At 38.9% G+C, this 128698-nt stretch overlaps 4 protein-coding genes across 6 annotated transcripts; 3 read left to right on the top strand and 1 right to left on the bottom strand.

The window, feature by feature from the left end:
• Positions 1–11645: 11645 nt before the first annotated feature.
• nck2a (NCK adaptor protein 2a) lies at positions 11646–52262 on the top strand. Its single transcript, XM_065962042.1, has 4 exons — positions 11646–11895; positions 40215–40456; positions 47687–48498; positions 49892–52262. The coding sequence occupies exons 2-4, from the start codon at positions 40231–40233 to the stop codon at positions 50084–50086; spliced, it is 1233 nt and encodes a 410-aa protein (XP_065818114.1). The 5' UTR covers positions 11646–11895; positions 40215–40230; the 3' UTR covers positions 50087–52262.
• Positions 52263–62274: 10012 nt separating this feature from the next.
• LOC110000168 (otospiralin-like) lies at positions 62275–65294 on the top strand. 3 transcript variants are annotated; one of them, XM_065962074.1, is made up of 3 exons: positions 62275–63134; positions 63325–63428; positions 63556–65293. In XM_065962074.1, the coding sequence occupies exons 2-3, from the start codon at positions 63329–63331 to the stop codon at positions 63780–63782; spliced, it is 327 nt and encodes a 108-aa protein (XP_065818146.1). In that variant the 5' UTR covers positions 62275–63134; positions 63325–63328; the 3' UTR covers positions 63783–65293. The 3 variants fall into 3 exon arrangements, with proteins under 3 accessions (XP_065818146.1, XP_065818148.1, XP_065818147.1); XM_065962076.1 differs by having other exon boundaries at positions 62281–63134; positions 63351–63428; positions 63556–65292; XM_065962075.1 differs by having other exon boundaries at positions 63121–63258; positions 63351–63428; positions 63556–65294.
• A 3624-nt stretch (positions 65295–68918) lies between these two features.
• ecrg4a (ECRG4 augurin precursor a) lies at positions 68919–75359 on the top strand. The gene is made up of 4 exons (XM_020655359.3): positions 68919–69076; positions 72601–72648; positions 72767–72936; positions 74948–75359. The coding sequence occupies exons 1-4, from the start codon at positions 69007–69009 to the stop codon at positions 75095–75097; spliced, it is 438 nt and encodes a 145-aa protein (XP_020511015.1). The 5' UTR covers positions 68919–69006; the 3' UTR covers positions 75098–75359.
• Positions 75360–75426: 67 nt separating this feature from the next.
• Positions 75427–117274, bottom strand: uxs1 (UDP-glucuronate decarboxylase 1). The gene is made up of 15 exons (XM_020655358.3): positions 116594–117274; positions 113375–113402; positions 112612–112660; positions 109120–109163; positions 108286–108346; positions 107591–107771; positions 104695–104799; positions 102379–102438; positions 101539–101660; positions 91585–91704; positions 90529–90572; positions 80273–80333; positions 80078–80135; positions 78256–78359; positions 75427–76241 (listed from the first exon to the last, which is right to left on the bottom strand). The coding sequence occupies exons 1-15, from the start codon at positions 116682–116684 to the stop codon at positions 76110–76112; spliced, it is 1260 nt and encodes a 419-aa protein (XP_020511014.1). The 5' UTR covers positions 116685–117274; the 3' UTR covers positions 75427–76109.
• Positions 117275–128698: the final 11424 nt, after the last annotated feature.

Genomic DNA, 128698 nt, shown 5'->3' with positions numbered 1-128698 from the left:
GGGGTCCCTGGACACTCTCCAGAGTGAAAATGCGTCACTACATTCAAGTGCTCTATTTGTAGACCGCCAGAAAGAGATTGTGGCTTCACAAAGTGTCAGTGTGTATATGTGCTGTGTCTATTTGTATGTATATATACAGTATGTGTTTCATTCTGGATAAAACTGATCAGTCTACCACCTAATACTAGATGAAACTTCTCAACATGGTGATGGAAGGATTGCTATAACATTTTGTGCAGGCTCCAGATAATAAGAAGCCTTTTGACCATCCTTATTCTTAAAGTTTGTGGTTTTGGGCAAACTGTCAATTTATTGGATTTTAATGAAAAACACACATTTATGTCCCCCATTCAAGATGAATGAAGTTTTTATCAAACACCATCATACCTCTAGACGTTAAACATGTCTTTTACTCTTTGACTGAATACCTGCAAAGCCTTTCATGTTCCCATGAGCCTCATTTGTTCAGTCTTCTTAATGCTCATATGTTAGCATGCTAACACCTTCGATTAATGTGGTCAACTGGTATTTTACTTAATAAACATTATGTTTAAATTGTCATTGTATGCTAACACACTAAACTAAGGTGGTGAACATGTACAATTAAGATCAGCAAGCAAATGTGTTATAATGCTAACACACTTAAAGGCTTTTTGATCCAGCAGATGTCGCCCTTGAGCACCAGCATGAAACCAAAACAACTTGCGGTGCATTGTTGTGTTAGCATGCTAATGCTAGTGATCTTTATTATGCTGGTATCTTCACACTGCATGTAAATTTACCTGAAATGAGCGTGATCTAGAAACACAGTTAAGCAGTGAGTACAGTATGTTATTCTTCTTTTCTCTAGTCCCTCAATTAAACAACTTTTATACACGAGGGGAGGAGTCAGCCGGCTGTCCCGGCGATGTAAACAAAGTGAAGATAGGACTCTGAAAACATCACAGACAGTGGGACTCGGGTGTTACACTCATTGTAGACAGTCATGACTCACAGAGTTATTTTCAGAGGATATACTTGATTTCTATCATATTTAAGTGTGAAAAATCACATATAAAGACTTTAACTAGCTAATAGAGTATACCTACTTAACATGTGTGTAAACTTTATCATTGTTAGCATGGTAACACATTAAAATAAGATGGTGTCCATGGATATACCTAGTTAACATTAGCATATTAACATTGTCATTGTTTGTATGCTAACAAAATAAACAAAGATTGTTTGTGAGCATATAAAGCCTACACAGCATTTGGATAGTTTTGAGATAGTCAGTATGCCAAAATTAGCCTTCAGGTCACAGCACTTAAGCACTAGTACGACACTATGTTGAAGTACTCAAAGAGCAGCTAGCATATCTGTTAAATCTTAGTGTTGTTAGATTAGCTGGGGACCACCATCTTGAAAAAGGTCTTTCACATCAAACATCTTCTTAACTGCTTTCTGTTAATCCTCACATGTACTGCTATAAGAAAGCTGGTACCATAAAATGACATGTCATCATATCAACTTTTCATTATATCTAAATTATGGCTCATCCATCACTAAGGCCACCCTCAACACGTTTGAAGCATTCAAAACAAAAAAACAGGAAGCTGTGAGTATAGGACAGAATTGAAGTCAGATGATAGTTTGTTAAGACAGAAAACAGAAGACGATGTGTTAGTTCAGAGGACAGGACTGGGAATGGGTAATCATTTGATTACTCTGGCATGGCATGGCATTTTTCATACATGCTTACATTAGGCTTTGGTAAGTTCCTGAGTTCCCCCTGAAAATGTATATCATGTTCTTTTAATTTTTAGATGTGTTGTCCAATAAGTATGTCATGAGGCAAATATGATTTTCATGCCAAACTGAAACATTGCCAGGACTTCCCTTATGTGCCCTCAGTCCTTGCCCCTCCTCAGTGTTTGCGTCTTGCCTGTGTTCAGCTGGCTCAAAGTTATCTCAACTCTTTGCTTTGGTTCGAGGCCTCCGACTCAGCTGCTAAGGCCGGGGGGATAAAGTTGCAGCTGTCTGGGCACTGCAAGGCTAGCGTGATGCTAAAGCCTGGTGCTTACTGCTGCTGCAAATACAGCCATGTGGAAAGGTCAAGCCAGGCAGACCCCATCATCACCATTGGACTGTTAATCATTAATGCAACAGCAAACCAATTGGACTGGAATTTCCCTGGGTCGTCCAAGATCCCCGTACAAGATATGATCCTCTGGAAGAACTTCACTCCACTGCAGACTGTCAAACAGGTTGAAATGGATCACAGAAACTGAGAACGTGCAGCGTCATAATGAGCGTCTCGAATTGGCAATTAGAACTGATGAAGAGGGACAGAATCATTTTGGGCTCCCACTGTGGGGGATAAGGTTTCTTGCAGCTTAGCAAATGTGCAGCAAGAATTCATTAAGGACCACATTAGTCTAGATTTGATGTTGAAACCTTAATGAATAGTTTGACATTTTGGGTTATACTATTATTTTGTTTTTGCTGAGAGTTATATGAGAAGATAGTTAACACCCTTACAGTTTATATTTCAGTTCGATATAAACTACAGCTAGCAACAAGTTAGCTAAACATAGCACAAGGACTGGGGAGCAGGGGTCGGTTACACAGCAAGCCTGGCTCTGTCCAACAAAACAAAATCCAACAACACCTGTGAGACATTGGAAAGTTACTGCTGCTGGCCAAGAAAATAGTCTCACATACAAGACACAACTAACTTGGTGTTTGCCTGCACTTATTTAACAAGCAATATGTTATGCGTTAACTAAAACTTGAGGGATGCTAGTTAGACAATTTTGTTGAACAGAGGCTATTGTCATCGTTTTTTGTTTTGCTAAGTGAAGCTAAGCTAACAAGCTGCTGTTTGTAGCTTTATCTTATCTTTAAAGGCTTTATATGTGATTTTTCACACTTAAATGTAGAAATCAAGTATATCCTCTGAAAATAACTCTGCGAGTCATGACTGTCTACAATGGGTGTAACACCCGAGTCCCACTGTCTGTGATGTTTTCAGAGTTTTCAGAGTCCTATCTTCACTTTGTTTACATCGTCGGGACGGCCGGCTGACTCCTCCCCTCGTGTATAAAAGTTGTTTAATTGAGGGACTAGAGAAAAGAAGAATAACATACTGTACTCACTGCTTAACTGTGTTTCTAGATCACGCTCATTTCAGGTAAATTTACATGCAGTGTGAAGATACCAGCATAATAAAGATGGCTAGCATTAGCATGCTAACACAACAATACAGCGCGAGTTGTTTTGGTTTCAAGCTGGTGCTCAAGGGCGACATCTGCTGGATCTGCTACATCGTTTTACTTTCGGTGCTTGAGCTAGCTTCTCTAAAATTATTTTTTAACACACAGGCATGAGAGTCTTCTCATTTGACTCTCAGTATTAAAGTGAATAAGGCAAGGCAAGTTTATTTCTATAGCACATTTCAACATCAAGGCAATTCAAAGTGCTTCACACAAGACAACAAAAGCATCATGACAGAGGAAAGAAAATAAATGTTAAAATAGAAAATTTAAAAATCACTAAAACAAATAATCACAATCACAGAGAAGTTTAAATCTGAAAATATGTTAAAATGAAATGTATTTAAATGAAGAAAAAAGCAGTGCAAAAAAAGAAGCAAAACATTTATTTTAAATACAGATGAGCATTTTCCCAAGTGTACTCCGTGGTTGATGTCTGTGAAAAGTGCTAGGCCTATATAAATACACTTTACAATGAGTGCTTATACTGCAAACCTAAAAGACTGTTAAAGCCCCCTGTGAAGTCTGTGTTTACGTTATTCATATACTTCCATTACTGCTAAAGTAAAGGACATAATATATGAAGTTATGGTTTGTTTGTATGTTTGTCTTGAAGCAATTCCATTTAAAGAAGATGGTCCTTTCCTTAATGACATATAAGTAAGCCAATTTAAGGTAATACGGGCATATGTTACTTATTAGAATTCAGCCCCAAGCCCAATACAATTTGGCTTCACTAAATTGCTCCTTTTATTTAATTCAAAGGACATACAGTAGGTACTTTTTTCTGAATGGAAATCTAAATCACATTACAAAGATGAATGATTACAGCATGTGACTTTTTGGTGTGTTCCTGAATTAACTGACATATTTTTCTGGATCATTTATTGCATGATCATGGCCTCTGTACGAAAAAAATCTGCAATGTTATTTAATAAAAAGTTCTCACAAAATCAGGACCACTCTGTATTACAAACAAGAAATCATGCTCAAAGTTTTATCTTTGGACTGTCAAAAATAGTGTTTGATTCAGCATATATATTTTTTCCCCTATACTGAAAGTGACGCTTTGATGTTCAATTACTATATATTATTTTAGTCTGTCTCACAACAAGCTTAAAAACTCCTCACAGGAGCTTTTAGGTTCATATTTGGGCAGCTGCACGGTTACCTTTTTCTTCACTATAACACCTGTCTACTCTGCACATATCTAGCCTGTGTGGTTCTTTGTCCCCTGACATTCAGTTAGTTTATGACAGTGATTAAAAGCCTCCTGTACTCATTTTCACTCTAACTTCACTCGGTGCCATAGCAGTGATGCGGTTCTCTATATATGACAGAGCAAATCTTCAGTCATTCAGCCTGGTGTTGTGTTCCCAGACCACTAAATCCCCGCAGGGATTGGTGAGATGTTTTAACCCAGAGCAGTCACAGGACACTTTATTTAGACTCCAAAATGTGTCATTTCTCTTTGTTCTTTTTTGTCTTTCTTATTCACGAGCAGTTGACACCATCACATAGGGAATTACTATAACCTGCATTTTTGCATGAAATGTTATTATGTTTAAATGATTCATTTTGCGAGCCTGAAAAATCAGAATAGAGCTGTAAATTTCCTAATTTGCAAAAAACAAATCCCAATCTGGACATGTAAACAGAGGTGTCATGCCCATTCAAACTGGGATGGTTTGAGACCCCTCAGATTAAAAGAAAATAATCTGACAGGATTTCTCTCATACCTTAGTAATTATATGCAGTCGTGTAGCAGTAATGATAAATTGTATGTCAAGTATGGAAGAGATGTGATACAAAAAAAGTATAAAAAAAAGAAGAGCAATTAGAATGTGGGGAATTTTGCATTATTGAATTGAGTTTTCCTTTCAGACTGATTGAGTAATAATATCTGCCTTTGATGATCAATGTTTCAAAAGGCAGTAAACTGAATCATTCTTTCCTGTTTTTCTGAGAAAGGACACATTGGCCCCACACTAACTAAGCCCCCCCAGAATTTTGGCTTGCATAAGGCCTTTGTACGTAAGTACCAATTACATTAATTTTACATCTCAAGAAAAGATCAATTTTGCACTTACCAACAAAGTACAGTCATTTAGAAATCGAAGTCAAGTCTAGCATCTATTTTATGTGCTAGGTTGCAATATAAGGACATTTTAAAGATTTGTTTCTACTCAAGTTGAAATTCACACAAACTCTCCGGCTGGTGACGTCACAGAATCCATCTCTTCTAAATCACTTTAAAAAGGGAAATTCCAGTCTTAATAACTTAGTTGTTTCACTCACGTCTCTGTTCACTTAGAGGTCAAAAGACTGCTGAGGTCTCATCTGACCTCACTTATCTTTGACAACAACTGGGCCCCTCTGTCTCTGGCTGCGTTTATCTCACTAATTCTGTCTGTATAGCAAAGCATCGACAGCTGCCATGGTGGCACTCTGGCAGCTTCTACCGAGCCCCGTGTCCCAGAATACAGATCCAAAAGATTTAGAGGGGCAAGTGGAGGATCGAGGCTGGTGGTTTGGTGGCAGCTGGGTGCCAACTGGGCCCAGCGGTCGTCACATTGTAATGCTGTTAGGCGTTTAGTTATTTGGCTATTCTGAGGACAAAGGCCTAGGTTTGGTGAAAGAGATGTTGTGTTTTAGCTGTTTACGACGAGGTTTAGTTTCAAAGTTTGTCCCAGAAACAAGCGAAGGTTTTAGAAATTACAAATACGTTTTTCAGATTTTGATCATTTTCTTCAGTTCAGCTCAAGGTTTGTCTGCCACTGCCTATCAGGGCACAAGTATATAGTGTTTATTTCAAATTCTTGTTGCTAAGCTAAGTAGCAACTGCATAAAAATCCCAACACACATTAGTATGTGACTCATTGGGCAGTTGTATCAGCGATTATACTGCACTGATGTGCCCACTTTCACTTAAGACACGCTAATGTGTCACAATGGGAAGAGATGTAAACAATGAAATGAATGATGGTTGAATTCCATTAAACTAGATGTAGACATTTTCACGGCAGACATTTTAAAATGATCTATTTCAGTTGTAAATTATGGCTTAAATCGGCCGTCCATTTAGCTCGACTCATTTCAGGACCCTGCAGGCCAACATTTGAGGACCCATTGTTTGTTAGTAACATCTTTCTTTTTTTCTGTAACAAGCGCAGGAAACCTATTGTTTCAAGCTTTTTAAAATATCAGACATAATAAAAGACTAACACATCCAAAAAGGGCAGACAAGTAAAGCAGACACAAGCTAGCTGTTTCCCCTTCTTCCCGTCTTATGCTAAGCTAAGCTAACGAGATGATGATGATGATGATGATGATGGTTTTGTCTCATAATGATGTTATTTAGGATGGTTTCTATACTGATTAGAGCTCTCAAGAACTGCCCTCAATGTTGTGCTTTGCCTCTGGTCACTTCCTGTCAGCACCTGTGTGTCCAATCAGACTTAAAGCTGATTGTCTCCACTCACTGATGTTGTTTCCTCCTTTATAGCTCCTTGCTTGTGTGTTTCTTACTCTCTGATGTACGTCGCTTTGGTTAAAAGCTTCTACTTAATGAATTGTAGAACTGTGGGCTAAACATAGCTTCATGTTAATCATGATATAAATCTTGTTATCTGACTCTCTGTTGGGAAAAAAATATGCTCGACCAAAAAAATGTCCAACTATTTGACAGGTGTCTCTTAAAAATTACATGTTTATCCAAATGGTGAATGATATTTGACATCTGTATGAGACTGCATGGTTTAGTTTTAACTGGGTGTACTACTTGTTAACTCCTACAAACAAAACATTGCAAGATTTAATCAGGTTTATTGAATCATATCTCTGAGTGCTACTGTACAAAAGTGTTTTTTCATTGCCAAATTGCAATCTTGTGTCCTACTAAATTAAATTTTATACTGTAGCATGACTTAGAGGTCGCATGAGTGGCAGAACAGCCTCTATACACAAACCAACATAAATGTTATCATACACATTTTATACATAATTTATGATTCACATTCCTTGGGGCCAGGAGGTCAGAGAATAGCAAACATAGCAGGGGAGCCGCTGGTTCATTGCATACATCATCACTTCCTATAAAAACAGGAGGCCATTCTGCCAGACTTAAACCTCCAGTTTCATCATCACTGTAACTGTAGCTGTGGTCAGCTGCAGCGCTCTCAGCAGTCACTCAGTGGGATGATTCGGTGTGACGGGTGAGAATACAAGAGGCATGGATCTCAAATGGAAGACATCCTGCTTATAGCAGCCGCAGATAAAGTGTTGACAAGTGTTACTCAGCCTTGATTAATAAGTCAAGCCCCTCCTTGGCCTTCAGAGAGGAGCCGTATGAAAGGCCAACTGTTCCCATCATTTTACACTTTTACAGCAGCTTTGAAAACCTAATAGAGCGGTGAGGTTATCACATGACACCACAGACCAGAGTGTTATTATGTGGATAATTTGAGGCGGGTAAGATTTGACATGAATCTGAAATTGTTTTGATACTTCAAAGCTGGTATCATCAAGTCTTTTATTTTTGTGCGTCAATGCTGACAACAGTTCTTTAAAAAAAAAAAAAAAGAATAACAACAAAATGACGCCAGTAACAAACACACAACTACACAGAAATTAGACCGAAGGTGATGAATCTTTTTCCAAAGTGCATGCTGGGAAGGTTCCTTACTGTACACCTACTACAATCAGCACTTATCAAATCCATTAATTGATTATCATGGTTTTAATTCTTATTCTAAACTTGCCTTAATTTAAAAGAAATAACACTGCATGTAAAGTCTCGGTAACTTCATTTATAAACTAAAAAAATCAATGATTGAAGTTCATGTTAATCGAATTTCAAGCATAAAATCAAATAAAAACCAAGTGCAGGTCTGGTGTTAACAAGCATCCCAGCTCTTTTAAAATATAATTACATAGTCAGCTGTGCTCAAACAAGCTTAACATAAAACAAATAAGCATGTGATTCTTTAATGAAATGAGCTTACGGCCCAAAGTTTTTAACTGTAAAGGATAAGAGTGAGGAGTTGTTATTTTAAAATCCACAACCCTGACAGAACAGTAATGGCCCCAGTAAAGGTCAGAGTGAGTGACAGAGATTTATGTTTTCTGTCAGGGATGTTCTGCCCTCTTGTGAGAGAAAAGTCAAAACTTCAAGCAGCCAAACTTTTGTTTGAATTGAAATGTTCGTGGTCACAGTTCAGAATCAGAAGATAATCTACTGAATTACTCTAATGCTTGAAGGTTTGCATTTTCATGTTAACATCCATAAATCTCAGATGAGTATAGAAAAGCCTTAAATGTAAATACTGTAAAAAAAAAAAAAACAACTAAAAAAACTCTTCCTCATGTAAATTAACCCAGCTGTCACATTACTACATTTCTTTATTACATGTTTACTTCAGCATCTTTTGCACTACTCATCACTGCACTATTATCTGATTCAGTCTTGTGCATATTAATCTTTTTCTTGTGTGTGATTATTTTGATATTTATTGTTGTACTTTGTACATAGAGAGCCCAGTTCACCAAAGTTAAATTCCTTGTGGCATACCTGGCCAATGAAGCTGATTCTGATTCTTAAGTGGGTCTATTTTGTAATGCAGGTGTAAGTATACAGATTAGCCAGGTGGAGGCGCTGTGGAATAAAGAATAAATGAATGAGTTTGCCTCCTTGAGCCTGCTCTAACTCCGCTCCAAAGGGATGATTGATGCAAAAAATGAGAAGTTTTGCCTTACGAGCTGATCTTAATCTTTGTTAAGACTTATTTGTCAGGTGTGAAGACAAGAAGGCTGCCGGATATTATAACTGCAGGTCAGATGTACAATATAGAATGTAACTATCCAACACTTCCTAATATATATAAACTTAAATTCACCCCATGATTGATGACTCAGCTTGTTTCTTTATCTATATGTTGAGAGATAAAAAACCATGAAAATAAATCATCTTAAAACAACAACGAAAAACATGTATTTGCATAATCAAGCAGTCCACGCTGATAAATGCACTTGACTGAAGAAAACAAACTCACATTTACATTCAGTGTTAAAAAGAATACGCTCAGATTCGTAAAATATGTTTGTAGGGACTTCTCTCCTTAACAAACTTTTTGAATCAATGTGTTTTTTGTGTATGACCTCCTGTGATCCTCAGAGATAATGGTAGGCTATTTTCTTTTATTACAAAAATTAAACTGACTCATCATTTTGCAAGGTTGTACTATGTGATATGTATGCATATATTCAGTGACTCATGTGTCTCGGTAAGCCCGAGGTTTACTCATTTACCTGTTTTTATGGCTGACTAATCATATCATTATATATGTGATTTGTTTATACAATACCTGTTTTTATTTGAACATGCCTCCACTGTTCAACCCTTGTATTTAGTAAAGTATCATCTACTGTAACCTAGATACATTTTAAAGATGATGTTTTCTTTTTCATTGTTTTTTTATCTGATATGAAGAAGTATAGTATATCTTTCATACCTCACAGCTCTCTGTGATAAAGTGGAACATTTTCTTATGGTAAGGTGTTCCTTGATATAAGCTACACTTATATGAGCTTCTATGTACGAGATTGTGTACATTTTTTTCATCATCATGTTCCTTGTTCAATTTTCTTGATTATAAAAAAGCTGGTTTCCTGTTCCTGGATATATAGTCTCATCTCATTATGACATCTGAGCTGGAGCATCCAGTCAAAATAAGACAGTAAAATGTATTCCAACTGATACAAAAAACACCATTAATGTCCTTTAAACTCAGTTTACAACAGAATAATTTATCAAAATAATTTGAGTATTATAGCTATAGACAGAAGTTTTGACATGTTGGCCTTTGTGAGTTTGTATACAGCCTGAAACTGAAATCACTGGTAGCCTATTTTAAACGTTTCGAACAAGAATGAATTCTTAGATTGAAATAATATCCTACAAACTTCCTATTTTAATCAGTGAGGGGCGTTATAGTCCCTTTAGACTCGGTCCTTTTCCCTCTGGCGTTGTCCTGTAGGCTACTAGTCCCGCTGTTGGTGACGTCACTAACGGCACCGGCACCTACCCGAAGTTAGTTTCATAACACCGGAAATCAGATGATGCTCCTTCAAAATTAAAGATCTGGCTTTCTTTATTTTTTTCCAATCAAACTAAAAAAATGATTTGAATTTTAAATGAACATCACTTTACTCATTTTATATGATACATTATTGGATTTTGCTTTTACACAGCTTAATTTTGCTTTCATACATATATCACAAACGTGCAATATATTTATTTATCTGTATAGTAATTTTACTCATAGCTTTTGTTTTTATATCTATTTATATCTGCACTTTATTTTTATTTTTCTATGTAAATACTTGCTGCTGTTTTTTATCCTGCACCACAACGAGCCAAATGCAATGAAATTTCGTTCTTATCTGCTCTGTAAAGTACAAGTTTGAATGACAATAAAGAAAGTCTAAGTCTAAGTCATAAACCAGATGATAAAACAAATGATTGAATTATTTTTTATTTACACTTTAATGCATAAACCATTAATAAATCCTTAATAAATAATGTAAAACTTCAAGGGTCTATTCTTACTGAGCTAGCAACTTCCTTTAAATCAATTCTAAAAAAAAAATATCTTTAAGAAACGTTTATTATGTGAGTTGAAATTTTACCTTTCTAATTTCATGAACAAAACTTACTAATGGGCGGCAGAAGCTCAGTCTGGGACTTGGGTTGGGAACCGGAGGGTCGCCGGTTCAAATCCCGGTGCGGACCAAATATGGAAGTTGGTCTGGTAGCTGGAGAGGTGCCAGATCGCTTCCTAAGAACTGCAGAGGTGCCCTTGAGCAAGGCACCAAACCCGCTCCCCACCACCGTCACTCCGTCACTCTGACATGTCTCCATTAGTGCATGTCCATAGGATCCTGTTTGTGCATGTGTGTGTGTATTTCAGCCTGTGTTTGTGTTGCATGACCTACAGAGTGTAAAAACTGAAATTTCCCCTGGCAGGGATCACTTAAAGTAAATCTAAATCTATCTAATCTAACAAGTAAACTACAAGTTGCTAAATTTTCTGTCTGCATATACTTTTTCTTATGATACTGACATTATGTTTCTCTGTTGTTGCTTGTTTAATTGGTACCACACAATAATATAACAGTAATATAGTAATTACTATAAAATTACTAAAAATATATAATATATGTATATATATAAAAAGAATATATACGGTATATATAAAATATAATATAAAATTACTATAAATAAATAGTAATATTTACAGTTAACACAAAGTTTAATCTATCATAGAAAAGGGCGCCGCTTTATTCCAGAATATTTCACCGGAAGTGGCCGTTACATCCGGGCTAGCTTGACAACAGTGATTGATGTGAAGGCAGTCAGCCTGCGACAGAAAAACAAGCGAGGATAGGTCGGAGCACTTCACGCTCAGTCCATGTTTTAAAAATAAAGAAAAAAATCGTGAAACCCCCCAAAAGGATATGTGGATTTAAACGCTATTATTGCCGCTTTCTTCGCGGGTTTTAGTTACTTATTGTTTGGCACCGCGGGCTCTTGGTTTTGGCGTGTTGAGTGGTGTCGCCGTTTCTCGCTGGAGTGAACACTAAGGTAAGACCTGGACCCGCAGACACACTGTGTTAAGTTAGGGGGCAGTTAGACACTCTGCGGTGCCTTGTTTTATCTCTTTAAAAGCCCCTTTAAGTTTTCTTTTTCCATGTTTTCTTTTGCCGCAAACAGTCGTAAAAGTTGAGACAGAAATGGCAGATTTCTTGTCTCACTGTCTACACAGACGCTGGGTCTTTGTCCACTCAGATGTGGCTTTTCTTTTTTTTACCTTTGGATTTCTGCTTGTTTCGACATACACACAGTCTGCAGATGGTTCACTTCTTATTTTTAAGTCGAAACAGGTAGATTAAATGTATTCACTCACCTATTTTGTAACATTTGCACCACTTCTTTAAGGCCTTTTTATAAACGCGTGCTGCTACAGCAATAAAACAGGCAGGCAAGACATCTCTCTTCTCCAAGACATCTGTTTTCTTTCACTTCTTTCTACATGTAACTTACTTTAAAAATGGCATCTAGTCCTTTTTGTTCATTACTGGAGTGCATGATGTATGTCAGAGCTATACTGTTAAAACGCACAAGCTTACACAATGAACCAAATTCACCAGTACACCACAGACAGGAGACTGGTGCCACATGCCCAGCGCGTCGATGTTCCTAGTGGCTGTTCATGGTAACTGCACCACCTACCCATCTTATCGATGGATGATGGGATGCATTGTCTGTATTGTTTGGTGTAGCTGCACATTGATTGATTTAAAAAAAAAAAAAAAATCAATCAGTCAATCTACACTTTCTTGGCACACCTTTTCCTCCTGACACACCCTCTCATGAGGTCACCATGGTAACGCTGTGTCTAGGATAAGGTTCGCTCAGCAATGACAGGTATGTGGAAGGCAAGTGCAATAAAACACTGCCTGGCCTGTGTAACAGAAACTTCCTATATTGCATCATGGCGCAGGCACTCTTACAGTGATTTAAAATGTTTTGCGTGTTTGGCATTTTCTGCATTTTTGATGATTGACTCAAACTCTTAAGGTGGAGGTAAAACATTTCAATTACTGTAGCCTACTAAAATACGTTTAAACGTTTGACCTCGGTTAACTGTTTTTGTTATTTTTAACTTCTAATGATAGGCTAAGTACTTAAATTTCTTCAGGATACAGCCGAATAGAATCGGCCATGAATGACACATTTCTTTTATTTAATTGTTTACATTCTTAATGTGGTCTAAAACTTCTGGCAGCACTCCTGGATAAAGTAGATTCATTGTTTACACTTCTTAGGTTAAACATTGATTCATTTTCTAAAAATGTATCGGCAACAGTTGTGACAGGATTAGGGTGATTTATTTTTTAGGTAATTTTCCTGCCAAAAAAAAACAAAAAACATTTATCTGGTTCTAGCTAACCAAAAAGTGAACATATGCTGATTACAGTACTCATCAATTTCAGTTTGCTGAATTTGGGGTCGTGGTCAAATCCTTAGTGAATCTGTAAACTTGGCCACCGGCTATTTTCAGAGAACTTATTCAATAAACAGTAAACTAAGTCATGGAGGGATTAATCAATGATGAAAATGAGTGTTAGTTATGGCCCTACCCTGTCCTGACTCCTGTCATATATTTGGTTTCACAGCATGAGTCTGTCAAGAGGTCAAGTGTCAGTACATGGCTCCTACAGTTTCATTTCAGTTGATCTGTTAAACATTTACTAGTTACTGCTTGTAAATACAAAAGAATTCTGGACGTCAAATACATGAAACATATGAATCATTTACTAGTTGGACGAGAGAAGATTTGTTTTCAGTAATCCAACAAGCAGCTCAGTGTACTAAGAGTTCAGTTTATTTAAAAATTGGCTAAATTTGACGTTTTAATGTTGAAAAAAACGAGTAGCCTAATCATTGTTTAATATTGCATCTAAAAAGGCAGGCTGTTTGATTGAGCTGAAATTGGTAATCTATCAGCTTTTTGTTTAAAAGGAGGATGATTGTCTGACCACCTGGAATGCATTAGAAAGAAATAATCAATTCGACTTCCTTTCAACAAACAAAGATTTTAAAAGCTTTTTTCTTCTCCTCTTGAGGAAAGTCCGAGGTTGCCTTTGTCAAACTTTAGAAACCCATTCATTGTAAGTAAATCACAAGAAAATCTGTTTTTTTTTTCCGGGCTCATTACGCTGTAGTAGGTAGAGCCAAACCGATTAATCGGCAAGTCGAAAATATCGGCAGGCTGACTAGCAGTGATGATCGGTATCGGCTAATTCTATCGCAGATAAGCCTCTATGAAACTTACTTTTTTCAGTTAAACTGGGACTCACCTGTAACAGATAAACTCCCAAGGATGTAATAAACCCAGAAATTACTGCATTTATTTTGCAGACATATCTGGATGGGGCGAATTAATCTGAAGACATGACTGCTAATTGGACTATGAACAATGCAGAGCCAGAAAGGAAGTCTTGTCTGGAAGCTGTTTAACGCTAACTGCTGGCTACAGTGGAATTACAGAGAAGTTCACTGTCACTCCCAGAGACGATATCTACCAAGCTCAGAGAAAGATCATGACCATAAGGAAACACATTTTATTTTCCAATCCTACATGTCGTCGTGGTTTATCCGACTACACTTTTTTTAAATAGTTGATTTCAAATGATTCTGGAAAATGTCTGTAAAGAACTGGCAGACTGTGTCTTACAAAGATTAACCAAAGGAACCCAGGTTTTTGGTTTTGGTTTTGGTTTGACAAACATCACGTGTATCCCAAACTGGATTTCTTTTCTTTGATTTGCCACCTTCCTAATTCAAACACTGAAGACAAATCTTCCATCTCATCTGAACCTCTACTGATGAGATAATAAGCCCAATCCTCTTTGTATTTTTTTTTCATGTGATTGCACACTTATGAACGGTGACTAATTACTCTGCTAGTTCCTCTCTACAATGATACTTAATGGGCCTACAATGTTTTCATACACTTTGACTGATTAAATATAACACACTATACACCACATTATGTTCATCCATCAACTGGGAATGGGTAGAAAATATGAACAAGAGTGTTTTTAAAACCTTTTTATTTGTACTATTTCGATTAGTGTGACTATAAAAGTGTACTTTGGAAGGTAAAAGTCTGAGATATCTGATCTTATTATAGTGAAATCATTTTAAATGTAATAGTCTAAGATAATGAAACTGAAGAAATGTTTCTTTAATCATGTGGTTGGTTGTGAAATAATTTGAAGATGAGGTGAAAATTCCTCTTTTTTTTCTTGAATATGTCCACTGTGAAAATATAGGAAGTCTATTTTTGTTAGTTACCTCATCTATTCAATCATTTCCAAAACTAAATAACACATTTTTATCCTCTGAAGTTTTGCGGGTGACCGTAGACTTTAGGTGTCTCCATTCAGCTGCAGTGCATCAGGTGAAACCATGTGTGGAGTAGACATCATGATTTTCAGATTTGGTACTTCGTCTTTGTGGAGAGAGCGTCATGTTTGTTGCCTTAACAGGAAATCCTAATCTGTATAGGAGATGAGAAAGAATTAACAAGTGTAGGCACAGATGGGCGGTCAGCAGACATCATGTTGGTGATGAGATAAAGGTCAACCCATTGTCATTGTAATCTGGGAAACGGCTAGCCATTAAACCGACAGTTCATCCAGTTATGACAAAAGACCCCCTGTCTATGACCCCATGATGGAGGAAGAGAAAGGGGATTTGTGGTATAATTAAGCAGAAGGAACGCAGTGACCATTGAACCGTCTGTGTGTCCTCGGAGCTAAACAGGGATTGTTTCTTTATACTTGTTTGTTTTCAGAATTTATACATCATTTAACTAGTTTTGTTGACAATTTATTAAACACCATGGTGATTGGTAGAACCAGTTTGTTTCCTAATAGTTGTGATTTTTATATGATCAAATCAAATCAAACTTTCAGGTCACTTAGAGGCTAAGACTGCCTCTATTTGGTTGAATTCTAATAACTGGTGATTCCCTTTACTTATTTGCTTTTGGTCAAAGTTCTGAACTATTAAGTGAAATATCTCCACAAATCAACAAATGTTGTGTGTTTGCATTACATGTATTAACATTCATGATTCCTATGCAAGGAATTCCACTAACTTATTACAATGTAAATGTGCCAGTTTCTTGACAACACAAACATAACATAGCTGCAGGCATAAAAACAACAATGGCAGACACCATTGCAACTAGGGATGGGTATGAGTACTTGCCGTTGACACCATTAATTGAGTATCGTTTTACTACTCACACACCTGTGCACGTGTTGTTTTAGGCTACAGTAGTTTCCCTACGCCTTAAGTTCAGGATTCCACTAACTTAATAAACTTTGTGAGAATGATCAGTACACAGAGGGATAACTTCTCCAGCGACGGCGGAAGATGACATCAACTTTATTGATCCCCCAGTGGGGGAAATGATGGTGTAACAGCATCTTTCAATAGGGCAGAGCTAGTCAGTAATAGGTAAAACAAAAAACATTTTTACAGTAGTTAATGTGAAGAAAGAGAGTAATTAAGTTTGTATTGTTGTTATAATTAATAATACTAAACAAATAGCAGTCTGTTACATAAGTTCAACACAGTTAGCGTTACATGCACCATCTACTGCAAAGCAAATTTGTATCCATAGTTTAGGAAACCATGCCCACAGATTGTAAATCTGTGCACACAGATTTGTAAACCGTTGGCACTGATTAACAGCTTTTTATTGTTTTACCTGAGCTTTAGAATTAACTGAGATTTGAGTTTTAGGCTTAGCAGAGACAGACAACAGACAGTCTCACATGAAAATGATTTGCTAGCCCTGTAAGTTCACGCCATTGTTATGACACGAGTGGGGAATATTAGCCTGCTAATAATAAAAACAGTGACTGAAGATGTATTCTCCCATTTACGTTTAGTGAAAAGAGAAGGCTTTATGAGCTGCTGATGTTTTGTCAAGCGGGAGTACAACCACCGCCATGGTGAACATCTATGACAATTGAACTGATGTACGAGTAATGGGCTGTTTAAAACATGTGAATGTGTAGGTGTGACCTGCGATGTAAAACCGCTTTGAGTAGTCTGAAGACTAGAAAAGCTCTATGCAAGCTCAAGTCCATTTACCATTTACAGACTTGCAGATACAGTCCCTTGTTTTACATCCCTACCCAATACATTCTTTCATAAAAAATGCTTTTACGCTGTGATTTTTGAAATTGTTCTTATTTTTATTTTATTAGTCTGATTTTGTTTTCTGCTTGTTTACGCTCTGCCTGTTGCTTTAATTGTCTGTTGTAAAGCACTTTGTTACTTGTATAGAAAGTGCTACACAAATAAAGTATTATTATTACCATTACATGCCACATTTTGGGCTGTTTAAATGGCATTTCTGATACTGCTATTGTTCTCTGAGCAGCTCTACAAAGCATGCTATTGTTCTCAGAACAACCCTCCAAACATGCAGATTTGGTGATTTTCAGCCCTGCTTCTGATGGAAAGAAAGTGTCACAGATTTTAACAAGACAAATGGTCTCCCAGGCATGACTGTTTGTCTCCATTCCCTGTGAATAAAACCGTAGTTTTCCTGCCTTTTATGGGTCTCAGTTTTCTTAGCTTCTCTTTGTTCCTGTGAGTTTGTCCGTTCTCTCCTCCTCGTCCTTCATCTCTATCATCACCTCCCTCCTCTGCCACCCGGCTTCACTTCCTAATTCATGTCCAACAACTGAGCTAACTTTCTATTGGCTCCAAATGTCCTTGTGTAATCATCAGGCACCGAGCCTAATCCGTCTCTCTGACACTGAGGGGTAGACCATGGTACAGTATCTCAGCTGAGCACCTACTCTGCACACAAAGACCTAGCCATGGACTTTGTGTGTGGGTGGTGCATGCTGATGTTTGACCTGAGATGGCATTGAAGGTGATGACAGGAAAAGAGTTCAAATTTGAACACATCATGGAGCAAACATGACACTAAAGCAGTGACATATTGTATTGAAAGTATTTTTTGATATGTTAAAAAAAGGCTCAGTACTTGGGGGACAGTAAACCTCCTTTGGTCTTCAGGGAGATTACTTTCAGCAAGATTTTTAAATTCGACTCCTCCTCCCTCAACAGAGAAACATGACCATAAATTCATAAACAGACAGAGAACTGCTCATTAAATAGTAATCATGGACCATCGGCTCCCCCACGCTCTCCTTCAGTGTGTGTGTGTGGGGTTCAGATTACATGGCAGAAAATTGGTACTTAAGGCCATGAAGGGAAACGGAGAGAGCAGTGAAACCCAATACGTCTTAGCAGGAGAGTGTAAACCTTGGACCAAAGTTCAGGAACTCAGGAACATCAACACACCTTAAAACACGCCAAAACAAATCAGTCATTAACTGACTCATTGAAAAAATAGAAATGTGGCCAACAATCTTTCTACATGCAAAAAATAGAACCATTTAAAGCATGTTGGGCACAAAGGTTGAAAACATTTCATGCATTTGTTTTTTTCTGTAATGTCTTTTTCCCCCAGTAATTTAAAGGCTTTATATGTTATTTTTCACACTTAAATATAATATAAATCAAGTATATCCTCTGAAAATAACTCTGTGAGTCATGACTGTCTACAATGAGTGTAACACCCGAGTCCCACTGTCTGTCATGTTTTCAGAGTTTTCAGAGTCCTATCTTCACTTTGTTTACATCGCCCGGACGGCCAGCTGACTCCTCCCCTCGTGTATAAAAGTTGTTTAATTGAGGGACTAGAGAAAAGAAGAATAACATACTGTACTCACTGCTTAACTGTGTTTCTAGATCACGCTCATTTCAGGTAAATTTACATGCAGTGTGAAGATACCAGCATAATAAAGATCGCTAGCATTAGCATGCTAACACAACAATGCAGCGCGAGTTGTTTTGATTTCATGCTGGTGCTCAAGGGCGACATCTGCTGGATCAAAAAAATCACATATAAAGCCTTTAAAAGTTCTCTTACAGTGTATTTTATTCAACAAACCTGAACTTTTTTGTAAGGTAAACACTTGTCTTAAATCAGGTTTATCCAGAAAAAATAACATTTAAAAAAACAGAATTGTGAATTGCACAGATTCCAACATTAGCCCCTCACACAGCTTGTTTAGTATCAGTCTATGGCCAATGAAATGATCTGAGCATGTCCATATTTATGCCATGCATCATCTAATAAAGCACAGAAGTTGTGAAATAAAAGCCTGCAGCTCACACAAGATTAGTTTCTGTGTCTCATGTTAAGTCTTCAGCTGCTGTTTGAGTTTGTTCCATCGTGTTGTTTTCAGCTGAGGCTTCACAAGCCCTTCATGCTCTAATTGATTTAATTAAGTGGACGTTTTCCCCTTTGGCTGTGCAGATGCACAAACCGTCACTGTGTAGACAAACATTGAATGATCTCATCCAGAGCGCAAAGGCTTATCTGCATTTCACAGAGCGATCCATGTTCCATGTGTCGCTTACAGCGTCGCAGCCTACGCTACATGCATCCCTCAGAGGTTCATCCTCATGGACAACCTCTCACTGTAACTGTGGACGCTGTGAAAGGCCCTGACGCTCTGGTAAACATTATGACTCACATTTGCTTAGTGATTTCCCTGATGAGTGATAGTTCTCTTCATTTTTACCACAACCTTTTCACTTTAGTTATTGTCACTTCGATGTTAATTTCAGTTGAAGCAGACCATGCGGCCCTGCAAAGTGAGATAAATAATACTGCTCTCTTTGAGCTGAAAAAGACTTTGATCTTAAAGGGATACTTCACTCATTTGCATTAAGCTTTGTATCTTTAGAAACCTGGTAGTATTTTTGAATAGTCGTGCATCCCGCCCTCATTTTCCCCTGAGATGTGAAGTCTTTGTATTTCTGAGTCTGAAAAGGAGCTTCCAGTGAAGCAAAAGATGATTTTTGCGTCACTGGAAGCTGTTGCAGTTAGCGGGGTGAAACTACAACGCTAGTTCCTCATATTTTCGACCACTGAAGCTACAGACCAATCACAGATCAGTAGGTGGGAACTCACTCCCAGAATCGAAACTTAACGTCCGCCATATTGCTTGGAAGCTATGCTAACAGGCTCTATGGAGAAAGCGCATTTCTACTACATATATGACCCAATATCAAAACAGATTCATGTTTCAACGGGTGAAGTATCCCTTTAGGAAATATTCTTCCCTGACCAATTACCAATGCACTGTTGTGACTCTAATGTTAGCCTGGAGGAGGACCCAACACAGACACGATCATCCTCTGTGATACAATATATATTCAACCTGCCAGCTATGAACTTCACCAAGAAGGAATAGCACGTGAGCACTCCACGCCATCTCCACTTTTTCAGCCCAGTGCACAGACGCTTTAGAGATTCACAAGTGCAGCAGCTGTTTCAGTGTCCCTCGCTTAAACAGGGTGAAATCACAAACATTTCTGGCAGTAAGTAAGATCAGCTGTATCTTATTAAAAACATGTAAAGTAACTCTAATACACGCTAACATCAGAATACTGAGGTCATCTAATGTGCGTTAAGGTGATCCATACCTGAGATGTTCCTAGAGATTCCTAAATTATTTTTCAGTCGTACATCGATATTTTGGGAATGCCAACTTACTATTTCTGAATCACTGTCTCTAGTAAAAGGTGAAGATAGCTGTGAAAAAAAAAAAGAAAAAAAAAAAGGTTTGTAATGTATCACACACATGAATAATTAATCAACATTGCAGATCTCATGCTGCTCTATTTTCTGATTGTAGCCACAGTTAGTGAACATTATAATCATTATTCATGATTGAAAAATACTCTCAAAGAATACTTGATAAGTTAATACTGATGGTCACTTTACATAGCAGCCTCTGCCATCAGTGTGTGAATGAGTGTGTCCTGCGGTGTAAAAGCACTTTGAGTAGTGACTAGAAAAGTGCTATACAAGTTCAAGTCCATTTACCATATGAGCATTGTTTGTTTACATTGTTGTGATTATTTTTGTGATTTTATCTATTTTGATAAATTCAGACTTTTCAGATGTGTTAGATAGAAAGAAGCTTTATTGTCATTGTATAAAAACACAACTTTGTTTGCAGCAATCCTGTACAGCAGCGTTTGCTAAATAGGTTCACATATAAAATATATTTGTAGTTATATGCAAATGCTCATGTTTTGCTAACGCTGACATTGGGATTCATTATGTAGCTCTACAGCAATATATTTGTTCTGATATGTACATTTTTTAGCAGTTTTCTAGCATCTCTGGCTTTGAAAAGTGTAACTTGAGTAAATCATTTAAGAGCACCATTGACTTTGGTTTCTTTGGTGTTGAGAAATCTGCAGATTTTCTGATGAACACACCTTCAACAACACATGGGTCAGTGCAAAAAAGCTTGTTTTTGCAATTTGTTGGATTCAAAATAATTCACACTCAGCTCCATTTGCCGCACCATGTGAAATCCTACGGGGGTTTACACGCTCTTTGAGCATGTACTGGATGTCCAGTTGCTTCTCTTACATTAAAAGCATCTTGTTTTATAATCAGTGTGACACTCCCCTGAGAACAAACACACTGATGACTCATGTGTCTTAAGCCTGCAAAGAGAATCAAGAACGTCTTTCAAGTGGACATAATGGAGAAATCGCTGTGATTTAAAAAGAAGTGCCCACACAAACCACAGACAATAAGAAAGTGAGCGCTTCTTTAGGCGTATCAATAGAGCACGTGTTTGCTGGGACATGCATTAAAGGAGGGATGGAATTCAATTCTCGTGGTTACTTGCCACCAACTCGCACGATGTGTCAGAATTACACAATGAACAAGACAAGACACAACAGAGAACAGGCGAGTTAGAGTGGCCACATATCTGAATCTGAGACCGTTTTAACTTGAACGCCTCTTGTTTCATACCAGTAGGTGTAACTCTTTTGGATTGATTTCTAAAACAATAAGCAAGCCCTTGCTTTTTTTTTTTGTTTTAATATTGTGCTGTTTTTGTTAAAAAAAATAAAAAAAAACACTTAAAGAGGAGTTCCATTGTTGTCTCTGATCCGCAGCTGTGGTGCATTCACAAACAAGTCCCCAGATGAGCTGCTATTAAAACTTTGATGAGTCCCTCGCCTGACATGTCCCACATTCAGGAGTTTTTCCACTTGAATCGTTTTTTTATTTTCTCTTTGAGATTTCCAGCTACATAAAATTCATAATTCTGAGTCAATTTGTAAGAATTCTTTTTATCCTATTAGGTGACTTACAACTGTAGGCCAGTAGCTTTATGTAGACTCTTTGTAAATGTCTTTTGCTCATATCACATCATACTGATTATGATGAAAAGAACAAAGTAATTGTGCATGAAGTGATAGTTTAGTGACAAGAAATTATCATGTTTCAGATATTTTATTATTATTATTTTGTTAGTTCTTTGAAGCTGTTTTTTACATTATGTCTTCATTTATTTGTCCTAAAATGGGATGCTGCTGCGTGACGTGGAGTTGATTCAGTTGTTCAATGAAGCAATATGATAGGCCTCCTCTAATCCATTTGTGCACTTTCTCTCTCTATTATTCACTCTCACACACACACACACACACACACACACACACACACTGAGTCACGACCGCAACTGAAGGAAATCCTGCTTTATTTATGAGATGTATAGCTCAGAGAGCCACGGGGTTCTCCTGAGAGTTTGAGACTGCAAACACACGCACACACACACACACACACACACACTGTTTGGCCTGTGGTGTCTGCTCTATTCACTCACACACACACACACACACACACACACACACACACACACACACACACACACAGGCAGGCACAAGCATATTGCCGCAGGGCATCTATTTACCCTCTCTGCTGTTTTGGCTCGGCAGAAACACAGTTGTTTGAGCGTGACCTTGGTCTTCCCCAGCAGGGTTGGAGAACTGCTGGCAGATTGATGCTGAATGTGTTGCTTTAGTGGGTTTTTTGGGTTGTTTTTTTTTACGTGGCAGCGGTTCATTGAAAGGATGTTATCATCTGCATGTCAGAGAGGAAGAAATACCATCCGGTCACACTCATCACAGTGGTGGCATTTATGTGAATCGTAAAATGTCAAGTTATGAAATCTCACAGAGCTGAACACCGGAGAGCTCAGGAAGTGAAAGGAGGTATTCAAACTGTTTAAATTATCAGGGCAACAAAAAAAAGATCAGTTAACTTGACGGCGTGGTAATAACATTAAGTGTTATCTGTTTTGGCCTTTAGCTAAATGCCAGAAACATTCACGTGCTGGACATACCGTGGGAATTTTGACTTCAAACACTGAAGGCTGGAACAATGTAAAATATTCAGCAACAAGGTTGATTCTATTGGTTACATAGAACATAAAATGTGTTTTAAAAGTATTTTAAGTTGGACAGTAACATAAATTTTTAGCATAACAATGTGACTCCTCGGATATATTGACCTTTGAGTATTTTTGATACAATGCATCTGACGGTGCCTAAAGTGTTGTATCCTCCTGGTATATATTCACTTCAATACACCGTGAGGTACCATAGCCAGTTTGATTTAAAATATCCACTGATTTCAGGTAAATTATAATTTGACATTAACAAACAACAACAGTTTTCTACAGGGTGCTAAATTCATCAAAACTGATTTTTTTTTATCTTAGTGGAAAAACACAGAATTGTGACATGTTTTAACTGCATGAGTTTTGGAGGAGTCAAGTTTGTATTAAAATACCTACTGTCCGTTACTAGCTGAGTATTGGAGCAGCTGACAAATAAAGCAACCTTGTGCTTAACAAAGTGGAGCATTTAGAGGCTAAAGAGCCTGATATGACCCCCAGTAGTGTTAAAGATCAGAAAACAGAGATAAAAGAGAGAGAGAGCAGGAAGGGATTAGATTTTTCCGACACAGTCATAAGAGACCAGCTTGTCTTCCTGTGTGAATCTAACATCCTACTCATGTGCAGCCACGTCAAACAAAATCTAATGGAAGAAAATCAACGCTAAGTGAAGCTCCGCTAAAGCTGCGTTGAGTCAACAGTAAACAAACGTTTGCAGGAGAGAAACAAAACTTCAAACCACACAGACTCAGTTAGAAACTAAATCATTCTGAGAAGTGAACACAAAGTGACTTTTATAAAAACATCTTTCTGAATGAAAATGCCACTTTCTGGCAGAAACCTTCATGATCGCGATAACTCCTTATATAAGCTCATACTCCTTTTAACAATAAAGTGCTTATCTTCCCTCTCAGCTAAATAAGCCTTTGAGAATGTAACATAAATGAGTTAGTAGTAGATTTTTTTAAGCTTCCAGTCACAGTGGAAGGTAGGCAAAAAAATCTACATTCCCTTCTAATCACTCAGCTTGATTTGGTTGGCGGAATCAAAGGTCTGAATTTATGCAAGTCTGCATGCTGAAGCCAAGCCGATCAGCTGCAGGCCATAAGCTTTGTATTTGTATAGTCGAACAAAAGCAAAAAAGAATGCTTACAAAAAATATGTAAAATTCTTCCTGTGTACATTTGCTGTTCATTTTCTTACTGAAGAATGATTAGAAAAGAGACTCAACTCTTAAAGCAGACACTGGCAGCTGAAATGATCAGTTGTTGGGCATCATATTTATTTTTTCATCCTCTTAAAAATCAAACATTAGTTCAAAACATGTTTTTTGTGAAGACATCGACTGAGGGCCGAATAGAAAGTAAAGAATATCAATCTCATAACTTTTTTAAACTGGCAGAATGCCGTTACAAAGGTCAGTGCTTTCTCCAGAGGTTTAGCAAAGCCAATTATAATGTTGTAACAGTTTAGAGCAAACAGCAGTTTTATGCACTTATGTGTATGTGCTGTGGGTATACATGTTGCTTTTGCATGCTATTTCCATTTTAAACATACTTTTCCGGCCCTGAAATCAAGACACTCTTATGTAACATGAACAAACAAACATGCGTAGAAAAGACAGGCAGGATACAAGAAGCGACCGCTCATGCGCCTAAGAAAGAAAGAGTTCCCATGCCTTTTGGAAAACCCAGATAAATTTAGATCATGTTTTCAGTCCGTCATGGAAAATAACAGTCACTCGTGGAAAATAAATAACACGGGAAAAAATTCCCAGAAATGATTCCTGTTCCAAGAAAATATTATTTGACAAACTCTCACCTACTTTGTTTGCTAAAAAACAACACTGGCTTAACCTCTGGCAACAGTTTAGCTCATTGAGTTTAGTTTTTTTGTTTTTGCCTGGATTGGCTCACAGCTTTATGTTTGGAACCCACCAAAAAATGAATAAGAAGATCAAACACCTTTAGCACGTCTTTCAAAACATCCTTTAAAACCAAAACTATTGGATTTTAATTTTCCACATGTTATATGTTGCAGAGCAGCTTTAAACTCAAGCTCGTCAGTGGTATTACAAAGTATGAATTTGCTTCCTTAGAGTTGGAAAAAAAGACATGTGGTTGTGGTGGCACATCTGGATTGTTACCACTTTCAGTAGGAAACGATTTACACAACTTATTTTTCTAATTTTTGCTTCAAACAGATATCATCTCTGACTTTTAACTCTTCACGTGTGCTCTGTGCTCAACTGTTGACTTATGTAAGCAAATTCCCAGATTGAACTATTTTTATCTGTGACTGGGTGATGGCAGTTAAAGGTGCACAACAGGTCTTAATTGCTTTGCACCAGTCTTTCTGCATTGCTCTCTTTACATCGGGCTACTCTCTCGCTCTCTCTCTCTCTCTCTCTCTCTCTTTCTCTCTCTCTCTCTCTGTTTCCTCTTTCCCTCTCTCTGTCTCTTTCTCTCTCTCTCTTTCTCTATCTCTATTTCCTCTCTCTCTTTTTCTCTCTCTCTCTTTCCTCTATCTCTTATATTTCATCTCTCTCTTTCTCTCTGTTTACTCTCTCTCTATTTCCTCTCTCTCTTTCTCTCTCTCTTTCCTTTACCTCTCTATTTCATCTCTCTCTTTCTCTCTCTTTCTCTCTCTCTATTTCCCTCTCTCTATTTCCTCTCTCTCTGTTTCCTCTCTCTTTTCTCTCTCTCTTTCCTTTATCTCTCTATTTCATCTCTCTCTCTTTCTCTCTCTCTCTGTTTCCTCTCTCTCTTTCTCTCTCTCTGTTTCCTCTCTCTCTTTCTCTCTCTCTGTTTCCTCTCTCTCTTTCTCTCTCTCTGTTTCCTCTCTCTTTTTCTCTCTCTCTCTTTCTCTCTCTCTTTTTCTCTCTCTCTCTATTTCCTCTCTCTCTCTTTTTTCTCTCTCTCTCTTTCCTTTATCTCTCTTTCTCTCCCTCTCTCTCTTTTTCTCTCTCTCTCTGTTTCCTCTCTCTCTCTCTCTTTCTCTCTCTCTGTTTCCTCTCTCTTTCTCTCTCTCTCTGTTTCTTCTCTCTCTCTCTCTCTCTCTTTCTCTCTCTCTTCCTCTCCCTTTCTCTCTCTCTTCCTCTCTCTCTCTTGGGAGCCCTGAAGGTAGCGCCTGATCAAAGAGAAATATTCAGAGCCATAGCTGAGGGGAGAAGTGAGAAGACGACTGATAGAGCAGAAGGTACAAAGAGAAGGTGAAGCCCAAGCTGGGATTAAGTCAACAGTGGTTTGTGTTACACAGCGATGAAGAAACGCTGTACAGAACTATTCACTTTACTTTGTTTCCGCACATGCTAACCTCATTACACCACACATACTCTTGTTCAACTTATCCTCAGAGATGCTAGTTTTTAAAGTGAAGATGGCAGCTATGGGTGGTTGCAAGTTTCTAAGGTCGTTTACGGTGGCAGAGCCTGCACACTCATCAAAAGTACATATTGAATCAACTCAAAAAATGCAAAGTGTGCACACAACACAATTGTACACAGTAGACCGGGCTTGTCTACTTTCTCTCCCATGTTGCCTCATTAGGAGAAAAAATATCTTCCTCTGTTATTGCTTGGAGGGGTTCTTTGCAACGGAATGGTAATGTATATGATTAACTGCATTAGAGGGGAGAGTGAGATGTCTGATAGTTAGGCCTCTCTTTCCTCGAGGAAAGATTTTGTTTTCCACACTAATTCTTAGTTTTTTTTGTATATCAGTTCTCCCTCTAAACCATAATTATGATTCTTTTCCCAAAATAGGATCCACGCTGAGGTCGGTTGATTATCTAAAGTAACTGGGGCATCTTTTCTTGAGAGAGATGTTGCTGTTGAGTTTTTCAAAAAAAGAATTCATGCGTGATTAGACACTGCAAAATTAAATCCAGAAATCTGTATATTTACATTCATGAGTAACTTTTTTTTACTAGTTTATTCCCTGTTTTTGTTTTTTTTTTCTTTTCCCTCAAATGCAGCCTCTGTCAGTTTTGAAAATAGCCGTCAGAGCTGTGAGCATGTAGAGAGAGTGTGTAATGTAAGGCTCTTAGGAGTACAACACAGTTTAAAAGTAAATACACTCCCACACCGCTGCCTCCGCATCCCTAGATGGGAGCTGCATGAGCGCAGAATTCGATGATCAGATGTAAAACAGCATTTACAGGCTCACAGATGTACCCTTGTGTTTTCACGGCTAGAACAGTACATGTGTCCTAGATTTTGTTCAATAGAGTCAGATGAAATAAAGGGAGAGTTTCTCTCTTTGTTCTGCATCTTTAGTTCAATCTATAGTGTAAATGGACTTGAGCTTGTGTAGCGCTTTTCTAGTCTTCTGACTACTCAAAGCGCCGTTACACCGCATGTCACACCTTTCCATTCACACACTGATGGCTGCATGAGCTGGGGATCGAACCCCCAACCTTCCCCGACTCTACCAACTGAGCCACAGCCGCCTATAGTGTGATTACTTTGCTTTCTTACAGTGGACTGGAGACACAATGTTTGCTTTGTAATTGTCTTAATAGCTGGCTTTCTTATACTAACATAAAGCCCTTGACACTCTTTAAAGGCTTTATATGTGATTTTTTGATCCAGCAGATGTCGCCCTTGAGCACCAGCATGAAACCAAAACAACTCACGCTGCATTGTTGTGTTAGCATGCTAATGCTAGCGATCTTTATTATGCTGGTATCTTCACACTGCATGTAAATTTACCTGAAATGAGCGTGATCTAGAAACACAGTTAAGCAGTGAGTACAGTATGTTATTCTTCTTTTCTCTAGTCCCTCAATTAAACAACTTTTATACACGAGGGGAGGAGTCAGTCGGCCGTCCTGGCGATGTAAACAAACTGAAGATAGGACTCTGAAAACATCACAGACAGTGGGACTCATTGTGACTCACAGAGTTATTTTCAGAGTACATACTTGATTTCTATTATATTTAAGTGTGAAAAATCACATATAAAGCCTTTAAATGTGCAGTACTGATATCATACAGGTATATATTTTTTAAGTTATTTATTATACTGAACGTCAGCTGATTAAATGGTCATATTTGGATAAGGACCAGCTCAAATGTGGCCCAGCCTACTCAGAGTTTGAGTCAGAGTTTCTTTGATGAGGCTGACTCATGGTGAGGTGAAGGTGAACTCATTTGATATAATGATTTCTCTCCCCTCTGCATAATGTGAGAGTCTGTTGCGTACCTAAATGTATCACTGTTATCAAACGGACATTAATCCAATATTGAAATTGGATATCAGCCTGATGATGCTGACATAAAAAGCTGAGTCGAGTCCACTCAGCAAACTACGGTGTTGAAAAATGAATCCAATGCAGAGGTAGTGGCTCTCTCCTAAAACCAATGGATCTCCATTAAAGCCCATTTTTAAAATGCACATGTTTATAGCAGCTGGATACCAAATTAAGGACTAGGTCTCTATAGCTCATTTCTTCATTTGCAAAAACTGTATTGGGGGTTAATCTTATGTAATTTGTGCATTTTGATTAATATGCATATTAGACATGATTAATGGCTTGGCAGTTTTAACACGTCTTAGCTCTTTGTGCGGAGTTAAGGCTTCACTGTAGTTAATCCTGTTACTGACCTTTGCCAGCTTTGTTTGTGTTGTTTCATAGTTTGGAATACACTGGCTATGATGAGTGAGATGGGTGTGTTTTAGCTAGTTGGTATCACCATGTTCAATATGTTCATAACACTTCTTCAGAAATCACTGGGTGATGTCACTGCATCAGTCTAATGTTGGTCATCAATGACAATGAGGCGAGTCATACACCAACATATTTCATACAACTATGTTTATGGGCTTGTAGTATGTCAAACATCAGCTGCCAAATGGGCCATTTACTAATGTGGCCTAATAAACCAGTCCAGTTCAATACAAATCTATGAATTGGCCTCATTCCAACATCATCTCTGTGCTGTACTGTTAGCGTCATTGCAAAGATGCATCATATGCACATTGTTTATTTACAAGTACAACTGATTAATTTCTCCTAATTGCATGTGGACACTTCATATTACAGTCTCTTTTGAGAAAACAAACAAGCTAAATGAAGAGGAAATCATGTTGACATTCATCCCCATATTTATGAGCATAAACTTCCTAATCACTGCAGCTTGAGTGCGACTCATCAGGAAGCTGATTGGACAGCTGCAGAGGGTCACCTTGTCAATGAATTCGTCTTTTTTTAAAATTCTATCCAATCTTCCGACAAACAACACTTGAAAAGGACACTTGACTAAATAATGAAAGTATTTTCCCTTCCAAGCGCTGCTTGCAGATGTAAAAAAAATCTGGCTGTGTAACTCCTCACCAGAGCCTGGTCATCCATTCATGAAGAGCAAACAGCATCATACGATATCTGATCACTGCTCACATTATATTACAAGGGTGTCTTCTTACAGCTGAGTGCTCCTGATAGATTGTCTCTGTTGCTAATTGACTGAATTGGCTATATGTGGTGTTGGAACAGCTGAACTGCAGCGTGTGTTTTTTGCTGAGGGCATTTGTCCGTTTGATTCCACAAGCTGCTCATTTTCTACAAAGTAAAGTTTGAAATCCAATAAGACATTGCAGCGTGGAAATGTTTTTGCCTCCAGCCTCAAAATGCTCAATATGTCATAGAGCATATCGCTTGTTCTCCGCAGGTCCTGCAGCACTTGTTATTATAATTGTTTGCCTTTTTTTTTTGGGATAGTCCTTTTTTAAATCCAGCACTGCTGCCGCTGGGAGTGTCGATGAAAACTTGTTGTTTTTCTCCCCATATTTTGACAGGACGGAGATTTGCAAAGCTTGTCGAGAGAGAGAAAAACCTGCGGCGGAATGATTTTCAATATGCAGTTTATACATAATTAATTTTGAGGCTGTTTACATGAAATGGGAGTGATGCATCACAGCCCTCGCATTTTAAGGATCGGTCCTGTGAAACATTGGTTCTGTCTAGTCTGCGCCTCAAGGTTGTTAGTATCATTTGAAAAAATAGCATGTATAGTAAAGCTGAGGGGTTCTTGCCTGGGAATTCTGATAGAGAAAAACACAATTTCCTAAATTCTGGTGATGATAGATAGATAGATAGATAGATAGATAGATACTTTATTGATCCCGAGGGAAATTCAAAGCATCCAGTAGCAGGTTACAAAGACGTACATGACATGAAACATTTGTTACAAATGAAACCACAAAACCGACGCCCCCCCTCCCATACATGCATATTAACCTGAAAAAAAGATTTAAAGAATCCCCCTAGATGACTCAAACTTAAACTGTGCAATTAAAAATAGACTTATACAAGAAATGTGAAATTTAAACAAGAAACTATGAACAGTTGAGGAAAAAAATCTGTAATTAGACCTGAATATAAAAAATAAAAATGATATAAAAGGGATTTTTATTACCAAGCTGTGCCTTTTTATCACTTCTTTTTGAGGAAACGCCTCAAACATGAAATCATACTCAGAGGTAGACAATGTCATTTGGACATTTTACTGATGTGCCCAGTATTTCCTGAACTGCTGTGTTAACATGTTGATCAATTCACTTTAGTATTAAACACTCTTCTGACAAAATCAGCAATAAAAACAATCTGAAGAAAAAAAATCTTTACACAACCAAAACCATCTGAATGACTTCATCCACTGAGCAAGACCACAAGATGTGCTTGAAAGTGTGTCGACAACTTCTTCCAAGGTTTCTATCCAAGAATGAACCCGTACCCTCGACATAAATACGGCGTAATGACATCGCCTGAATCGAGAGATTAGCTGTAATGACATTGAAATATAGTCAGGGAGAGTATGATAAGGACAAATTCTTGTCCTTTTCTTTACTTTCTGCTTCCGAGCAAACGTTTTTTTATAATCCTCTTTTCCCTCATGTATGTGTGGATTGCATTTAAAGAGATTTTGTGGCATCACAGTCTGACAATGCTAAGGGAAAGGACCGAGATGACTAGAGAATAATTTCCATTTCTTATTATCAGTAGTGATTTTTTTTTTTTTTTTTATAGATTCCTTCTTTTGACCCTCTAAAAAGAGGGAAAAGAGGTCAAATGTTTGGTTAACACTGATCAATCTTTCACACTTCTGACGCTAGCCAAGGGTGCTATAGCTAGTCAATAAATGGATGGCATAGAACTGATGCATGACCTGGCAGATGGCTATTTACATCCTTGCAGATGTATAGCCTATGTTTGCACTCACAAACAATACTTGTATTTAGGAATACCATAAGATAACTTAAACCTTCAAAATACTGAAGGTGGTGCCAGATTGCTCCAACTTTGCGGTGCAAAATAAGAGTAAGACAAAAGAGCATCAGATAAAAGTGAGGAAAAAACATGAAGTGTGTGATAAAGTATTCAGTGGGTGAAGTTTGACTGTAAAGAAATGGTGCCTTAATGGAAGAATCAAAAGTTAATTCTTGTAAAGAGGTACCCAGTAAACAACATTTTGGATCTGGCATTAATGTGGGAGCATTCTTTGTCCTTATATTGACTTGTTTTACAATGAGGGTTATGGAGATAAATTATAAATGTACAAAGTATAGTATTGTTTATTTTAAAACCATTCTGTAGTAGATCATAGTGATTGACTCATCTTTGTTGTTTGACTTGGAAGTGACCTGCTTCTCACCTTATTATTTACCCCCCCCCCCCACTCCTCTCTCTTAGTCAGACACAAACTCAACACCACCTCTGGTTTCTCTGTCTTCTTCAGTCAAAGAAAAACTAGCAGCGTTGTACATCAAAGCTGTGTTCACTACATTCCCCTTGCTGTGCTTTACAGTGCTCACCTTTACTTGTTGTGCCAGGGGACACGGATACCTGGCTGTCAAATACAGAGTTAAAAATAGAGGCAATCTTTTCCCTTTTTTTACTTAAATCTACAATAAAAGTAGGACTGTGCTTTACAAAGAACCAGCTGCTCACAAAGACGCCTCATCGTGTTTTTGGAAAGCAACGGAGGTGTGCAGAACTTCACTGTTATACAAAGAGCCCAAGATGGCATAAAGGAGTAAACAAGCTGAGTTAGAAGTTGTCTATTTATGGCTGGAAAAAAAGCAATGTAGTGAGAACTGAATGCAGCAGGGAGTCTGTTGTTTATCATCTTTCAGTGAAGTCATTATGATGGAATAATCATATCATAATCAACATGACTTGTGGCCTTAAATTAGCTGATTCTAATTAAAAAACAGATATCTGCATAATGTGAGCTCTCTTTAATCATGGCCTAGATGTTAAAAAATCAGCTTGAATTTAATACCTACCATCTGTCATGACAGGTAATGTGTAATGTAGGGATTAAATAATCGTGTTGATGCACAGTCTCACATAGTGCCATCAATCTGCTGTCACATTGAGATGTTAAAATCATATTCCTTGGTACATTCAACATGCTTGTAACCCCTTTTTAATAATGAAACAACTCCAAGGACTTCTCTAAATGTAGTACTCGCTAATGTAGTTCAACTATTATGTTACGTAACCCTCTCCTTTAGTTTTGGTTGGAAAAAAGAAATCGTCCAGGATCACCCAGTTTTCATCCTTTTGTAACGAAATAATGAAAATCAAAGAGTCAGTGGAGTCTTTGGGGAACACCCCTGTCAGGGAAAATGGGACCACCCAGCGATGGTTGTCATGGAGACTAACTCAACAATGTCGGCTTCACTCCGGAGGAGAGGTGATGCAATGACAGAAAATGAAAGTGACATGTGAAAAAAGATGGATGGGGGGGAAGGAAGATCCACTTAAAGATAAGACGGGAATTCCACATTTCTGTCATCGCCCATTTAGGGAAGTTAAGATTTATTGCAGTTGTTACTACAGGTTTGATTAAGTGCTGCTTCAGTGGGCAATGACTCATCAACTACGCTGCCACATACTGCTGTTTTCTATGAGCTTGGTTAAATGCCCAGTATGCAAAATTAGCATGGAGTGTCCAGACTTTTTTTCAGTTAAGAAAATAGCAATCAAGCAATAAATTAAAAGCCAAAGGTAATTTGTTGCCTGTGATAATTGAGTAATACAAGTTGTAGCTTGAGAAGTCAATAGTTCCATTTGTGATTATTCTTGTTTTTTCAAGGAACACACAACTTTGGTTTGGCTGCAGAGTTAAATATTTTCTATTCTTGTGCCACTAGAAAACCTTAAAGATGTGGCAACAGAACCATTTCTGTTTTCCAACAATTTGCTTTGTCAATTTAAGAAAACTTTATTGTACACTTTTTGGATGCGAAAGGCTGAAATGTGATTTTTTTTTTTTTTTTTTTTTTTTAACTCCAATTTGATACCTTACATCAAATCACATCACAGAATAAGTCAACATGATTTTGCATCAAAGTAGCCATTTAATACAAGCTTCAACTTCTTGCAGTCGATATTGCTGTGTACAATTTCATCCTAAAGGACTTTTAAAGTGTTGTTTGAAATATAGATCAATCAGTTGTGGTGTAATTCCCTGCTTTTTTATAAATGTCCCTCTAAAAGCTGTAAGTCGCTGCTTGTTTTCAGTATTCAGTCAAATCATTAACCAGGGTGAAGTAGTCGATACAAAACCTGATTTCCACTTGAAGAACTTTGAATGAGGAAACATGCCAGATACAATTTGATGCTTTGAAGAAGTTTTGTCCTCTGTGAAGTCAAGGCCATCTGTGTTGTGATTTCACGAGATTCATCCTCCTCAGCCATGTGACTCACATTCGGAGGTTCAGCAGCAAAGTATTGATATAACTGAGGCTGAAATGAAACTTTAAACTGATTTCTCTCTCTCTTTTAAAAAACCTGTTTGTGATTTATAATCCCAAGCAGCATGTTATCTTTAGGTCATTTTTCCCCCCTGGAGTTAGATTTTGTTTCTTCTATAACCACAGTTTGAATATTTGAGAGTGATACGGAACCCTCTTTTCTTGTCAGATGAGCAGTCATATGTTGTGGAGAGAGCATCCCCAGCTCTATTTGTGTGGTCTGAGTGCCTTCTTCTCGGTCCTATTTTGAGCTGAGCAAGAAAACCTCCTGGTGTTGAGATGCCCTTGTGGTTAGAATTTTTGGCTTCTTTTTTTCTATCTTTTTTTTTTTGGATGGATTTTATCCATGTGTATGGCATTGATTTCCCCCTCTAAAACTAAAGAAGTACAACCACTAACATCATCACAAAGAGGCAGACGAGCTTATGTCACAAACCACAGCTTCAGTTAAGTGCCTGTGAGCGTATGACAGATGGAACAAAGTGCTGTTTGTGTTTTTGGGCTGTGCCATGTTGCCTTTTTCACAATACAGCTGTCACCATGTTTTTTTTGGCTTCGTTGGCAACAGCAGTGGTAAATGTGGGAAAAAAAATCATTAGCATTGACTGCATGCTTAAGGCCTCTAATTCCACTCTGTCTGTTTTAGTTGACAAATTATTCCGTGATGAAGAACATAAAACCTCTTGAATTCACAGATCGTTGACCGCTGTCCGTCTATCTTCCTCTTGTTTCAGTCTGTTCTTGACACACTGAAAATGGGTAAAAGAAAAAGTAAAGCAGGCCTCCCTCCTGTTTAAAAAGCAACCACAGCAAATACTAGTGTGGAAGAGAGCGGGGGTGGAGGAGGAAATGCCTCCCATTGGCTGAATTCTGTCTGTCATTGACCTGAATGCCAAACACAGAAAGCTCTGCCAAACATTTTTTTTTTCTTTTAACATCCCCTCTTTTTTATAATCCTCTTTTACTTTCTCTTTCTCTTTATGTGGTGTTGAAAGAGGCGGTGAGTGTCCTCCCCCCTCCCCCCCTCCCCCCCTTCACTGAAGAGGAGTTGTGAAGTGCGGGTGAAGCCCAGCTCAGCAGTCTGTCGCTTTTCCTTTTTTTCCCCCACTCTTACTTTCTCAGCACAGGAATGGAGGGGTCACCGGGAGCGTTGGCTCTCAGGATTTTCTCTTTTTAATCCCAGGCTCTTCCCAAAAAATCTGTTTGTTTTCTAGTGTGCGTGTTTGCCTGCTCTGAAGCAGGTTTTTTTTTCTTCTGTGCAGCCATCTGTGTGCTTGTTAAGAAAATCAAGGAAATCAAGTTAAAGGCTGTGATTAAATAATGATTGTAAAAAACCTGTTAAGTAAAGTTTGCACCCAGCTGACTGGCACACAAAGGCTTTATACTTTTTAAACATTTGCAACATAAGATTCTCTAATGGACTTAATTCACACGACAAGGTTGAAGCCATTTAGCATACATTTGAAGGAGCAATGGTATAGCTGCCACTCTGACACTTATTATTGCTCATAGAAGAGGATGGACTTGATTTGAAGCAGCGTTCCCATCACTCTGCCTAATGAAGAGCAAGGGTGTCAAGGAGACGGAGAAATCGGTATCATGGATGAGAGGAGGCGAAGTACCCGTGCATAGGGAGGAGAGAATATAGCAGGCTTTTCTACATAGTCAGAAGAGGAAAGAATTAATGACACCAAGCTAGAAGGTTAATGGAATTATTGTGTTCTAATCAGGTGGCCTAAATAGGGTGCAGCTTTCACATCCTGCACAGTCTCAGTTCATATAAACTGATGAGTTTGGTTTGTTCCTGAATGACAAGGAGTTCAACCTTTACAGATTACAGGAACTTTTTTCTTTTATTGTGATAAGGTGAACAAGTACAAAACAAAAAATGTGCACATAGACATGACAATTAAAGCAACGGCAAATAAACAAAAAACAGGCAAAACAGAAATAAACAAAACAAAATCAAAATATGCAAAACATTAGCAAAGGCAAATACAATTAAAGCAGATATAATAAAAGTCAAGTAGTAAGTTGAGGTAGTGTATAAGAAAAGTGTGAATGTGTGTGTGTGGCAGTGTAATGCATTAAAGTGAGTGGCTGATAAATAAACAGAAACAAAACTGAAGATAATTGAGAGGAAAACAGGATATATATATATATATACATATATATATATGTCAACACTAATGGAAAGAAGAAAACTGATTACAGAAACAATGTTGAAACAGATTCTTCCAAAACTAAACTTATGTGTGCGTGTGTGTATGACCAAGATACATACTAAATAAGACAGCGTAAAATAAACTAGTAAATGAAACTGGGATTGCAATGGTGTCCAAATATCTGATATATGAGAACCTACTCAAATCTTCAACAGACGAGAATTTTTCTTTTGCTACAACAGTGAATGTGCTTCAGTTTTTGGTTACTTATCAGATAATGTGTCTGTTACTTGGAGACCCTCCCACAGCATCTGTTTGCATTGCGTTATGTCTGTGCCATCATGGTTCTGCTCAAAATGACGATGCACGGCATTCCTTATGGCAAGCGTTTATGAAGCGTACTGCAGCCAAAGATTCAGAAATTCAAAAGATCACACAAGAATAAAGAGAACAACATTCAAAAAGGTTGAAAATTTCCTTTTCACAGCACCGTATCAATCCAAGAGGCGATAGCCGGCTAAATGAGTATTTACAAAAACACACAGTCACACTATTTTCTATCCTGCTTTCTCATTTGTCAAATTAAGTTAAATTACTGTCAGTGCCTTGGAAAATCCGCCGTCCTGGGTCAGGTGGTCTTCAGTTACCTTTTTCTGGGTTCAGGTCTGCATTATGACAAGGCTCTTTTTCATTCTTTGTCAAGGAGAGCAGAGATTCCCAAACACAAACCTTACAAACGCTTTAACACCATCAAACACTTCTGATCTGCTTCATATTTCAATATCTCAAACGTGGTGACAGTAATTCCCTCCCTGCAGATCTTATCACATTTGTTCATCCATCCATCCGCAGCAGGAGGAGGAACAAATGCAATAAAAAAGAAGGTGAAAGAGGATAGCCTGGACTACCGGTAATCCAGCCTGAGGTGGATAAGAAGCCACAGCACGTTCACATACCTCCTGTCTCCTGGCAGAGCTGACATCACTGTCCCTCATCTTGACATAAATCTGTCAATTCCTCTTTTTTTTTTTTTTCCATGGCTAATTGAGGAATAGCAGGTAGTGGTGCTTTTTCATCCTGTCCCGCTTGTCAAACTGACCTTCCAACAACTTGCTTCTGCTGCAGTAAAAGTTGTCACATCCTGGGAAGTTCAGAAACTTAAAGTGAACTTAACATAAACTCTCCCTGTGCATGTTGCACAACCCCCTCCTCCTCCTCCTCCTCCTCCTCCTCCTCACTTCTCTTCTGTTGTCCCTGTCCTGGCCTGTGAAGAAATCCAGTTTGACAGCTTTAGTGACGGCAAGCAGAGGCACATTCACAAAGTGCAGCACCGTACTGTACAAACTGTTGCACTTGGAATTTTTGCAGTAGAAACAAAGCAGCCATCAGACACTTTTATGCAGCGTCACACACACAACTTTAAATTATGACTGTAACTGTAAGAATGTATTCAGAGATGGCTGCGCTGTCTCTCTGCTTGTGGCCTAATTGGAGTGGATTTAAATATCTTTGGTTGAAAAACCAGCCTCCTGTTTTTAGAGTTCTCCCATTTGCATTTCATAAAAATGTAGCCTCCGCAGAAGATATCAATCTCTCCCCCCAGTAATGGAATCTTTTATTTCTGGTCTAATTTGTGCAGCTCAGCTTCTCAGGAGCCATAACTCTCTTTAGTGGCTGAGCTTCATCTACGCTCTGCCCTCTTATTAAAGAATAAAATGATGTAAATGACAATAATGTTACAGGGAAACACAATTGCAAGGCCTCTTTCACTTGTGCATTTACTTCAGTTTTCTGGTGAGAATCTCAGTATTGTTGTTCACATACGCTAAATATGCATGAATCACCCGTATGTATGCTGTAACACACTTCTATCACAACTTATCTATTTAAAAATTATCAAAAAACCTGTCATAAAAAGGATCTGTTGTATCTAACTGAGTTGTAGTCAAAGGTTTTAAACTGTCAGTTTTGTCCCCTTAAGGGCGCCTCTGACATAAATCACAGCGCAAAAGATGAAATGCACAGAGCTACTGATAGCCCTGCATGAGATTAGATATGAAATAGACACTTTGATTTGATTATTCAGGCTGAACAATTGCAGACACAAAAGCTTCACAACAAAAACAATTCATTCTGTTTCTTTGAATTCACCTTTTTCATCACAGAGCCTCCTCTCCTTTTCATCTCAACTTTTTTTTATTTCATTTATTCAAGTCATCTTGTTTCCCCACCGCAGACTCTAAACTCGACGGTGAGCTAAATATAAACAGGATTGCTCGGATGGTTCTCATACCACAAGACGTGTTTGTAGCGGAACAAAAAAAAAGAGGTTTGCTCAAAATAGAGGTAAAGAAAATTGTGTTAAACTTTCATGATTCTTTCATGCATATTTCCAAAATAGACAACCAGCTTCCCCGCTAGGCTCCTGAGCAGATACATGTAGTCCCCTCAGCAGTGAAGGTGGTCCAGTAAACCCCCGGTCCAATCACCTCACCTATGGCCTAAGGAAGTAGAGCATGTAATCGCTCACTGTCTGTCTCAGAAACTAATAGGCAAGGCTTAACTTGTGCGCTTGTGTGTGTATGTATGTATGTGTGTGTCTTAAAGGGAGAGCATGCAGAATAGGAGCACATAAATGTCTTATGTGTTTTGCTGCTTTCTTAAAAAAAAAGGCATTTTACAGAGGTTCTTTCTCTGGGCTGAATGTTGCATTTTAGAACAACTGTTGTTATGAAATGTGTCAAGATGTACTTCTTCTTGATTTTACGCTGACTGTGACATTTTTACTTCTTCAGGGGTGTGATGTAGAGCATCATCTATTGGTTGGTTGATTCATCAGAGGATCAACAGAAAAGGAATCTCCCACTCTTTGATAGTTGATGAACTTTTTTCAGTCAAAATGTGAATGTCTGTAAACGAAGAGTATTTTAAGTGTTGGTTTGTTTGTTGGACAAAGAGGCAGGGGGCGTGTCCAGACTTTTTTGGACTGGGGTGGCCAGACTGAGGCACCAACTTGTACTGGGGTGGCCTGAAGTTTGTAGGCACACACATGAATGAAGAGCATTTATTTACCGCTTCTGTCTGTAGATATCACATCGACTTTGCAAAAAATGCAAAAATCTGCACACTGAAAACTGAGCTGCCTGTCGCAACACAGCCTGTAGGTGGATTTCAGAACAAGTCAGACCTCTGGCAGGGCGATTAGCTGGTCAGATTTTGGGGTGGCCAATAAGATTTCAAGGGGGGGCCCATGCCACCCCTCTGGACACGCCCCTGCAAAGAGACAACTTGAAGACAATTTTATTGGACTGTTGGGGATTTCTAAATGCAATTCATTTTTCCTTTTAAAGACCAACAATTTATCTGTAAAATAAAAAGGACACATTTGTTAGTTGCAGGTTGGATGTGACTGTTCTGTTTCATAATACACATATTTAGTGGATATTTTGTGGTCAGCATTTTGGGGATTTTGCCACTAATCTTAATCCAAGGAATTATGGGTTTTATAGTCAGTTTAGGCATTATATATAACACCACCAGATTTCATGTCATATTCAGCTGGGTTTTTGTAATTAGCCTCGTAGTGGAGGACTAACAACCTGTCTGCGGTGTTTCCTCGCTAAAGCCCAATGTGAGCTGGGATAAGCAGTTTAAAAACGGTGTGCATGGGTGGATATGGATTATTATGAAATTACTTGTCACAGTGAGAATGACACACACACACACACACACACACACACACACGATAAAATGACCCTGTACATTAGAAATAATGATAAATTCACCAACATTTATTATAAATCATGGGAATCAATTTGTATTATTGCTTGTTTTCTCGTCTTTAAAATGTAAATACACCTATATAACTATTATTATTACTTAAAAATGAATTCATGATTAATTATTGTAAGAACCTATAATCAATATATCTGCTGCTGAGGGATTGTTGGAAAGTGACTATGAAACCAGGATCAGGATTTGTCACTTGTTTGGATCTTCTTGTTTCTTTGATAAAGCCGCTGTTTGTTTCTTTGTGAGTGTATAAGGCATGCTAACTCCTTTGCTAACCTTAGTCCTCTTCTTCTCCACAGGAGGACTCCATGAAAGATGACAGAGGAGGTGATTGTTGTAGCCAAGTGGGACTACACGGCCCAGCAGGACCAGGAACTTGACATCCGCAAAAACGAGCGTCTCTACCTCCTGGACGACTCAAAGACGTGGTGGCGGGTCCGCAACACCGCCAACCAGACGGGATACGTGCCGTCCAACTATGTGGAGCGCAAGAACAGCCTGAAGAAAGGCTCGCTGGTGAAGAACATCAAAGACACGCTGGGTAAGACGGATTCTGTTTACAAGTTAAAGGTCACCTCTGTTTACAAGATTACTTTCAGTGAAAGTGGGAAAAAATCCCCCTGCACTTCCTGTTCAACTCTTTGAGCTCTCTGGTAGAGGAGATAAGTTTAGGCCATAAACAGCTGGCAGTGTGTGTGCATGCTGAGTGTGTTGGCCTCAGTTGTCTCAGAAGTGAAATGATTGGCTCACAGTGTCTTTGTCCGGACTGGGAGCTGTCACTGAGCACTCCAGAGATCCTCTCAGCTGTCAGGAGACTGTCTGTTAGTCCCCAGTCATGACTGGAATACATAAGACTGTGTGTAGACATAAACCTAGGAGAAGGACTGTCTGTGCATAGAGAATGAGGGGATAATAACTCAAGAGTTTTTTTATACACATCTCAATATCCAAATAGTAAGATGCTCAAAAAGCAGACTTTTAAGTTCTTTTTTTTTTTTTTTAAAGGCTTTTTTCCAATATTAACAAACATGAAGCACAACAAAACATACACAAACAAACATAAATATAGTGAGGGGCTCCGTCTCAATATCTATATTGTTTTTTATATGAAGTCTTTTCCGCACAGCAGATATCACCATCTGTCTTTTTATTCTGATAATCAGTCCATTTCTTCCAGCGTTGATCATGGGTCCGTGCTTTAGTCCGCAGGTAATGAGTCAGTTTTTCCATAGAATATAATTCTTCCACTATGGCCAATCACTGTGCTGGACTTGGAGGATCGCTTTTCAACCAGTTCATTGTGACGGCCTTTTTACAGGTAAGAATCAGGATTTTAAAAAGGTAGATATCCTCTTTAGGGATCAAGTCATTAGGGATCAAGCCCAGATACACAATCCGGAGGTCTCTGGGGATCTTGTAACAAAGAATATCTTACTTTAAGTTCTTTTTGGTATAATAAACAGGATATATTTTTTAAACATATAAGATCTAGTCGGATGTGCTCAGATGTTATTTATCTAATAAATAGTAATGCACAAAACAATGTAGAGTGATTTAAACGATTGAGCCATTGAGTCTCAACAATTTAATCCAAACACGTTAGATCCAATAACGATGACTCATAACAGCCTATTACAGCCAATGAGAGCCTTTGTAAAGAGGAGTAGCTGCCCCCTTTTCTGACGTACAATTGCCTATAGACGTTAACCATCCCCGTATAGCTGCAATGGAAGAATCCTTGTGCTCCACTATGAGACTGGCAGTCTACTGAGCGTCATCCCCAGATTGCACTCGAATTTGTTGGCAAAGTATAAAAAAGAATGTCATTTGTGTAGGAAGGCAGCCGTCTGAATACCTTTGCATAGTCATATCTGTGAAATATTGTCATCTAAACCTCAAACTTCTATATTCATTCCGGCTCAAAGATTCACTGTATCAGACAGAATATCAGTATTGATGAATTTGGCCCTTTTAAAATGTATCACATTGGTCTCAAAAAACATTTTTTGTAATTCTAGACTTTCAAATACACCTTGTCTGATTTAAATAAAGGTCCCTGCATTACCTGACTTTGAGACAAAGTTTTATCCCTTATTTAAATTGTCTTGAAATTCAACAAAACACAGAACATTAACATTAAAAAAAATATCACATTATTGCACAACTTATTACATAAATAAAAATGCTAAAGCTGCACAAATTGAGCCTTAGGTTCGTCTGTGGAATATATATTAGTTTCAAAGCTCAATCTAATAGTACAATAACTTTTAACAGGGAGAACCGCGCCTCTCCCATGTCCGCAGAACGCCCCGGTCCCCTGTTCACTGCAATATGTAACTTTGGCAGCGGGGAGAAGTCGTCTCCTGAGAAGTGCTTACGGGTTCACACACCAGCCTTCAGTTAAAGAGAAGCCAAATACGGCCCAAAGAAATACCTGAAAGAGAAAGAAAAGGTAACAACGTGTAAAGTGTAGCGCTGAAAGCAGGCGTGTGGATGACACGAAGAGAGTTTCTGGTCTAATGCGCTGATTCCTCTCGGCTCTGTAGGTTCCAGCCCCTGGGGGGAAAGTCTGCGGCTCTATGTGGGCCAGCATGGCACAGCCTGCCACTGTCACCCTCAACACCACTCACTGTGCACAGACAATCCCCCCCCCCCAACTCCCCCTCATCTTCAATATTGTTCCCTTCGGCCCCCTTTTTTTTGTCACTGTTTTTTCTATGATGGGAGGATTGATTAGTGGAGAAATGAGCAGCCTAATGGTTGTGCTGGAATGACGGATTAGCTCTCTGACTGTAACATTACTGCCTCATTCCATTTTAGCCTAAGTAGTTTTCTTCCAGTCGGCAGCTCTGCAGTGTTAAAAGCCCCGAGCAAATCCAATCGGCGAGAACATTTTCAAGATGAGGTGATGAGCAATAGGTGAGGTCAGGGGCTAATGGAAACTTACTCATACACACGAATGGAGGATCTGATTGGCTGAGGGCGTGATTACCTCATCCCGGGTCTGTTGCTCTCTTTTCCGGGGTCTTCAGTGAGTCTACGTCGTGATTATGGAGCTTTCAGATCAGTCTGTGATTACTGTTATCTCCAGCTTTTCCTCCCTCATTTGCGTTGCCTGAATGCAGTTGTGTCATCGACATCCATCCAGGCAGAATTGAATAGAAAATGGCTGCATGCTGCTTTGTGCCCCAGTTTCCTCTCACAGGAAATAAAAACATGGTAATGGATAAAAGACTTCAGAGAAGGTCCTACTCATGGCTGAAACTGGGTCAGTACTTATCGATAACAAACAGGGCAAGTTCATTTTCTGTGCACCTGAGTGTCTACATGAGAGCTCTACAACCATCAATGTGTGCGTAGGTGAATAAGAGGCATGTAGTAAAACCTTTTCCAGTCTTCATGTCTGAAAAATACATCTGCACTCATTTTCACTTAAAGGCTTTATATGTGATTTTTCACACTTAATTATAATATAAATCAAGTATATCCTCTGAAAATAACTCTGTGAGTCATGACTGTCTACAATGGGTGTAACACCCGAGTCCCACTGTCTGTGATGTTTTCAGAGTTTTCAGAGTCCTATCTTCACTTTGTTTACATCGCCCGGACGGCCGGCTGACTCCTCCCCTCGTGTATAAAAGTTGTTTAATTGAGGGACTAGAGAAAAGAAGAATAACATACTGTACTCACTGCTTAACTGTGTTTCTAGATCACGCTCATTTCAGGTAAATTTACATGCAGTGTGAAGATACCAGCATAATAAAGATCGCTAGCATTAGCATGCTAACACAACAATGCAGCGCGAGTTGTTTTGGTTTCATGCTGGTGCTCAAGGGCGACATCTGCTGGATCAAAACATCACATATAAAGCCTTTAATAAGTTATTAAAGCATTATATAAATGAGCTTAGTTTTGTGCTCATACAATGCTACAAATGTGCAGCTTCAGTGAGAAGAATATGTAGCTTATGTAGCCTGGTTCAGCCATAAGAGCTTTATTTTCTGTAAAGCCTCCAAAATCCTGTCTCTTTGGTCTTTACACAGCCTGGCAGGTATCAAGAGGAAATGTTTTCATCGTTTGTCCACATGAAATACGATTAGTATTTTGGGTCAAGCTACGGGGATTTGTTGGGTTTTTCTGGTGCTCTAGTGGTCTAAGACAAATTCAGGATATACTGGAACAAATCCTCAGTTTGACTCCAGCATGTGATCTTCGTCAACAGGATAGAGTTAGATGAAATACAGCTTTAGTCAAAATAATTCAACAACTACTGGAAATTTTGTACACAGAATTAAAACATCTATCTTTACAGATCAAACATAGATCTAATCAAAGATATCTGCAAATACATATATCGGTATCAGATAGGGCTGGGCGATATGGACCAAAACTCATATCTTGATGTTGATTAGCTGAATGGCAATACTCGATATATGTATATATATCGAGATATTGATATGTATTTTATTAATTGTATTTTATCGGTCGGGCCCTAATTTTTACCTTAAAATCTCAATCATTGCACAGATTGTGTGCTCTTCAATGCTGAATCTGTATGCTGTGCATGCTTCACCTTAAAGAACAGACTTCTATTTTCTTTTCTTAATTAATGCATTCCAATTTATTTTTATTTATCTTCTCCATTCTCAATGGTTTTCACATTTTTCACCACGCAGTACTAATCGTGGACCCTGAGTCATGAGAACAGAGCGACCACGCTGCGGTTACTTAAAGGGCCATACAGCTCAACTCTGATTCACTTACAGAACTCTTTGGGATTACAGCAGTCTTTGACACAGAGCTCATGTGTTGTGTAGAGGTCGTGTTGTGCTTTTTCATTAACACACACACACACACACACAAACACTTCAGTGCATTGTGTGAACTCATTTAGTACTGTATCTTTCACTGTAAGCCGCACGTTGAAGCAATATGCTGCAATACGCCGTCATCGAGGCTTTCATCAAACTCACTTCCCTCTCAGTTTGAGTCCTCTGGGCTTGAAAATCGTGTCTCCTTCCTCGTGATGAAGAGGTAGGTGAAGGTTGGTTGATGAATGTGTGGGAGGAGGGAATATAGCCTGCTGCTGCTCCTATCCGGCGGGCCAGTGCCTTGAAGTGGAAATGAGTGAAGAAGAAAGCTGTGTGTATATATGTGTGTGTTTTCTCCTAACTTTAGGGAGTGTGTCTCGCTGCCATCAACAGGTCTACTTCAAGTGATCCCTCAGGAAAGATAAGTCTTTAAGTCAATAAAGCTTCCTGTCACACACACACACACACACACACATACAGAGCCCGCTATCTGATATGTATAATACACAGAGCTATCCATAAACATGATCCGCTTGTTATTCTCGTCTCATCCTTCTTCTTCTTCGTGTTTTTGTCAGCTGTGGCCTGTGATATGTTCGGTCTACTGCGTGTGAGAAACAGCTGCCAAGGGACCCCTCTGTGTTTTTTTCACAGCTTCTCCTCCTCCTCCTCCTCCTCCTCCTCTTCCTCCTCCTCTTCCTCCTCTTCTCTCTGCCAACAAGTTTCATGCTACTCTGTGTGAACCCAACAATTTCCCCAAACAATGTAAATGTTCTATTCAGCGGTGACATTTCTGTGGCATTTCAGCAGGCGCTTGAGGAAGAGCGGGGGGGAGGGGGGGGGGCAGGGTGATTAGCTGTCAAGAAACTCACTTCAGTCATTAGTGGCACACGCGAGATCCCGCTGACACAAGCCGCAACTGTCAAGTAAACGTTTTAAAATGTCTACTGCGCAGTGCATCATCATTATTATTGTAACACAACATCCAAAGTGGAGACCTCCTCTGTTATGTTCAAGCTGAGAGACTCTTGAAAGTTAAAAGTCTGGAGCGTGCAAACATGTGTTTAAAAGATGCCTTTGAAAGTACCAGGATGCAAAAAGTCAGAGACAGGTGAGACGGGAGTCGACTTTGTTCCTGGATGTGCCCGTCATCATCAAGCCCACGGTGCCTGCTCCACTTTTCATTCCCTGTCTGCACCAACTATTTTCAGCCTTTTGATGAGTATAGACGTGTGGATAGTGTCGACAGAATATCAAGTAGAAGATGAGCTTTCTGTTTGAGTAAAAGGACATGTGGTGCTCAGTGCAGGTGGATGTCTGCGCCCCTGTGTTATTTCTATTTCGGGGAGTAATCGATCTGCGCTACACCACAAGAGGTTTCCTCCGAGTAAATCCTCTTTTCCTTTATTGTTCTTAAGTAGTTTTTTGGGCTTCTGAGACCTCAAAAGTGCAATTATTAGTTTCCTGCTGACCTTACTGTCCTGCTCTCCCCCTGTGGAGTTCAGGCCACTTCCTACTTTCTCTAAAACTATCCTCAGTCCTCACAGCCTCTAAACAGAGTTTGGATTAAACAGTTCAGGCTTTTTTTTTTTAACAAGAATGACTTGTAGTGGTAACCCCACAGAGTATTGCAGCTCTCTGTTCATTCTTTCAGCTTGTTGTTTTTACTGTTTGAGCCCGCAGAGTAACTGTCATGTTTCATTTTTGCTTTTAATTGTGTCATTAGTCGACATAACAGGCAGCTGTTTTAAGCATCCTGGTAATTCAACTTAATTCAAAAAACCTTTTCCTGTCCCCCGGGAGGAATTCAATGGCACATAGAGCAGTAGCATGAAGACAAACATTCCCTACTCTCTCTCTCTCTCTCCCTGATTTCTGAGTCTATCCACTGTCCTATCTCTCAATTAAAGGCCCAAAAAAGCCAAAAAATAAATCTTAAAAAAAAAAAAAAGAACAGCAAAGACGGTGCAAGATCGAATGAAAAATCTGACTAAAAATATCAAATATAATAAATAAACACAAAATAGACAAAGTCAAATAAAGATATAAGTGGACAGTGATCGGACTAACGGATGTAAACAGAGCTGTATGCAGTAGATCAGCAGCACACGTCCTGCAAAGTACCAAACGGAGCAAACAAAGTTAGCTTTTTGCTTGTAAACAAAGCTAAACTGAGAGTGTAAGTAATGGATGTTTATATAAGTAACTGTTAGGTGGTGGAATGAACTTCCAAACTTCCAAACTTGGATCTGCAGAGTCCCTCTGCACCTTTAAGAAAAAGCTAAAGACCCAGCTCTTTCATGAATACCTACTAACTTAATGATGATGGTCTCCATATTATTGATGATGATGATGGTAATGACGATGGTTTTTGTTTGATAACCACGACTTATAAGATGGTTTCTATACTGATTAGAGCTCTCAAGAACTGCCCTCAATGTTGCGCTTTGCCTCTGGTCACTTCCTGTCAGCACCTGTGTGTCCAATCAGACTCAAAGCTGATCGTTTGCTCTTACTGACATTGTTCCCTTTTTTCTAGATCCTTGCTTGTGTTGTTCTTACTCTCTGATGTACGTCGCTTTGGAGAAAAGAGTCTTCTAAGAGAGCTGTAGAATCGCACTTTTGTCATTCAACTTTATAAGGATGTAACAATGTCAATCTGAAGCCACACAAAGCAATGATTAACACCTCAAAATTAATTTCTCTATCAAATGTTTGTTGGGTTCATCTAACTGTACCAGAGTACTGTCCACCAATGACTCGTGTCCTGTTCAAGGTTTCTGCCTGTTTTCAAAGTTTTCCTTTCCCTCTGTTGCCAAGAGATTGCTCCTGGTGGATTCGTTTTCGGTTGGTTTATGTTGTATGTAAAGTGTCGAGATCTAACTTTTTGGTGCGGCTAAGTTTTATTGATAAATCACAGGAAAAGTAATCCTTCTCATGTGCTTCTCTGTATTTTTCAGGTTTGGGAAAAACTAAGAGGAAGACGAGCGCCCGTGATGCTTCCCCTACACCAAGCTCGGATACAGAGTACCCCTCCAACGGTAGTGGGGGTGGAGGAGGAGGGGGAGGAGGAGGAGGAGGCGGAGGAGGAGGAGGAGGAGCTGCTGAGAGAATCTATGACCTCAATGTCCCCGCTGTGGTAAAGTTCGCCTACACAGCGGAGAGAGAAGATGAGCTGACCCTGGTCAAGGGCACGAAGGTGGTCGTGATGGAGAAGTGTAGTGACGGATGGTGGCGAGGCTGTCAGGGGGGCCGCGTGGGCTGGTTTCCCTCCAATTACGTCCAGGAGGATGTGGGAGGAGCAGATGAAAGAGGGGAGGGGGATTCCTCTCATGGCTACACGGGAGGCTCCCAAGGGACGTTGTTGGCCAATGGGTGTGCGGGGGGAGGAGGAGGAGTGGTGGTGCTCCACCTGGTTCAAACACTCTACCCCTTCAGCTCTGTGACGGAGGAGGAGCTTAACTTTGAGAAAGGCGAGGTGATGGAGGTGGTGGAGAAGCCAGAGAACGACCCCGAGTGGTGGAGGTGTAAGAACTCGCGCGGCATGCTGGGGCTGGTACCTAAGAACTATGTGATGGTGCTGGATGAGCGGCCTGGCCCCCTCCCTTCAATGCCGCACTCCCCACAGAACCGATTTGTGGCTCCGGCCCGCTCAGGGAAGTTCTCCGACAGGGATTGGTACTACGGCAATGTCACCAGACACCAGGCCGAGTGTATCCTTAACGAGAGAGGAGAGGAAGGAGACTTCCTCATACGAGACAGCGAGTCATCGGTGAGTGTGTACGGTGAAGTCACAGCAGGACTGATTTGGGAAAGGAAAAAAAAGAGCAAAACGGAGGGTAGAGTTTGTGTTTCCCTCAAAAGAGCCACGTCCTCACACTTTGTTTAAACTCCCAAACAATTAATAATGGAAAAAAAACAAGGTACTCATTTGTCAAAAAGGCAAGGCAAGTTAATTTATGTCGCACATTTCAACAACAAGGCAATTCAAAGTGCTTCACACAAACATCAAAAAGCATCATGACAGAGGAAAGAAAAGAAACATTAAAATAGAAAATTATTATTAATTATTACTGAAAATATGTTCAAATAAAAATAATTCAAATGAAATTAATTGAAGTAAAACTATAAAGAGAGTTAAAAGTTACAGTGCAGAGTTAAAGTTTAAAATCTTATTAAAGCTGTTTAATGAAAGGCAGCTGTAAACAGATGAGTCTTCAACCTGGATTTAAAGGAGCTGAGAGTTTCAGCAGACCTGCAGTTTAGGGGAAAAGCCTTTATTCAGTTGGATATTCCGTATAAATGATACTTTGCATCATGGTCAGTTCACAAACAGCCTCCTGCAGGGCATTTCTCTGGGAGAGAGACGAGGTCATTAAATACATTTAGCTAAATATTACATCAAAGTAAGTAAGAGGAGTTGTTACAGGCCCTCATAAGAACCACAGAATGTTGTTTGTTGAAAGTAAAGGATGTGACTCATTAACATGAAGAGCCAAAATTAACTTTCAAGGAAATATAGTTGAACCATTCAGAAGTGTGCACACAATTTATAAGAACACTGAAAATAACCTGATAAACTTATCAGATCTCAGGTTAACATGTTGCTTTAGATCGCAGATATTTTGTCTTTATAATTCTGCCTGCAGCAATTTTCTTTAAAGCAGCAATCTGACTATTTCAATTTAAGAAGGTACCCCAAGTGCGTTCTCAACAAACATGCCTCAGCAGTTTTCTTTTAATCAAAGAAGAGTCAAGTTTTCAGTAAATTACTTTCTAGTCTTTTCAGCCTTTCTTAGTTTATTGTTGCATATTTAAGAACAGTACCTCCACCTATTAATGTTTGGGATATGGTGGCGAGCTATGACAGGAATGTTCCATGTGCGTCTGCATCTTTGTGCATTCAGCCTCACAGCACTATTTCAGGTCTAAACTCCCCAGAGAACATTTAAGAAGACCCTGAAACTCTCTAAATTGAGTATTTTAAACTTTAAAGAATATTTATGTGGCCAGGCTTGCAGCAGTTTGATTAAAGTGGTCACAGATCTTTAAATCTAAGGAAACACTGCCACCTGCTGGACTGAATCAGTCTGTCCTTTATTTTACTTTACTGCATCTTATCATATTAACAACTGTCTCACTTTTTTTTGTTCTATTATTTCCAGCCCAATGACTTCTCCGTGTCGCTGAAGGCGTCCGGTAAGAATAAGCACTTTAAAGTGCAGAATACGGAAGGAGTGTACTGTATTGGCCAGCGCAGATTCCCCTCCATGGACGAACTAGTGGAGCACTACAAGAAAGCCCCCATCTTCACCAGTGAGCATGGAGAGAAGCTGTACCTGGTCAAAGCACTGCTGTGATTCACATGCTCACACCTACACTGGATCACACACACACACAGACACACACACACACACAAACCCTTCAGATTACACACATGAAAACTAAAGTCACTCCCTGACTGTCTTAACTCAAAGCCTTCCGCTCCGGACCGCCGTGGTCACTGTGGCTGCTGTGCTACATCCAGATCCTCAGTCACTCTTAAGTTTTGTCGCCCCACCTGTGGCGATCAGGTGACACTTCTTTTAGCTCCATGAAGTGAGCAGTAAAACCCCAAAACAGGAAATCTGCAGCCACATCCTCAGTGTGCAACAAGCCTCCATCACCTCGGATGTGTTCACATTGGCAGAAGTGACCACGCAGCTGCTAACAGAACACCTGAGGCCTTTTTTTTTTTTGGGGGGGGGGGGGGGGGGTCGAGCTCTACTTCCAATGTCATGCATAACGTCCAATTACTACCACACACATTGTAGGTTACACCATTGCTCTTAATCCACACAGGAGGACAGAGAGGACTCCAGACCTCTGAGGGGACCTTCCTCTTGATTGTTGTCTTCTGTCAGATTGCCCGCCATTGTTTTATTTTGTTTTTGTTTTTTTATTTGAAAAGAATTGCTTGTTCCTAAGTTTTTGCTTATTTCATGTTTTAATGTTTTAAATTCCTCTCCTGAGGTTTTGAATCATTGCTCTCTCATACAATGACTTATTCACAAAGTGACCAGAATCACTCTCTTGCCTTTTTTCGTCTTATTTCTCATCATTCCTCATGATTTCTCGCCCAAGATTGGGTTTTTTGGGGGGTTTTTTTCCACTTCTCTTTTTAGTTTCCGTCTCCACAGACCCGGCCATTAGTAGTGATGATGATGATGATGTTGTTGATAATCTGGATACAATACTTCCTGTACTATTTCTAAATAATGGGAGGAGCATTATTGCAATATAGGGGAGACCTCTGATTTTCCTGTAGAGTTTGAATGTCTTATCAATGTAACCAAATGTGCCACCCTGTTCCTGTACTACTGGCTCCAGGTCTGCACTGCACTCACCGTACTTGGCATTCATTCGTAGCTCTATGCTCATGCTTTATATTGTTGTCACGTTGAACATGTTCCCGTTTCTGTTCTCCAGTATGTGTCTGTAGCTACACGAGGATACTGACTGAAGAATAATAAAAAAAAAACCTGTTTGGTAACAAATTTGGCTTACTACACTTAATCTACTCAATTTACACTAATTGATCAAAAAATAATATTTCTTATGTAGTATTTGTCAAGTCAAAGATGAGTATATCTTTGTGAATCATGTTATTACAGAGAGTTTGGAAGGAAAAATGTCATAATACACACACACAAAACAAAACTCAAACAATGTCAAGATTGTTTTGTTAAATTGACTGAAATCCCCAGATTGTCTCTCATAGGTCAACAGTTGATTTGAAAATACTTGCTGCCCATTCAAGAAAAGAAAACCAACAATAAACGAGCTTGTTATCGTTCGCTAAACCCCTCCCCCCTACTCGGTTATTGTCCAATAAAATCAAAGCAAAAGGTAATAGAAAGAGCAGCAGCCTGAAGGAAGAGTGTTAAATTCCTGGGCAAACTGGTGTACTACAGTAGTTATTAAGAGTGACTTCTAAAACGAGCACTGTGCATTAGCTAACTAGCTAAAAACAAAGACTACTGGTGTGTGATTGTATCTGCCTTTTCTGGATTCTTAATACCTTTTAGTTTTGAGTTGTACGTCTGACGTCGGTATTATTTAAAAGTGTTGCACTACAACCAAACCTAGTAACAAGCACTGACAAGGGGGCGGGGCTTAACGAAGAGTCAACTTGTATCAACGATGCTCTCGTACTGTCAAGAAACCAAATATTCTGTCGTCCGGTTTAGAACATTTAAAAAAAAAAAAAAAAAGGAAAACTCTAGTCCTACCAAACCTTGTTCATTTTCTTCTGCTATGTGCGTTTTGTTTACCAATGGAAGTGTTGTTGATCACGGGGTCCTCAGCTTTTATATAACTGAATGTTATTGAGCATTGTTATTTAATTCTTGTCTCCACTGTATGTATATATTCAAAATAAAATGAGGTGCATATATGAATCGTTAGGATCGAACTATGGTACTGTATCGCCGACAACGTGATGAGAATTGAAATACTTTTGTTCAATAAATTTTTTTGGAAGAATACTAAAAATGATATGTGCTGAATTGTTGTTTTCCATATTGTGCTGTTTTTATGTTTAAATAGATTAACAGGCTTAACTCCTCCATGGGCAGGAAAAGTATGAAGAATCAGACTCGGCTTTATCGGCCAGGTACACACACACACACACACACACACACACACACACACACACACACACACACACACGCTTACCATACTAATAGGGGACTATCGGTTTATACTTGACAAGTGGGGACTTCTTTTTCTGGTCATTTTAAAAATACAAAAAAGTAATACCACATTTACTTGTGATGTCTTTAACCGTAATATTACTTCAAATGTGTGTTTTTTTTTTTTTTTTAAAGAAGTTTCTAACAGTCAACTTGCAGGGTTAAGAGAAGTCTACACACACACACACACACACACACACACACACAAGGAATTTGACCTGGGTGAGCTGTGCTCTGTACAAATCAATAAACACAAAATAACAGGCTCATATGTACAAGACTAAATGAGACAATAGTTCAGTGGTGAGAAGTGCAAAAATGCTGCAAAAACATGTAATGTAATGTAATTATGTATCCCACAGATTAATATAAATGTTGTAGAGAGTTTTTTCTTCAGTTTTCACATTGAGACCCTGCATAGACTGATATCAGATGAGGATAATAATACAGTATTTACATGGTTGTGTTTTTGATCATAAAAGAGTTTAAATAATCATATGTACATTCACAGTGAGTGTTAGATTCAGGGGTAGTAGTATTTCACAGTGACAGTTTTGACACTGACACAAGAAACCGTTCTTATGGCGGGTTGATCTGTAATGTGTGTCCAAGGTGTGAGGAGTCTGCAGTGATGCTACCTGCCTGTTTCCTGACTGGTATAAGTCCTGGATTGTGGGCTGACTGTTTTTCTGCAGTCCTGACTGATTGATTTAAGGGAAATCCTTCCCCCCCCCCTGCCTATCAGGCTATTCCTCCCTCCTGGACTCGCAGTTATTCTACCATAATTGAAATGAAAGCCATAGAGTTTACATTATCAGCATTAATCATTCAATCTCTATTTATATAACAAGTGTTATCTCGAGACACTTTACAAAAAGCAGTGAAAGACCTTACTTATTGTTATATTACAAAGACCCAGCTCAACGATCCAGAGGAACCTGAGAGAGCTCAGGGGCTAAGTAGGATGATTCTACAATTCTACAATTCACTTAGCAGACTCTTTTATCCAAAGCGACGTACATCAGAGAGTAAGAACAACACAAGCAAGGATCTAGAAAAAAAAGGGAACAATGTCAGTAAGAGCAAACGATCAGCTTTGAGTCTGATTGGACACACAGGTGCTGACAGGAAGTGACCAGAGGCAAAGCACAACATTGAGGGCAGTTCTTGAGAGCTCTAATCAGTATAGAAACCATCTTATAAGTCGTCGTTATCAAACAGAAACCATCGTCATTACCATCATCATCATCAATAATATGGAGACCATCATCATTAAGTTAGTAGGTATTCATGAAAGAGCTGGGTCTTTAGCTTTTTCTTAAAGGTGCAGAGGGACTGGAATTTGGAAGTTCATTCCACCACCGGGGATGTTCCTAATTATGTGTTGCATTTCTATCCAGATGTACAAATTCATCAGGAGCTAACAGGAGAGCAGCGTCTTGCTCAAGGACACTTTGACATGTGGAGATGCAGGAGCCGAAGATCGACTGCTCAACACATTCAACCACCTGAGCTCCACAGCTGCTCAATCTGTTCTTGAGGTTTGCATTGGAGTCGATGTAAATGTCTTGTGTTTACATCTTTACTTTAAATCTGTCCTGTAAAGTTGAGACCAAATGAGAGATTTTATATTATCAGTAAGCCATCAGGTTAAATAAATGCACTTAAAAAAAAGTCACCTCTCAAGCAGAATTGGTTATTTCTAAAAGCTAATTCCAGCAGGCTGCTAGATTTTTCCATTTAATGGGTTAGGGTTACCAATGATTAGCTACTTTGCAAAATGAGGTTAGAGTGGAAGAAAAAACACATTTAATGGATTTCGAATATAAAGTCTGCCAACAAATTATAGTCGACTTAATAGGCCGATACGCTTAAATATAGAAATCCTATTACACATTCTGTGTAACACAGTTTAAATGCGGCATTCTCTCGAATGAATTCTTTTGCTTGCCAATTTCTAGAGCTGAGAGTTTGTTGAATTACAGTGCATCGACTCAGTCAGCCTTTAGTGGTGCTCTCAGGCTGTGAGAGCACCTCCCTATGGAGGCGTAGTTTTTTTTTTGCATCTGTCAGCTGGTGTGAGCAGAGTGTGGCTGATGTTTGAGGACACCTGAGAGAGTGTGTTTGCATCTTCATCAGTCACAATTAAGACACCATCTGCCTCTGCTGTGACTGCACAGAGCTGCCAGAGGTTTGGATTTCATAAAGGTGAGTGATGCTGTTTGAAACACCTCAGCAGACCAGTACTGTGATCCACCTGCTCTATTTAAGAATAAGCACACGGTTATTACATTACCTTGCCGTTGATGAGACTTAATTCTGTGGGTTTTGGGCTGAGCGTGTTTGTAGAAGGGGGGTCCACCTGTCACAGGAAGAATAAAACGAGAAAGTTCTGTGTTTTAGTTTTTATATGACTGAAATGTTTAACATAGAGGAAATAATTTGACCTCCCGTTCACTGTAATATGAGCTGAATTACCTTTACTCACCACACGATGGCAGTATCGGGCTTCTACATGGTCACCACACAGCCGTATTTATTTTCAATAATCACAATGCAAGTCTACAAAAGGCATGGGGGGCAGCCTGTGTCAATTCATTTTCTAGAAGTGACATTTGGATTATTTGCTTAAAGTCCATTTTAATGAATATTTCCAGTTCTCCCAATGACCTCTGTGAAGACGACAAAAATAGAATAATGTAGTGAGTGTTTTTTTCTCTAGCTGACTTTTTTTTGGACGTGACTTGAATGTGAAATTAATTTTAAAATTAAACATTTTGATTTAAAGCAGTTGAATTTGACTAAAAGTGTTCAAAATTTATTTTTTATTAAAAAAAATAACAAGGAGAGAAGATCCCATCATGTGTAATGAAATTAAGTTATTTTCTCTATTTTTTAAACATAAATTGAACCAAATAAATTAAACTAAATCAATAAATTCATGTCCCAGTTCTGTGTTTATTACAACCTCAGTTTTGCCATTTCACAGAGAAATAGGAGACACTGCTGCCCCGGACTCCCTCAAATATGTGAATAAAATGGATCCTTACGTTTGATCCTGGTTCAGGTCACAAACCTCTTTCAATTTTTAAAGAAAAACAGAATTTTTTTTTTTTTGGTGGTATGAAAACTTTATAGAGGTTGTTGAGACAGAGACGACGCCATGCAACTGAAAATGCGAGGGGAGCAACACGTCAGGTCATAAAATGTAATTCTTCAAACAGAATGTCCGAGGCATCTCAAATCCAAAAACAAAAGCTGACGAAATGCATTCAACTGAAGTCGAATCTCTCCAGTTATAAGCAAACTAACAAGCCTATCCAATTTACCAAACCTCAGTCCACAGACTTCAGGTGATGTTAATTCACTGGAGAAAAAGAACATTTTGGACCAATACACACACAAAAAACATCAAGTGGAATCACAGAAATGCTTCAGGTTTAAAAAAATAAAAAAATAAAAAAATAAAAAAGAAGAATTTTAAAGCTGTTCCATACCGCCATTTTTAGATCCAAGATTCAACTTACAACCAAACTGTGTCTGTCTCTGATAAGACAGATAATTTAAATTTAGGTGACACCTGGTTCAGGCCCTGCAATCCTATGGACCATATGGCAGCCATGTTTCTCTTTAGAAAGCTCAAATCTTATAATGTTGTACTGCTGTAGGAAACAATCATTTTAAAGCATTCATAATAGTCGACATAGGATAGTTCAAATCTGAAGGGAAGACAAGCCATATTTAAATACAGAAATATTGCCTTGTTATATACTTGATTCTGCTTGGCCAATTATTCATAGCAACAGTCTGCTATCAAGGGATTCACATCGAGGTCTTGCTCTGCCTGTCAGGGTTCCAATTCCCGATTCATTATCCCTTAAATATGGCCTGATCAGAAAAAGGTCAATCTTTTTTTTTTTTTTTTTAAAACCCATTTCTTTTAACAGCTGCAACGTAAAGACAATTCATTTTTCACACGAGGGAGCAACTGCACCAGCGAGACCAGGTCAACCTGACCTCAAACCTGTTGATTCTATAGGACGGTCAGAGATCACAGATTGTTTATCATGCGTGGTCGAGTGAAGTGTGGTGAAGTGCAACGTGACAAAGAAGGTAGTTTGAGGAAGGATGCGGGACTCAAGTGACAGAGACCATCAGAAAAGAGAGACGAGACAGAAACACAAATGGCTGAATGATTTCACTAAGTGGATTTAGCGTTCTTACAGCAAGAATAACGATAAGGCCCTATAATGCATCCACAGCGGCTGCACAGCCTTGTCATTATGGTTGTGATGTATGTTTGTATGTGTGTTTAGTCTCCTCAATGCTCTTTCCACCTTATTCAGGTGTATTTACTGTCATCTTAAAGCCGCCTTAGTAAAGAGTTAGCCGCCTCACACATTCACACTGACAGGCTCTTACCACGTTATACTGATGGAAATGCTTTTATCCTGTCCCATTTCTTTAGATTTATGCCAAATGCATCCTCTCTCCACGACAGGGGATGTTCTCTAACTCTCTTATTGTAAACCTGTCAACCTTGTTTCCTTTCAACAGTTTCTTCATGTGCAGTCAGTGCTTATTCCATGACAGCTTCAACGATGGATCACGTCCGTTAATGTTTTATCTGCAGATAAATTCTAATACTCATCTTCTGGGACAACAAAATACAAATCATTGAAAAATCTGTCATGAAGATTCAAGCTGAATCGTCAAGTCACTTTTATTTATAAAGCACATTTAAAAACAGCAGCAGCTGACCAAAGTGCTGTACAATGCATCAAAGAAACAGTTTACAGGGGATTACAACATATACAAAAAACACAAAATAAAATATGATAGAATAAATAGGAGAGATAATGAAAGCAATAACTGGAATCTGAAAGAAATGTCTATTCAGGACCAGAGGATGAAGTATATAAAGAATTGCAGTAGTCAAGTCGAGAGGAAATTAACACATGGTCACTTACAGAGTCTGTAAGTCACGGAATGAGAGAATGGGTTTTAATTTAGAAATTGTACGGAGTTGAAAGAAGTTGGAATCATGCGAGTGTTTGAATGAACACGCCTGTTTAGCACTTTATAAAGAGAAGACACTCGCTTGTGTCATTGTTCCATAGACTCATACTGAATTTAGGAACTGTTAAAAACACTTAGGCAGACATTACAATGTGTGACACGTTCCCTAGCAAGTTGACCCAGACTATCTTGTCGACAGTAACGTTTTCTATCTCCTCATCGGGTATTCTGTGAGGCCTTCCCAGGCTAAATGGGATATATAATCCCTGTGAGCTCTGGGTATATCCTGTGGTCTCCTCCGGTTTGGACGTGCCTAGAAAACATCCTAAGAGAGGGCGCCCAGGAGGCATCCTAATCTGGTTCTCCAACCACTTTGGTCTCCTTTGAATACAAAGGAGTAGCTACTCCAAGCTCCCTCCAAATGTCCAAGCACCTTACCCTTTCTCTAAGGTTGACCCTTTTGGGGAAACTCTTGAGACCCTTGCATTTGGATCTCATTCTTTTACTTGCTACCAAACCGTCATGACCATAGGTGAGCATTGGAACGTAGATTATTTAGTTAATCGAAAGCTTTGCATTTAGGTTCAGCTCCCGCTTAACCACAACAGTCATGTGTTAAGACAAAATCACACATTAGAGTTTGTTTTGGGCAAAGAAACACTTTCCTGGTGCTTTGAAAAACACACCGGAGCACCAAAATCCAACGAACTCATGCAAATAAGAGATGTTATGCTGATGACACGCTACACTCTTTTATATCTTACAATCGCTTTAGAAGTTGTACAAAAATGTCTGCATGAAACTACATATATGTCGGAAACAAATACTGTTGATCATTTCCCAATTACTGTTCCACAGTGTAACAACTATCAAGTATTCTTCTTTAAAAGCTAATAAATAACTGACTGTCCTGATTACAAACAAAGTTCATTGTGGGGAAATGAAAGTCTGAGGCACCATAACAATCCTTTATAAAACAGGCATGTGCTCACGTCCCTGTTTAATGAAGGATTAAAATAAAATATTCCAACTGTTTTGACAAAATAATCCTTGTTTCATGACAGCCCCATTAAATACCTCTGTATTTATACCTCTGTATAAGCTCTGTCAATAAAAGATTAGAAAATTATTTTTTGTTTGTAGTTGTCTAACTAAAAGTCAGTCTTTAAGGCAGTTTCTGAGTAACACTGTTCTATTTTAGCTGTTTAATAACACCAGAGCACCAAAGCCAACTAACTGATGAAAACATCAGATTGTATGCTGATGACACACTACACTCTTTAACATATCATACTTGCTTTGGACATTGTTTATACTGCATCAGAGTGCCTCAGACTTTCAGTTTGGACTTCCATTTATTCAAATGAACTTTGTTGTAATCAAATGCAGTCATTTACTTTTTTAGCTATTCAACCTGTATCTCCTATCAGAACACCTTATTCCTCTACATTTTTTTTTACCTTATTCTCTTCTTTTTTTTTTTGAGTAAATGGTTGCTCTGACAACATGACATTTGAATTCCTTTTTCAGCAACTTGTTAAAAATCCAAAGGTTGAATTCAGGAGAAATGAAAAGGCGAATCCCAGCTGGATTCAAAGACGTTTCAGCCACATTTTTGTCTTTGCCGGACTCAAAGGAAATACTGTATGTACATTCTTGCATGTGTGCTTACATGCTGAAAATACATGAGCAGAAAGATTAATGACACACAGTGCAGCGTTGACACGTCACTGCTCACTGCTCACAGGGTATAGGACAAGGAAATATTTTCTCTTTTATCCCTTCTCAATAGCTTGTGGGTCCAAAATACCTGATTAGACATACCTGAAAAATTAACATTTAAAAAAATCCAAGCCATCTGATTTTAAGCTCCTGTTTTCTTTCTAAAAACATGATGTCAGTCAGGAATACTCTCAACATAGATTTAACCATTTATTACACTTGTGGTTTGTACAGTTGTATTTGATGGTGCTGGTTCTGCTCTTAGCTCTCAGCAGTATCAGTGCAGCATGCCACAGATTTTGCTGAGAGGGCAAACATTTAATTCCCCCAACGGAGACCTGCAGAACAGAACCTGAATGTGCATGTAATGGTGATACTGACATCTTGCAGACATAACAAACAAACAATTAATCCTAGAATATAAAATGTGCTGACTGCAGCTGGTGGAGGTTGAGGTGGTGGAAGTAGAATTTTACAGCCGGGTCTAGCAGCAGAGTGGATGTGATGCAAGAGGAGTGAGAGGCAGAATGGTTGCATCTTATCCCATCTCTCCCCCTATCCCTTTCCAACCCCGACGCAGTCTAGGCCCTTGAAGGCTGTTTCGTCATGAGCCGGGGATCCGGCCAAAGATTTCTGCAGTTTTTTCTTACCACTGTAACTTTTGCTGCTTTGCTAAAGTGCTCATGATGGATGGCCAGGTCTTTGTAATATAACAATAAGTAAGGTCTTTTACCTGCTTTTTGTAACATAACAATGAGTAAGGTCTTTTTACCTGCTCTTTTGTAATGTTAACAGACAAAGAGTAAGGTATTTTACCTGCTTTTTGTAAAGTGTCTTGAGATAACACTTGTTATGAGTTGACGCTATACAAAATAAATTGAATTGAATTGAAAAATGTTATGGTTTAAATAGACCGCCAATAGACCGCCTTGTTGTCAGAGTGGGATAATGATTGGTTGGCATTGGGGCGGTTCTCAGATCAGCTGATGGACGCTTGCGGGCAGGACTACCGTACTCCGCCTGAACTAATGCAATGCTCCATAAGAGAAAAAGATGTTTGTGAAAGGTAGAGCAAAAGCCTATCAAAGTTTGAATTGCTTCTGATACCAAAACCAAGACCACGTCTTCCTGCATGCACAAAGAAACCATTGCAGATGATCCAAAAATCTGCAGCATGACGGGTCTTCAACCTACCCAAAAATAGCCCATTTCAATCAGCTATTCATCTCCCTTCACTGACTCCCAGTTTAAACTCTGCTCGCCTACAGACAGCGACAAAAACGTCTCCTCCTTACCTAAACTCTCTCATCCAGGTCTACACTGCCTCCCCCTACGCTCTGCCAATGCAAGCTGCCTGATCTAACCTTTACAACAGGGCCCTAAAGCCCAATTCACACATACTCCGTGCGCGCCGCAGTCCGTCAGCGCCGCGCACTACGTTGTACTTAGCTTCCAGTCTAGTCTATCATTGTGTTCACACAGGGCGCGCTGCGGTCCGTCTCCGGAGCGAGCCACCGACGGCACCACGCTCTGCTGTCAAATATGCAGTGAGTCTAATTTCGCCGGAGTACGCTGCAGTCACGCGTCAAGCTGGACAGAATATGACAGCCCAGACAGGAAGTCAGACAAGGAAACGCACAGAGCATCCGGTCAATTTCAAAATAAAACACAATATACGGACGATCGTATTTTTCATCACTTTATCAACATGACGTCAAAACAGGAACCGAATTAACAACAGTGCATCCTCAGAAAGACAAAGCAACATGTTGTTTGCATGTTCTTCTCTTTATTCCCGCGGGATCTTGTAGTTCTCCTGTGATGTGTCATGGATGCGCTGACGTCCCAGAAACGGATCCAGCGTGAATGGGCGCGAGCCGTCCGACGGAGCAAAACCGTGACGCTGACGGACCGCGGTGCACACAGAGTATGTGTGAATTGCGGGTAAGTCTCTAGCTAGAGTCTTCTCCTCTGTCGCCCCCTGGTGGTGGAATGAATTGCAAACCTCCATTCGATCTGAAGAGTCCCTCTGCACCTTTAAGAAAAAGCTAAAGACCCAGCTCTTTTATAAACACCTACGCACATTATTATTAATGCTAGTGGTGGGACTGATATTGATGACGATAAAGATATTTAGGATGTTATCGATGCTTATTACAATTCTCATGAAAAGCTGTCTACGATGTTGATGATGATGACGAGAAATGTAATTAAGTATTATTTATTAAATGCTCAGCCTCTTCGTCCGATCTGACATAAAGCTGTTTGTTTGCACTTACTGCCGTTGTTTCCTCCTTTCTAGATCCTTGCTTGTGTTGCACTTACTCCATGATGTACAACACATTGGACAAAAGTCACTGAACTGTAGAATTGTAGAGTATTGAGTATAAAAAAGTTTGGACTGGATTGGAAAATAGTCTTAATCACAATCATGTCAATTGAGCACACTGAAATGAAGTGAGATTGAAATTGATTTGACCGTCCTGAGATGAAGCACACAGTTCTCTTTGGTCTCTCTTTGGATTTGTGGAAAACTCTCAACGGCAAACATTATTTGCACCTTATTGCTGAATCTAATGTGAAGACAGAGAATTGATTATTTTATAAACCCTCCAAAAATCCTCATCGCAGAAAAATGGAGGGTCAAAGAAGAAAGGGGAAAAAAAAGAAAAATCAAACTGTTGTCTAAGTCCCTGCCCTGTGGCTGACTGTTCGTTCAGTCTGTCTGGATCCCAGGTGTGAAAACTGTCTGCTACATGATTCTTTTCATCTGCGTCCACACACTCTCCCCTCTCCTCTTTTTCACCTTGAAAAACTAAAATAAATCCCTGCAGCTTACGGCCAAAATATGTCACACTGAGACTCCTATCAGTTGTGACACAACAAAGTTAAATATGTACTGCGGCGAGACAATTAGTCTGTATCATTAGGCAGATCCAGATGTGACCCCCTCATGGTACTGTATCTAACCTCGCCTGAAAACTAAACCTTTAATGCAACACATTAGTACGGTGGCCCTGAAGTGCAGAAGCACAACGACAAATCAGAAAACACAACAAATCAGAAAACACAACAAATCAGAAAACACAACAAATCAGAAAACACAACAAATCAGAAAACACAACAAATCAGAAAACACAACGACATTGACTTCTAACGGAAAAGGTAGGTACCTGCGGTCGGCAAGGATCGTCGCTGATTGGACGAACGCACTGTCCGTCTTTTTAACTTGAAGGTAATGCTGCTTTGGCGCAACCGGTGATTCAGACTTTGTCTCAACTATCAAAGAATATTTTGCCACAATTTGGGCAATACATTCTGATATTTTCGATCCTCCTCCTCTTCGTTAACTTTTCTCCGCCTGGCGCCAAAGGGCGTATGAAGCATTTACTTCCTGTTACTGTAACCATTGAGGTGTTTGGCCAGGGGGCTTATATGTATATTGGCCAATTAGCTCATGTAGTGTCATTTTGAATGGCAGTGTTTTGAAATGGCAAACATGTGACTTTATGTCAGATTGTTGTGTCTTACGCAGAGAACCGTGTTCAGTGCATCTAAAAAAGTGCAAAATGTGTTTAGACTTTTGGAGACTTGAGAAGAGGTTTTGCACTCTCTGTGTGTCAGTTTAAATAATTGTGCTATGCATGTCATTTTAGTGTGTTAGCAATTGGAAAAAAAACTGTAAAAAGACAGACATTGTGTCCGTCCAATCAGTGACGATTATAGTCTACCTTTAACACAAACGTGTGAAAGAGTCTCTTTTGGCACACCTTTGAGACAGTCAGGTGTGAAGAGGCAATGTGTGAAACACAAACATGCTGCCTTCCTGTCTTCATCTAATCGAGATGCACGGACTTGTCATCTTGAGATCAGTCTAACCTGAGAGGAAGAAGGATCAAGAACGGGACCACGAGCATTATCTCTTTCTGATCAGGTAAGTCAGGAAGGAAAGAAGACGGCCTTGACACATGGCAGTTTCATTTCCTGTTCTTCAGAGATGTAGATTGAAGCTGGCACACTCTGTTCTCCTGGAAATATTACATTTCATGAGATGTTTGGTATGGACCTGTATTCATTAAGACACACAGGTTACTATGGAGCTGAACAGAATAATCTTCCTGCAGGTCAATGCTTTTGTATTTTCTCTCAGGTGGTGCAGGGATGATGCGTGCTGTGTGTGTGCGCGTGCTGCTCTGTTCCCTCCTGCTCGTCATGCTGCCTCCTACAGGTATGTTAGCCTCTAATGTGGGACAAATTACATACATGGACTTGACATTGTGATCTGCAGCAATTCTGACATGACAAGGCGTGAAACAATCGTTCACACCTCTCTCTCTCTGTGTCTCCTCTGACAGCAGCGGAGGGGAGTGAGGCGGTCGGCAGGGGGGAGGCGAGGGAGAAACGAAGCCTGCCGTACTGGGGGCTCTGGTCGTCGGATTTTTTGGGCTGGTTGGAGGAGCTGCGAGCGCGGGCAGCTGACGCGGGGGTGCAGGACCTGGCTCGCACTTTCTGGGCTCACTTTCCCATCGCCAATGAGCTGGGCTACGATAGTCCAGACCCTGACCCCCAAACGGAGGAGTGAGGAAGAGGAGACCAAAGGGTTAAGATGTGACGTTTAAAAACCTGTAGGCAGGATGAAGTCAACTGTAAGACCTGTAGAGATTATTAATGATTGAATATTCAGCACTAGTTCTGAAAGCAAAAGATAAATGTTACATTTGAATGCAAAAATGTAAAAGATGGCAGAAAATGTTGTACTAACAGGTATTTTTTGCTATTTTTCCAACCCATTAAACAGCACCAAGAACTGCAGCCGGGACTATTTATTAACAACTCATCTGTAAAAATATGTTTAAAAAAATGTTGTTTTTATTTTATTTTAAAGGCTTTATAGGCGGTATGTCAAACAGCCAGCGCTTATAGAGATGGATACTTTTAAAGGTTTTATATGTGATTTTTGTTGATCCAGCAGATGTCGCCCTTGAGCACCAGCATGAAATCAAAACAACTCGCGCTGCATTGTTGTGTTAGCATGCTAATGCTAGCGATCTTTATTATGCTGGTATCTTCACACTGCATGTAAATTTACCTGAAATGAGCGTGATCTAGAAACACAGTTAAGCAGTGAGTACAGTATGTTATTCTTCTTTTCTCTAGTCCCTCAATTAAACAACTTTTATACACGAGGGGAGGAGTCAGCCGGCCGTCCTGGCGATGTAAACAAAGTGAAGATAGGACTCTGAAAACTCTGAAAACATCACAGACAGTGGGACTCGGGTGTTACACCCATTGTAGACAGTCATGACTCACAGAGTTATTTTCAGAGGATATACTTGATTTCTACATTTAAGTGTGAAAAATCACATATAAAGACTTTAAGAAGACTTTTTATTGTATAGAGTTGTTTTGTCACTTTTCTTTGGTAAATTATCTTAATAATTCTTTCATCACTTGACGTCTGTGAGACTCCAAACAGAAACAAACGCATCACTTCCTGCTGTCGACTTAAATATTTGATCTTGTTTAGAGAAAATTCTGAAATCCAGAAAAATGAAGCGTCACTGTGATAGAACTACGCTGAATGTGTTTTATTGATGTTTTAAAGACGGCCCTGCTTCTTTAACAGATAGTCACAACTCTATATACAAAATTAAAATGTGTTCAACTTTCAAATAATAAAAGGCTTTCATTGTAAAAATCATTTGGACTTTTTTGTGTGGGAGCATCTGGGGTGTGTGTGTGCTGAAGCATCAGACTCTCGGGTCACACCACTCAAAGCTGTCAAGTCAAGTGTGAGGAGAAACAGGGACAGGAGGATGGACGAGGAGACAGAGAGTCTGACGGGGTTATAAAGGAAAACAGACAAAAATTGTGCTTCGGAGCAAAGTTCAATGTAAATGTTTTTTTAATTTGACGATATATACTTTGACTCTTAACTCCCAGGACACCAAACAAACACAGTGCACACATAAGAGAGGGGGTTTAACTGATTCTGCTTTTATCTTCGTCCAGGAATGCTCTGATGCAGAGATGCTCATTTCACGCTTTTCTGGACAGGAGGAAAGGAAAGCTTTGTACCTGAATCTGAGTCCACATTTTCCAATGCTTTGCTCTTCTTTCCAGCTCAGTGTGAGATTCATTTAGATGGAAAAGATCCAACCTTCTGATGGAGGGTTTTTTTCATTTTTTTTGGGTAATGCATTTTTTTTCATCCTCAGAGAAATGTCACGTTGTCTCTTGCCCCCTTGAGTCATTCATCCCCCCGTTCTCCTCTCTTGTTCCAATGTGCTGAAAGGCTGAAATTTACAAACAGCATGAGGAGGGACATGAGGGCTCAGTGTGAGTATCAACGATGTGTTTCAAGGCTTTTCAGCTCCAATTTTTCCTTATATATTAAAGGCTTTATACGGCTTCATATCCAGCAGATGTCGCCCTTGAGCACCAGCATGAAACCAAAACAACTCTTATTATTATGCTGGTATCTTCACACTGCATGTACATTTACCTGAAATGAGCGTGATCTAGAAACACAGTTAAGCAGTGAGTACAGTATGTTATTCTTCTTTTCTCTAGTCCCTCAATTAAACAACTTTTATACACGAGGGGAGGAGTCAGCCGGCCGTCCTGGCGATGTAAACAAAGTGAAGATAGGACTCTGAAAACTCTGAAAACATCACAGACAGTGGGACTCGGGTGTTACACCCATTGTAGACAGTCATGACTCACAGAGTTATTTTCAGATGATATACTTGATTTATATTAAGTGTGAAAAATCACATATTAAGCCTTTAAACTATATATTTGTATCCCTGAACTTCACAGAAATCTGTAAAGTATTTTGTTTGAATCTGAAAAAAGCCTGAAGGCAGTGAGCCTTAAGAACAAGAACATCTTCCAGGCTCTCACACCTTCTCCCAGTTATCTGATTAATTAAAGCACAGGGGAAATCTTGTCAGAAGCTCTGGCTGCACTGAGAGCGCAGACGTCTTTCTTATAGACTAAGCTTTACAACTCACTCTGACTAAGCTACACATTCTGTTAGATTCACTCTGAGCTGTAGTTTTGTCTTTCCATGCCAAGTGTGCAGAGCTGTGAATGAGAGAGCACACAGCTGGCCAAACGCAGGCGTCATAAAGAGGATGTATGACAGTTTTGGCAGATCTTAAAAGAATGTGGGGAGATGAGTTCTTAAATGATCCATACTTAACTTGTTCGTCTTGTTTTGTTGATTTATTTTGTCTTTCTTTTTCCTTCATTACATCCCCATCTTTCAAACATCCATCCTGAAACGTGTGCAGCGTCTGCCAGGAATGAGGTTTCCTGCATTCCAGCTCAACCTGCGAGAGACAGAGAGGCTGATTGTGCTTCCAAAACCAAATACTTTCCTACTCACACACACACACACACACACACACACACACACACACACACAGCCGACAAGTTCAAGCCCAGCTGAGAGGATTTTTTTTGTTTTTTGTAATGAAAGCTCTATACATCATAAAATCTGCTATTAGAAAGTCTGCTGTGTGCAGACAGAAACAAAAACACAATCGTCGCCTTTCAAATGAAAAGTTCAATTCATAAAAAAACAAAAACGTTCTTTGTCAATTCAATGGTCTCAGTTACCGACACCTTATTGTGGCTGATGTTAGCTATGAAATCCCATTGCACACATGAACTCCTCACATTTTTTAAGAGGATTTGAGGACATAGAGGGCCTGATTTTTTGTGTCTGAATCTGCTTCTCACATTTCCATTTCACAGCTGGAAATGTTCAGTGTTAGAGGCACTGTAATAACTCGATATGCTCTGTGTGGTTAGGGGAGGCAGTGCGGGAAGAGGAGGAGGAGGAGGAGGAGGAGGAGGAGGAGGAGGAGGAGGAGAGAGACTTTTTACTGTGGGGGAAAAAGTTTGCATAAAGTAGGGCTGAACAAAGTTGGCAGCTCGCATTAAGCCCAACCACACAATTTTAAGGAAATGTCAGGAGTGCAGGGCGTGTGTGAAATAATAACTGAGAGCTGGATACAGCGCCACTTCATCTTAGTGGTCAAGCTTTGTACTACACTTAAAAAGTAAAAGTGAAATCCCTGCATCCTCCACTTTGATTTTCCGCAGTAAAGTAAATATTGAAACTAACAATCTACCAGAAGGTCCTTACTTTATTTCAAAACACAAGCAGGGTTGAAACAGTGAATAAAGTACTCTCAGCTTAAGACATAGCAAAAGAAAATTTCAAAATAAAAGCCTAAGTATTTTTAATTCTTGAATGCCAAATAATGGAATTTGAAAGATGCGATTAAAAATGCAGTTGCTCAGGATTAACTGATTAATCGCCGTTAAACTGCTTAATTGTTCGACTAAAAACCTTACAAACCAAACCGTGCAATAAGACTGAAATATTTCAAATGCACACTACATGAAGCTTATTTACTTCATCTGTCGTCCCTGACGCCCGGCCAACACCATCATACTGTGTCGTCCTTACAAACACCGCCGTCCTCATTCATGCACGGTCTGCTCTGACCTCCACCTCAGCCGCAAGGAGGTGAGGACAACAGGAACGCGAGGAATACAAAAGAGAAATCCTGCCTGCTTATTATCCCTGCTCCTGTGACGAGATACAAATAATTGATTGATTGATGTGATAGACTGCACTTCTGTTCTCAGTGCACCTGAATAAAACCTTTTTCATACTCTTGAAATGAGACTGCCCCTTAAAGGGACACTTCACCCAGTAGCATTAATCTTTGTATCATTAGAAACCTGGTAGTATTTTTGAATGCTCGTGCATCCCGCCCTCATTTTCCCCTGAGATGTGAAGTCTTTGTATTTCTGAGTCTGAAAAGGAGCTTCCAGTGAAGCAAAATGATGATTTTTGCGTCACTGGAAGCTGTTGCAGTTAGCGGGGTGAAACTACAACGCTAGTTCTTCATATTTTCGACCACTGAAGCTACAGACCAATCACAGATCAGTGGGTGGGAACTCACTCCCAGAATCAAAACTTAACGTCCGTCATATTGCTTGGAAGCTATGCTAACAGGCTCTATGGAGAAAGCTGATAATGGTGAAAAAATATCAATATAGCGGCCGCCGCTGTGCATTCTGGGATTTGGTGTCTTTCATCCACGAGCCAAAAAGACACTTTCTGCCTTTTCTCGGCCAAGAAGGCCCCAACTTCAAAATGTATTTCACATTTCTACATATATGACCCAATGTCAATACAGATTCATGTTTCAACGGGTGAAGTATCCCTTTAAGACCCTGACTGCATGCTCTCAGCGGGCTAAATGATTGATGTTTTAAACAACAGCGGACAAATTTGTTGAATCACTCACTGTGGGGAATACAGTAATTAAACCAGATCTTTCCTCTTTTGTTTCAGGGTTGTGTCAGAAAAGGCTGTTGTAAAAAAAAAAAAACAATACAGAAAAACCATCAGCATGCGAAATTTGTTTTTTTGCAATGGAGCAACCTTCTTCAGAAATTACAATATGTGGATATCCTACAGTACATCTATCTTTAGAGTAAATCTGCAATTTTTCAACCTTCTTGTGCTGTGTGTATAGGCGATGGAAAAGTACCTGGGACAAATAAAAAAAAAAATCATCTATCAAGGAGAAAGAAAAATTCCCAGTTTCAGTCGTGTTTCTGCAGGGAGGTAAACGACATTCCACTGCCGTAGGCCAGTTTCCACTTGAAAAGTCTGGGTCACCGCCCACTCTTCCCTCTGGTTGTGCAGCCGTTTAAGTTGTTGCCACAGTTGATGCCTTTAAGTCGCTCTGAAAAGACTCTGCGAGGGGAACAAGATGGCATCCCAGCAGCTCTGCTCGAGGTTAATGGGGTTGGCCGTGTTATTGACACTGCTGGCTCTTAAAGGTGAGCTCGATCTTTTTGGATTTTTCTTTGTGCTTTCCTTTCCAAATGTCGCATTTTAAGTCCACATGTTGTATATCTTTCACCATCTGGCTTTAAAAAAAAAAAAAAAATCAGCATTTATTTTTAGATCTTTTTCTTTGTGGTAGTAAGATGAACTTCAACACCAGCAGATAAAATGTCAGAATGTGTGGGATGTATTTTCAAAGATTTGCTTCAAGGGAACCCTGACAAGGAAAAAAAAAACAGCAATACCAAAAAAAAGGTGATTTCCCACCACATGTTTTTCGTCTTCTTTCTGTCACTCATCCTTACAGTGATTTAGATACGGAGAACTGCTGTAAAGAGAAAGCGAGGCTAATTTTGTGAAAGGACATTAGATGAATGGCCATAGCTGTAGTTTGATCCCATTATTTTAAAATAAGTATACTCTAAAAGTCCTTTTTATGGAGACATGAAAGTAAGTAGGGATGGGGATTCCCCCTACGGTGAATCTCTACATCTGCTTCTTTTGTACAAGTTCTGCCACTATTATGTGATATTAAATGTAGATAGCTTATATTCAACTACACATGGACAGTGCCTTTTATCTGTACTGTAGATAAATAGAACTAGACAAAGCACTTCTATTAAATCTGTGTAGTCGGCGAGTTAGCATTGTCAATAGAGTACGATTATATACAGATGATGTGATCCAATACACAACAAGGTGTTTCTCTGAGCAGCAGGTTTAAAAACGAGGTTTTTTTTAATTTCATAACTCAACAACTCAAAAGATAAAAAAACACTGCTTACACAAATATTTTCAAAAGAAAAACCATGCTAGCAGCTCGGTGAAGTTTTTCCTGAGGAATGCAGCGAGGCCAATTTGGATGGTGTTAGTTTTGAAGTCGTTTAATCGTTAGATGATGTAGCAGATCAGCGGATTGTGACGCTACATCAAAAGTTAGAGCGCCTCCTTTTAACTGGTTATCAATCTGTCTGAAATGAACTCTGATTTGTCTTTATGACTTACAAAAGCAAAACAAAATGAATTCTATATTGTTTTTATAAAGAAAAGACTGCATGGTGTCAAACAAAACAAACAGCCCAAGCATCCTTTTTTATAATCTCCATGGCAAAGATTATTCACAGATGATACATTCGAGTGTTAAAATAATAATAATAATAATAATAATAATTGGGCTACTCAACACAAACCAAAAGTTTCTCACAGGTGCCTTTAGAAAAAAAAAAACAGTTATTACAGGTCATCCCGAGGGGGTTTGAACATCTGTGAAATATTCCAAGGCAATAAATCAAAAACTACTTTTGGAGACAAGCCTCACAAAACCACAAAATAAGAATCTCATCATAGTGCAAGACATTAAGACGTTAGTGGATATCCAGAGTCTGTAGTAAACGTGTTTTTAGGGTACAAAATTCCAAAGTAATCCATCATGTTGTTAAGATATTTTAGTCCAGATAAAAAAGTGAAAGATGCCAAACAATGGTTATAAATGCAGATTTTGGACGAGGTATTTCCAAAGCCTATGACATCATTAAGTGATATCCTGCCCTCTCACTTCTGTTTCATTTATTTTTATCAAAGGTGCAACTTCATCATTTTATCTTATTATCAATAGGTAGCTGGTGCAGTGCTTTGCTCTGTTTCCTCACAGTAGGAACATTTGAGGTAAAAAAAAAAACTCCACTTTATTCCTGAATGGAAATTTCATCTTGTCACTGTGTTAGGTTTTTCAGGTATGCAGGCTTCCCCCCCACAGTCTAATAGAATGATTAGGTCCATAGGTGACTCTACTGTGTGAATGGGCTGCTGGGTCTTTCTATGCCATCCTTTTCATAAAATCACTTCCCCCACTCACTCACCTATTTAGTTTTGTCAGCTGAAATTGGTTCCTTCACTTCACAGCCCTCTAAGGAGAAGGAGCATAGCTCAAGGACTGCAGGATTTTTTTTATAAAGCGTGCATATTGCCTGCTTAAAAGTGCACAGATGAGCTGATTAATTTCAAATATGCAGGGTGTTTGAAAAGATGAAAAAAACTCAATTAGATGCTCTAGAAAGAATGACTCCTATACTACATCTGTGAAGGACAGCATGCTGTATACAGAGGAAACATTCTGCAGGATTTGAAAAATAATCTTCCGTATCCTTCACCTTCTAACAGCAGAGTGAAAATGTGTTGTTCTAAAGTAAAGACATAGACTGGATTTCTGGAATAGTCTGAGGCACATGCTGTCGAGTTCTCAGGCAGATTCAGCATACATAAACCCCTGGGCTTCATGTAGAAGCTTTCTTAGAAAAAAAACAGATGGACGAGTCTCCTGGGGACTGAAGGAAACACGGCCCTGATGTATGGAGGGGCTTCAATGCTTTGAGAGAACGCTCAATCACCTCAAGTGTCTGTTAAACATCATGATATTGAAGCAGCTGTGTGAAGCGAGACACCTCATTATGCCCACTTTGTCTGTTTCTTAACGCGGACGTAGTGCTCCGGTGTGAGATGCGAGCAGCAGGAAGGAAGTCGGTGTAGTAAATATATTTACATGCAAATTGCCCTCTGAGTAGCTGCATACCGTGTGTGTTTGAAACGCACCCCCTTAACAGCGCTCCCATGCTGCAGTTTGACATTTAGATATATAATGAATACCGAGAATAAATTGAGCCATTCAGCTGTGTTGAGTTGAAATGAAATAGGGGGAAAAGTGATGCATGTAAAATATTAAAGGCTTTATATGCGATTTTTTTGATCCAGCAGATGTCGCCCTTGAGCACCAGCATGAAACCAAAACAACTCGCGCTGCATTGTTGTGTTAGCATGCTAATGCTAGCGATCTTTATTATGCTGGTATCTTCACACTGCATGTAAATTTACCTGAAATGAGCGTGATCTAGAAACACAGTTAAGCAGTGAGTACAGTATGTTATTCTTCTTTTCTCTAGTCCCTCAATTAAACAACTTTTATACACGAGGGGAGGAGTCAGCCGGCCGTCCGGGCGATGTAAACAAAGTGAAGATAGGACTCTGAAAACTCTGAAAGCATCACAGACAGTGGGACTCGGGTGTTACACCCATTGTAGACAGTCATGACTCACAGAGTTATTTTCAGAGGATATACTTGATTTCTATTATATTTAAGTGTGAAAAATCACATTTAAAGCCTTTAAAGCTAATCATTAAAATTACAGCAGAGTAAGTAGAGCAGGACAAAATGTGATTTTGACGTAGCTTTGACAAAATAAAACAGTTTTTTTTAGCCATCTGTTTACTAAACTAAAACAAGTAACGAAACAGCTTCATTCTAAGAAATAAGATCAGATCCCTTCATCGCCCCCGTTTAACTTGAGCATGTTCATCCTCCCCCTTGGAATATTGTCATGAGAAATGAACTGCATGTGTTTTTTTTTTGTAAATGAATGACAGCTGGTTCAATTTGAAATAACTGATCAAACTTTAAACTAACCTGTCATGAAGGGTGTTAGTCCTGCAGCTCATTATCTCCCTCCTGCCGCTCCTCCCGCAGATGTATCCAGCGAGAGCAGCTTGAACAAGATCTTAGGGAAGAGAGATGGTAACATTTTTAATTCACACTACAAAGATGCTACAAAAAAACTATTGTATAAAGTATTTAAAAAATGACCCTTAATTCTGTTGCTCTGTTGTGACCCCCCCCCCCAACACCCACTCAGTGGCAGGTGTTAGTACCGCCCCCTCAAAGTCATCCATCGCCGTCCCCTCCTCCAAGGCTCAAGAGTTTCTGGCCAAATTGAGCAGAACCAAGAGGAACATTTGGGATCGCAGCAGGCCAGATGTACAGCAGTGGATTATGCAGTTTATGCACATGGGGTACGACGAGCAGGTGGGTTTGGGTTTGTTTTTTTTCGGACGGTTCAAGTCCCAAAACAAAACAACACAAAACAAAAATCTCCAGTGTGGTCGTCAACGAGACTGCAAATGAAACGTGATCAACATGACAAACAGCACATAGATTTACCTCCCTGTGAGAAATTAATCTGCACACGAGGAGGGAGGGAACACACACGCACGCACGCGCACACACACACACACACACACACACACACACACACACACACACACACACACACACACACACACACACACACACACACACACACACACACACACACACACACACACACACACACACACACACACACACACACACACACACACGTCGTAGTCTTGACGACCAAACTTAAATAACTCTGATGATGATGATGATGATGATGATGATGATGATGATGTCACTATATGTTGAGTAATATTTCTCTGTTTCCTGCTCAATCAAATATCATACAAACTTTTCACAAGCTAATTAGTGGCTCCAACTGTGAACAGAAAATGGATTTGGACATGACAAATCAGAGAGGTTATGTCTAATTGGCCGTTACAAAATGTCTGTAGTAATTTGTTGACACAAGTGTAAGTTTGAATTTAAAAATAAACCTCTCTGTTTCTCATAGCTTCATACTCCACGCATAAACAGTTTTTTTTTTATGTATATTCTAAGTATATCTTCTTGGTCTGTTTTCTCTGAGCTCTTCTCACTAGATTGAAATGGGAAGGGATTCTTTAGGGAAATGTGTTTGGGCACAGAATTTGGGAACTAATATGGATTTAGCAAAACATTTATTTAAAATATTTTCTTCAAACATTAGGGATGTTTGCCTTTTTTTTTTCAGGCCACTGTAAATCAAATATGATCCAGTTAAAGGCTTTATATGCATCCAGCAGATGTCGCCCTTGAGCACCAGCATGAAACCAAAACAACTCTCGCTGCATTGTTGTGTTAGCATGCTAATGCTAGTGATCTTTATTATGCTGGTATCTTCACACTGCATGTAAATTTACCTGAAATGAGCGTGATCTAGAAACACAGTTAAGCAGTGAGTACAGTATGTTATTCTTCTTTTCTCTAGTCCCTCAATTAAACAACTTTTATACACGAGGGGAGGAGTCAGCCGGCCGTCCTGGCGATGTAAACAAACTGAAGATAGGACTCTGAAAACTCTGAAAACATCACAGACAGTGGGACTCGGGTGTTACACCCATTGTAGACAGTCATGACTCAGAGAGTTATTTTCAGAGGAGATACTTGATTTCTATTATATTTAAGTGTGAAACATCACATATAAAGACTTTAAAAAATGTGATCCAGATAAATAATACTTTAGGTCTTTTCAAAACTTGAGCGGTTGCTGTTTTTTTGTGGGACTTTAAACTTGGTGAAAAAACCTGACAAATTCAACACAAACACAAACACTTGGAAAAAAAAACAGAGAAAACCCGAAGCAACCTGTATACTTCTGTTTCTCTGATATGCAGAAGACCCTCAAAATGTAAAAGGGAAAAGATGTGGACTGCAGTCTGTGCTGATTGTGTTTTAAACATTGTGCTGCATCACTGACTTGAATAACTACAAATGCAGAACTGACAGCATGAAAATACACAACTTCTTTCAAACACATTGAAGTCCTTGTACGAAGCTGATTTCAGTTTTCTTTCAGGTCAGTTACTTGTTGTGTAGAACTCAAAAAGGGACATTGTGGAAAAGATAACGAGAGAGAGAAAAAACTGATCCCCTAATGCCACCATCTTTGACAGTTTGTTTTTCCGTTTCAGCCTTTCCCTGCGCATGCGATCCATTTGCATCCATTCGCTGCGGCTTCCATAAAAGGCCAGGGCAGTGAAAGCATTGGCCTTTTCAAAGTGTGCCTTTCAACCATGTCTATTCTCATGACGCTCTTACAGGAGACCTTATCAACTGCCTCTGCTTCTATTAGCTTGGGACTTGTTGCGGCTGATTTTCTAAAAAGCAACATGGTCTGTGTTTATTTTCTCTCATACAGAGGCTGGAGGCCGACCTGTCGTACTGGATGGACCAAGCTCGCTCCACTGACCAGGGGCGTCAGCATCAGTATGACGAAAACGCCCCCTTGGGCCCACGAGACCACAGCTCTTACAGATATGGAGCTAACGTCAACTACGACTACTATTAACACCAGTCTGGTCCGGTCTGCTGGTTTGACACCTGCCGTGCAGCCGTCATCATCCGAGAGCTCCGACAGTATAACCCCCGTCTCGATGCTTTATCTGGACCCCCACATGTTAGGAAATAAAAATGGAAATAACACACAGAGTATTCTTTTACTGAGTGATCTCCAAGTGAGTTTGTTTTTCAGACATAACATTTCTATAAAATGCTGTTAAACTCTGATGCTGTTTTTTTTCTAAATAAAGATATGGCTTAGTTCTGTCAAAGTCTCCTGTTTGTTTTAATTGTATAATTGATAAACAAACATCTTTTCTCATTAGATCATACACAAAATATTGGAAATATTTTATTAAAATAGCATCATCTGAGGTTGATAATGCAAAATCCTGACATGACATTTCACAAAGGAAAACACCATGACGTCCTGATAAAACACATAATCATTCTGTAACAGTCTTTTCAAGAGGATTTCTTTTTTTTTACCAGTGTGCTGCATGAACAGCCAGCAGGGGTCTGGCACGCTTCTGATAAGAGCACAAAACATCCAGAGAGGGGGGGAAAAAAACACCCTCCCCCCCTCCAAAAAAAATAAAAACAGATCCAGGTAGCTCATCTCTGGAGACAAAAATGAATGAAACTGATAAAATAAACACTACGCACTGATTCACAGCACAAGCTTTTTGCATGATTCTCCGTTTGCGATTTTAAATAGCAGAAGCAAAAAATTCACACAAAAAAAAGAAGATAGGCTGGGTTCAGATTTCTGTTTTTGTCCATCCAACAAGAAAGCTCCGACACTGAAGCTCCCTTTTCCCCAGAGTGCAGCTGTGGCTCCTATACAAGGAAACAACAACATCTCTTTCAAGTTGTTTCTGCTTTAAAAAAAAAAAGACACAATATCCCAGAGTGCTTTTCTTCAACAGTGTATTTCAGATGGTTGCACTCTTGGGGTCTCCTCAGGAGTCTTTTTTAAGTTCCTTCACTTTCTTTGAGAGTCTGTGTTTGGACGCCTGACCTCAGTTGTGTCGGGGTCTTCCTTTCTTCATGCGGGCCGCTTTAGGTTTGGGGATGTACTGGTTGTTGGCCTGGTGCTCCAGTTCCCTGCTGAAGTATTGGATGGTTTTGTTCAAGCCTTCCTCCAGAGGTACCTGTCAACACAAGACAAGCCACAGAATAGAGGAGAGGATTATAAAATGGAAATCCCAGCCACGTACTCTACCGCTCATAATGAACTACTGAAGGAGACTCTCCAAACACAATCACAACATTTTGTGGTTACTAATTTAGTCAGCCAACAATATTCTTCATTACGTCTAATCAAAAGACCTCAAGTACCGAGTTCTGCAGTTCTATTTTAAGCAGCCGGTCAATTATTCTTAATGACCATAACATGCTTTAAAAAAACATATTGAAAATACATTTTACACTTTAACGGCTACATGATGGACTTCAACTGAAACAAATACGATAACTTGTCTTATGTTTCTTAGAAATTAAATTCTAAAATATTGGATGGGAATTAAAAATTGATATCTTTTGGTGTGATTGTTCAGAACCAAAAGTAGAGTTAAGTTCATGGACTAATGGTGCTCTTATCAGTATTTAATGTAAACATTCTGTATTATTAAAGGCTTTATATGTGATTTTTCACACTTAAATATAATAGAAATCAAGTATATCCTCTGAAAATAACTCTGTGAGTCATGACTGTCTACAATGGGTGTAACCCCCGAGTCCCACTGTCTGTGATGTTTTCAGAGTTTTCAGAGTCCTATCTTCACTTTGTTTACATCGCCAGGACGGCCGGCTGACTCCTCCCCTCGTGTATAAAAGTTGTTTAATTGAGGGACTAGAGAAAAGAAGAATAACATACTGTACTCACTGCTTAACTGTGTTACGCTCATTTCAGGTAAATTTACATGCAGTGTGAAGATAACAGCATAATAAAGATCGCTAGCATTAGCATGCTAACACAACAATGCAGCGAGAGTTGTTTTGGTTTCATGCTGGTGCTCAAGGGCGACATCTGCTGGATCAAAAAAATCACATATAAAACCTTTAAAGGTATGGATCTCTATAAGTGCTGGCTGTTGGACATACAGCCTGAATCTTTATTCTACTGATGATTCTGATAAACTTCAGTGATTAATAAATATCAGTATAATAATTGATGACATCATGAAAATTTGCATTTTCCTGCACAGGAGGAGGGGGGGGGGGCGGTCATCAATTCAGGCTGCTTCAAAAAACACCTGAAAACACCTTTTAAAGCAACGTAATGTCTGTAAAGTTATTTAAAGGTTGACACCACGCTTCAGGAACGATCACTTGAAGGGGGTATCATGACGTTTATACCACCTAACCAGTGAATGACTGGTTCCATACTACTACACCCCTCCCTACCATCAGCTCAGGAGCGCCCGCTGTGGGCAGCTGCCTCACTCTGACATCTCTCCATGAGTGCATGTCCATAGGATCCTGTTTGTGCATGTTTGTGTTGCATGACTTCCAGAGTGTAAAAACAGAAATTTCCCCTTGCGGGATCAATAAAGTAAATCTTAATCTCTTCAAACGAGGACACAATTTATGACTTCTGTGGCACCTTCTCCATAACATGTTCTCTCTATGTCATGTCTTACCTCCCATTGCCCACCCCCTCCACCCTCCCCCACACCCCAAGTGAGAGGGCAACTTAGGAAGATATTTTTGGCAGTTCGTCTGAAAATTTCTAGGAATTTCTCATGAGTTCATGTGTGAAATGGGTATAGAGACAAATAGCTTTTCATATCACTTTGACCGGAACTCATACCGGTAATAAATCATTCATTTGACATTTGGTTCTGTGACTCTGAATGCTAAGTCACACACTGGTACAGAGAATAATCTATCCTCATTAAAAAAAGAACAGTGCAATGTAATGATGATTTTAATATGTATCCTGTTAATCCACCTCTGTGGAATAGATTCAGATGACTCTGATGATCAATGTTTCAGTGTAGGTTCAGGACGTGAGATGTATAAAAACAGGAAGCAAGATCATTAAATGTTGATGAGACACTGATCAGCCGTTGTCAGAACTGCAGAACTGTTACGACAGATTTAAAGGGCAGTGTGAGAAATGGAGGAAAAATTGAGTGGGAGTCTGTTGTGTGTCACACGTACCACCGGCTCCCAGCCGAGCATCATCTTGGCTTTTCTGATGTCAGGTCTTCTTCTCTGTGGGTCGTCCTGAGCCTCTGGGAGGAACTGGATCTGACTCCTGCTCACTGAGTGTGTGAGGGAGAGAAAAAGAGTTAGAGTTTGTCAGACTTGAGCACACATGGAGATATAAAAATGTCTCACTGGACATCACAACTGAGACTGATAAGCTTGAGCTGTCTGTTTTTTTTTTCCACACCATGTTTATGGTGCTGCTATAAAACAACATGACACAGATTGAATTCTAAAAGGTCGACCCTGCGGTTCAACCTCTCCAGTAAAGTTGCACTTGACATTCATAACTGCTAAATTCTACCAGACACTTGTTGAATCCGTCTCCGCATCGCCACGGCAACGGAGCAGATTTTTTACTTTAGTTAAAGTGTGTGCTTCCACTGGCTCTGCTGCACAGCGTCTCAGCTCTGTCTCAGCTCCGTCAGTCCCGAGCCCTCTGAAGCAGATACACTCACTACACGCTTTTTTTCCCTCTATTTTTTGCCTGATGTCGGAGCACGGCGCATCAATTTACCACAGAATAGATTGAGCGGGACAGGAAGTCAGAACCAAAACAATAATAAAACGCACAGTTGTTTTACAATTGTTTGTTTTTTTTAGAATAAAATACTCAGTTTTGACTGTTGGAAACAAAGGGCCTCATTTGTTAAAATCTTTTCTTAAGATTTGTTCTTAAGTAGTTTTATTTCTGAGAAGAGTCTGCGTCAGATTCATCAGAATCAGACGGAATTATTCCCATCTGTGTTCTTATCTCCTCGTGGTCATAAGTTAAAAGCGTGTGCATGTTGTTCAAAATTAGCATAGGTAACCGCCCACTAAAGCCCATAAAAGGGCATGAGTGTAGGGTCCCTGCAGACACACACGCTGGTACCAAAAAAAGAAAGAAAAGAAGGTTTCTGGAGATTGCATGACGGAGTGCTGACAGCGGCGCCGGTGGAGCACCGGTCTCCTAAGTGGAGGTAGAGGTAGTACTGCAGGAGGTCGGCAGTAAGCAAAGCTGTTTTATTAGGCAGTGTGAATTATGGTTACACTGGAACACAGAAAAAGACGCATGGGATGCAATAAACATAATGAATGTACGTGAACTGAAGTGTTATGTGTATGTTTTCTATTTTAAAAGACCGCTCAGATTTGTATGATCATTAAATATTTATTCAATATGTATTAACTATGAAGATTTACATTCTCAATCTCATTTCGCATTGCGCGGGTGTGATATATATATTAAATGCAATAAGCAGTCATTCTGCTTCTCGAGTGTTTGTTAATTCTGTTCCTACTTAAGAACAAATCCCACATAAGAAAAGATTAGTGAAGATCATAAGTTGGATTTAAGAACACATTTGGTGTGTGAGGCCTAATGACCTGCTGTGTGTTTGTTGTTGTGTTTATAAGGAGCAGAGTGGAGCTGACACGTATCTGGTGGATGTTCTGTGTTTCCCACAAGGATATTTTTAGATTTAACGTTGAATATCCAATATATCTGAACAGCATCACAGCTGTATTTGTAAGTAAAGGGGTTAAATCCTACACCGAAAAAAAAATAAAAATCAATATCCACGGGAGGGTCACCGCGAGTGAGGAACAACTTATCTTTAAGAAGGAATAAGAGAGATAAAAGAGACAATGGGACGAGTAAGTGGGAGAAGGACATTAAGAGATAAGCAGTCAAGCAAGCGATAGGCTTTGGGGAAGGGGACTGAGATGGCAAAGGGTCGAGTGTGTGCAGACACACAGAATTACAACTATCTTGATCAATGTGAAACCTTACCGACGAGACTTTTGATGAGACGAGCAAACTCCAATATGGTGTGTTCCTCTGGGTTACCCTGCAAACACATTTAATACACCTTCATCAGATCAGTGTCAACAAGGGGGCGGCAGACTTGACCGATCGGAGCGGCTGGTAAATCATTTGACTGCAGAATTCATTTTCCACTTCAGTTTGTAAAAACAATGAACTCACCAGATTGACCGGACTGCTGATGTTACTGTTCATCAACAAGACGAGGCCGTTCACCAGGTCGCTGGAAACAAATGAGACACACAAAAAGGATATCTTCAAAATGTGTTGTTTTCTTTAAGTCACACTGAAGCTTTGCGTTGTACGAGCAGAGCGCAGATTTATTGATGAGAAACTGTGTATGCTGTGTGCTACATAATACAAATTCATCAACTGACACAGACGTCCATAAACAGATCATCACAGCGGTACAAATGTTCTGTGACCACGTGAGGAATTTGCAGCCTCAGTACACGTACAATCATCATTTCTCTTTTTCTTCCAGAACATTACGCTGCACATTGTGACCCTCTGATGTCTCCTGCATATGTAGCATTACAAATCACAAAGCCAGTGCTACTGTTCAAAGGTTTTTTTTTTAAGCTTTGGGAGATTTATTTCATACATATCTGGAAAATATTCTCAACACAAAAGTCCACATACTTAAGAAGCTCTATTGAAAGTTTGGGTAAGAAGACTATATTCTAGATGCTGGTTTCTCATATTGTGTTTTAATCACTTCCTCTACACACGCTCACTCAAATGTCCCTGTAGTCATCAGCCTCTCTCATCACCTGGTCACATATTTCCAATAGCTCTGCTTCACACCCTCATTGTTGACCTATCACACTGCTGCTGTCTTTTTTTTTAAAATATATTTTATTAATTTTTCAAAGGTTTCTTTTTAATAGAGTCATGTAAAGCTTTACCCAGTCTGCCTGGGGTTAAACTACACCACAGATAAAAAAAATTAACATGCAGTGCTGCCGTTCTGGTTTCATTTTCATCTGCGGTGTAGTTTAGAACCAGAATCCAGAAGAGTCCAGAACCAGAAGCACTGCATGTTCATTTTTTTAAACAACAACACAGTTCATTCCCTCAGAGTGATACGTGCAGCCCTGCGAGTGCTGCTTTGTGTTTATGAGCCCAACATAATGATTATTAAACATAATGATATGACAGGCTCCTGCACAGACCACAGGTCAAGGTTTAATAGATATAGGATTAGTATGAAAAAAATCTAATCCGCAGCACTGCATCATATTCACATCAGTAAGCTCTTCATGTGAACACATGTCAAATTTTCATTCATGAATATATACATGGTATAGTGAGGGATGTATTTTGTCCACTCCATTTATATCAGTGAGGAAACACTGGACAAAAAACAAAACAGAAACACTGTGCTGTGTATTGTAATACAGCTGAAAGGAACAACAAATAAAACCTTGCAGAGCTCTTGTGTTACCGTATAGATGATTAATTTACAAGTGCTACATTTAAAAAAAGGAAAGAAAATAATATAAAAAATACCCAGTCATAGACATTTACATTTTTTTAAACACAAAAACTGATATTTTTTAAAATGAGTGATTTGAGCTTTGAAGCTTTTGTCAGGGACTTTCACCTAAAGATCATTTTAGAAGATGTGGTACCTCTCTTTGTTGATTTGTCCTGTAAATCTGTAAGAAGTGCTTTCTCATGAAAAATCTCAGCCTGCTTACTTTTTTACAGTGGAAAGGAACGCTTCACTCACTGAGGATCTTTGCTGTGGAAGATTTAAAACCAGTACAATTTCTCAATTTTTTGAAGCCTACGCGCAACGGAGCGCAGCCATGAGCAGCTGGGCTAGCGGGTTCACACGATCACAGGAGAACTACAAGATTACCCTGGACTTAAAGAGAACCATGTGTGGAAAACATGTTTCTTTCTCTCACCAAGATTGATTTGCTGTTCATTGTGGTGCCTGTTTGACATGTTAATAAAGTCGTGTGATATACGATCGAGGGTCTGTATATTTTGAAATTGATGGGATGCCTTATGCATTTCCTTGTCTGACTTCCTGTCCGGGTCAATCTGCTCTGTTCAGCTTGACACATGCTTGCACCGGACAGACCGGAGCAGAGTTGCGATGCGCTGCTGTCACGTGCGGGAGACGGAAAAAATAATGCACATGCAGTGAAAAACATAAGCATTGACAACAGAGGGTGCGTTTAATTCAGCAGTGTGCGGAGTGTGCACAGACTGCCGGTCATATTGTGCATTAAAGAGATTTACAAGACACAATTTGAACCACTTTGCAGAGGTTAAAGGGATAGTTTAAGACGTGGTCAAACATTATGTTTATATATCGTATACATGATATATTACATATTTGTGTTAACTTAAACACAAATGAATGTTTGGGGTCCAACAAAAAATAAGTAATTCTTCCCCATCAAACAACTGCAAAGATGTTTTTTTTTTTGTCATTTGTTATTTATCTTACAGAAAAGAGCGGTAAGATTCATTCATAAAGTCCACTATAGAGAGCACACCAACGGGCTGTTTTTAAGTTCAGGTTTACTGAAACTGAAAGATTTAGTTGAGTTAGACACTTGTAGTTATGTTTAGAGCAAAGAGTAAAGTATTACCAGAAAGTTTACGAAAGATGTTTGTTTTTAGCTCAGAAGATGAAGAGCATAGAAGAAAATGTAATTTTAAGCATCAGTTTGCAAGGACAACTTTAAAACAGAAATGTATTTCTGTAATTGGAATTAAATTGTAGAATTCTTTAAATAATGATTTGAATGGTTGTGTTCAGATATTTCAGAAAATGTATAAGAACAGAGTTATCAGACTGTTTGAAATTGGCAGTTAGAGTATTCTGTGTGTGTTTTCCTTCTTATTTCTGAAGAAGTGAAGACTGAATTGTCAGATTTCTTTTATGTTGGCATGATATTCATTCATTGATTGTAATTGGACAGAACCATCCAGACATTTATTGTTTGCTCTTTGAGTAAGGGGGCAGGCAAAACAAGATTTATTCTTCTCCCTGCTCCTTTCCGTAAATGGGATAAAGTGTGAATCATTTTTTTTCTTTTTCTGTTGTGTGTTTTGACATGTATGGAAGAAATAGAAAAAATGAAGTGAAATGTGTTGTGAGAACCATGACCATGTGTAGTTTGGATCGCCATCTTCTTCTAAGTGCTTCATAGTACTACTGCTTGGTTTCTTTAACATCAACATCTTGCCCTCACCTGAAACAGCAACATCGTTTTCAGGATGTTTAACGTGGCAGCAGCGTACTCACATTGGTCAAACGACCTTAACCTGATGGTTATGTACTCCTAAAATTGGGCTCCATGGGGCAGGTATAAACACACAGACAACCTTTAACACAACAAACTGTATCGTTCTGCTTGGCTAGTTTCCAATCAGCGACCCTGATCTAGATTAATTGTTGAAGGGTCAAGAAAAGGTCAACGTATTTATGTGGAAAATAATCGTTTATTAGTTGGAGAAGTGTGTACGGCCAAACACACACACTCACACACAAACACTAACTATATCTCTAAGAAATAACAACAGCAGAACTAAGACTGAGAAGGCCGGCATGAAGAATACCAATAATGATGCTCGCTCGCTCGCTCCTGTGGCCCTTTCACTGCTCTTTCATTTGAAACTAAAGTAACAGAAAAGCTGAACTACAGCAGAGTGACAAACAACTCCTCTGAATGGGAAAGACTATTATAACATGAATGTGACTTGTATGTGTCACATTCATGGATTTACCTTTTCTCACCATACAGCTCAATACAATTTAATATCCGACAATACATGGAACAATAGCTGGATAGTGAAGGACAACATGTTTTCAAGGCTTATTATACAACCAGTTTCTGGACTGCAACAATGAGTGTCTTAGAAAATGTGTCCTATTTAAATTGAATGATATACGGTGTGACCATGAAGCGCAACATGGGACCCTTCAATAACAGTATTCTAATAATTAATCAACCTCATTAATCATATTTCTAGTTAACAGCTAGTGCTGGGTGCCTGTGCTGAGGAGGTAAACGTATGGGAGAATATTTTTTAACTCAATTTGTCATTCTTTACGACATATGCGATCTTTGCTGTCTGTATTCTAAGATTGATTGCAGTTTCAAGTAAGACGATGTGATTAATATTTGTTGGCAATTTACAAAACTGGTAAGATCTGAGTCAGCTATATAATCTTGAATGGTTCAAAAAACAAAAGTCTGTGCATCACCTGCCCCTTCTCCTAGTCCCGACGAGCAGAGAAGTAAAACATTTAACAGACGAGAAGAGTCTAGAGCTGCACTTTTTCTAACGTGTCATGAGATGAACTTCCAAACTCCATGTGATCTGCAGAGTCCCTCTGCACCTTTAACAAAAAGCTAAAGACCCAGCTCTTTCATGAATACCTACTAACTTAATGATGATGGTCTCCATATTATTGATGATGATGATGGTAATGACGATGGTTTTTGTTTGATAAGGACGACTTATAAGATGGTTTCTATACTGATTAGAGCTCTCAAGAACTGCCCTCAATGTTGTGTTTTGCCTCTGGTCACTTCCTGTCAGCACCTGTGTGTCCAATCAGACTCAGAGCTGATCGTTTGCTCTTACTGAAATTGTTCCCTTTTTTCTAGATCCTTGCTTGTGTTGTTCTTACTCTCTGATGTACGTCGCTTTGGAGAAAAGCGTCTGCTAAGTGAATTGTAGAATTGAAGAATTGTAGATAACATTTGTTATGAATTGGCACTATACAAATGAAGACTGATTGATTTGTCTTTTTTGGATTTCCAGGATGGTGAGCGGATGTGTCTTTGGTGCCTTTCATTGTTGTTGAGCCTTTTTAGGCACAATACATCTCTCTTTTTTTTTTTAAATTAACGGTGCACATAAACATGATCTTGCTGGTTTGCCATTATTAGAGTAAGCTAGCACAACTCTTCTCAAGTGGGCAAATCCAGAAGCATACACTTTAAACTGAAGCAACGGCAGGGGGGGAGACGACAATCAACCTTTTGTTTTGTCACCAATCTGCTCTCACTGATATGCTTAAACGCTAAAGTCCAGTTCGTTTGACCAGTGTGCTCAGGCACGGTGCACTTCCTTGTCTTTGGCACACTTCAGAGAGGTGTGCTTCAGCACGGTGCACTTCATACACGAGCACAAGCACGCAGGTAAACAACGCTGACAGCCTTCATTATGGAGAAATCCAGAGTTTCATGTCTGTATCTGAATAACATGACTCAATATAAGACACAAAGTCTCTCTCTCTCTCTCTCTCTCTCTCTCTCTCTCTCTCTCTCTCTCTCTCTCTCTCTCTCTCTCTCTCTCTCTCTCTCTCTCTCTCTCTCTCTCTCTCTCTCTCTCTCTCTCTCTCTCTCTCTCTCTCTCTCTCTCTCTCTCTCTCTCTCTCTCTCTCTCTCTCGTCCGCCTGTTTGTAAACTGAGCACGCTTCATAATAACAAAGCGTGCATGTGTTGTATTAAGACGTTATGTACAAGAGGTAATCGTGCTTTTCGGCACGGTTAGTCCTGTGTAGTATGACCGCGGGCCGTGCCGGCCAGCGTGGGAATGGCACAGCGGGGGGGGGGCAATCGTGCTTGAGTACAGCACGGTACAGGTGGCCAGTGTGACCGCGCCCTAAGACTCTGTTGACTCAGGTGGCTTACGTTGATGAAAGTTTATACATACAAGAATACTCCGGAGCAGAGATGGGTAGAAAGCTGCTGATGCTGTGTCCCTGCTATGCCAATTCTCCCAAACTCTTCAACAGGATTTGAAGACATTATTGACGTCAGAGTCACACTGACCTAAACTAATCTGTGTAGTACAATTTGGAACAGACACTAAGTCTACCAAACATGCAGATATAAAGGGGAAGATCCCTCAACACACTAAGCTGTCCTTGGTGTTCTAGTCACAGCTGAACTCTATCAGGTCTGACTGACATCAGAAAACAGTGAATAAACATAATGATGTTTGTACATTTCAATCTTAATACATAGGTACAGAAATTCCACCACAATCCCCTGAACTCTTCTATCCAAAGAATCCTCCTAGGACCAATAAACACTCTGCCCTCGATGGCACTGAACTCTTATTGTTACCATTATTTAAATGTTTTAGGTTTTCCAGGACTTCAGTCTAAAACTCTCTTCAGACCAAAAGTGACAACATTAAACGAGGACTGTGCACAGGCAGCAGATTATAAAAGACCATTAGTCATGCTCCTTAAAGACAGCACCCAGCGTTATTATGGCAGGCAAACCAGCCTGCCTCTTATTTCCCCTTACATCACTACAGATGACTCATATTTTGACATATCTCCCATCTCTGCATAACATATTACCATAAAAACACAACTCTGCATTTAAACATATTTCTGTTATCTTCCCCCCTTTAGACGTTTTTTTTTTTGACAGTGATGTATCACTCACTCTGCTCCAACTGGACATTTAAGCCTCTGAAGCATATTAAGACGGAAACAATAAAAATGATGATTGCTATCAACAGAACCAGACCGCCAAGATTTAACATCAATTCAAAGAAACCCTCGTCAGTTACCCACTGACTAATTCCTATAGAAGTGACTGATTGGATTATTAGAAGTTTGTACGTTGCCTCAGTGGAAAACTGAACCTTTGACTCAAGTGAGGAAGTGTTTTTCATTAAGAAGTAGCAATTAGCAAGAGAAGAATAAGAACATTTCCTCTTTTAATTCACGGCTTTCATCCCTGGTGTTCTCTTCCTTGCTCGCTGCTTTTAGCTTGCGAAAGATGTATCCTGTGCAACTATTTTTGACTCAGGGTTTCATGTAACATGGATTCTCAGGACTAATGACGTCAAGATCCTGCTGCATTAATTGTAATTTTTTTCCAATTTCCTGAATTCATTATGCATTTCTTTCTAAGCCTAGAAGGGATCATGCATGCAGTACATGAGTGAGTGAGCTGGTGTTTCTATCCGTCTAAAGCTGTGCTGGTACACTAATGGACCAATCAGCCTTACACTTATTGTGCACATTTCTGCCGCTTTACTTAATGGCTTATAGTGCTCGCAGTGATTCACAAGTTTTAAAATAGCACCTGCTGGCTGTTTTACACAATCGTTAATCACTGGGCGCTGCTCTGCATCTTGTTGAGGTTGCACAACATCCAACGCTCAACTGGGGTGAGAAGTGAGCATATTGGCTCACTTATTAGCATCATCCTTCAACAAGTCAGAAAAAAACATGGTTGTTAATTAACTCTAACTCTGTCAGAGGTGTTCAAGGGCAGAGGTGTACAAATACTTATTTATACCTTATTTAAAGGCTTTATATTTCACACTTAAATATAATATAAATCAAGTATATCCTCTGAAAATAACTCTGTGAGTCATGACTGTCTACAATGGGTGTAACACCCGAGTCCCACTGTCTGTGATGTTTTCAGAGTTTTCAGAGTCCTATCTTCACTTTGTTTACATCGCCCGGACGGCCGGCTGACTCCTCCCCTCGTGTATAAAAGTTGTTTAATTGAGGGACTAGAGAAAAGAAGAATAACATACTGTACTCACTGCTTAACTGTGTTTCTAGATCACGCTCATTTCAGGTAAATTTACATGCAGTGTGAAGATACCAGCATAATAAAGATCGCTAGCATTAGCATGCTAACACAACAATGCACCAAGAGTTGTTTTGGTTTCATGCTGGTGCTCAAGGGCGACATCTTTCTGGATCAAAAAAAATCGCATATAAAGCCTTTAAGTAGAAATTTTGGGTATCTATACTTTACTGGAGTAATTATTTTTCAGTCAACTTTTTACTTCTACTCCTTAACTTTTAAAAATAGCCTCGTTACTCCGATTTCATTCCGGCTTGTCATCGTTAAAAAAAAAAAAATACACACAAAAACAAAAACCTATCCAGATAAATCGCGCCAACTGGATAGAGTGAATTTGACCATACAAGGGTAATTGTTACTAAGCCTGCCCTGGGGTACATCAATTTTCTTGTCCAGTTTTGTTATCTTCCATCCGTTGCCCCTCACAGATTCCTGCAGCTAAGCTTGGACGTACATTTACATTCCAATAAAGACTATTGATAACATGCCTCTGAAGTTTGACTTTTTGCACCATTAAAATACTTATAGGCAACTATTCATCATATCTTCCGCTCCATGAAACACAAGTCAATGCTCAGTAGTACACAAATATGGTTCTTTAATGTATTTGCATTGTACTAAAATGCGTTCATTGTCAATGGGCATAAATGCGGCTGAAACAGGTGCATCCCAAATTTTTTAACATTAACATTTTAACATTATACTCATAATGACCTTTAGAAAAATGTTTTTTGGGGTAGTGCACTATAGACCCCTGTGGTGCGGCCTAAGCTTTTGTCCTTAATGGCATTTTTTCCCCCTTTACTTTACTTTTACTTTTATACTTTAAGTAGTTTTGAAACCAGTACTTTTACACTTTGAGTAAAAAGTTTGAGTTGATACTTCAACTTCTACAGAAGTCTTTTTAAACCCTCAGTATCTATACTTCTACCTGAGTAATGACTGAGAATACTTTTGACCTCTGTTCAAGGGATCAAGCAGAGAACGATGAATGGATTTGTTCTATTCATGACACTCAAGTGTAAAGGCATGTACAGGGACAGAGCTGTTTGCAAATGTATGTTCTGTTTGATTCAGAGCACGGTCCCTCAACAGGAGTGAACAGTGGCAAACGTATATATTTCCTAAACTGAGCATATTGATAACTAATTGGTGGTTCTTACAGTATCTGACGTCTACAACAGCTTTACACGATAGTGAGAGCCTTTCCTTCAGTTCTTAAAATACCTGCAGCATGTAAAAGGCTGAAACACTTAACGTGTCGATTAATCTAATTTAATTTGGGCGGCAGAAGCTCAGTCGGTAGGGACTTGGGTTGGGAACCGGACGGTCACCGGTTCAAGTCCCGATGCGGACCATAATATGGAAGTTGGTCTGGTAGCTGGAAAAGTGCCAGGGCTCTTGCTGATCACTACCGAGGTGACCTTGAGAAAGGCACAGGAGAACCCCCCCCACTGCTCTGGTGCGCTCCCTGTGTAGAAGTGTGTAGCGGCCCCCACTCTGACATCTCTCCACTGATGCATGTCCACAGGTCCTGTTTGTGCACGTGTGTGATTTGGGCCTATGTGTGTGAGAGGCATGTCTCTAAAATAACAGTGTAAACCTGAATTTCTCTTAGGGATGAATAAAGTATATAAAATCAAAAATAAAATCAAAAATAATTATCTGCTCCACCAGGGCACAGTGCCTGTACGCCCAGCTGTGGGTCATTTACCTTATTATTATTATTTATTATTACATATTATCTGAAAACATCACCAGGATGATAAGGTGTCACAATTTGGAACCATATTCATCAGGAAGAGGTTTTTTTTCCACCCAGGAGTCAAGTCTAAGTCTCATTTTCTAGAAATACACTGCTCAAAAAAAAATTAAATAAACACTTAATCATCAGAGTACAACAACAAGTCAGTTAAACTATAAATCTGTTCATTTAGGAAGTGATTGTGAATCAAGATGCCAAAGATGGTTTACCTGGCAGCCTGAAGGTCATTATAATGTGTGTTTGTTATGTTTGTACTTAATTACATAGCAGAGATTTGTTTGATTACTTGTTCTGTTGACCAGTCAGATATAACACCAAATAACATCAAATATTAAACTGACTACAATGAAAGCTGTTTTAGGGCGCTGTATCTGGGAAAATTACACTCTTGTCATTAGGCATTAGTTTGTTTCAAAACAGTTTTTTGATTTTTACAAAAAGTGTCGCTAATAAAGGTCATCTGAATTTTTTTTGAGAACATCGCCCCAAAGAAGGCTTTTCATGACGACCTTGGCTTTCACAGATTAACACCAAACACCAAAGTCACGGGCAGAGGTTGAATGCTTAATAGAGATATGAGTGCCACAAATGCTCCTGGTGTCTGATCTTACTGCTTCAAAGTGATCAGACTGATCTAATCATCACCTGCACACAGACCAATAAATACTCATTTAATCTGCCATTCACAAATATATCAGCTCCAGCAGGCAGGACGACGCGCACACGTTGGTATTTAGCGCAACACTTCAAAGACTAATTTAAAAAAGCAGTTACCCTTCGCTTTATCTTAAATTCATCCGTCCGTGCATTAACATGAACACAAACCTTTGAAAACAGCAAAAAGGAAAAGTGTGTTTTCCATCTCAGAGTTAGTGGTAATGACTAAAAATACACACCCTGCAGAATAACATGACGTGTTTTGTGTTTTCATGTATGCAGAACATTACATCATTACTGCATTGTTAAACTGCTTCCTAAGTTGTGGGTACCAACTGATGTTAGTTTTCTTTACACATACTGTTAAAGGGCGGGTTTGACATTCTTACCTCACATACTGGAAGGCTCTTGTTTGGGAACCAGTACCATACACCTAGAACAACAAGAGAAAAGTGATTATCACCCCTGCATGAGGCAAACACAGGAGGCGGAAGCATTTTACTATGCATCAAAAAAACAAACATAGTACATAACAAGATGTTCTAAGCAACTGCAATAAATCAGTAATACACGACCATATTGAATTAGTAGGCACTAAAAATATATTATTAGGTGATTTCAAGTCCTTATAAATAAGAAGTTATTTTTTGTTACTTTAACTACTAAAACCACTTTAGTCATAACTTTTCATTTCATTTGATTGTTTTTTATTTGTTCCGTACATGTCAGAACAGAAAAGGAAAAAGAAAAAAAATATTCACACTTTATCCCATTTACGGAAAGGAGCAGGGAGAAGAATAAATCTTGTTTTGCCTGCCCCCTTACTCAAAGAGCAAACAATAAATGTCTGGATGGTCTGTCCAATTACAATCAATGAATGAATATCATGCCAACATAAAAGAAATCTGACAATTCAGTCTTCACTTCCTCAGAAATTAGAAGGAAAACACACACAGAATACTCTAACTGCCAATTTCATACAGTCTGATAACTCTGTTCTTATACATTTTCTGAAATATCTGAACACAACCATTCAAATCATTATTTAAAGAATTCCACAATTTAATTCCAATTACAGAAATACATTTCTGTTTTAATTTTGTCCTTGTAAACTGATGCTTAAAATTACATTTTCTTCTATGCTCTTCATCTTCTGAGCTAACTTTTGATTTGTGCATCCAAATATGTTTCTTTTAAAGCCTTTTCTAAATACTCTATTTCTCTTATTATATGAAATAAACATGTATTCAGATTAGGAACGCCCAAGTGTGTTACTTCTCTGTTAAAATCACGTTTAATCAATATGCTTTTGTATGATTTACTATACCGGCAACCTCAATCAGTCACACTGTCAGGTGACTTCACATCAGCTTTGCTCCTGGCTCAGTGGAGTCCCACAGAGCTGTGTTTGAGCATGCAATAATTAGAACACTTAAATTGCTCACAGTGAGAGGTTCTCCCTGCAGAGCCTGCAGGATGAAGTTACTGACGACACGGCCATCGTTCATGTGCATCCTGGAGCCAAATGTGTTGAAGATTCTCGCCACCCTCACCTCCACTCCTTCCTGTGAGCAAAGACACAACAAAGAGCATGATGTTTAGTTATGAGTGATCTTTATACCAATTACTTGTGTTACTGTTCCACATTTTGCCCAATTGATTTATTGGGAAGAATATTTAGTGGCATTTTCTGTGGAATAATAAAAATAACATGTGTTTATAAAGTGCTTTGACAGACAAAGCAAAGCAAAAAAACTCAGGACTAAAACATACAAGGCATCTAAAGTCAGGGCAAACACAGAGTAGTTCATAAAATTCAAGTAAAAGGCAATAACATGATGCAAAAGATAAACATATTTCTGCACAAAAATAGTCATTAATGGCTCTGATATAACGTATGCATGAAATATATTCAATAACTTGTGTGCACAGAGATGATATGGATGTAATGCTAATGTGGGTAATGAAACATGGAGCCCCACTAAATGATCAAGTATAAGCAGCATGTATGTAACACTAGACATTATATGTGTGCTGGTTATGTATTATATCACAATGCCAAAGGTACACACAAGTCGTCCAATACATTATCCATGAATGACCTGCAGGGAAACTTAAAACAAGGCTCAAAAAGAGAAGCACACTAAATGTCCTTCAAGTTTTCTTTATCTGGGAAAGATCAGCATACAAAACAACGGTTGCATTTCAGGCCTTATGAAACTTGAAGGACATTTAGTGTGCTGACTTTTTTGTCTCATTTTAAGTCTTGTTGCGATCGTGCACCTGGAAATGTATTGATTGTCGAGTGTGCTCCTTTGTTGCTATTTTCTAAACTTAAAACAAGGCAATGTTAATCGATACTGTGTTAGTCACTACGTTCAAACTTTTTTATATTCGAAGTAAGATATGTTTTGCCACCCAAGTCATCAGTCAGTCTTTTCAATCAGAATCTGAGCAGCTGTCTCTAAAAAGGCTTACAAAGCTAATCCTTACAACAGAGAAGCATGCATCATTAATATACAGGGAACACTCAGAAACAAGAAGCAGCTCTTTGGAGGCAGTTTGGGCTCTCTCAATCGAAGCAGTAATGAGAGTATAAAACATTTAATAACATTATTGTGAAAGAGCATGGACCACTATTGCTTCCAAAAATGGGATGTGACTCAAAGAGACATTTATTTTTTATTATGCCTTGAAGTTTGATTTGTTAAGTCATGTTAAATAACGTAATTTCCTTTGACTGAAACTCTTTTAAAGTAACATTAGCTAACTGTTACAGTCTGCAGAGCAGCTTCCTCTTTGTTTTAGAGAAGACAGGCAGCAAACGAAACAGAAGGATACATTAAAAATAAAGATAGAAATAATTCTTATTATATATATATATATATATATATATATATATATATAATAATTATAATAATCTTTGTTCAGAGAAGTGCTGCATGAACAATGTTACAAAGTGCTTCACAAAGAGCTTAAAGAGGACATATTATACCCAATTTCCACCTTTTCAAACAGTCCCATGTGGTCTAAATGAAACATCTGTGCTGTGCTTTGGTCAGAATAAAACATAAATGCAGCACCAGAGGAGGTTTGTGACCCTGTATAAACCAGCTCTCTTAAAATGCTCCGTTTTGGTGTGTGTCTCTTTAAATGCAATGTTTGTTTTTCCGGTAGACGTCACTCCGTCGCTAGCGAGAATAAAAATCGCAGACCTGTGTAAAAGTTTTCCTCTAGGCTGGAGGTGGAGTCCATGGGTGGAGATATCAGGGGAGGGGAGGGGATTTTTTTTTTTTATTGATTTTTTTATCAGAATCCCACTGTGACATCACAAGGAGAGAAAATTTGAAACAAAGCAGGTTTCTTAGTGTTGTAAGACTTATGCAGACTACAAAACAAAGGACTGGATGGGTTTATTTCACATTTTGTGGGTCAGTAGACACTCAAATATATGTTATAAAACACTGCTAAGGATTTTTCATACTATGTCACCTTCAAAATAAAAGCAGAACACAAATGACAACACATGGATATCCAATAAAGACGAATTACTAAGAGTTTGAAAACAGATGTAAAATTGATCATTTTAATCAGATTTTATTGTTGTGTTGGGATTTTTTGTTTTTTCTGTAAAGCACTTTGTGACGTTATATATAATATAATTTAAGTACACATCATATCAAAATCATACATATAAGTACTTGCATATTACAGTAGAATACATCCTTTAAACCAGATCAGTCTTTCTCACCTCTTTTCTACTTTCTCAAACTCTTTTCTGACTTGATGTCTACAGTCTTAAAAATGATGATTTACTCTGAGCTCGATGGCTACGTGTTCCTCTTGTGATCTTGCACATAATAATTGACTAACACAACACTGGCTGCACATTCTGGTTAAATGACTGTTCATGAAGTGCATGCAATGTTAAGATGGTGTCAGATGGAGATCTGCATCTACCTGTTACTCTTTGGAAACCAACCAAACGGTATACAGTGTTGTTTATAAAGGTTACTGCAAAAATGTCTGTAATGTTCTTTCTTACTCATTAGCCATGTCCTACATTAACCATCGAGTTTTAGTGAGATACCAGAAGTTACATTCTAAGAATCTGAAGAAGAATGAATTGCATAGTGTGAGAGGAAATTGAACTGATCTGTTGTCAAAATATCCTTAAGACAATGGTAACTCACACACTCTCGGACGAAGAATGAATAAATGAAGCCAACTACAAGTACATCCTGGGTACTCGCACTGATCCCACACGTACAAAAGACTTCCTTTTAAAAAACCCATGGCCTTCATATGTCAGCCTCAGGCATCAATACGTAGTACTTGAGATGGGATGAGGAACCAGTTTAGGTCATTTCACATGAATAAAAACATGAACATTATGTAGATCGTATTTGAATCTGTGCAACATGAAATTCAATTATCACAGCGCGTCAATGTATTCGGTACGGCAGAGAACAATGGACACAATGGGGACGAAATGATGGAGAGTTCTTGGAAAGTGTGTAATCCTGCTGTTCATAGAAAAGTAGGTGTGTGCATGTACCTAACCTGGCCAGCTTGTTTTACAAGGTAAACAAATCGCACCTTCGCACTCAAAGTTTAAATGTGCTATGAGCTTAAAGCAGGATGTCAATAACATCAGTTTTTCATCCATCGGGGATCCCCATAGAACCAGTAACCTATTTCCTGCCACTACACACAGAGGTGTTTTGTGATTGTCTGTTAAATATTTCACACCTGTGAAATTACCTGAAAGTGTCATGTTGCACAGTCTATAAACAAACCACCTTGCCTTCATGTCAATACAGTGGGTACGGAAAGTATTCAGACCCCTTTACATTTTTCACTCTTTGTTTCATTGCAGCCATTTGCTAAAATCAAAAAAGTTCATTTTATTTCTCATTAATGTGCACTCAGCACCCCATCTTCACAGAAAAAAAACAGAAATGTAGAAATTTTTGCAAATTTATTAAAAAAGAAAAACTGAAATATCACATGGTCATAAGTATTCAGACCCTTTGCTCAGTATTGGGTAGAAGCACCCTTTTGAGCTAGTACAGCCATGAGTCTTCTTGGGAATGATGCAAGTTTTTCACACCTGGATTTGGAGATCCTCTGCCATTCTTCCTTGCAGGTCCTCTCCAGTTCTGTCAGGTTGGATGATGAACGTTGGTGGACAGCCATTTTCAGGTCTCTCCAGAGATGCTCAATTGGGTTTAGGTCAGGGCTCTGGCTGGGCCAGTCAAGAATGGTCACAGAGTTGTTCCGAAGCCACTCCTTTGTTATTTTAGCTGTGTGCTTAGGGTCATTGTCTTGTTGGAAGGTGAACCTTCAGCCCAGTCTGAGGTCCTGAGCACTCTGGAAGAGGTTTTCTTCCAGGATATCTCTGTATTTGGCCGCATTCATCTTTCCTTCAATTGCAACCAGTCGTCCTGTCCCTGCAGCTGAAAAACACCCCCATAGCATGATGCTGCCACCACCGTGTTTCACTGTTGGGATTGTATTGGGCAGGTGATGAGCAGTGCCTGGTTTTCTCCACACATACCGCTTAGAATTAAAGCCAAAAAGTTCAATCTTGGTCTCATCAGACCAGAGAATCTTCTGTCTCATAGTCTGGGAGTCCTTCATGTGTTTTTTGGCAAACTCTATACAGGCTTTCATATGTCTTGCACTGAGGAGAGGCTTCCGTCGGGCCACTCTGCCATAAAGCCCAGACTGGTGGACGGATGCAGTGATAGTTGACTTTGTGGACCTTTCTCCCATCTCCCTACTGCATCTCTGGAGCTCAGCCACAGTGATCTTTGGGTTCTTCTTTACCTCTCTCACCAAGGCTCTTCTCCCACGATTGCTCAGTTTGGCTGGACGGCCAGGTCTAGGAAGAGTTCTGGTCGTCCCAAACTTCTTCCATTTAAGGATTATGGAGGCCACTGTGCTCTTAGGAACCTTGAGTGCTGCAGAAATTCTTTTGTAACCTTGGCCAGATCTGTGCCTTGCCACAATTCTGTCTCTGAGCTCCTTGGGCAGTTCCTTCGACCTCATGATTCTCATTTGCTCTGACATGCACTGTGAGCTGTAAGGTCTTATATAGACAGGTGTGTGCCTTTCCTAATCAAGTCCAATCAGTTTAATTAAACACAGCTGGACTCCAATGAAGGAGCAGAACCATCTCAAGGAGGATCAGAAGAAATGGACAGCATGTGAGATAAATATGAGTGTCACAGCAAAGGCTCTGAATACTTATGACCATGTGATATTTCAGTTTTTCTTTTTTAATAAATTTACAAAAATTTCTACATTTCTGTTTTTTTTCTGTCAAGATGGGGTGCTGAGTGCACATTAATGAGAAATAAAATGAACTTTTTTGATTTTAGCAAATGGCTGCAATGAAACAAAGAGTGAAAAATGTAAAGGGGTCTGAATACTTTCCGTACCCACTCTAAATGCTCAATGTAAGGTGACTACACATACATCCCTGAGACCGCTTCATGGCAACCCACATGGACCCAAATTTTCATGAGTATTCAAGCACATGTCAGGGTAATAACTGGGAAAATGGGGCTTTTAAACTGCTTAAAGCAAAACTGTTTCAGACCATCTCACTGAAGGGTATTTGTATAGATGGGACATGAAAACAACATAGATTGATTTTGTTAAAGTACATGTGCTGAAGTACATGTCTGTATGTGTGTGTGTGTGTGTGTGTGTGTGTGATGTGTGAATATAAATGTGTTCAGAAGTGGAAAGAGGAATTCACATCCAGGGAGACACACTTTCTGTTTCAGAGCACAACCATATTAGAAAAATCTATAAGGAAAAATATGATTTTTTTAGTTCAAGGCTTTCTGTAGGGGTTATAATGCCATTCGTGAACCAAAGTGCATCATAACATGTGCAAGAGGTTGTGAGCACAAAGGGTCCAGGTAATGTGTAAGAACACAGGGACTAAAAAGTGTGTAAATTAACATTCATTAACATTATGTAAAGGCCAACACGACACCAGATAATGCAGAGAAAATAAGAAAATCTGAAGAGCACTACTGTACAAATGCAAGTGGAATTTGACAACTGTCTGACATGATACAATCAGCACTTCATTGGTCAATACTCACAACTATCTGTTTGACTGCAGGTGTTTTATATGAATCTCCGATATTTTAATGATCAATATTATCAATAACAACTTCACAACATCATATGTCTTAACCCAAAGCTGATACAAGGAATATAGAGAGAACAGCTGTGGCCCTTTATAAAGCATAGGTCACTTTATCTTGAGTCCTTTTGTTCTTCGTATCAAAATTGAAAGTTATGTTCACGTCTCTAACAGCACGATGTACAGGCTGCTTACTGAAGACAAAGGAGAAAACTAATTAAAGCTCTAGGGGTGTTCAGTAATTTTGTGTTTGATTCAACAGTGTAATCAAACCACAGCACTACCTCACCGATACATGCATCACACTTTTTAGGAGATGTGAACACACTATTTGATTTTCTTTTTAACCCCTAAACAAATAGTGTTTGTGTATAAATGCATTGGTTTGTGCAAGCAATTAAAACACATATATATATATATATATATATATATATATATATATGGTGGAAATCAATGTGTTCACCTGCTGTTGACTCAAGTTATGACGACTGACGACGTGTAACCATTTCACCTAACATAAGTCACTTCTAGATGAATATTTCAGCAATGAGAAAATATCTGCAGTCTTCTTGGCCCTTCGACTGATGCTGAATAAGCATAGCTATTTTTGTATGTTTTGATGATTAAAATGAAGTCTTTTTGATTTGTTGTTTTGTTTCAGTACACATCAGTGATCATGTTGGACAACATCATTATTATTGTTCTGGATAATTCGGTATTTGTTTATGCTGTTATCCGGCTAGAGCTGGGTAGTTTGGCACGAGGTATTGTGTGGAGAAAGGTTGACAGGGAACCAGAAGGATGTATATTGTTGTTGTTTTTTTACCAGGAAATGACAGGAAGGACAAAACAGAAATGGACATAAAAAGAGACCAAGAGGTCACTGACCTGTGACGTAGGCTGACATTTGTTATTATGGCTGACATTTTTTGACATTTGTGTACGATCCACTTCACATGTGCCAGAGGGGCTGTTTTGATTTTGAGTTTGTCCAATTTAAATGAGAAAAAAGACACTAAAGTTGGTTACGTAAATCAGATTAATACTTGTGTAGGTAGAATTTAGTCATGCTTTAGTTCATCAATCTGCAAGGAAAATCAACATATCCCTGTCCGTTCCACTTCATTTTAAATACTTATTATAGTGATGAAGAGGAGTCATTTTTATACATAAGACACTTATTATTAAGTCATTATTTCTAAGAATCAAATATTAGGTAATGAAAATAGGGCTTAATTCAAAATAAAAGAGCCAATGTCTCCAAAGAAATTCAGAAAATGTAATTAGAACTGAAATTATTAAGTGATTTTTTCTAGAACCCTCAAAGTGCTCTATACAGCAAGTCATGCACAAACACCTTGACTACATTCACACTGCAGGCAAAAGGGACCCGGCCACATCTGTTTTTTTCTTTTCTTCTAACGGTTTGAACAGATAAAGTCACACAGACTCTGATCTTTCAAATCAAATCAGAATCGGGCTACATTCATGCGTGGTCTTCAATCTCATACAGGTAGAATTATTTGCAATACGATCTGAGTCTGAAAAGTCGGGTCAGAATGGATGGCACTTTGACGTCACACTTGCTTCGTCTCAGCACCCACACACACCTCAGCACTGACAGAGCAGCCAAAAAACTCAACAGAAAGCCATCATTAAAATGTGTCTCTCTATCTCCTCCTCACTCTCAGTCGTATCATAGATTTCGCTGGCTTCTTCTGCACATCATTTTAATAATGAAACCATAAACCATGCTTCCTTCACTGGCTTCCATATTAACTTTCATAAACGTTGTGCTGCGATTGACGACTTTAATGTTTGTCTTTATCAGATGAAGGTCAGTTCAGGACAATGACCAGTTCACTGTGGGATCTGATACAGGTCACAGTTAAAAAAAATAATATGAGCAGCCAAACAAGAAAATCAGATCAATTAATCCTATTTGATCATTAAGGGTTGCAGTGAGGACGTGGTCATTGATAAAAAGCCATTATAGCCATTATCTTACTATTTAATCTGAAATAAGTCGATACTATTGTAAACTCTATAGAAGATGACGTTCAAGAAAGGGAAACAAAAGTGCTACATTGAAGACTCAGCTCAACACTCGAGGCGAGCCAAGCGCTTGTATACGTGAGCAAGAGTGGCGCCCATACGTTGCATTGACAAGCAGAAGGTAGATGGCAGATGGGTAACACCTCCTGGATGGCGTGTGAAAAACAGTTTTTCCGTTAACTGTTGGTGTTTTATTCATGTAAACATTCTAATACTGCAGGGAGCTGGATACAGGAACATGCTCTTTGCAAACTGAACTATAATGGCATATTCTTTCCTAACATACAGTCTTTATTCCTAAGTAGAAGTGCACTTCTTGTTTCCATTTTAATGTCTGAAAAAAGACTGTCAGTGAAGTCAAAATATTGACTTCTGGATTTCCAGATCGCCCAGATATTCTTTACAGGTATCTTCACTACTCACCTCTCAGTGTATATTTCTTACAATCTCCATTTATTTTTCTCAATCTGTCTGGGGTTATATGACGCACCTTTTTCATTCTACAAAATGATTTGAAGAAAGCACACAAATTTGCATCCCAAAATTGTATCGTCACTACTTCTTATGAAACTGAGGAGGCTACACTGCAATGATATTAAAGTGATTTTAAATACACCTCTGTATTTGCTTCTAAGTATGCGATTCAATTTAGTTTGAACTACATTATATAAACAGAAACAGATGCACAGTTTGAATCTTCACTATGGTTGCCTTGTGTCTGAGGAGGAGCAGACTGCATAACCTCCACTCATCAGTTTTGAAATGTTAATGAATTTTGATTACATGACTGGGCAATAGATGGAACTTGTGATATTCTTGTCCTCGTGCACAAGCGGCTGACAGTTGGTTATTGAAAGGCGGCCATTTCTGAGAATTCTCCCAGCAGGTGTGAAAAAATAATGAGGGGGAGCAGGAGACGAGACAGATAAATAAATATCACCTGCCTGAAGCAAAGGCAAGACAAGTCAATCATATCTATTCATCAAAGGCTGGCGTCAATCAAGTCAGAACGGGACAAAATTAAAATAAAAAATAAATAAAAAATCGGATCATTTGGATATGTAAGGAAACGTATAATATATTCAAGAGTGCTTAAAATAAGATGAGGTTTTCTTCATTTCTCTCGATCAATATTTAAAGGTATAAAATGTAGAATCTTTACACTAAAATGTCTCAGTTAATTAAAAATTGTCTAGACCTATGTTAAATATATTTTCTGTTGACTACTTACATTACCTAAAATATATCCAACAGTAATCAAAGCCACTGAAATCCTTAAATCTGTAGTTGTAACGCCTCGTGTCTTTGGACACCGTGACCGACAAGACATGTTTATCGTTGCCGTGGAAACACTGGATGTGACATCAAAGACCGCTGTATAAGGAAGCAGGAACTGCTACTGAAAGCTGCGTTACTGTCGCTGTATGTGCTGCTGTGGTAAAAAACGTCATGGAAACTATACTCGGATACATTAGCCCGGCGGTAAACAAATCGTCTCTTCCTCAGGTCTGTTTCGCCCGTTCATCTCAACTACGGTCAACCCGGATTTTGGTTTTCATCAGGGGTGGGGGTGGAGTAGCAGAGAGAATCACTCCCATGATTCCCCGCCAGGTTCAGCATCTTTTTTGTTATTATTTTGATTGAGAGCCCCCTGGTGGTGGAATTTACATACTGCGTTTAATCCTAACAGCCTCTGTATGAACACTTCTACATTACTGGTAAGAAACCTCAAATCAAGGTGGAATTTTACTGCTGCTTTAATAAGCACATATCCTCATTTAAAAAATATAAGAATAAAAAAAGAATCATTTCTGATTTTTATTTTTTTTAAACGACTGTTTGGAATAAGACATTTCCTTTTTAGAATAATCCAGAAACCAAAGAAAATTATCCGCAAGGTCACTGTTAATAAAAGTGTAATGGTTAATGACACAGTTGGCCGTTAAACTGTTGCTCAAATTATTTTTCACTAGCAGAGTTTGACTGTGATGAAACATTTATCTTAATAATGTTTCCAATGTATAAAACTGTATTTCAGGCACTCTGAACATTGGATCGTAGCTACATTTTCAGATTTGAAGGAATGTTGGAAAGTACCATGACGGCAGTCGTTAAAGAAAATCATCTCTTTAAAGCCTGTCATTTTTTCCCCACAAATAGATGATGGTTACAATACCTGTTTCATGTAGGCATAACACATGGTCTCTGCTACACGTTTCCCTTCATCGTAGCACGCTCGAGGACCGATGGGGTTCACATGCCCCCAGTACTCCTCGTTTTGTGGGTGTACTTCTGGATCTGGAACAAAGACATTTCTGCTATCAACTTTTTAAACACATTGTTGACGTTTTTTTTTTTTTTTTTTTACCTTAACCAAGAATCAAATTAGGTACATTTGGAATAGAATGCGTCCAATCTTACAGACTTATAAAGAAGCGCAAAAAAAAACATATCAATTCATATCCTTCCCATAAATCCTGCTATGTTTTAGCAGGAATAAAGGGATTTCAGGATACAGCTCAGACTTAGGACTCTCTTCACATAGAGATTGTGATTTATCAAACACAAGGCTAACTGTAATTGCTGTGCTGTTACAGGAGAACCTGGAACAATTATTTTATTTTTTTTCTTGTGAAGATTTTCAGGTGCAACTGAAGGTGATAAAAAAAAGGAATCCTTGATAAACAGAGCCAGATGTGCCAGACAGGTGGCCTCCTTATTTATTAGAACATATATCCGTGACAGGACTGCTCACATTGGCAGAAAGTATTAGCGCATGATAAATCATCAGTTAAAAAAACAAATCCATGGAGGTGTTGTGATGAGGTTGCAGTGGCTGTGTAATCTTCATTTAGCTGAATATTGATTTATTTAATTTCTCTTCACTCATAATGTCAACAAGCTTCTATCAGTTGGTCTACCCAGGATTTTACCCACTAAGTCATTGAAAGCAGCACTATTCAGTCTGGTTATGTAAGGTAGAATATAAAAAAATTGTCGGAGGTGTCTTACTTACCTCCATATACCTCAGAAGTAGAAGCCAGGAGAAGTCTGGCGCCCACACGTTTGGCGAGACCTGCGAGACAGAAAACACATCGAAAACATTTATCTGTAATGAGACGTTCAAGGCCAAGGTTTGATCTCTTCAGTCTGACTGTTAAGACATTTAAAGATCTATGACAGCACCCACTGCCAAGACAGCAAAACTTACATAAAACAATACAATATAATTATCACTGTAGTTTATCTATCACACAGGGCTTTGACGTTACCTCATCTGGATTTTCTTTGACACATTACGCTCTTTTATGTTGATTTATGGGAAAAAAATCCAAAACACTGTTTTAAAATGAGACCGAAACTCATCTGTGCTTCCCTTGAAAAATCTTCCCATCATTTATCAGTAGAAAAGAAAAACAAGAATCATACACAATACTAGATTCTGCAGCCGAATTTAGATCGGACTGACAGCTTCCAGACAAAGTACCAATATATTAAAGAATGAGTCTTGTATATCACCAGTTTGTCACTTTATTGCACCTAATAAAAAAAAAATTAAAAAAACAATGAGTCTCATATGAAGCATAAAGTATCTTTCTGGATATTTAAACTGTAAGCAGAGCTGTCATTTATTAACTCTTATAATTAAATTAGACAAGACAGGATGGGGAATATCAATGTTTGAAATCCTTTTTAAAGTGGACAAATCTTATAAAATGACAGAATGTCCTTTTCTGAAAAGAAATGAAAAACACATCAGACTGCGTTCAGCGAGGTGATTCACTGCTCCTTAGGAATAGTCTTAGAATAAAGCCCTGCTCTTCTCTACCCCCGTATGAACTGAGTCCAGTGTTTCCTCAAGATTCACGCTGTACCTGAGCTGTGGTGGGGGGTATACTATCTTAGGTAATATATATACAGTTTATAAATAAGGTTTGTATATTTATTAATTGTGCTTTGTGAACAAACAACTTAATCTGCTCATCTTTCCTCGTTCCCCTTCTCACATCTCCACACACACACCAAACATAACGGCTCCTCTCTCCTCCCTTCTTTCTTACACACAGTGGCGTCTCCCACCTTGCCTCCTCGCTCTGTTTATTGTTGTGTTTTTGACAGTAATTCACCAGCAGTTTGTTAGAGACGCTCAAGTACATTACTCGTGTTTTGAAATGTTTTTTTTCTCAATATTCCGGGTATCAAATCTGGAGATCTGCGCCTATTCATGATGACATTTTGACGCTTATCACTAAGCAGCTGCGGAATAATATTAAAACAACAGCATAAGAACTTACAGTTTTAAAAACGAGACACATTAGCACAACAATCGTTGCATTTTCCAGGAGGGGCGACCGGGTGAGACCTTCAGGGTTATGTACGGTCAGCGGACCTCTCTCTCTCTCTCTCTCTCTCTCTCTCTCTCTCTGGTGTACGCCTTCCTCTTGCATGTGCAGTGATGGATTCAGTTTATGGATAAACCAAAAAAAATAACAATGGTAATTATACCCTGGCAGCCAAAGTCTGGCAAGACTTTACCGTCTTTTGAATTGATGTATTGTTTCTATATTTTTGACTGGCACCTTCTTCAATCAGTATTTCTGATTCGGATTTCTGATTCTGAGGGCGCTGTCACACTCGTCATCTGTACCGTGCTGTACTCAAGCACTCATTGCCCCCCGCAGCGCCATTCCCACGCTGGCCGGCACGGCCCGCGGTCATACTGCACAGGACTAACCGTGCCGAAAAGCACGATTACCTCTTGTACATAACGTCTTAATACAACACATGCACGCTTTGTTATTATGAAGCGTGCTCAGTTTACAAACAGGCGGACGAGAGAGAGAGAGAGAGAGAGAGAGAGAGAGAGAGCGAGAGAGAGAGAGAGAGAGAGACAGAGAGAGAGAGAGAGAGAGAGAAAAAGACGCACAGTCGAGTCCGCGTCTGCACATAGAGCAACACAGAGAGCATGACAGCTACTTTGTGTCTTATATTGAGTCATGTTATTCAGATACAGACATGAAACTCTGGATTTCTCCATAATGAAGGCTGTCAGCGTTGTTTACCTGCGTGCTTGTGCTCGTGCATGAAGTGCACCGTGCTGAAGCACACCTCTCTGAAGTGTGCCAAAGACAAGGAAGTGCACCGTGCCTGAGCACGATACAGAGCGGTCACACTGGTCAAACGAACTGGACTTTAGCGTTGAAGCGTGCTTGGGCACGGTACGGATGGCCAGTGAGACCGCGCCCTGAGACGCTTGAGTCTGTGACTGTGCTTTGAGTCCTATCCTACCATTTAAAGAAATGAATAGGTAGCATGCTCTTTATGTACTCACCGAGCATGTTGAGAGTGCCTATTGTGTTGGTCTTGAGTGTTTTGATGGGATTGTACATGTAGTTGGGAGGAGAGGCTGGAGATGCCAGGTGGTAGATCTGATCCACTGTAAAGACAAAAAGGGAACATGAATCATTTCACCATCAAACAAAGGTTCATTTTAGTTATATATTTTTAAAATGTAAAGTGACAGTTATACAGAATTATCTTTGAGTTGTTCTTTTTTTTTTTAAAGCTGCATGATTTGAAACATTAATGCATTTAATGACAGCCAGCCTTGAATGCGCAGTTGATCAAATAAAAAGAACTTCAATCAAAAATGAATCACCGAGGGCTGAAACTCCCATGATTAATTTATCTAATTTGAATTTTAGTTTTCAACAAAAATGCACTTTGACTAAATTAAAATGAGGAAGAAAATGACATTTGCTTTATCATTTAAAAAAATGCCCCGCTAAATCTGTATCATAATTCAAATGAAGAAGCTAATTTATATTCTGTGCAACAACTCATATTCTGAAAATTAAGAAGCATTTCTGTTAATGCATTTGAATTTTCAAATTAGCTTTATCATTTGAATTCTGATCACTAATCGCTTCCATACACACCCACCAACCCACCGCCTGCTGTTTATAAAGTTTTGGAATGAATTTCACATCCTCATTATGATCAAATTACATGAGCAGTAGATCAAATAATTTGATCATAATTCAAAGTTTGCTCACTCATCTGAAGATTGGACATATGACTCAGACATAAGACATGTGCTTTTCTTCTACCAAAATGTTCAATCCACTTATTTGTGTATAGTGATTTTTTTCTTCCTTGACCATCAAAGGTCCATTATCACAGTCTTAGTCATCCCTCCATTTTCAGGCCCACCACTTGAATTTCCACTCTCCTTAAGAACGTCAGCACCTATTGGAGGCATGGCATTTTGGATTCATGAGGTAAAACATCTTCACTTCCATTGCTTGTTCGCTCAACAATTTCTCATTTCACAGTTGTACATCCTACCCTTTCATAAAGCACAGACTATGACTTCAGACAGCATTTTCATGCAGGACAGAAAGTCTCCCAATGACCCTCTGTTATTTCATTTTAAGCCACTTTGAATATTGTAGTTCATATTTCTATTTTCTTTTATCTACAACATGTAAGGATATATCCCCGAGGACAGGCCAGGGATATCATGGGGTGGCCAAACAATTTCCATTGAGTATGCAAGACTCCTTCCCTCCTAATTCCAACCCCCCCCAAAAATCCAATCTTCTCCTGTTTTAAAGTGAACACAATAACATCACAGACCCTCAAAGTTGGGACAATTTTAGTGATATTGCAGTGAAGAAAATTGCATTAACACAACAAACACACAGCGAGTTATATTATGCTTTTGTGTCCAGTCGAGAAATGGATTTTCACAGCTTGCGTTTTGGTGCTTGTGTAACTCAGGGCATGCATATTTATGCTTTAATGATGCTTATGTGTCTCCAGCAGTTCTGTGTCCAGAATGTTGGAAACTAACTTTTTCATAACACCAGCAACTACGTTTCATGTAAATCAAGCAGGTCTTGACGATTCCAATCTACCGCATCAAATCTGTCCACTACTTGTACTGTCCATGAATCATAATGTTAGAATGCTGCCTTCCATGGTCTTCTTAGCATAAACTGGAGTGAAACCTGTGAGCTAGTTCAAGGCAGACATCTCAAGTGCACTGCTGCATGTAAAGATCTTTTTACTCAAATGGATATTCAGTGCAGATTATGCAGTTGGTCAGTATTAGCTGAGGCCTCAATCCTCAGTTTTTTTATCTTTTGTTCCCAGGGTTGCATTTGCACATGCGCTAAATCGCTGGTTGTTCAAACATCATTTGGGAAATGTCTACCAGGTTGTTTTGACACCTGGTATAATTAAAGAAAACAAACAACAGCTCAGAAATGGATCAGGTATTATATACACCATATGCATCCATCCAATGCATAAAACACAAATTATATTCCTGATTTTATATTGCACAGATTTTGTCCGTGCTCTGAGAATCTTGAGTGGAAACAGGCAACAGCTTTTAACTGTAAAATAAAAGCACTCATTTCTATCCTGACAGCACCCTGTTGGTTAACAACCAGGCAAACATGCAGTCTATTAAAGGTCACATATTATACTCCTTTTCAACAGGTTTAAATAAGTCTCAGAGCCCCACAAGACATGTCTCACGATGTCTGTGAAGTTTCTTGTTATAAATCCACTCTGATCCTGTATTTGATCATGTCTATAAACCCCTCTATTTCAGCCCTGCTCAGAACAGGCTGTTTCTGTGCCTGTACCTTTAAATGTAAATGAGCTGTGTCTGACCACGCTCCCTCTCTGGAAGGGCTTGGGTGACTCGGGCTTATTGCTCCATGCCCTATTGTTTACATGGTGCAAGCCATCCACCTGGGGGAGGGGTTACTTCCCTTTGTGATGTCATGAAGGGAAAATCTCCAAACGGCCTGTTTGAGCACACATTTTCTAAAAAGTGGAGCAGGCAAAAGTCGGAGAGAATGGATGTGACCTTTAACAATTAGACCTTTTAAAAATTTTCTTTTTTACACCCACCACTGTAAGTGACTGAGCTATGCTATATTTATCAAATTACAAGATGTTTAGCTGTTGGATTAGACATCATTTGTCTCCTCCATAACCTAAAATTCCCTTTTTTCTTTGTCTTGTTTGTTGTTGGTTTTTTTTTTCAGAAATATTCTGATTATTATTAAATATATATGTATGAGCTCTCCCTGTTTCCTGCATAATTTAAACCCGTTTTTATTATAAGCCTAACAGAGCTGGTCATCCTTGGATCAGCATCAGAAGGTAAAAAGCAATTCATCATTTCCCACATTAACTCTCTCGCTCACCCTCGATGTAGAGAGGCTCCACCACATCATGATTGATGAGCTCAAAGTTTTCGTGGCCGAGCCAGTGCTCCACGTTTCTTTTCCTTCCTGTGAAGAAGTTGTCCACGACAGTGACCTCATGGCCATCCATCATCAGCTTGTCAGTCAGGTGGGAACCCACGAAACCAGCTCCACCAGTAATCTAGTGAAAGTGAATGAAATATCAGCATTTTAAAGGATATTGTAGCTGGATGATTGCTCTGAAAAACTGCTTTCAGACAGTACCAAACAACATGAGGGGTGGAGGGACTCGATGTACAGTAGGAGGGATTTTACAGTTGAAAGATTTTCCTTTTTGTGTTCAATTACTCTGTAACACAGACAGAACTTATGTCTTAATCGAATAGCCTTATCTACAAACAACATCTTGTCATGTTAGGAGAAGCACAGGTGTTACTAACATTAACAATGGCACGGCTCTATTAAGGTGGCCCGGTTAGCTTGACAGTGTAACAATGAACCTAGTCATCAACAGTAACTTGTGTCAAGGATGAATTTAGAGATTCATTTGGATTAGAGCCGATGTTGGAGTTTCAGTGGGATTTGCAAGAATTTACAAGTAACACATTGCTGCTCAAGTGGCTCAACTGGGCGTCTGAGGCGAGGAATGAGTGTGGAGTGTGATTAGAGTCGTGAGAGGTGTGTTTGTAGCATACCAAAATTCTTTTCCGATCCTTTTCTGACAGGAATTTCACAGGTGGATATTTCTGTGAAAAACTGGAAGAGAGAGGGTTAACTCCTTTAGTGATGAAAATCAGAAAGAAAAAAAATCCAGGAGATGAATGAAAAACAGAACTGTGCCCTAACTCTTATTTTGTCAGTCCAATTAAACGTAGCTATTAAATATGAGTCCTCAGTGCTACATAAAAAAATAAATAAAAAAAAACACATCAGCCAACAAGAGTCTCGTGTTTTACGTGTTTTACCTGTAAGTTCACCAGAGATTTTCCACAGATCAGTGGAAGGACAGCCAGTAATTAGAGCATTTGTCACCGTCACATTGCTGTTGTTTTTAACTTTATCAGCTAGCCTGATGAAGGTTTATGACAACGAGAAAGCCAGGAGTTCTGAGACCCAACAGAAAAGCATCAGACACTGAATTTCTTTGTGTGTGTTCTCTCTGGTTATGTAAAAATAATAATCTGACTCTTGGTAAAAACCTTGAAAAAGACTGAACAATGAAAGTTTGCTCTGAGGCTTCTTCTTAGAGTACCCTTGCCATTCTGTTGCTCCTACTTGACGAAACAAAAAAATGAAAGCGCAAACATTGGACTGATTGAATGTGAACTATCTTGAATATTCTAAAAGGTCTGCTTTGAGAGGTGCTCCTTCAAAAGCAGGACAGAAAAATGGTATTAACTTAGAGAACGTGTTTGTACTGACAGCGGGAAAAGGCTATTATTGTCAGTTCTGCACACGTTTCTCAACGCTTCCCTCTGCACTGACTTGTGAACGTATGTGTACATTTGAATAAGAGGACATACACACACCTTTGTTCCAGATCACGAATCTTCTCTCTGAGAGGAGCAACAGCCTACAGAGGGATGAGAAGAGAGAGATCTGTGAGATTGGAGCTTTGATTATGTTAAATTGACACTTTAGTTGGCCTTATCATGTCAACTTGACGTATAGCTACAGTATACACTTTACATCTTTTTCTGGCAAAATGGGAACACAGAAAAAAAAATATATATATATATATATATATATATATATATATATATAAACGTGTGAAAAAAGACTTCATATGATACGCATAGAGAGCCTTAAAGGGATACTTCACCAATTTGCATTAAGCTTTGTATCATTAGAAACCTGGTAGTATTTTTGAATGGTCGTGCAAACGAATTTCCCCTCGTGGGATCAATAAAGTATAAATTAATTATTATTATCCCACCCTCATTTTCCCTGAGATGTGAAATCTTTGTATTTCTGAATCTGAAAAGGAGCTTTCGATGATGCAAAAATCGTCATTTTGCGTCATCCAAAGGCCTGCCTGTTGGTGACAGTGAGGACGAGGAGCCGGGGCGGACTGGTAGTGTCTACGCTGTTTGCCTATGGACACAGACATAGAGTCTATTTTCTGCCAGGAATTTCCAAGATCAATTCTGGAGGAAATCTCAGAATCAGTTGAGGAAATGGCCGTATGTGTTGAAGTAAATATGTCTGTAAATGTTTTTATTACTATGTTTCTACTGCTATACTGTATATTCTGGAGAAACTGTAACGATCGAATTTCCCTCTGGGATTAATAAAGTATTTCTGATTCTGAATGTTAATACAGATTCATGTTTCAACGGGTGAAGTTTAAGTTGAATACTGTTCATTTAGCTGAGGTGTGTGTGTCTTTGCACTGGCTGCTCCTCCAGTGTGTGTTATGTGAGTTAGACTGAAAACAACAAACTGTGGGGCATGTTTTAAGTGACTTTATCTGCAGTATATGGACTTAACACTGCACTGTCTAACAGAGTTTGTGTATTATGGCTTAATTTACAGCTACAGACTAGAGCAGAGATAACAATAAGTTACTGATTGTTGTAACACACAAACACCAGTGGATATCTGCATGATAGATGCAGACATGGTGAGGGGGGACAGAGAAAAGACCATTTCATACAAAGAAACCATATACACTGAAATATCGACCCATTACGACCCTTTTCCGTGTGAAAGCTGATCCGCCTGTCTTCTATTTGTACAGTGAATCTCCATGGCATTGACGTCAAGTCATCGCTGTGTTCTTTTCACTGAGACTGTGCACGGGGATTTTTCAGCAGTAAATCTTTTGTTCACATTAAGTCCCAACCATCCGGGGTTTGACTGTCAGGGATCAATTGTGATCAGTTGTACCACTAACACTTACTGTACACATGATGTGACTTATAAGATGTGACCTTATGACTGGAAATTTAGTTTAACTTCAGATCTTTAACTTCTGTATTGCTACTTTAAATTAGTTTTGTTGATGGCTGTTATTTTAAGTTCAACTGTATCAGTTGTTGTAAATGAACCATGTGTTCACGGCTGGTATTAAACACAGTCTGGTCAAATACTCACATTTTTGGGAAAGGCTGTGGGAAATCTGTGAGCTCTTATCCTTTTGTTTTATTTTCCTCATGCCAGACCTCTATTCGTGTGTCCTGTGTTTTTTTTTCCCTCGTGGCTCCTTGTGATAATTTTGCAGTTTGGACTTTTCAAGAAGTAAGCCTTGTTTTTAGACTTTTGACTTTTTGTAAAAAATAAAAAAAAACAAAAAAAATAGTGTCTTTAGTTCTGCACTTGGTTCGTCCTTTTAGTTATTCCATTTTGTGAAAGAAAAATATACAAATATACACATATACATATACACATATACACATATACACATATATATATATAGTCATATGACAAACTCACGTGTGAATGCGGACAGCCTTATATGATAATTGTGGGACTGAGAGTGCCTGCGCTCATGTATTTTCAAATCAGTCTGAAGTTGATTTGACGTCCCAGGTCAAAGTTCAAAGAAGCACCTCACTCAAACTTTCTGTTATTAGCTAATGTTCAAGGAAATGCGAGTTTTAATGCTCCGAAATAATAGATTTACTTATTCGATAAGCTTTTGTCAAATTACAGGATTTTTTTTTTTTTTTTCGCTGGCAAATACATGTCTTGGCTATACAAGTGCGTTAATGTTCTAATAGTGTTCATACTAAACGTATGGTGCCTTCAAACCCATAGTTTACTTTACTAGGTCGTAATGCAACGGGAAAATATCTAAATGGTTGCTTCTTAGTTCTGGTCCAGTTACAGTTATACTAGCTCATAGCTTCCCTCCAACTTTCGATGAGATTATAGCTAACATTAATTTAATATAATCGACCATATTGAAGACATCAAATGATTTATTTAAAGGTATTAAGTTGATTTTTGGTAAAATAGCAGTCACCAGTGTACTAACATGTATTTCATCCTTTAAGATATTTAAACTTTGTCATGTTATGAATGTGAAGTTCACTTATAAAAAAAAAGATTTGGAGTTCACAGTGACCGTTAAGGAGTTTTTCAGTTGATCTCTGAAGTGTTTGTCTGTGCCTGATTTGAAGACTTTTCCTTTCAGGCGTTCATTTTCACAAGAATTGGATGAAGGACAGACGGACAACCCAAAAACATAAAGCCTTCGGTCACCACAGTCACCTGTGTTGTGGCATTAAAAAAACAAAAGCTCAGAGTTTTAATCCTGTTGCATGCAAACAGCCATCTGTCCTGCCCACATGCTTCAAACGTGGGTAATCTGTCAGTCAATAAAGACGGTCAGTGTTCTCAGGAACAAAGAAAAACACGCATTTCCACATTTTTCCGACTATGGGCAGCTGTCCAGTTTTCAATGTATCCAGTTATGTAGTCAGCCTAACTACCTTCACTCATAAAGCGTAATATAGAAAACAAATGAGTGAGACCTTTCTCATCATTTTATAGCCTATTCAGCATTTTAATTGAAGGGACAATTTGCATAACATTTGTCGCCGAGGTGTTTATAGTTTTGTGCTTTTTTTTCTTTTCATTTTTATATAAATAAAGACAAAGCCAAACTTACATTAAACTACTATTTGAACCGCTGTCTTGTACTGAAAGATCCTTTTAAAAATGGTTTAACCATTTCTAAACAAGGTTGAAATGGTTGTCAGCAGTTGCTTGATTTGTACCTTTTATGCCGGTTAGTGGTGTGTGCACAGCAAATGAGCAGAGATTTGACATTGAATTTTCAGCAGCATAAAAAATGTCTGTTAAATGTTTTTTATTAGTTAGTTAAGTTAGTTTAAAGTTGTCTGATTTGTTCATCAAGCCTCAGGTAGAAATTGCATACTAACGTAAACAATATTTTTTACTCTTTACAAGATTGTAGTTTCATACATGTGTCATAAGATCTGCAGCAGCGCTCCTTGGAACTGTAAAAGACAATATATTAAGAGGCTAAGAACAGCTCTCTGGGTCAAACTCACTTCATCAATTCTCTGCTCAATCTTCATTTCTCCGTGTTCTTGTATTGATCTGTGGCAAGAGAAAGAAAGGACAAGGGGGATGAGATGATAACAGAGATGATTATCACAAAGCCACAGAATAAGCTCCTTACTTCCTGATTGCTGTTACATCACAACACATGAGTCACCTCAGTATTGTATTTTTTTTTTTTACATTTTGACTTGGTCGACAATTAAAACTGTCAAACAACAGTTCATCACTGTAATGAAAAAAACATGTCATTAGTTTGTAACTCAGCCAATAACAGCATAATCAGATCAGAAAACTTAGCTGACTAGTTCAGATCGGGTTGTTTTATCATAACCTATTGTAGTTTTGTTTCAACAGAGATGGATGATTTATTATTATTATTTTTTTTTTTTTATGAGAATGAGTTTTTTTTTTTTATTTCCCCGCTCTTTGAAGGTTAGACTAAACAACTTGAAGAGTAGGACAGCCTCATGCTGAGAGGAGCCGCAGTCATCATGTTCAGTAAACAACCTCATTAGACCACCCACTCCTCCAAATAAATATGTAGAGGTGAGTAATTCGGGTTCCACCGCCCGGTGACTGATCTGAATTCTGATTGAAGAGTTTATTGCATTTATAGTTACCCTTTCATCTTGCAATTTTCATGCATCCTTTTTTTAATACATGAGCTGCATCTTGACCAAGACCCCCTAAAAGTTTTCTAAGGGCAAAATAAAACCAATAATAATCAAACAGAAACATGAATGACTGTACCTCATATTTGTGTATGTTCCCCAGACAGCTGGAAGAGAAAAAAATAAATCGTGTCACAAGAATGCCAGCATGATGAAGTGCATGTTCAATGTTTTGTATCATTCAGCAGTCTTTAAGAAAAGTTTCAAAAGACCACTGATAAAGGAAAAGTCAGGTGAGGAAAATTCATTATCTTAATGACTAACTTCTCTAAATGTGTTTCCTGCTGCTGGGAAATGTAGAGTGAGTTGTTAACCATTAAAATGTTCATAACCATAAAAAGTCAGACTGATTTCAAAAGTGTTAGAAGGAAAGTCTAGCAAGGAAACATCATCTCTATCAATTCTGGGTATTTCATGCACTTTAATCTTTGCAATAACCATTAAAGCAATACAAAAATGGATTCAATTTGAAGATTAAAAACAATAAAACAAAGATAAATGAATGAAACAATGTTGGCTTAATCTCTGTGCAAGTTTTGTGTTCTGGGGCTCAATTTTGTCAGCATTAATCTGTAATTTGTCTTTTTTTTTTTTTTTTTTAACTCTGACACGGTCTCAGATTTGATTTTGCTTGGTCTTTTACTTAGCAGAGACGTTGCTGACAACATCTCTAAAACATGTTGTAAAATTTTACTTTTCAGACACAGCTAAAATGTCGGGTCAACCTTACAAATCATAAGGTTAACCATTCAATAAAACAAGAAGAAAAATCCTTGTGAAAAGACAGATGTCACATCACCTGATTGACACAAACACCAAATCATGGGTTTCACAGAGACCATGTACATTGTGAATCCACAACACAATACTCAAAACCCCCTCTGTCCAGTACAGCAGAGCCAATGTCATGTCTGCCAAAACAAGCCAATCAAACTTTCAAATGAAGGTCATTGTTTGGCTGTCTGAGTAATAAGAATTGGTATGTCTGCAACAACAGACCTACTCAGAATGTAAATGTTAGGGACTCAACTAAAATGCATATCACTACATTTGTGATGTTTTATTATTTAAAAGACAAGTTTTACTTCATGTGTAATACATACAAAATACGATGGAGTTAAAATGTCAGGGGGGGAGAAAAGCTGAAAATGATTGTCCATCCAAACTTCTCACAGCAAAAAAAAAAAACAAAAAAACAATGTAACTTGAAAATACATTTTTGTAAAAGCAGCAATAAAACATTACATTTAATTCAAGTTCTAGTAACATAAAAACTAATAAAGTGCATTAGAACCTTACATATAAGAAAAAGAAACTAACAGTTTGTATTATTTCTATGTGCCTGAACACGGTGACTTTAGAGCAGGCCAGTCAAATAGTGTGGCCCAGAAGCAATCCCCGAGTGGCCCAACCAGAGAAGACGAAAAAAAAAATGGGGAAAACGTGTTCGGCGAGCTTACAGATATTTCTACAGAAATTCCTACAGTACTTCAGATCGTGAATACAACACTATAAGTAGCCTGGCAACACTCAACCCAGAATGCAGCGTGTTGTTGTGAAAACGCGTTTACTAATGCTAACGTTAGAAGTAGTAGCCACATAATACAACCTGTAAAACATGTCTTTCTCGACCCTGAAACGCACAGGAGCGGGCCCGCAAAGTTTTGGAGTGATGTCAACGTTCATCAGTTCCCTAACGTGAAGAAAGTAGCAATCGTTGTGCTCAGCATGTTTGGATCAACATATACATGTGAATCAAGCTTTTCGCACATGAACTCAATAAAAAGCAGCTCTCGTTGCTCCCTGACCGACAATACTCTTCACCAATGCTTTCAGATTGCATTGACATCTTACGAGCCAAAAGTCACTGCTCTAGTTCAGAAAAAAAAAAGTCACTTCTCCCACTAAGAAAGTCAGCAGGGTAACTGTGGCCTACATATCAACATAATATGGGATGCATAATAAAGCCATGCCTAATCACACATGTAGTGATTTAAAACGAACGTATTTATGTGCCTGGGTCAGATGTGACCAAAATGTTTTTTTTTGTTTAGTTTTTTGCAAAAGTGGAAGAAAAAAAATGTACTGTTGCTACCTCAGGTTCTGTTAAATTACACCTCTTTTGTTTTTAGGCGTTTTTTGATATGCTTGTGTCAGATGTAACCACATCTAAAAAGGGAAGCAATGAATAAAAATTACAAAATCATTACATTAATAGTTGGTTTAAAATGTATCATTAACTGCTGCTTACCAGCCACTGAAAAAGTCTGGCCCAGCTAAATGTCTTGGTTTTAAAATCTGGCCCAACTGAATTTGTAATTGTATGTAAGTAATTGAGGTGATCATTAAAGTGTCCAACTAGAGGCTGACTCTTGGGACAGCTGTGCAGATGGGAGATGGAAAAAGAAAGATTTAGTCCATAAAGAAACTAGTTAACAGTTTGTATTATTTCTATATGCCTGAACACGGTGACTTTAGAGCAGGGACGGGGCAACTGTGGTCACAGCGAGGGGCCACATTCATTTAATTCACACCGCCAGGGGGCCAAATTGTAGAATACAAACGATTACAGTCAATTATGTCTCAAATTTATAATAATAATAATAATAATAATACATTTAATTTGTAACACACTTTACATTTTTGCAAAACAAATCTCAAAGTGCTACAGGAAGAAAAATTAAATAGAAATAAAAACAAATTTAATCAACTAAGCAACTAATGCAACTAAATGCACAAGCAGAAGGCTTCGTTAAAAAGGTTTTTAGGGCCCTTTTTTAAAAGCGTCAGCAGACACTCATATACCAAGTTAACTCAACATATACCAGTGATCAAATATTATTACGCACATATTTCTGGTGTTCATGATTTCATGGCAGATTTTGTCATGTTTTTCATGGAAACGGGCAGGTATTATAAGTTTTCTTCTTCCTGCTCCTGTCTGCTCATGAACAGTGATTCAGCATTATGAATACTGAATTAAGGAAATAAATCAAAAATGAATTGAAATGTTTTTCTTCACGTTTCCAATTAATTGATGTGTAAAAATTGACCTGAGGGCCACACTGAGGGTTGATGGGGGGCCGCCAGTTGACACCCCTGCTTCAGAGGTTACTAAATGTGTATAATGTCTTTAAGCACCTCGTCATATAAATGTGTATTTTCCTCTTTGTATGAAAATGAAAATGAAGTTTTCCCTTGAAGATCCCTAAAAGATCCCAACAGAAGGAGCTGTGCACGGTTCATGGTTGGAGATAAACCAGCTTGTGATAATGACACTGACATTACTTTTACTCACAGGCGATGTAGGCGATCAAAGCGAGGGCGAAAAGCAGCTTCATCATTCTTCTGTTGATTCCTGAGATCAGCCAGATGACTCGCTTCATCATCCGCTCAATCCAACAGGACTAAGGAAACCACCGGGAGCCCACACGGTCACGTCCAGCTACAGCATTTCCACTCACAATTATTCATATTCACGGCCGGAATTTATTGTCCTCAAAAATGTCAATAACTCGGCGCTCCTACTCCTGCTACGTCAACACTTAGCAGGAGCAGTTTACGTGGCTAGCAGGAAACACACACACAGGTGTCGATAAGAACCAGGTAGAAAGCTACACTGCTGACTTCCAACATTCACGACTACATGTAGATTTAAATGTCAGCGCCATTTATTCTCCGACTAAACAGCAGCCATCGAGTGTTTTGCTACAAAAACTGATATTTTGGCAAATCTCGGGTAACATGTATCACTGATGGGTTAGCCGTTAGCTCCGCATTAGCAGCTAGCGACGGGCTAGCCAGCGAGCTAATTAACTTGCAGCGTATTTCTCCCCTCCTCCGTTTACAGCCGCCGCCGGGAAACAACAGACGCGAATGCCGCTTCGCATCTATGTCAGGGTGAGCAGCGTGACAGTAAAACAGCTGTCCAAGGCAGCAGCTAATGCAGACATGCCGGAGTTTGTCCCTCTCGTTTGAGGCCGTGGGAATAGCCAGAAGAGCGATAGATCTTTGCTCGATTAAGCAGCCTGACTTCTCCTGCAGGAATTCTGTGACGCTCTTTGAGTCTTTAACAATAGTAATCATTCATGTTTTTATTGGTACATGCCTACGTGAAACATTGCCAATTGAACGCAGGAGTTATAATAGACAATTTTACCAAACTTTCGGACTTGTTTGCAGAGGCGTTGAGATAAAACATGGTTTAATTTAAACAGTAACACAATGGTTCATTCATTCCATCACACGAAACTTTCCACGGTGCTCTTTATTTACCTTGTTGAATAACTTCATTTTCCAGTTTTAACCACTGAAGCCTGTTTGGCGCTGTACTCTAAATGTGTAGGGTCTGTTTCTCTCCCTCCTCTCAAACTTGTACCAAACACAACAGGACAGTGAGGCAAGCCCTTCTTATTGTTTATAAAGGACATCCACAAAAACATTCAGATAGGATAGGATAATACTTTATTGATCCCCAGAGGGGAAACTCGGGCGTTGCAGCTGCACAGACAAGAAAGATCAAAATACAAAATACACATTAAACAGAATAGATTAGATAAGATAAATAAAAACAGGGGGTATATACAAGTACAAAATGAATGATGAAGTTAACTATGCAGGAAGTTGAGACAGTATTTGCAGAGAATGACAAGATAAAGTGAGAAGTGATGATTAAAGTGACTTGGTGTGGTAAATAGCAGCAAGTCATGTAAACAGCAGAGAAGAGAGGCAGTGTTGTACCACAGTAATGCAGAGTGCAGTTATATAATATAATGTAGTGTAATATAATATAATATAGTGCAATATGAACAATATAGTGTAATATAATTAAATGTTATATCATATAGACTAATATAATACAATATATAGAATGTACAGTATATATGTATATATATATTGATGCATCTTACAGATAAGAGTATAATAGTCTTTCCACAAGTGGAAGTGTACATACCTGGTATTATTCTATTGTTGTATTTTTTCTCCCTTTATTTAACTGATGTACATGTGTTTGATTTTTAACTTCTTGTTATTTTTAATAATTATATTCCTATTTCCTGTTTTCTTGAGCTGTTGTAATGAAAAATTTCCCCCATGGGGGATCAATAAAGTTTATCTTTATCTTTATCTTTATAATGCTCTTGGGTCAAATGACATCTCATGTCACAAAAACACATTTTATGTAGTTTTAATCATTTTAAGGATATTAACTTTAAACAATTATTAAAATATTTGAAGAGAAAAAAGGGAAATAAAAGTATACTTTGTATTAATCTTGTTTAATGCATATTGAACTGGTTAAACAGGAAACCAGTTGATAGAGGAAAATGTGAACTAGCCTAATATATAGATTAGTGTTATTTTTATAAAGATCAAGTTTGATCATATCTAAAGGTTGTAGTTGTGTTTTTTGTCTTCTGTCTCTGGGTTCATTTGCTTTGTTCTTTTTATGCATATGCAGTTTGTCAAAGCACTTTCTAAACCCATGTGCTGTATAAATCATTTATTATTAATAATATTTCTATACATGTTCGACATTGTTTCTGTTAAAAGCTCAATTAAAGTTTAATCCACTGAGTCTCAATACTTCATACGTCATCTGCCAAGAAGAACAACTGGTGATGTGACACACTTACTTCAAATCGAATTTTTCCATTGAACCGAGTGACGACTATAGTGTTTACCACTAAAATATAAAAATAAAAAAGACAACTTTGGGGTTTCTTTTCTTTTTCAAACAAACTGAAGGGATCAAGATTTCATAACTTACAGCAGATGTTTTGTTTGATCACATACAATGTACTGTTTAATTAGAAACTAAAGCAATACATTAGAAAACAAGTTTGTTCATATGCAATATCCTGTAGGTGTGGAGTTAGATCTGGATCTATATCTTTGATTAACCTTAAAGGGTATAATTATTTGTGCATACATACGCCCTGAGCAGACAGTATGACTATATATATATCCAAATAGACCTCTTTATTATTCTTACTCACGCAACCTCTGCAGATAGAGTTTAAGAATTTCTTAAATGGTCTCATACGTCCATACTGATACACTTGACTTCCAATAAATGACCCCAAACCTCCTAAATAATTATGTTCAGTTTGTTTGAGTGATTGACCATATCTTACAAATCTAACACCACTAAGCGACTGGTGAGCAATGGTGGAGTAAACTCCTTGTGGCCTTAAAATAAAAGTTTTTATCAAGAACTAAAAAAAAGTTATCTGTCTGACTTCCCTGCGTCATCATCCAACGTTACTAAGTGTCATGTGAAGTCTACCAGAAGAGAATCCTCATATTTTCCTGTTATGTTGGGAACAGGATGACTGGCATCCCCAATGTTAACTTTGGCTTTTGTAATATCAGATGTAGGAAAGCACAGTGTGAATTAGATAAGTAAACCAACAAATAAATGGAAAGCCAGGCGTACTGAGTAAACAATCTGTCAGTTTAAATCCCACATGACTGTGGACGCATCAGCTGTTGATTTAGCCAACACAAACAAATGTATAGCTGCAAGATTGACTGTATTTGAGATTGACGTAAAATGTTCAAACATTGCTGTAATTTTTACCCGCAATGTAAATATACAGACGTGTTTCTTCACTTCCCATTCTTCAAAAGTATTTATTCAAAAAGAAGCGTAGAATAGCAGAAATAGTTTATATCACAGCCAGATCACATGGTGTTCATGTATGAGACTTCTCTTTACCATACATAGGCTATAATAGGACACAGCTGTGAAATGAGTCTTTATGGTCATCAAATATTGGCCATTATAAATAATTGAGTTTGGCAATTTGACTATTGCATCTCATTTTGTTTGAGTAATTTTGTGTAAATGTTGTTTGGAGCTTGAAGTGTAACTGTTCGTTTGTTTCGTTCTGTCTTTTTGTTCTTTCACATGTTTTATACCGTCTGAGTGAGAACCCCTTTTTTTTAAGAATTATTTTTGGGCGTTTTGTGCCTTTATTGGAGAGATAGGACAGTGGATAGAGTCGGAGATCAGGGAGAGAGAGAGTGGGGAATAACATGCTGGAAATGAGCCACAGGTCGGATTTGAACCTGGGCCGCCCGCTTGGGGGAATACAGCCTCCATACATGCGCACTAACCACTGCCCCACCAGTGCCCTAACTGTAACAACATTTATTTTATGAAATAAACTTCATTAGTTGAAAAATATCAGAAATTTTGGTTGGAATTTCTCATGAAGCAGTTGGTGGTGGGACCTGAGGTCAGGCCAGTTGAGAACCACTGATCTAGAGCAGTGGTTCCCAAAGTGGGGGTCGCAACACACTCTGAGGGGGGGTTGCGAGATGCTTTCCAAAAACAAACTGGAAATTACTTGAAATGACATATTTTACCCATTACTGTGAAATTACATACAAAAAATGTGTTCAATTAGGTTAAAGCTGCTGTATTTTTTAGCGTTGTTCCAATGTCAGTGTTTGGATAGGCCCATTAGTGCGTGCTGCTGTGTGCAACGTTATGCTCTAACCATTTCCGTGGACAGAGGGGGTCCCCGGTCTCTCGCATTGTTATTTTGGGGGTCGCTGGATGAAAAGTTTGGGAACCTCTGATCTAGAGGATAGATGGGCATTACATTTAAACACAAACTTGAATTATTCCTGCCATTTAGCAGCACCATGGTGTAAAAATGTGAAATTTTGAAAGGATTTTATGACAGCTGTTGAATGATTCCATTTAATTTGGTGCACACATGACGTCACCCTTAAGAGGAATTGTAACTGTTTTTGCACAATCATTGGCATCTAGATCAGAAACTATATCATAACAAATGTCAGCTTTCTATCAAATGAATAAAGGAAACTGCCTTCCAAACATCTCATGGTTGGTATGTCATGGACATGTTAGCATAGGTCAAGTCAACACTGTGTCTCTATCCAGCCTCTCACAGAGCTGCTATCGCCTGCCATTATATTCTCTGTCAGATTTAAATCAAATTGTCAATAATGTGAGCGCCACAAACATTGCCTTTTTTGTTTTGGGAACTGAGAAGTCTCAGAAGTCACAGAAGTAGAACATTCACATTTTAAAAACAGACAAATAAAGGCAAGTTTGTGCCAGATCTTGTTCTATCAAATTAAACTACTTACAGTACAAAACAACGGCCGCTTCCATCTATCATCCTGGCTAATGTACGCTCCCTCCGCAATAAAACGGACGAGTTACAGGCCAACATTAACCACATGCATGAGTACAGGACTGATGATAACGATGATAACACGCTGCACGTTGATGGCTTCTTCCCTCCTTTAAGACTTGATCGAGACAGTGAGCTCACTGGGAAACAACATGGCGGCGGCGTGTTTCTCTATGTAAACACACGCTGGTGCTCGACGATCGTCGTGAGGGAGAAACTGTGCACCTCGGACATCAAGCTTCTGGCTGTCTCCCTTCGCACTGGATAAATAAAGATAAAGACACTGGATACATGCTATGGTTCAGTTCCTAACGCATACAGATCTGTTGCTCTCCCCCCTCTTGGCTCTGCTGACCACCATGCCGTCCTGCTTGCTCCTGCATATGTGAGCAAGACCAAAGACATGGTGGTGACCTTCTCCAACAAGCAGAGGGAACTGGCTGCATCAGCAATCACCACAATCCATGGGAATCCTGTTGAACTAGTAGAGGAGTATAAGTACCTGGGTACCATCTTCGACAGCCTGCTGAAATTCTCCTCCAACACCGAGGAGATTCTCAGGAAATGTCAGCAGCGAAAATACCTCCTAAGGAAGCTCAATTCCTTTGGAGTCAGTAAGAACATTCTTCTGACTTTCTACTACTTCATTGAGAGCATTATTACTTTTTCTATAACCTGCTGGTTCCACTCCACCACCCTCCAGAACAGAAACCGCCTGCAGAGCACGGTCACAGTCTGCTCTAAGATCAATGGACTACCTGTAAGGACTTTGACATCCATCTATGAGCAACAGATAATCAGGCTAGCAGGTCGGATCATGCAGGACCCCTCACACGCTCTCTTCCCAGCGTTTGAGTGGCTCCCCTCAGGACGCCGGCTTCGCTGTCCCTGCTGCAGGACACAGAGGAGAAGATCAACCTTTGTTCCCAGGGCTGTCCAGCTCCTCAACTCCTAACACCCCCCCCCCCCCCAACAGACACCAACACCTCTCCCCCAATGCAGACTCTCAGCTGTGAACTTCCCTTATATTGACATGCACCTTAACTGCCTCTGCTTTATCTGGTCTCATGCACTACATCACTTTATTCTATCCCTTTTATATCAGTATTCATACAGTTCTGCTAACTTTATTCCTGTTGTTTCTTATCCATCATTACACTACGGTCACTTTATTTATCTCATTTTTACCTTACAGTTATATTGTATATATTAGTTCTGTTGTTCCATTATTCACCATGCACCTTAATAACTTATCATTTAGTATTTGCCTACTTACACATAGCTCTGTATATATATATTTATTTCTCGTTTACTGCATATAGTTCTGTTTACATCTGATCACTACTGCACATAGTTCTGTATATATATATTTATTTCTCGTTACTGCACATAGTTCTGGTTACATCTGTTTACATCTGTTAGTCCGATCACTGTCCACTTATATCGACTCTTTTATATTTTGTATTTTTAAGTTAATTTTAAGCTTTAAGTTGTATTTAAATTGACACTTTATATTTAGGTTAAAATGTTTTGTTTACTTGCACTGTTGTTAATTTACTGCTCTGTGTGCCTTTGAATTGCCCCCCGGGGACAAATAAAGTTTTTTGAATTGAATTTGAATTGAATTGAATTGAATTGAAATGTTTTTTTCTTTCCCCAGCAGCTGGCTCAGTGGATATAGAAGAGGGAGGAACACGTTTTCATTTGACTTGAAACAATTATGAGGAAGCATTACAGCCTCTCTGCTTTGTTCTGTTTGATGGCATATTTTGATGTGGATTTTTTCATTGGCTGATAAAGCCCTCAGAGATGATTTCCAGAGCGGCCCATCTGCCAGGGGAACTGTTTGGTAATAGACCATCTGACAGCTGTTAATAGTGGGGATTGGCACAAAATACAGCACAACACAGAGCTTCTGTCTTGTAATTTTTTGGCCCCGCTAAATCAGTGACAGTATAAACTTGAACTGAAACTGGCAGCTGAATAAGTGAGCTAAAACAGATCAGATAAAAGTACAGCAAGACCATCACTATAATCTAGAACACTGGTTCCCAACATTTACTGACAAACACACAGTACTGGTTTGCTTTTGTAGAAACTTGCTGACCACTAGATACAGCAGCCATGCCCTAAAACCACAGACTTTTTTAATCAATCAATCAATTTTTATTTGTGTTATCTTGAGACACTTTACAAAGAGCAGGTAAAAGACCTTACTCATTGTTATGTTACAAAGACCCGGCCTATCCATCATGAGCACTTTAGCAAAGCAGCAAAAGTTACAGTGATAAGAAAAAACTGCCTTATTAAAAGTCAGAAATCTTCAGCTGGATCCCCGGCTCATGATGAAACAGCCTTCACTGCGCTGGGATGGAGCATGGAGGAAGTCCCAGTGACATCACCTTTTGTTTTTTGAAGAAGTATTTTGAAGCACAGTGTTATCATAGTTGTTCCTACAATGTAATCAGAAATGTCACAGAAATGGACAGAAATGAACCCTCCTATCACTGTAAGCTCCCATATCAGAGTCACTGCTGATGAGTATACACATCATGTTTCATGTCGAGCAATAAAATATCCTCTTGATTTCCGATGCAGTGCCCACTGTGTAGGAGTGATGAAATTGGCTATTAAATATTTTATCTTCTGGACCACAGACGGCTTTGTGCCAAGAATCTTCATGTCTTCCCCTTCACACCAAGCTCAGTCATACCTTTGAGCGCTTTACTCGTTTATTTTTTACCATTGAACCACCAATACTGAACTGAGTGAGTTTGAGTGTCAGAGAGTAATTTGATGTAGACATGCTTTCTGTCCTTGAAGTTCAAACTGTGAGAAGGAATAGATTATGAAATGATTAATCGAATAAAGAAACAAGCTAGTTAAAAATTACCACATTATAAAAATCAATCTCAGAGCCATAAAAACATCAGAAAGTTGTACTCTTGAACTTTGCTTTAAGATCCAGATTATTATACAAGATATAAGAACCAATCTCTTCTCACAGGCAGGCACAGTCAAAGAGGTGTGACATTAAAACTTTTGAACACTGCCTGCAGGACAACAGATAGCACCCGTTTGGAAAGAGGAGCCATTGCCAAGATCCATATTTTTGTTTGGGTTCATAAATAAGCCTTACCTGCCCAACACATCTCAGTATTGGAAAACAAATCTGACACTCCCCAAAAGTGCGGAGTATGTAGACTTGGAAAAGCTGTAATCGTAAAGTCTGATCTGATACAATAGAATAGTATACGAGGAGATAAAATACAATATCAACAATACATTGAGAAACATACGATACACATTATGCAAAGATGTGTCTTTAAAGGCTTTATATACGATTTTTTGATCCAGCAGATGTCGCCCTTGAGCACCAGCATGAAACCAAAACAGCTTGTGCTGCATTGTTGTGTTAGCATGCTAATGCTAGCGATCTTTATTATGCTGGTATCTTCACACTGCATGTAAATTTACCTGAAATGAGCGTGATCTAGAAACACAGTTAAGCAGTGAGTACAGTATGTTATTCTTCTTTTCTCTAGTCCCTCAATTAAACAACTTTTATACACGAGGGGAGGAGTCAGCCGGGCCGTCCTGGCGATGTAAACAAAGTGAAGATAGGACTCTGAAAACTCTGAAAACATGACAGACAGTGGGACTCGGGTGTTACACCCATTGTAGACAGTCATGACTCACAGAGTTATTTTCAGAGGAGATACTTGATTTATATTATATTTAAGTGTGAAAAATCACATATAAAACCTTTAATCTGTCTCCAAATTAGTACTGATGAATAAATATTAAATTTATACATTTTATATTCATATTTGTAAATATTGTTTATATTTTCAATTGCCTGTGCTTGAACATAGCTTATTACTTATACTACTTTATTATTACTTTCACTTGGTACTTATGCTTATTATATTGTTATACTATTTTTATTTTATATTGTGAACTTATCTGAACTTCCTACTGATTTTTGGTGAGCAACTGTAGCAAACAAATTTGCCCCTGGGATTAATAAAGTATTTCTGATTCTGATTCTGATAAATAACTGTACACAACAACTAACAACAATACATGTGTGGATAGAGCAGCAGATCATGTTCTTATTTTTGTGTTTAGAGCCTCGCATGGTGAAGCTTATGTTACTGAGCTGCTGAGGCCTTATACTACCAGCAGCTCCCTGAGGTTCCTCTGACCAAGTTCTGCTGCATGTTCCTCGCTAAAAGCCTAAAAACCAAAGGAGACTGTGCCTTTGAGGCTGTGGACACTTTTAAAAAAGCAGCTAAGGACCCATTTGTTCAGACTTCCCTCCGTTTGATGTGTCTGTATTTAATTTTATGTGACTGTTTGTAATCTGTTATTGTTTTATTGTGAAGCACTTTGTGACATCTGCTCTTGAAAGGTGCTATATATATAAACTGTTACTTCCTTACAAACTTCACATGTAGCATTTGACATTTTTTACTTATGTTCCACATTATACACATCAATGATAAATGCCTGGATGATTTCTTTTTATCAATCTTGAGAATAAAAAGTAAGGCAGAATTTTGTACAAATTGTCACTCTGACAACAGGAATGAGCTCAGCATCTAAGTACGCCTCCTGAGTGTATCACAGTGCCTCTGGCTCAGTTAATTCAAGGAGGCAACATTTACTTACTGCACAATTAGGCTGTGCTTGGCTTGCTGTTGTAATGGTGGCGTATTTATAAATAGTAGGCTACTTACAAGGCAATTCAAAATGCAATCAAAATACTGCAGCTCATGCTTTAAATGGCCTTATATTGTTGCTTTGATTTATTCATTTCAAAGAGGAAATTGTTCAACTTGAAGTGATGATCAAGCTGTACTTAATAAAAGGTTATCAGCAGCTCGCACATTTGTCAACAGAATGTCTTTAATGATCTTTAGGTTATGAAAACATCAATTGTACGCAGTTTTATTCATTTAAAAGCTACATGTTAAGTGTACAAAAAAAATGCAAAAAAAAACCCCAGCTAGCTTGATGAAGAGTGAATGGGAATGTGATTGTGTGGATCAGACGTCAGAGTGAATTTTGAAGTTTTTTTCGGACATGTGAAATAAAAAAATTAAATTAAAAAGAGAGAAGAAAAGGGAGACAGAAAAAAAAGGGAGAGAAAGTAATATGTTCAATGAACGACATCATACAAAGGAAGCGCTCAAATCAAAATGTCAAGTTTGAGTTTGATGAAGTTCTCTTGTAAATGAAAATATTCAAATGGAAGATGAAGTCTGGAAATTAAGTTTTTAATTTTGTTAATTTTTAAAGATTTATTTTTGGACTTTCTGTGCCTTTAATGGAGAGATAGGACAGTGGATATAATTGGAAATGAGGGAGAGAGAGAGAGAGTGGGGAATGAGATGCAGGAAAGGAGCCTGGGCCGGCCACTTGAGGGACCACAGCCTCCACACATGGAGTGAGCGTGACCAACCACTGCACCACTGTGCCACCAGCACCCCTGGAAATTAAATGTAAATAACAAGAGTTAGGGCAGCTGTACTTTGTGAGCAGTACCAAAATTAATCATATATCATTAAATTCAAACATAACCTTTTCACCATTTAGGTTCCATTGTAACACTGTTGAAAAACTAGATTCAAGTACTTCCAGAAAATGTTCATCAGTGAAGGTTCTGACGTTCACATAAGTGAACTCCAGCGATTGGATGAACTGGATGGTGTGAACATGTCTGAAGGCGAGAGGAGCTGAGACGCAATGACGCATTGAAATAAAGCTAATGGCACACATTTTTGGACTCCCTAAAGGCATCTGCTGTGTTTCACTCGTTTGTATGCACAAAAAGTGAGTGAGACGAAGAGCTCGAGGGAGAAGTTTGTGAAGAAAGTGTGGGGGGAGCAGGCAGAGAAGTGTTACAATGAATGTGATTTCAAGGGCCAACAAAGCCTTCCTTCAAATAAATAAACAAACACAACACAACATCATTAGCAAATAGTTGAACTTTTTTCACAACATGTTCGGTTTTCTGGCAAGTTCACACTCCCAGCAGCTTTTATGACGTAATGATCTTAAAGAATATTCAAATTGATTTCCTCCTAGTTTTTTTTTTACTTTCCCTATGAGTTTATTTAATCTCTGAGAATATCAGACATGATTTCCTGTAGCTTTATTTATTTAAACTAGGGTCATTTTGAGGTGATTTTTCTCCTTTGAAACAGTAAATCTTCAAAATGTGAAATCCAACCTCGTAGTTTTATAGACCACTTTGCAGTGTGCTGGCTTCTGTTAAGCTCTCAAACTCTTGACTCAGACAGAGCTGTGTTTTCCATCCTTTCACCATTACCTGTACCATGCCCACACTATATTATGTGTTGTTAATATATGTGTTGTTGTTTTTTTCAACACAAGACTATTTTTAGTCTGAAACACCCACTTTCCATCAAAGTCACTCTGGGGACAGTTGACAGGTTGCTCTATAGTTCTGTTGACTTTTATGAGAAATATCTTTGGTATTTGGTGAATGACATTAAAAGCCAAGAATGTTTTTTTTTACATTTTAAGATGGGTCAGTAGCTTCTTCCTAAAAATACAAGATAAATATATACAGTATATATAGACTTATACAAAAGTAATGATGCTCAATCATCACTTATCACTTGTATTTTGTATTTTGATATTCTGATTGTTTCGGGATGTTTCTGGGTGGGGAGTGGACTTGTTTCCCCCAGCCGAAGACAGCACCCAAGGGAACTTGGGAGAGGATCCAATTCAGCAATTGGATGCCATTCAAACCGGCAAATATTTCGGACCAACAAGCAAAGTAGAAAAAATATAATCAAAGTGAAGGCAAACCATAAAGCGGCTTAAGCTCCGTTCCAAAACGGGGGTTGAACCTTGTGTTGGCTTTCATCCAGCGGATGCGGAGTTGGCCTGTTGGACAGGCAGGTGCCAAACACCGGAGGTTAGCTTGCTGAATTATCAGCGTTTCCCGTCACAACAAACATTATATTCGCTTGCAGTGTACGTATAGCAGTGAACTTACTCGCCAAGTTCTGCGGGAGGCGTTCTCTTCTGGTGGCGATGAGCCCAGGAGGAGGGGCCCAATTGGAATATTGTGTTCACAGTCTGCAACAAACATGCTACTGACTCTACTTTTATATCATGTGTGGCTATCTGTTTACATTTCATTGACATGAACATGCAGTGCCAAATCAAATAAAGAAAGAGACAAGGAG

This window comes from Labrus bergylta, chromosome 13 (genome assembly GCF_963930695.1).
Source record: "Labrus bergylta chromosome 13, fLabBer1.1, whole genome shotgun sequence".
In the NCBI taxonomy this organism is placed as follows: domain Eukaryota; kingdom Metazoa; phylum Chordata; class Actinopteri; order Labriformes; family Labridae; genus Labrus; species Labrus bergylta.
Note: the sequence above shows the minus strand (reverse complement) of the source record. Positions and strands in the feature narration are given on the sequence as shown.

What these genes read in the sequence shown, in the direction of transcription:
- nck2a (XM_065962042.1), top strand. Translation starts at nt 40,231, where the DNA reads ATGACAGAGGAGGTGATTGTTGTAGCCAAGTGGGACTACACGGCCCAG. An exon ending in GAACATCAAAGACACGCTGG is followed by an intron (nt 40,457 to 47,686) that starts GTAAGACGGATT and finishes TGTATTTTTCAG; the next exon opens with GTTTGGGAAAAACTAAGAGG. An exon ending in TACGAGACAGCGAGTCATCG is followed by an intron (nt 48,499 to 49,891) that starts GTGAGTGTGTAC and finishes TATTATTTCCAG; the next exon opens with CCCAATGACTTCTCCGTGTC.
- LOC110000168 (XM_065962074.1), top strand. Translation starts at nt 63,329, where the DNA reads ATGCTTTTGTATTTTCTCTCAGGTGGTGCAGGGATGATGCGTGCTGTG. An exon ending in CGTCATGCTGCCTCCTACAG is followed by an intron (nt 63,429 to 63,555) that starts GTATGTTAGCCT and finishes CTCCTCTGACAG; the next exon opens with CAGCGGAGGGGAGTGAGGCG.
- ecrg4a (XM_020655359.3), top strand. Translation starts at nt 69,007, where the DNA reads ATGGCATCCCAGCAGCTCTGCTCGAGGTTAATGGGGTTGGCCGTGTTA. An exon ending in GATCTTAGGGAAGAGAGATG is followed by an intron (nt 72,649 to 72,766) that starts GTAACATTTTTA and finishes ACACCCACTCAG; the next exon opens with TGGCAGGTGTTAGTACCGCC. An exon ending in ACATGGGGTACGACGAGCAG is followed by an intron (nt 72,937 to 74,947) that starts GTGGGTTTGGGT and finishes TCTCTCATACAG; the next exon opens with AGGCTGGAGGCCGACCTGTC.
- uxs1 (XM_020655358.3), bottom strand. Translation starts at nt 116,684, where the DNA reads ATGATGAAGCGAGTCATCTGGCTGATCTCAGGAATCAACAGAAGAATG. An exon ending in TTGAGCAGAGAATTGATGAA is followed by an intron (nt 109,164 to 112,611) that starts GTGAGTTTGACC and finishes ATCCCTCTGTAG; the next exon opens with GCTGTTGCTCCTCTCAGAGA. An exon ending in TGCAGGGAGAACCTCTCACT is followed by an intron (nt 90,573 to 91,584) that starts GTGAGCAATTTA and finishes TTGTTGTTCTAG; the next exon opens with GTGTATGGTACTGGTTCCCA.